The following is a 121,896-nucleotide window of genomic DNA, read 5'->3' as shown; positions in this document are numbered from 1 at the left end:
GCCTTTTAAAGACAGGATGCTGGATGAAAAAGAGACTAATGACGGGTGATAACAGCACCATCTGCTGTGGACCATTTGTTACTCCCACACAAGATCTGGAAACTGTGAGGATGAATTCAGCCGCTGTTTCAAAATCTAATCAAAGCTGACAAGCCGCAGGCATGAAAGAAAATATATTATTAAAAATCTAGTGTTGCTTAAGCCTTTGCATAATTTTCCTTTCATGTAATTTAAGGGATTAAGAAAAGACACAAAGAATTTAAGCACTTTTATTTAAATGAGAAATGGAAAACAGACGGTACATTGTTGAGCATTAATTCTGTTTTAGCTTTGAAATCATCAGCTTCAGTATGAACAGCACCCATCTGATAAGAGGTATATGTTGTTTTGTGCCTCATCTGGAAATGTTACGATTGGTCCTTCACTATGGACTGCAGCATCTATGATGGCAGTGACATTTTAAATATAATCCTCCTAAAAATGAATAATGTTTCCGCAAAATTATCAGCCTATTTTCTCTTTGTTAATGGCTCATTTGCATAATTAAGCTTTTGTTATAAACAAGCTTGAAGCAGCTGTGCATTAAAAGGTTAAAATCAAGCAGAAGTTGGACCAATTCCGTTTCTTTTTTCTAATAAACTACAACTTAATAGATTGATAGATCAAAACATGCTAAGATGAAATCCTTTGAATCCAGACGTCTTCGTTCTTCCTGGATCCTGTCGGTGCCTCAGTCGTCTTTCTTCTTGATGCTAAGCAGCTGGGAGAAGCTCTGCAGGGCCCAGTACAGCAGCGAGAGGGAGACAAAGGCCTAAACAAAACCAACACAGGGTTAGAGCTGCAGGCGTAGCTCCGTTTCACACCAACACACGTCTGCGAGGCGCTGAAACCAGAACAATGTCAAACTGGAAGAGGAGGACTCATAACAAACAGGGGATCAATCTATGGAACAGCTAAGGTGGAGATTTAAATCGCTGAAATGTCACAAGTTCAGTTAAGAAAAGATAACAAAAAAAACCAAAACAAATATTCTGTTTTTGTGTCTCTTTTTTTTGCTCATCTTGTTTAGGTTCTTTAGCTTTTATTTCTCTACGATACGATTTTACAAAAGCTGAAAAAATATTTCTGAATGTATAAAAACTTTATCTAACTTTAAAATTCACTGCATTTATCCAACAATATTATAGAGGTCTTACATTCAATTGAAAGTAATTTGGATTTTAATTTTTAATAAATATCCCAAATCCCATTTGCATATTCCATAATACAAAGTAACTAAATATGTTTTTAAAATGCAAGAACAGCATACTTTTAATAGTACCAATATTTATCATCTTACAGGCAAAACCTGCTCAAGCCAAGATCATTTTTGTCATTTTTGCTTTACTATTTAGTGACAAAAATCACAAATTACATTCAAAGACCTTTCAATCATCAATGTTTGCTACGGATTAACAAAGAAGTAAAATGGCAGCCATAGAAAGTTTAATTTCTGTCTCGTTTTAGTCATGAACCACAGATTTAGGGGCTTAGTGGTGCATATAAACTTTGGTTCTGTACAAACCTCAGTTATGGAGCGGCTACGTAATGTGAGTTTGGTGCAACAAGAAAACGAAACAAATGTAGAAAATTTGGTTTCCATTTCCTTATTTTGATAAACTCAAAAAATACGGAAAAACCAACCATTTTTGTAAGTGAGGAAACTCCATGGTACAAAAATACACAATTTGTCTACTGGGAACATTATATTATTCTTTAAGAACATAACAGTTTATTAAGCAATATCATCAAACGTCTTTAGTGTTTAGGTACCTTTATACTTTTTAAATAGTTTATTTTATTTTAAACTTGGTTTAGGATTTAGTTACATCTGCTACGTGTTACGGTTATCATTAAATAATTTTGTAACCTGATAAAGACCAGATGTTTTTTAAAATAATTTTTGCAGAGACTGATGGTGGAGTGTTACACAGTTGAGTATGTTGACATTCAGTTTGTTTTATGTGAATCTGGTTCGGTATTTTACAAAAATAATGAGATTTACTTTAAGGTATGAGCTGATACTGAGTAAAATTACCACAGTTTCATGTCACTTAAAATTATAAGCGATCTGATGGCTTTTAAATGGAAATGTAACAATTATTCATATTTTAGCTGTTTGTAAAAGCTTGAACTTTTTCTAAAAAGTCAGATATGTGTTTCTTACAATCAATAATGTTGATAATCTCCTAATGAAGATTTGATGCTAAAATACTAATTAAATCTCCTATATTTTAAAACAAATTGTCAGCTTGAAGACCAGAAATCAGCTGCTGAAAGTCGTGGAGGACGGAAACAAAAACATGCTAATGCTAATCTCTAATTAAATGGTTTTAGCATGGTTTTCTATGTAAAAGAGTGATTGGTACCTCTCTTCTTACATCCAAGCTATAAGGGTCTGTTATTCAAAATAAATATTTCAAAACAAGGAGAGAAAATATTTCTGAGCTTTCCTGACAGCTTAGGGCTAGTCTGCAAACACTTGTGGAAGAACGAGTTGCTCTGTGAAAGGATGCCACCTGTGCCGTAAGCTCAGTCGTAAAATTTTCTTGCTACTAAATATTTAACAGTCAACAGAGTGGAAACACCTGGTCATATCAGCGAGTTTCTGCACAGAGGTTTACATTTCATGTTGTTTTCAGATTAGCTGAAGAACAATGATTTAGTCAGAGATTATCGGTTTAACAGTAGCTGTGTTTTTATTAACCATACAATTAAGCAATTTGAAATTGCCAAAATAAATTTGCTTAATGGAAACAACAATTTCCAAAAAACTCTTGTTTTTTGATTAATTGTTTTATACTAGGTGAGGTGTTTTTTGACCATTGAAGAAATCTAAATTCAGTCTTAGTTTATTCAGACCCTGAGGATGAATTAAGTTCATATTTGTTATGATAATTGAAGTTTATTAGGATAAAAATGATTATTCGACAGTTAAAACAATTATATTAGACACTATGCTAAGGCCCTCTCGTAAATGTGCATAAATAATTACAGTTCAGCAGTTTTAAGGATTGGCTATGGACCCTTTGCAGCTACGTCATGTAACCATCCAGGCGCCATGATGGACATCGGAAGTGAGGGACGGGAGTATTGAACTGAGCGACTGAAATTGTTTCCCAAAGTTGTTTTTGCCAGTTTATTCATGGCTTCTACTTGTTCGAGTCGAGCTCATTTGCTAATTTGACTGTGAACGTAACACACCTGGTTGTTACAGCGGGATTTCACATGAGTCACATGATTGGCAGCCAGATGTTACTACTGGCAGAAACGACAAAAAAGACAACAGGAAGTGGTTTGTTTTTATTTGGTCTTTTTTTTTTTAAACAATGTGCAGCTGGCTGCATCAGAGCTTTCACAGCATCACATAGTTCATAAAACGTTGTGTGTAATTCTAACATGTTGAATCCATAGCATTTCTGTAAAATAGACTACAATTTCCCCAAAATGTAGCCGTTCACAAGGTTAAAGGGTTTGTTGTTCCAACGCCTGAATACGACGTCGGCGTCTCCTCTGATGGCTGAATTATGAATATCATCTCATGTAACTTTATATTCATCGCTGCCATGATTTTTAATGACTTATTGACAGAACAAGCTTATCCACATTTGATTTTAATTAATTTTCTTAATGAATGAAAATACTGCAATTGTGAAATTGTTTTTCTTTGACATTAGCAGAATATAAATAAGGATTTGCGCACATCTGTAATGGAAACGCAGCTAATGTCCAAGATGAATCCACAAAAGAAGCAAACGATTATCCACTGTCGCCTCATGCTTGTTCTAGATTGCACCATGGAATGCTAAAGATAGACGTTTTATCTGTTGTGGGAATTAGTATTTAAAACATAAAAAGATACATATTGTAGTGATATTAAAAAACGTAACCCTGGTCTACCTTGATGCTGATATCTGGCTCGTCTGTGGTTGCAGCTACAGATTATTGGAAGGTCAGAAAGATTAATTAAAATCTCCTTAATCTCCCATGTCATCCCTTTCTTAAAATAATGGCTGAAGTCATTTTAGCCAAAAGTGATTTTGGCAAAAGAAAAAAAAAAAAAAAATCACCATCTCTTTTTTTCCGATACATGTTTCAGGCAAAAAAAGAAAAAGCTTTTGGCAAAATACTTAGAGGTCATTACTTTACCAAGGTGACGATATGCTAATGAAAGTTATAGTGCTTGAAATTAAGACTCAATTTCTATGTTTTTACAAATTGCTGCGGTTGAACTTGCTAAGTTTGTGTAAATTGTAGCCTTAGTTTCCTGTTTGAGCGCCCGGTGTGGTCTCCTGCTGCTGTAGCTCATCTGATTCAAGCTTCAATGTGTTGAACATGTTGGCTTTAATAAAGAAATATAAACTCTACAACACTGAAACAAAGATCACTGGTGAACTATTATATCTATAAACGATTTGGACCTGCCTTAGCTGTCTTGTGATGTAAACAAACTAACTATAACTTCATTATACATCATAAAGTCAACATCTTATTTTGGCAGCATTACAAATTTTTGCTGCTGTTTTTGTTTGGATAAAAGCAACTAGATCATGTAGATCAGGGGTGTCCAAAGTGCGGCCCACGGGCCGTTTGTGGCCATTGGACTGACTTTGTGCGGCCCCCAACTGCGATTAAAAAAATGATAAAAATTTGGCCCGTAGATTCAGATGGAGACTTAAAAATTGTTACCAACATAATTTTGGTAGCAAAATTTTATCACCAATAAAATCTTATTTATCACCAATAATGCCAAGAGACATTTACTGAACAGCCAAATAAGCTTCTGTTCTTTTTTTAAACGAGGTTAAATACAGCAAACGTTTGGAAGGGAAGTGACCCAAATCCCGATTTATTCAACTGAGCCAAAAAGAAACTGAAAACTACGTTTTTCTTTTAATACAGCAAACATGCAAAATTAAAGTAGAACATTTCTGCCAAAAGCCTCAAATTTTGAGAATAATTTCAGAAATTTTCTAGAGAAAACAATGAAATTTTCTAGAAAAAAAAAATCAAACTTTTACATTAATATAAGAAATTTTCTAGAAAAGTTAGATATTTCAGAATAATAAATGTCAAAAACATTTGTTTGAAGATTTTTCTAGAAAATGTCAAAAGAAATCACAAAATGTCTCAGTCTTTGGTGGAAATTCAGTCCTTCCAATGCAACACACTGTCGTAAAAATCTACAATAAATGTCCAGCTACTTTATTTGCTTGATTTTAGGTTGTTTTTTTGTTCTGTGACTATTTTGAGTCTACAATTTTGGCAACAAGTTTGAACACCACTGATGTAGATATATTCAGTTAAAAAATTGGAAGAAAATGCTAAGTGTGACAGTAACTGAGACAAAACAGTGAGACCTGTGAAATGCTGCCGGTCTCAGGATGATGTTAAAAATGTGACTTCAGAGGTTAAGTAGTGGGTCCCGTCTCCTGACACTCTCCCGACCGGGTCACAGGGGTCGCAGCCGTGGGGGACTCCGCTATTCGGAGAAAACAAGGTGAGGGAGGGGGGTGTCTCCACCCCTCGCTGAGTTCTGGCCCATAAACTGCATCCTACATCTCAGCCCAAGCCAAAAGCAGAACGCTGTCTGTCAGAGGAGAAAGAAGGAAGAAAAAAAAAGAGCTATTTTCCTCCTTCTTCTCGGCACGGCAGCTGTTTTTCTGTGAGGGATTGACGTCTCAGTACCTGCTCTGAGATCAGCCGTCCTGCTGTAAGAAAACAGGAGCGAAATGATCGATGAGCCGCAGAAGCCGAGGGGATTCAGTCAGATTAAAACATGGTGGATTTCTCCTTTAGTGACACTGAGCCACATTCACAGGACAACCTGTAGTTTTAGCATTTATATAAAAATGTTTTGTTCAGGCAGATGAACTCAAATGGACTTGAAGAAAAAAAATCTTAGAGAAATCATCACGGGGATTTTTATTTAAAAGAAAAATGGATTATTAAATCAAAATGATTTTAAAATGCTTCTGGTACACAAGCAGAATCTCTTAAATACATTCATTTCTGGTTTTAATTTTTCTTATCAAAAACATTTTTATAAATATTTATAGTATTTTCTTAAATATTTGTATTTTTTATGCACATCAGTTAAACTTAACTAATATTTTATAAAATAGGTAAATTAAATAATTTAGGAAAACTTCAATATATGAAATTTCCTGTTTGACACAAAATGCATTATTACTCTTATGACCTTTTCTACTGCTATTCAGTGCTTAATGTAAATTTTTTATAACTAATTATTATGGTTCTAATCAATTTCAGTATTTTGCAACATCTTTAGACTTAATACAACAAAGATGACAATTTCAAAAACATCTAAACAAGAAAAAATACAAACTTTTTTTACTTTTCTTTCTTCCATTTTCTTTTTTAATGAAAAGTAATTATTTTTGCATCACATAAAGAAAAGCACTTTTAACAGATCTCCAATGAAAAAAGGTTAAATAAAAGCAAAGAGGTTTCTCCAGTAAAAGTATCTCTCATCTGTAATTACTAATCGATAGTTCTCAAATGGGCCTGAAAAACGTCAGACTTAAAGATCACTACGCTTTCGTCAAAAATGAGATGAAATCCCCTAAATTCAAATCAAACATGAGTGGCTAAAACTCCAAACTCCCTGAAGTCAAAACAGATGGAAGATTTCCAGAACGACAAGCTGTGGCGTGTCTTTTTTTTTTCCTTTTTCTTTTTTGGTGATGGACAACGATGGAGAGCAGAGCGAAAACCTGGCAAAAAAATGCGCAAATCATGTTTCACTCAAACTGGAGACCAGAACATGACAAGGAGCTCCCATCGAAGCCGCATGTGGAGGGCACCTATTTTTCTTCTGTTCGTCGCTCCTCATTTATCCTCCGTCTGAGCTACATTTTAATACGCTCTGAGGAAGTCCATGTGGGACAGATTACATGTGGAAGGAAGCAGGTCTGATCGTCCACAAATAAGCACCGCGATCTTTTCCAAAGAGGAGAGGTCAGCACATCGACTCACACTCACTTGGTTTTGAGCAAAGGGAAGTTAGCGAAGCGTCGTAATGCAAAACGCCTAAAGTATGTGGTTTCTGAAAGAGGTTTCTACAACTCTGTTGACCTTAACTCATCCAGGGAGAGCATGTGGTCAGAGGCTGTAATGCACCGCAGAGAAAAAGCTCCAGAGGTAAAGGGAGGATTGGTCATGTTTCTTGATATTCAAATCATATATTATGCTGCAATGTGGGGCAGTTGTTAGTAGCCCTGACACAATAAGCAACAAATCTATTAATTACATGATATATTATAATGAGCTCAGTAATTTTTCTCTTTTCTCTCGCTCTCTTTCTATCAAAAACTGGATGACAAAGACTTCAGTCAAATGCTTTAGCCCTTTTTTTTGAAGGATAACTTTGTTTACAGAGACTCCATAATTTATTTAACTTGTTGTTTCTGTCGTTTTGTTTGTTTATTTTGGATATTTAAAATGTCTTACAGTGTTAAATATTCATTAGAATTTAAAGTTTATTGATCTTTGAGAATGTGTTCTTGGATTATTATGTCATTATTGCCATTATATTACTTGAAAATGCTCTCAAAACAGTAATACTGTTCTGTTCTAAACAATAATCGTTTATCGCAATAACTTCTGGTACAATTTATTGTCCAGTAAAGCTGTTGCCTTGCCAGCAGGAGAGCCAGGATTATAATCCTGAATATTATTTGATCAAATGAAATTCAAATTTAGAAAAAAAACACAAAAAACCCCCATAAACCAGACAAAACAAAATTGTATTATAAAGAAAAACAGATATTTATGAAATATTTACTACAGTGGAGAGAAAACAATTTTTTTTTCTTCCACTGTTTTGGCTACAATTAATGTTTGAAAAAGACAAAGCTAGAATGGAGCTTTGAGATTTGTGAAATCTTTACTGTATTGTTAATAAAAAACAATACATTCTTGCACTCTACATGTTAAACTACATCTGTCATGAAAATAATGTTTAAGTCTCATTTTGTAAGTAAAATGCATTTTGATAAGCTGCAGGTTTGACTGAAATTGACATGTATGCTACCACTGCTTCAAAATAAATATTGTAGCAATCACATAACACTATTTCACACCAGACGCTTCACTAACCTCAGCATGCTGGATGCTTGAAACAAAGTGAAACCTTAAATTTTGACTAATTTTAATCACTTGGGGTTTTATACGGAGTGCAGTTCAGCTAATTGTTAGCACAGTAGAACAAATTTGACACCTTTGATCCCAATGCACATGCAGTATTCAAACTAGGAGAACTTCAAAAGTTATTTCACAATATCTGCTAGGACTTCATCTTCCACAGAATTTGTTTGTGTTTCTAGAGTGTTTTTTAATAGATCTAAATGTGACAAAATAAGAAACTGTGTGACAGCAATTTGCTTCAAAATGTTAACATTTATTTTTTGTGAACCCAGAACAACAATCGCTACAACGCTAATGTGGAAAATATTCTGTTCAAATTTATCAAAATGTGGAAAATGATGGTTTTGTTTTTGATGTACTTTTTGTAGCTGCATCTAAAGTAAAATAACCTACAAAATACCAACTGGAGCCATTTGCTCTGACAGTATCAAACATTTAGAAACTCAATCTGGCAGCATCCAGTTAATTTGAGCAACGCTGGACGCCGCTGATGAACACAAAGCACCAACGAGATCCTGCAAACACCCACTTCAGTACCAGCAGTAATAAACTTCCAGCCTTCAGTGGGTTAACATCGCAGAACCTCGCTGCTCTCCAGCACAGCTGCACTCGTGATTGAAATGAAAACAAGGCAGAATGGCTGCTGTCAGACATGTGATATATGACCTGCAATGGGATGTTTCCAGAGCTCCCTCTCCATATGGCTGCCTACAGTCCACCAGACCCGGCCTGAACTGAACTGCAAGATAATTCACAATGCACTGCGGGGGTGGGTGGGTGTAGTGTGCTGAATTTGTGGAAATATGAAGTATGTTTCTTAATAGTTCCTGAAAAATGCATTCTGAGTTTTTATGCACAAAGTTTAAGTGACAGAAAGTGTAAAACCACAGATTTGAACACAGCAAAAACACCTACCAAATACTTTAGTTTTTAGTGCAAATATCTTAGAACACTTGAAACAAAACAAAAATAATTTACAAGTAACTTTTCAGCAGGAAATAGGAGCTTGTTTTAAGTCAATAATTCCTTAGTATTGATTTTAAAAAAACAGTTCTAGTTCCACCAGCATTTATTTATAACTAGCACTAGTAGTGTCGTACTTTGGTCGTTTTCAGCTTGATCAGTTTCATTTTTCTGATCACATGCGACGCTCCACTGACTCTTTAATGTGGATGGTGTTACTGAGTGAAAATGACTTGGGTTTTCAGCAACAAGTTGTTTTGAAAAGTTAGAGGACGACCAACAATTTTGTTTTTGAAGAAATTGTGTTTTCTTGACATATTGAGACACATTTATTCAGGCAGGAAGAGAGTGCAAACCTTTCAGGAGGTAATAGGAAGGCAGAACATTACAATAAAAAAGGAAACTGAACTGGACACTCTGTATTTAAAGGTCAGTGCTTTACAAAAACTGGAGACCACAAATCGGACCAGCAGGCTCTGATCAACGCTTCTCTACTCAAAATGAAAGAATGGCAGCAGAAGACCTGAAATACATCAAAAGAACCTCAGAAAACTTGAAAAACTGTAAATCAAAACCAATTTCAAAGATTACAGGAAATCCTGAATCCTCAGAAGCAAACTGTGGAGAAATGGGGATGATTCAAGTCAAAAACCAAGAAACTTTACTGAAAATGGATAGAAATTAATGTAATCATTAAATGAAATGGCCTAACGCAAAAAAAAAAAAAAGCTACAGAAAGGAGCAGAAAGTTTATGACCATGATATCCATCCACACCACAAGCAAATAATCAAATAATCTGCAAAGCTACATGGTTCATTCCTAACAAAGAAAGCTGACATGACATCTGTTAATTCCACCAAACTTACTTAAAAGAAGCTCATAAACTTTCCATTGTTAGCAATGCATAGATGAAAGAAATAATCGCCATAAATTAAACCCTTTTAAAAAGGCTGAGGGGTAATGTGGAAAAGTTTCTGTCAGCCCTGTTCACACACGGAGCGCTTCCTGTGCGTTCATTACGAGCAGATCTACAGCCTGCGCGCCCGGCAGACTCAGGAAGGATACACTGAGCAGGTTAATGTCCCACCAGAGGCTCCGTGCAGCTCCATCTGAAACGCTGCCATGAGAAATATCGCAGTTACACTCCCACGCGCTCAACGCAGAAAGACGGACATGGGGCGGCCAGACAAAACACATGTTAAACAGCAGAGGCTTCATGTGAAAGCGTAGCAAAACACAACGCAGTCTGATGGTGTGCCAGTTTAAAATGCTACAGTTGTTTAGATGTTTTTCCTGCTAACATCTGGTATTTGCAGGGGTGGCCTTTGTGTCTCTTAGAGGACAGCATGTGGGGGTCAACAACAGCTCATGCAGATTACCACGCCACATTGAAAACATGAGATAAAAACCCAGAGGACGTCCATTTTCATGCGTCTTGAATTCACTTTGCATCTCATCATCCACCGGAGATGCCTGGGTGGCGAAACAGAGGTAAAGAAAAGAACGCAGTGTGCTGCAAAAACGCAGAAAAACAACAATGAAACCAAAGAAGATCTATGAAAAAGTATTTAACTCCTTATAAGTTTCTTCTCTTTTGGCTTTTAACCAAACTAAATGTTTCGGATAATCAAGCACATTTCAATAACGGACAAAGTAATCAGAGTAAGCCAGTCACTAAATTATGTGATTGAGTGTTATTGCATATGGGTGTTGCATTTACAGTACGTTTTTGTTTTTCTTTGTTTTTTTCTGAAATAAATACATAAATACAAACTGAATTCAATAAAAAAAACTCAGTTTTATGTAATAAGCAAGAAAAGATATTCAAGTCAACTGGTCCCTCTATGAAAACTATTTATGCCTCTTTTAAAATAATGAATGAACTAGTTAAGTAGATTCAGCTCTGGAAAAAAAAACAAGAGCCCACTGCACTAAACACCATTGAAAATCTCCTGGTTATTCCACCAAATATTGATTTCTGAACTCTTCCTGAGTTAAAACATCAGTATTGTTGCTTCTAAATGAATATGAACTTGTTTTTTTTTTGTTTTTTTTTGCATTATTTGACATTTGAAAGCACTGCATCTTTTTTGTTATTTTGACCATTTCTCATTTCTACAAATAAATGCAAAATCTTTGCTTTGAATTTGAGAGACATGTTGTCAGTAGTTCATAGAATAAAATAACAATGTACTTTTTACTCAAACATATTACTATAAAAAGTAATATCAGAGAAACTGATCATTTTAGGTGGTATCTTATTTTTTCCAAAGCTGTATTTTTCATTCATTTGGACACAAATTAATTACTGTCAGACCTGCTGAATCAAGAAATTACAGTCTGACAACATGAAGTAGTCTAATTCAGAAACAATAACTCCTAACCTGATGGAAAGAAACAAAGTTATCGACAGCTATCAGTCTGAAAAGGGATGCAAAGCTAATTTTAAGGCTTTGGGACTCCGGGGAAGCACGGAGAGAGTCATTATCCACACAGGGAAAGAAAGAACAAGAGTGGTTGGCTAACCAAAAGTACTCCAAGAGCAAATCAATTTCTTATCCAGGAGGTCAAAAAGAACCTGGAAAAATATCTAAAGTTCTGATGCTGCGGTTAAAGACTACGTTCTGGATTCAACAATAAAGAGAAAAAAAGAATGAATGGGAGAGCTCCAAGGCTAAAACCACTGTTGACTAAAAGAACACAAGTGTCTCATATTTACCACAAAAAAATAATATAATATAAATAATATTGCACATTTTTGCTTCTAAAAGCAGTCCAAGCCTTTCAGAATGTAAGTTCACAAATCAGAAGGCACTGCCCCTCACCTAGCAACCCCAGTGAAGCCCAGGCCGTTACCTAGCAACCCTCCGCCATCACCTAGGAACCCCAGCGGAGCTCTGCCCGTCTCCTAGCAACCTGAATTCCAGCATGTTTGCGCTGGACGGGTTGAAAAAGAAAAGTGCTTTGTTGTTGACTAAACATTCAGAAAGCACTTGCTGCTTTCTTGTTGGTTGTGCATGTGGCTCTGCTTCTGCTTTTCAAAGATGTACTGTTGTATAATTTAACATCGTTTTGCAGCCATTTTCATGTGCAAGAATAAATATTGAGTTGGGGTCTTGGCCAGCAGCTTATCTGGATTTAAAGTGAAAAGATGCTGAACGGAGCTCAAAACAGGCAGACTAAATTCTTATAGTCTAAGAGTGATTCTTCTGTAGGACAGATTAGAGAGACTAATTTACCTAATAATCATGTTTTAGAATTGGCTCCAGTTTGGATTTGAACCCAGGACTTTCTGGCTGCAAGGCAACACTCATACCACTTAGCTACTGATCAAATCACACCAGCTAGTCCAACTCTTAGAGTCTCTAAAGTCCTACAAATGATGTAAAAATACTTATCGGCATTTACTGTAAACACTAATTAGTAGTTATTGCCGCTGGGGGTGGGATAGCCAGTTTTAAAATGAAAAATTAATATTTTGAGCATTTTAAATAGAGCAAAGAGGAGACATTGCTGAGGTGTGATGCGACTCCAACGACCTGTTAGTGACACATCTTGACAATCTGTTTGCTGATACAAAAGAATGCTAGCTGACTCAGTTGTTGAAAAGTTTGGTGGCCAAATGTTCTTGAAGTCATTTTGTTTTCCTGCCACATGGGTGGCTTTCTGGGTAGTCCAATGAGGCTCCAATCAGCGACAATCGGCTCATCCGTCTCTGTCAGCGCGAGTCAAGGCACTGGCACCGCAACAAAACCGGTAAACAAAGATGGATTGCAAAGTTGCGGTTTATTTGGATAAGACAATGAGTAGGACGTCTGAGACAGGATCAGAGCTTCTATTTTAAGGTTGGAAGATTAGAAAATAAAGAGATCTGACATTCAGGAGGGCAGAGGGAGCGATCATGAAGCAGAAAATTAACTAAGCACAAAGCAGATGAACATCCCGCCTTGATTTTTCAGCAATATCTGCAGAGAGAGGGGTGAAGGCCTCTGAGTTGAAGAAATCCTCAACAAGCATTACTACTGGTTCCAAACATACAACTATAATTGTAATAAGAAAATATAACAAAAGCCAAATGAAAAGTAAAAACGTCTGAAAAAAAGTTAAATAAACATCCAGTAATGGGGTCCTACAATGCAATTCAGTATTAACTTCTCAGTCTTTCACAAAGTTTTGTCCCTTTCTACCCTGTAAGAGACTCACACATGTAACCATTCTCATCCATTCCTTCATATAAAACAGTCTAGGGCAGTGGTTCCCAAACTTTAGAGCTCCCAACATACAAAATAAAAATCTATGCGGGTCATGACCCCCCAGTCTTGGGTGAGCATATGCGTAAGCATTTTTATAAAATTAAAAAATTATAAAATGACAATAAAATCAGATTCAACACCTGGTGTATTCCCCAACATACTGCTTTCATTTAATTTGAAGTCCTGTTTCAAATGTCAGACAACTACATGCTTTCTCATCATAATTTTAAATTTTTAGGTTAACGTCTGAAGAGGACCTCATGACCGCATGGTGGGGTCCTGACCTACTGAGGACTTCTAATGTCTCATTACTCTCCATCTTTTGATATTTGATGAGCAAACCTTTAGAAATGGCTGCTAACAAATTATAGAACGGTACAAGAAGTAGAGCCTCCTGCACAGCCAAGCGCTTGAAAGCTTTGACTGCAGCAAGTGGTAAGTCAACAACAAAACACTTGCCTTTTCCAGCAGCCATTGCACAGAGAATACAGCGGTAAAACCAGCTGACCAAACATGCTGGAGCTCTGCTGGTCCTGCTAGGTGATAGGCTGGGACGCAGTTATGACTTAATTTTGGAAAAGACTCATTTTCTAGGCACCAAAAAAACATTTGGTATTGCCAAAAAATGGTTGGGTGTTTTTGTAAGCGCTTTGACTGCAGAGAAACAGAAAGTATGAAAACATGTTACATTTATTTTTTAGCAATTTCTGATGAATGTTGCATCAACAACGTAGTAAGGATAATTGTTTCATATCGTTGGCTTTTCTCCCCGTTACCCACATCCTATTAAAGGATTCATTTGTCTAAAATGTTCAGTTTTAGACATTGAGACTGAAATAAAGGATGGATTTATTTTAGAGGTTTTTTCCAGGACATGTTTCATGGAAAACAAAGTTTTAAAGCTGATTCGTTATCTTTCTTTTCACTTTGTGTCACTCAGTAGGCTCGCATTTTATTCAATTGTTATGATTTGGGTCTGATCTATTTCAATTGATTAATGCTTCCTATTAAACTCTTGCTTATTTTATGGTTTTAATTGCAAATTATTTTAGCTTTTACAGGCCGACAGGGAGAATGTAGTTGTTTTTCTCCAGTTTTTGTCTAACATTAATCACTTAAAATGTTGCAACACAGGATCTGAAGTCTTTCGGAGTCTGAAGCCCCCCACAGCCTTGCAGATCCTGGCAGCAAGAAACTTTTTCCAGCTCGCTTCAGGCAAGATGCTGCAGCTGGAAACATTGTGGAAAGAAAAGTGGCCAAGCCTGCTCTCAGCAGCATTTTGATATATTTTCTGCAAATAAAAATTTGCAAAATTCTCAACTGGATATTAATACGTCTTTAATCATTTGCGCTGATTTATAAGCAGCTTCTGCTTTATGTGCATTTCAAAGGAGTTTCTGTCGGGATCAATCCGCCTGAAGCGGTAGCGCCAAAGCTGCGTGAAAAACTGGACGAATTTTGTGCGAATTAAAGCACAAAAAAGAGGAAGACAAATTAAGAGCAAGTCAAAGTTGGCCATATTAAGACTATAACTCCACAGAAGCCAAACTAAATTAGGCTAGAAAACTCCCAAAAGGCCACTTGCTGCTGGATTTCCGTGGCTCTACCTGGCAAACGGTGTGACAGCGTAAACCGAGCGGTTACTCTTTGACGGGCATGAACCCCTGCACGTTGACTGATAATATTTCACACTGTATGTGTACGCAGAACCACCCCGCTGTTTACTCCAGAGCAGTCCAACCCAGCGTTCCTATTTCAGCCCCCCTCTTCCATTCCTATTTTCTCCCTGGGAGGAGATTTCCTTTCCTTTCCATTCCTGTGAGCTCTCAAATGATGTCATGCTCACCGAGTTTCCACAGCTCCAAAGAAGCCTGTTAACCTCAGCGCTGCCTTTTGCTACTATTCACTGCTTTCTAAAAAAAGGGAGCTCCGGCTAACCTCTCACACCTGAGTTTCAGTGATTGGGAAAGATACGATCAGACAACAGAAACCCTTTAACCTTTGCAGTCCTGATCAGCAGGCATGATGGAAAACAGGGTGGGATTTGGGATTTGGCATTTTTAGAGACGGATAAAGTTGAAGATAAAGTCCTTTGGTGCTGAGGTGCAGCCTTTGTGTTAGGTATGACTTTAATAATATTATTGTGACCTCTACGTTTGGCTGGGAAGCATTTATCTTTCCATTTTAAACTGTCAAAGATGGTTCTAGTTTGGAAAAAGGCACAGGGATGAAAAGATGGAAAATCCTGGTTGGAAAATGTTTTTCTTAATAAATATTCTGAAATAGAAAAGACTTCATTGTTTTAATTTTGCCTGCGAAGTGTTTAATTTGCATGAGCCACCATTCCACACCATAAACTCTTTAATTGCAAGGAAACAATTCAGTAATTACAAAAGAAAAACAAACCAAAGCCTTCTTAATTATAAAAAAATCTGTTTGGGAAAAACTAAAAAAGAAAATACAAGGATGTCAATAAAAGCAGCTATAACTCTTGAAGTTAATCTGAAAGAAACACCGTCTCTCTCTCAACCAAAGACAGGTGTATTTTTTATGAACTCCCCTCGTAAATTGCTACGACTTCACTAACAGCTAGTGGTCATTTAAGAGAAAAGGCTCTGAAGTTGCTGCTGATTGCACGGTGTCTGAGCTCGGCTGCGGAGCTTGTTTTCACGTGCCTTCAGGCAAAACCAGGAGCCCACACAGCACACCATCCTGGGTTACATTATTACAACCTGCATGCCACCACATTTACAGACTATCGCAGTAAATGCGCCCTCACACACACCCACTGGCACGAATTAAAGCAAGAGATTACCATCCAATAAACTATAACGGCTCTACAAACAAATTACCATCCTGCTACACCCAGTTTCACTCCAATGAATTTACTCGTCAAGTTAAATATGAAAATGATCAAGTTTTGTTTTGTTAATCAGGTTTTGAAATTGTTTGTTGTCGTTCACTTGAGGTTGGAGCCAAACGGAGTCAAAATCCTTTAGCTTGTAGAGCCAGCTTCACATTTATTGGCCAGCGGATTTATCGGTGCCGATTCCTTTAATTTTCAGAGATCAGTGATCGGCCGATACTTCATAGTTGCCTCAAATGAAAACTGCGGTCTTTAATAATTTAGTAGTTTGAAAAATTGTTTATTACGAGGATTTAATGACTTGAAGCATCACTTAATGATGACATGAAAGGAAGTTGATGGAAAAAGTCCAAAATATAAAATATATGGTCAAGAGGTAGAAAAAAAATATTTTGCTGCAAGACTTTTGAGAATATGTCTATACACTGGACCTGCAGTATTATGAATAGCTAAATACTTGAGACGCCCCATAAAATGCTTATAACCTCCATCCATCCATCCATCTTCTTCCGCTTATCCGAGGTCGGGTCGCGGGGGTAGCAGCTTCAGAAGGGAGGCCCAGACTTCCCTCTCCCCAGCCACTTCTTCTAGCTCCTCCGGGGGAATCCCGAGGCGTTCCCAGGCCAGCCGAGAGACATAGTCCCTCCAGCGTGTCCTGGGTCTTCCCCGGGGCCTCCTCCCGGTGGGACGTGCCCGGAACGCCTCACCAGGGAGGCGTCCAGGAGGCATCCTGACCAGATGCCCGAGCCACCTCAACTGGCTCCTCTCGATGTGAAGGAGCAGCGGCTCTACTCTGAGTCCCTCCCGGATGACTGAGCTTCTCACCCTATCTCTAAGGGAGAGCCCAGCCACCCTACGGAGAAAACCCATTTCGGCCGCTTGTATCCGCGATCTCGTTCTTTCGGTCATGACCCAAAGCTCATGACCATAGATGAGGGTGGGAACGTAGATCGACCGGTAAATCGAGAGCTTCGCTTTTTGGCTCAGCTCTCTCTTCACCACGACGGACCGGTACAGCGCCCGCTTGACAGCAGACGCTGCGCCAATCCGCCTGTCGATCTCCCGCTCCCTTCTTCCCCCATTCGTGAACAAGATCCCGAGATACTTAAACTCCTCCACTTGGGGCAGGACACCCCCCCTGACCCGGAGAAGGCACTCTACCCTTTTCCGGCTCAAGACCATGGCCTCGGATTTGGAGGCACTGATCCCCATCCCGGCCGCTTCACACTCGGCTGCGAACCGCTCCAGCGAGAGCTGCAGATCACGATCTGATGAAGCCAAAAGGACCACATCGTCTGCGAAAAGCAGAGATGAGATCCTAAGGCCACCAAATCGGATCCCCTCAACACCTTGGCTGCGCCTAGAAATTCTGTCCATGAAAGTGATGAACAGAATCGGTGACAAAGGGCAGCCCTGGCGGAGTCCAACTCTCACCGGAAACGAGCCCGACTTACTGCCGGCAATGCGGACCAGACTCTGACACCGGTCATACAGGGACCTGACAGCCCGTATCAAAGGGCCCGGTACCCCATACTCCCGGAGAACCCCCCACAGGGCTCCCCGAGGGACACGGTCGAACGCCTTCTCCAAGTCCACAAAACACATGTAGACTGGTTGGGCGAACTCCCATGCACCCTCCAGGACCCTGCCGAGGGTGTAGAGCTGGTCCAGTGTTCCACGACCAGGACGAAAACCACACTGCTCTTCCTGAATCCGAGGTTCGACTATCCGACGGACCCTCCTCTCCAGGACCCCTGAATAGACCTTGCCAGGGAGGCTTAAGAGTGTGACCCCTCTATAATTGGAGCACACCCTCCGGTCCCCCTTTTTGAACAGGGGGACCACCACCCCAGTCTGCCAATCCAGGGGAACTGCCCCCGATGTCCATGCGACATTGCAGAGTCGCGTCAACCAACACAACCCTACAACATCCAGAGCCTTAAGGAACTCCGGGCGGATCTCATCCACCCCCGGGGCCTTGCCACCGAGGAGCTTTTTAACCACCTCGGCGACCTCGCCCCCAGAGATTGGAGAGCCCAACCCAGAGTCCCCAGGCTCCGCTTCCTCAGTGGAAGGCATGTTGGTGGGATTGAGGAGGTCTTCGAAGTACTCTGCCCACCGGCCCACAACGTCCCGAGTAGAGGTCAGCAGCACACCATCCCCACTATAAACAGTGTTGGTGCTGCACCGCTTCCCCCCCCTGAGACGCCGGATGGTGGACCAGAATCGCCTCGAAGCCGTACGGAAGTCTTTCTCCATGGCCTCTCCAAACTCCTCCCACGCCCGAGTTTTTGCCTCAGCAACCGCCCGAGCCGCATGCCGCTTCGCCCGCCGGTACCCATCAGCTGCTTCCGGAGTCCCACAGGCCAAAAAGGCCCAATAGGACTCCTTCTTCAGCCTGACGGCATCCCTCACCGAAGGTGTCCACCAGCGGGTTCGAGGGTTGCCGCCGCGACAGGCACCGACAACCTTGCGGCCACAGCTCCAATCGGCCGCCTCGACAATGGAGGCACGGAACACGGTCCACTCAGACTCCATGTCCCCCACCTCCCCCGGGACGTGTTCGAAGTTTTGCCGGAGATGGGAGTTAAAGCTCCGTCTCACAGGGGATTCCGCCAGACGTTCCCAGCAGACCCTCACAACACGTTTGGGCCTGCCAGGTCTGACCGGCTTTCGCCCCCACCACCGGAGCCAACTCACCACCAGGTAGTGGTCAGTGGACAGCTCCGCACCTCTCTTCACCCGAGTGTCCAAGACATACGGCCGCAGATCCGATGAAACGATGACAAAGTCGATCATCGAACTGCGGCCTAGGGTGTCCTGGTGCCAAGTGCACATATGGACACCCTTATGCTTGAACATGGTGTTCGTTGTGGACAATCCATGGCGAGCACAGAAGTCCAGCAACAGAACACCGCTCGAGTTCAGGTCGGGCGGGCCGTTCCTCCCAACCACGCCCCTCCAGGTCTCACTGTCATTGCCCACGTGAGCGTTGAAGTCCCCCAGCAGAACAAGGGAGTCCCCAGGAGGAGCACTCTCCAGTACCCCCTCTAAGGACTCCAAAAAGGGTGGGTAATCTGAACTGTCGTTCGGCCCGTAAGCACAAACGACAGTCAGAACCCGTCCCCCCACCCGTAGGCGGAGGGATGCTACCCTCTCGTTCACCGGGGTAAACCCCAACGTACAGGCGCCGAGATGGGGAGCAACAAGTATGCCCACTCCTGCCCGACGCCTCTCACCTTGGGCAACTCCAGAGTGGAAGTATGTCCAGCCCCTCTCAAGGAGACTGGTTCCAGAACCAGAGCCGTGCGTCGAGGTGAGACCGACTATTTCTAGCCGGAACCTCTCGACCTCACGCACAAGCTCCGGCTCCTTCCCCACCAGAGAGGTGACATTCCACGTCCCAAGAGCCAGTTTCTGCAACCGAGGATCGGACCGCCAGGGTCCCCTCCCTCCGCTGCCACCCATCCCACACTGCACCCGACCCCTTTGGCCCCTCCCACGGGTGGTGGGCCCATGGGAGGGGGGGCCCATGTTTCCTCTTCGGGCTGAGCCCGGCCGGGCTCCATGGGTAAAAGCCCGGCCACCAGACGCTCGCCATCGTGCCCCCCCTCCAGGCCTGGCTCCAGAGTGGGGCCCCGGTGACCCGCGTCCGGGCGAGGGAACACCAAGTCCAAAGTTTTCCTTCATCATTGGGGTCTTCGGGCTGCTCTTTGTCTGGTCCCTCACCTAGGACCTGTCTGCCTTGGGTGACCCTACCAGGGGCATGAAGCCCCAGACAGCATAGCTCCTAGGATCATTGGGACACTCAAACCCCTCCACCACGATAAGGTGGCAGCCCATGCTTATAACCTCCTATTTTAATTGTTCAAACAGAAAATATACCTCATGTATTAATATACACAGTGGAAACGGTCTTGGCAATAAAACAGAAGAAACATTTACAGTCTTCCTCATCCCTGTCCTACAGTAGCAGCCAATTAGTATCTATGTTTCCATTACAAATATGAAGAAATCTTTGTCTTTAATCTGCTAGTGTAAAAAAAAGAAAAGCAATTTTGAAATTTCAGTGTTTGCTTTAAATAAGAAATGAAAGTAAAATCACATGTGAATAAGCTTGTTCACGCGAAAAGTTATTAATAATAATGGCAGCGACAGACGTAAACAGTTCTGTATATATATTTCAGCCATGGCACTTGTCTATCAGCCAATCAGAGGAGACATCAGCGCCTTATCCTTGGGAGAGGGTATGTTTGTGGCGTTTTGGGGAAACTATAGTCTGTGATTTTACAGAAGAGATTCAACTCATTTGAATGACGCATTCTGTGGTGGAGCCAGCTGCACATTGTCTGAAAAAAACAAAACAAAAACAATCCCTCCTCCTATCACTTCCTGTCGTCTTCTTTGTCATTTCTGCCAGTAGTATAATCTGGCTGTTGATCATGTGACTTGTGATGCGAAAAAAAAGAGTTTCCATTGCAGTTTTGTTTAATTTGTCTATTTCAATATGGCTGAAAAACATTCATCTAAGTGCAGAAACTTTTTATCAAAAAAATTGTGTTTTTTTTTTTTCTTTTAATTGACGCATTAAGCAAATTTATTTTTATAATTTCAATTTGCACAGTTTTATGGTTAATGGAATAACAGATTACGTCCAGGACAATAAATGGCACTTCTGGATTGGCTGCTTTGTAAATGTGTAAATCCCAGCCAATCGGATTGAGCCCATGTAGTTCAGCTCCCCAAGCTGCATTTTTAAAAAGAATAATTTAGGTATTTACTTCAAAACAACCACCAACCCAATGGTAAATAATAACATTTTCCTCATAAGTTGGAGTAAGGTTTAAACTGTGAATACTGAATGCCAACTAGAAATGCCTTTACATGCACAGAGACTAAAATGTGTAAAAATAGAGTCATATAGACAGAGTCTCTCAACATCAGCTGCCACAAATTCTACATTGAATTTCTTTCTGAACTTTGACTGAGCCATTGCAACAGATGGGTAGATTTTCATATAAATCATGATTAGTTTCCACTCAGTTAGTTTATCTTCTAGGATTTTTCTATATGCATCTCCAGCCATTTTCCCATCACTCCGACCAGCTGCTCCGTGCCTGCTGACGAAAAGCTTCACCACAACATGATGCTGCCACCAAAATGTTTCACTATGGCAGCACTTCTCAACTGCGGTCCTCAGGGAGAACTGCCCTGCATGTTTTAGATGCGTCTCTGTTCCAGAACACCTGATTCAAATAACCGCATGACCTCCTCTGCTTGCATCAAGTGCTGCAGAAGCCTGTTAATCACCCACTTATTGAAGTGATGTGTTTGGCAGGAGACATGAATCCCTCAGACATGCAGGGCAATGATCTCTGAGGAACAGTGCACTATGGGAATGGTGCAGTGTTAGTTTTCCCCACATTAGAGTTTTGTATTTGGGCCAAAAAGTTTAATGTTCGCCTCAACTGATCATTTGACGAGTCTAATACTAAGATTAAGATAAACTGCAAATGGGACCCTCTTCTTCTTTCATCAACAGCTTTATTCTTGATATTCTTCCATAAATGACAAGTTAGTCTGGTGGATTCTCCTATAAGGTATCTGCAGGCATCACGAGTCAAATTTAAGACTTTTAAAAATACCATCTTGACTAAAAGTTAAGTCCGAAATGATATAAATTCAAAGAAAGGTTGGGGGATTCTGCTGTATTACAATCAAGCATAACAAAAACTGTGAAATTTCTGGGGTTTGTTTGTGGCTCTTGGCATTATTTCTGTGCTTCTGTAAACCTTTAACCCCCATAGTGCCAAACTTAAAAGTTTTTTTTCGTTTGCTTTTTTCATAGAATACACCAGGCTTCATATGGGTTGGCAAACACAAGTGATCAAGGGACGAAGATGACTGTTGTTAAGCTAATTGTCAGAAAAAATTTCCACTTACCAATGATGGATGCAAAAAAAGCTACCTAGCTAGCATGTTAGCAGATAATTAACGGTAGCTTCAAGATGTCTGTGAGCGACAAAAACATATGCCTGACAGAAAAGTCCAGCGAGAAAAAACCCAACTACATAACACAAGACTAAATACTCCTACAATGACATTCCAGGCCAACTCACATTTTTTGAAGAAAGGCCTGTATATCCATTAATTTCAGAGTTTTTAAGGATGCACAGACTGCCTGTCCTACCCGAGTCAGGAATCTCTGCAGCTCCCTCAGAGCCACTACAGGTCATGTGTTGACAGGTTTGTACTTACTGTTCCTGCTGGTTTTCTAATGTTTTTCAAAATGCATCTTCACTGAACAAGCTACATTTATAGAGAGAATAAATTACACACAGACTGACTATTTACTGTAATAATTGTATTTTGGGGTGTTAAAAGTAAGGGGTATGAACACAAATGCAATTACTTAAATTAAAAGTTGGTTGTTAGATCATGCTGCTGCAACAAGATGTGAATTTATCCTCTTATAAATTTAAATACAGAGCAAGAGAAACTCCTGTTAGTTTGCTTAGCAACATAGAACAAGAACCAAACATGGAGAAAAACATTTAGCTTTATACAAATCTAGAAGTCAACCCAGAACAACTGGAACAAACATTTAGTTTTATACTTCACTAATCCAGAACAAAATTAAGATCCATAGAAACCCCTATTAGTTTATAAACTATGTTCTACTTATTCTTATTAAACATGGGGAACCAATATTTAGTTTTCTACTTTACCCTTCTGTCTTTCTTTTGTTTGTATTTCCTTCTAATTCATGCAAAACACTTTGAACTGCCTTGTTGCTGAAAATGTGCTATAGAAATAAATTTACAGTACCTACTTACCTTACCTAAAGTTTTTTCTATATTTTAATAAGTTTGCAGGGCTTTCTAAAAGGAACGTATGTCAAACTCAAGGCTTGGGGGCCAAATCCAGCCCATCTTATATTTTTATGTGGTCCTATAGACTCTAGAGAGCCACGAAAAATCTTCCAGATTACAATTGTGTGCTTAAATTTATTAATCAAATTACAGCACTACTGGCAATACTGCCAATTACAACTATTTGAAACTATGTTCAATTTAACTTTAAAAAGTACTCAAAAGCAGAGACAACCATTTATTCATATTTTAAACATTTGTTAATGTTGTTAATGCAGTTTTGTCATTACATTCTGCCACAACCGGCTCTTTGAGGACATTCATGATTTGGCCCAAAATGAAAATGAGCTCGACACCCCTGGTATAAGGTATCAAGGACACTCTGCCTACGACTAAACACACACTAACTCCTTCGCACACTATCATATGAGTGGCGCAGACGTGGGTTTTTCTGAGTGGCGAGTGGGCGGCTGGGAGCGAGAGGCAGCCCTGGTTTACAGGTCAAGCCTGCAGCTTTACAAGGGAAATCTCCAGAGCCACTATAAATACCACTGTGAGCTTTAAGGGTGCAGTATATCACACCACTGGTTTTGAAGGACCACAAACCGAACTAGTTTTTGTAGATTTTTTCTTCCCCCTTCCTTTCAAACGTACAGTGAGTCTGAACACAATTAAATGTGAATTGCCCCCCTCTCTGTTTCTACAGACTGTTAATTGATTGGCGCAACTTCAAAACCTTCAGCGCAACAAAGAGCTTCAAAATCGTATATCTTTATAGGAGGCTAAAATTTGGGGGTGGGTTCAATTTCTTTTTCTTTGCTGTACTTTTGAACAAAGGGGAGGAAATATGTCAGAAACCATTGTGAATAAATTGCGAGGATTTTCTCAGAGCCCCCACCTGCAGGCAAGACAGTTATCCAGCTAAACCTGATGTACTGCGACTTGAAATGAGCCCTAATGAATCGCTTAAAGAAACATCTGCACAGTGACACAGCAGAGCAGCATGTACAGCATAAATCAAAAGGCCTTTTCGCTCTCCAGCTGGCTGCTTATGCGCTTCATTTCAGGCGTCGCTTTCTGAAAAAGAATTAATTCAGTTTTATTAGATTTCACGGTGAGAAAAAAAAAGAAAAGGTGGGAAAACCTTGGGTTGTCATTTGAACACCTTCGCGGCCCAGATGTGGAGTCAAAGGACGTAAGAGAGGCGATGGCAAATCTCAATGGTCTGAGCTAGTTAGTGGCAGACGACACTAATTGTTTCCAGAAGTGTTGCGCTGATTCACGCCGGCCGGGACATCAAGCAGTCAGGGCTGTGCAGGGAGAAAAAGAGGCAGCTGGAGCGGAGGGAGGGTAAATAATGAGAGGTCAGCCTCCATCTACAGTCGAGCTGCCAGAGCCAGAAAGGCACGCCAATTTTATGGTCAATTGGGCGACGCATCTGGCCTCGTAGATCACAGGGCTGCGGGGCAGGACTTAGCACCCGGCTCAAACGCGTTTTACTCACACAAAACAGACCACACAACTCACACAATTGTTAGAAAACGGGCCGTGACGCACCGGGGGAACACAATGTCGCGCAGGAGTTGTTTGAAGATGCTCAAGTACGAGTTTTAAATGCTGAAACATCCAGCCACGATCAAAGGAGGAAAAAAAAAATACCCTAATCCACATATATTAAACAATTTTGTTGTTTTTTATTTGTTCTGAATGTATCCATTTTAAAATATGATTACTTGTTTTGTTTCATTGTTCATTTTTGTTCCTGCTATTCGTTCTCTTATCCGGTTATTTTGTAGATCCATACTTCTTTTTGTTGGTCTGTAATTTTTGTTTTGCATGCATTAATTGATGAATAAAAAGAAGGTAGTGTTTTTTTATGTTATATGTTTTTCTAGTATATTTGGACAGATGAATATCAATTTTAAGAACATTTTAAAGAATTAAAATAATATTGACAATAAAAAGATGAAGAACAGACACTTAAAAAATGCAATTCCTAGTAAAGACCAGAAAATAAATCAATAAAAATAAATATATCAATAGACACATATTGATCAATATCAGTAGATAATATGTCTTGATAAAATATTCAATAGATTTCTGTACTCCGATCCAGAACCGCTCGGCATTCTGGGGGATGTAGGCACAGAAAAGGCTTTAACCGTTCAACCTCTCTCAGCCAGCTAAGCTAAGTTGGTGGCATCAACTCACTCACTCACTCTCTCTCTGGTTACCTAGCAACTCACTCACTCTCTGGTTACCTAGCAACTCACTCACTCTCTGGTTACCTAGCAATAACCTGTTGAGTAACATCAGGTGCATGTGATTACATTATTACTCAGCATTTTGAAGGAGGTTTGTCCTTTTTAAACATTTAGTTTGATTTTTATTCTCATTACTCAAATGATAATGAGCATCAAGATGAGATTGAAAGAGAGATCAGATGGCTAAGAAAGAATAGTCCAGCACCTTTCAGTCTGGTAATGGCATTAAAAAGGCCTTAGAAGAGTCTCTAAATTGCCCGTTCCACGTATGGAAAACAGTAAAGCAAAACAACTAACATTCAAGCAATTTCATCCTAAAAGCAGACTGCAAGATGATAAACGCAAAAACACTGCTTCTATCCACAGTCTTATCCTTTCATGCACTATCCAGCGCTCATGACCATATAAGGGATTGAACGTAGAGCGATAAATAAATCGATTGCGTTGCCTTTTAGTTCAGCTCTCTCATCACCACATCAATCCGTCTTTTCACCTTCCACTCTCTTTTCCCTCATTTGTAAATAAGATGTCAAGATACCGAAACTCCTCCTCTTATCCATTGTAGGCTGAAGACCATTGTCTTAAACATAAACAAAGACCACTAATTTGTAGCACTTCTGAGTCCCAAAATGAGTTGTTGTAATACCAGGACAGAGGGTATGTTTGACATAAACTAAATCTATAAATTCAGGGGAATAACATTACACAACCGTTAAAACACAGAGCCAGAAGTAACACTGTTTCAGAAAAAAAAATAGCTCAATAAAATTTACATACATGACTGGATGATAACATTACTTCTTTACATGCTATGCTATGCATACAGTTTGTCTGCGCTGATGAAGGTTAATGCTGAGAAAGGATGACACAACAAGGGGATCTGACCAGTTTTCTCACTTATTTGGCCAATAATTATTTGACTGCTTGGGGAAGCTTGTAGACTGCAAACAAGACTGAAATTTATGTCTAAAAAAGGACTGAACATGAGATGCTAACACCACAAGAACAAACATTGTTACTCTGACATTAGGCTGTGGCAACTTTTAAAATGTACACATATTACACATGAATTTTATGTAAAACATGTTTACAGATCCACCGTCATATGTGGCAGCAGTTTATGCAATAGATTTACTTTCCAAATATTCTCACATGTGCACTGGAGAGAAAGTGAAATAAGCGCTACTAAGAAACTTGAAACAAATCGAAACACCACTCATTTTCAAAATGCTGTGATAAATTAACTATTTTAGGTTGTCAGACACATATTCAATTCCAAGGAGGAGTTTGACATCTGCTGTCCGTAAGTGGACAAAGGCTTTGCGGTCCAACATATTTTCTGCACTATCTGAGTCTTTATACACACAGGACTCTGAAACCAGACAAGTTGTCAAACATAATTATTTTCTCTCAGGACATTTACAAGAGGTGTTATATTCTGAAGGGTCAGAGGACTCACCTGTTTGACAAAATAATCTCAGGGGGCATTTAACCAACGTCATGAACCGTAGATATGCTTTGCTAGCATGGGTGGATCTGTCATCGGAGTCGACTGCAGCTGTACAGCTGAGGTAAGGTGGGAGTGCAGAGATATTTGAATCAAAGTTTGTTGATGCATTTCATGACAGATGGAGCCTAAAGTATTACCTCAACCCAATCATCTGTAAAACTATAGCTACACATGGCTAAAATTATGTAAACTATTTGCAGCTGTAGCTAAAGGGACCAATATTTATTGTTCACATCGCGGGGAAACATTGAAAATCGTCTGATTTAAAGATGCACTGAGGCAATATCATGCATTTCATTCCCCCAATCAACTCCTTATTCTCTCCTGATCTAAAGGCTCCCACAGTTCTGTTACCCATCAACAGCGCCGGCCCAAGGCAATGCCCACACCACCAGGGGGCACCCAAGAGAACCATTTGATTTCATTTTCTCGTGATAGAATCACACATTTTACTCTGTTTCAAATTTTAAAAACAAAAGTATTAAACCTGCCAACTTATAGCTGTTATTTTCAAATAATTAAGTTAATATGCCAAATTTAACACTCTGCATTTCAAAATGCTAATTAATTGGAGCATCTTTGCTTATTTACTACTCCTTTAAGGTAAAAATCAATACATGTCATCTGGTGTCCACTAGTTAAAAGTCTAACACGCTGTATAAAGAAAATAATAGAAAAAGGCTTCAAAACTAGTACTGACCAATGCTAATTCCATCTAAAATAATCCAAATAAAATAATAAAACATGGTAGATAACATTATGAGTGTAACAATTAAAATGTTATGTAGGCAGCTGTAGAAATAATTATTTCTTTTCCGTTTCAAATTCAATCAATTTGTATTTTTAGATGGCTGTGCAGCAGTGTTCCCTTTTCCCATTAGCTTGAAATGTTACCATCACATCATGGTAATAAACAATTAACCAGTTGCACGAGTTGTTTTGGTCATTTTTGTTTTCTTCGTGTTTCTGGGTTTGTTTTCCATTGTAGGGCATTTGAGATCATTCTAGCTCAGAAGCCTGTAAATTTCTGAACTTCTTTATATGTTTTCCACAATGCAATTAACTTCCAAATCAAAGTAGGATGTTATCCTAAATGATGTGCAAATAAAGGTCAACGAATGAATGACATCACTAAATAAACTCAACAGTATTATTATTTTGAGCACCACCCAGTCAATTAACAATTTGTGTACACAGTCATCAGAATACTGTGAATGTCGCATCTGCTGTTTTTCTCTTATTCTCCTGCACCTTTTATAACTTTTTTTTTTTTGTAAAAACATCCTTTTCACAAAAAACAGAGATTGAAGTGATATTTTGAGCACAAACATATATCCACAGTGTTCCAGGTAGAGAAGCAAAGAGGTTGCTGACCTTCGTCCCTGGTGCAGAAACCATGAAGTAATTGCATGCATAAGAAAAAAAGAAGTAAGAAGAAGACATCTGACGTTTGATAAATGAAGTATATAAGTTAGGAGAAAAAGAAAAACACAATAAGTTTGCCAAACCTTCGCAGCTTGAAACTTTCCATTGTCTGAAGCCAGCAAATCCAGAAAACATCTGCTGCCAGCAGCCTAACACACCAAAACGTTTGGCCAAAACATTTAAGGCTGAGTTGAACGGGGAGGATTTCGAGGTGCCAAGGTTTGTCGAAGAAAAACAAAATGAACTAAAAAAAGCCAACATGTTTAGTTATGCCTGCTTTATCTTAATCTGTAGCACCGGTAGCTTAGCTCACCTCAGTGGGGACAGAGAGTAAAGGCAAGGGGGACCTCAGGTAGCTGTACCGCATCAGCGTTACCATGACAACGCAGCGAATCGTCTCCAAGAAGGCTGATGATGGCCTGAAGATACAGACGCATAAAATCAGAGAACAGTTACAGATTGTTTTCACTTTTTCGTCACACTTGTGACAAAATAAACAAACAAGTGTCAATTTCATTGAGATTGATTTAATTTATTGAGGGAAAAATCTATCGAAACCAACCGGTTTCTACGTGGAAAAGTAATTTCCATGGAAACTGAATATTTGATGTCAACAGCTGCCATCAAACATTTGCATCTACACTTACCATCTCCATTAAATTTCAGACTTTGACTAGGCCACTCTAAAACCTTTTCATTTCGTCTTAATTTTGCGAGTTGTTGATGTGCTTTGGATTTTTGACCAACTTAAGTTTTATTTCACAAATGCATGGCTGGACCAGAGAGACGGATTCACTCAATTCTGCAAACCTTCCAAGAAGTCTAGCCTTTGTTTCACCAGTCAAGAGAATATTTTCTGAACAGGGAACGCAAAAAGTTTTATTGGCAAGTTCTTGCGCCTTTTTTTTTGGTAAGCAGTGGTTTTCGCCTTGGACCCCTCCCATAGAAGCTTACCCAGTCTCATTCCTATTGTTACGCCATGAGAACTGACCTTACCTGGAGCAAATAAACCCTGCAGTGCTTTCAATGTCATGGCTACCCCGATACGGTTCACCAGTCTTTTGGTTTTCTCAATTTTTGGATAATGGCTATTGCCGTTATCCTAAAGTCCTAGAAATGTCCTCCTCCAAACTGAGCTTGGTTTTCTATCTGTTACTAAATTTTATACTTTTCAACCCCTTAAGATGATGCTGACAGAAATTAAAATGAAAATTTTGTAAGAAATAGATGAATCTGAAGGAGATTTCAAAAGTTTTCAGCAGATTATGTTGGATTGTGGAAACAATTCTTGCTGGAGTTATTGATTTAATTTGGAGTCTGGAGGGCCACTTTTAAAGCTTCGGCGGACCAGATCTGGCCCTGGGGCCATGAGTTTGACACATGTGGGTTAAGATATTTTAGCCTACTTCACGTTGTCAGACGGGTTCTGTTTTAAGTGATGAAGGCCCGGATGTGGAAAGGGAAATCGGACCAAATAAATGTTAACTCATGAATTAACACGGCCAATTACTTTTCACATAAATTTATTTTGGTTTGAGATCATAATTTGAAACAGCTAAAGTTACATAAAATACAATTACAGCATTTTACATAAACATTTTCAGCTGTTTTATGCTGATATTAGAAGCTGCACAAACTGTACCTTCGCTCGATGATAAAGCCCAGGGAGGTGAGGGTAAGCAAAACGTAGCTGGTCATCCCAAAAATAGTTAACTGAGACAGCACCTAGGATAGAAACACAATTTCCATGAGAAATATGAGGAAAAAATACATTAAAAAAACTAAAATCAATATCATGGTTGGTAAAGAAACATCTGCAGGAGACCTTCATGGGAGAGCGGCTGTCAACCACACGGCTGCTCAACTTTGACTTGCCAATGCCAACCTAAACATGTCTGACCTTCAGCGCGAGTGCACTGGCACCCATTCAACACTGCAGCCATTGGACTCAAACATCCAAAGTTTGCAGAGATGGTCCGGTCATCTTGACAGGGGATTTGACCACAGATGAACAGACTGCTGAACAAATTACCTAAAAAGGAGCCAAAACAACCAACAGTGGAGCAAAGATCCCGTCCAGACTCCCACTGACCTTTTCCCAGCTATTTGGGACATTCACACAAACACAAAGTCCTGGAGCTAAAATGTGTTCTCTAACCTAAGGCCTTGGCTGCGGGCAGCAGCTGGAAGCCGAGCGTCCCTTGAGGATGCTGCATGCTGTAAACTAAGGTTTATGTTTCTCTGACACTCAATACAAAGACTAACAGCCAAATCTCACTGCTCCCATACCCAGGAGAAGACACCGTATACAGTCAGGATGAAATAAACCCATCCAATGGAAGCAGCCATGCAGTGTATCTTTACGCTTACCCTAGCATCACAGTCCATAAAATGGGTTTTACTTCATAAGTCTTCATATGAGAGGATACAGTTATAGTGTCAACAAATCAGTGGATGGGTGTTCTCAACTTTTATCCGATTAAATTTATAACAGCCACACAGAAAACCTTGGTCCAAGTATTTTTAATCAAATGTAAAAAAGTCATTCGTATTCGCTTTCAACGTACAGTGGTGTGAAAAAGTGCTTGTCCCCTTCCTGATTTCCTTCACTTGCTCCCCCAGCAGGCTGAAAGTAGTTTTGAATAGTTTTTTTTAAAACACCATTAATAGTAACAGATAAAAGACGGATTAAGCTTTGCACACTTTATTATTTCCAAATTATGATCCCCACTCTTGTTACTTTTAACAATTTTCAACACATAAATACGGCGGGCTGCTGGTGCACTGTCCTCCCAACCCTACCTCCTTGCTTAGCAAATTTTCTTAAGGAAACCCTGATCAATCATGCTCATGTACGCGCTGATCAATGTGCTATCAGCGGGGAAACAACTTAACGCTACAGAAAAACTGTAATCGGTGGTCATGCTAACTAGCCTTAGCATTGTGACAGGCTGTTTTGTGGTGAAGCAGAGATAAAAGGGGGAGGTCTTGAGCACATACACGAGGATGATTGACAGATCTAAGACCCTCCTCCTAGCTGTGATTGGATGATTCTGACAAAGCTGTGTTTTTAGATGACAGCTGTCCCATAGAGAGAAGGAAGAAAAGCTCAATTTTTTCACAGATTATCTTTCATATCAAACTGACAAAGTGATAACTTTAAGAAATATCAAAAAACTAATTTTAATATAAAATGTTACACACTGCTGCTTTAACATATAAAAAATCCAAACCTACATGGCTTAATGTCAAAAAGTGATCATCATCATTTAAATAGGACCTGCCTGAAAGTGAAGTACAGCAGATGATCCTCAAAAGCTACACTGTAAAACATTTGAAGGTGGTTTAACTTGAAAATGCAATTTAAGTCGACAAGAAAATTGTTTTGGTTTTAACTCAGAAATTAAAGTTCATGAAGTTGATTTAACAACAAGAGACACGTTGTTTAAACATTGTTTTTTAACTTCATTAATCTTGAATGCGAGTTTTAACTTAATGCTGCAATTTAAACCAAATTATTTCACAACATGCAAGAAAAAAACTGCCGTCTCCTATTTAAAGAGCCACATTTCTCTATTATTTTACTCACAATATCAAGTTAAAATAAATACTTATTTTACTTTAGAATAATTAAAATTCTTGCTTCAAATTGCATGAACAAAATTTCTGATCTGATAGTGAATTTTGTTAAACATCACAATGAATTCTGTTCAAAATATTTAGTGTGAACAGGACATAAAAATAAACATTTGCCTTAATAAAACACAAGAGTCGGATCAATGTAACGCACGTTCATCTCAGGATACAAAAACATGCCGCTAAGCATTCTGGGAAATAGTTCCCACTCCTGTCTTTTTCTTCTTTCAGTTCTTTAAGTGCTAACCTAAAAACTCTAGTTTATTCAACTCTTGGAGGTTTGACAAAATTAATAAAAAGTTAACACAACCTACTGCTGTAAATTTATCTTTCACCAACACACCAACTGGCTAAATTTATTTGATTTAAAGAGCAGAAGACAGTAGACACAACTAAATGTGGCTCAAATGTTTTACAGTGTAGACATCAAAGAAATTCAGAAACAAATGAGGAAGAAAGTAATTCGGATCTATTACTCTGGAAAAGGTTACAAAGTCATTTCTGAAGCTTTGGGACTCCAGCGAACCACAGTGAGAGCCATTATGCCTAAATATCAAATTAAAAAAATCTGTTTCCCAAAGTGAACAAAAGCCCTTATATCAGAGCAGAATAATGTCAGACTCTAGTAATATTTAAACTGTACAGGAATAAGTGGTTCATTTTCAAACTCTTTGTGGTCCAGCGTTGTGCTGCTGTTCCAGCTGTGGCGACCCAAAATGTTAGCTCCACATCTGGTGGCAGAACTGAGCTGCAAGCACAGAAACGACTGTTATTACTGCGTCTCCTGACAACAAGCAGATTAACTCGTTACTCAGGCTATTATTTCTGTCATTATTATGAATGTTGGAAAGCTTGGTCTGTTGGTCTGTTAGTTGAAACAAAAAAAAACAAAAAATACTCCAGTACTTTGTTCTGAAATGTTATTTTAGTAAGTTATGCTAAAAACGTGCTTTCAGTTGACAGTTTAAGTATCAACAGTGTCAGCTCAGATTTTGTTGTCTTTAAGTTGTAAATTATTGCAGAGAATTAAACCTGTCATTCATTCTGTCCTGACTGTTTAAAATGGGACAGACAGAAAGAAACAAGAACACAGTTCATTAACTGTTCAGTCCCTGAACACAACCAAAGCTAATTATTACGCTTAAACTCTTTTATTTACAAAACACATAATCCTAATTCATAAAGTGAAATAAACTTGATCCTGAAAATGAAATTTTTCAAAAGCTGCACAACAGAAAGAAAGGACAAAGGATGTAAAAGTTTGTTTGATAAGAACTGAAAGTTTAAAATGATTTAAATGCATCAGGATTGGACCTTCTTGTCGCTAGGCAACAGTGCTCAGCTGGATAGCAGTATCGTCTTTTATTTGTTTAGTAAATAGAAATGCACCTGTTGTTTTGGCTAATAAATCTGAAGGGGCGGGAAATCATAAGATCTTATGTCTTCTACCTGCTACTTTTCAAACAAATAATGTAAAATTGTATGTCAATGGGCATGATAGTTTGTTTTAGTTTAATCTTTTCTTGTTTTTACTTTTTGTCTGTTTGAAATAAATAAATAAAATTAAAATTAAAATAGGCCAGAGAGACAGGTCCAAAATTATTCATACCCCTGGTGAATTTAATCTTAAAGTGTATTTTAATCTCACCAACATGCTTCATGTTGTTTATATAATAATGGTTTGGACTTGATCCGCTAGAGTCACGACTTTGAATGTGGAATTAATCAACTTTTAACAATTCTGCATCACCAAAGATAAACAAACAAATTACCAGTGAAAACATGTAAAAAGATTCTTCAGATGATTACATAATGTTAACACTTTTTCCATATTGTATATCTTTTAACAGATCGCCGTCTCAGCTGGATTTTAGCTCAAGCGTATCATTAGACTCTTAAAGTGGTTTGTGCTGAAATAGATTTTTTGTTGTTGTTTTTCATAAGGAAGCTGCACACTGAAAATGCAAAAAACACAACACAGATAAAAGATTTCTGATCAAGACGCACCAAGTGCATCAACCCTGCATTAATTTAATTATAACAAGTTTATTATACTTTCTATTTTTACCAGAAGAGACCAATTTCCTGATAAAAACTAATGCTGCTGCCTTCAATTATCTCTTAGCCTGGTTAATGTTGATCTAATGATGACGAAAGCTCCATTGCTTTTATTTTTTTATGACTTTGAATTAACGCAGAGCCCGTTTACTGTACAGCAGCGTATCATCAATTGTCAGACTAAATAACCGGCTTGAGAACATGTGGGTATAAATACATAACCGTGACATGATTTATTGTTTGGCCAAGGAGCTCACTTTGTTATTTTCCCCTCCAAGTCCTGATTGCTGCATCCTGAAGGCTATTTGGGTTGGGAAATGGTTGACTCGACAATTAAGGCGTTTGTGTTCACTGCCGGACCACCAGCTGGCATCTCATTCGCCAACAGGGAGGGGAAACCTCAACTCAGAAGGGAAGACGTGTGGGGGTGTGTGTGTTTTGAAAGCGGGCCGCGAGTGTAAGAAGAAGTGTAGCGATCAGAAAAGAGGAAGACAGGACATTTTATTTTGCCGTTTCAAAGAGGATGGGTGTGACAGCACTTTTGGGCTGACCAAAACTATGCCCGTAGGGAAAAAAGCAAAAAAATGCTTCCAAAGATAACTCCTGGGGAGACCTGCTTCCTCTTTTTCCTCCGGCTGGAAGAAGGGGGTCTCTTGGCGTGTCGGAAAATAATAGACAAAGGTTGTTTTAAAAGGCAATGTCGATCCGTCATCCTGTCATGATGTTAGGCTGAGTTGATTTTTTACTGCCAGATAAGTACAGGACTCGACTCCGCCACGAAGAAGCCACAACAAACCGCTTAATTGGCCCAAATAATGTTGGCAAACAAACACAGCTGAGCGGCTGGAGCCACCTTCACTGACCATCTCATGCTTGATTTGAGCAATATCAACATCCAGCACCGATATAGCATCGCTAACATTTCTAGACTGCAAAAACACAAAATCTTACCAAGTATTTTGTGTTTTTTGGTCTAATTTATCATGTGAATATCTTAATATACTTGGGGAAAAAAAACAACTTACAAGTAAGTTTTTAGCAAGATGAGCTTGTTTTAAGTAAATACTTTTAAGTAAATATAGTTTAAAAATTATTGTATTTGAAGTGAGTTAAAATATTTGTTCTAGAAACCAGACCTAAAATACTTGGTATAGTTTTCAGTGTAACAGAAGTTTTTAAGTGATATGTGAAAGAGAGATACGTACCATTTTGCTTTCAAACAACTTGTGGTAAGTCCAAAGCACCAGCAGGAAATGTAAGCCCACATAGACTTGAAATGTCAGCGACCATTTGGGACCATGAGGTATTTCATTTCCAGTTACCTGATCCACAAAAAAAATTATTTAATTAAGGCATTCTAAACATTTGTCTTGTCAAGATTTAATTTAAATCAAATTCTACACCTTTCAATGCTTTTACAGACTGTGTGGGAATATTATAAATAAATTGCTTCACATGGAACAACTTTTTTGGCACAAAATTATTCTTAGACAGTAAAATTTTAGTCTGGTCAGTTCTGCTTACTTTAATCTCCTTTCAGAATTATCCATTTTATTGCCTCTTGTCACTTTAAATCCTAATAAGCTGCTGCTGGCCACGCCCCCAACTCAACCTTTACACTCGCACCTGAACATGGCTGCAAACAGATACGCAACTATACAAGTGTACATGTTTGAAAAACATTAGTAGAGTCTCCTGTACAACCAGCAAGAATGCAGGAAGTGGTTTCTGGACGATAAGTCAACAACAAAACACTTTTGTCTTTCAGCAGCCATACAACCAGCTGACTAAGCATTTTGGAGCTTAGCTTGCGTTGCTAGGTGACGTAGTAGGATTCACTGGGGTTGTAGGGTCACCAAAAAACATTAACTTATTGTCAGAAAATGTCTGGGTGGGTTTTTTAAGCACTTGGGATGTTTTTAGAAGTAGTAGAGACCCAAATGAAAAAACAAAAATGCTCAAAATGTGAATTTTGCATAACATATCCCCTTTAAGGAAGATGTAAACAATTAAATCAACACTGTGGAACAAAATATTCCAGAGATTTTTTGTGCAGCGTGCCTGATGACAAAATACTGAGGAGCTACATGGAGCGACACAAAACGAGGAAAAACTCAAAAGGCTGTCTGAGCTGAGCACTGTTATAAGCGAACAGCAAAGCAATGCTGTAAAAATCTGATAAGCAATTAGCAGACCGCAACAAGTGGAGTGGTGTGACCAAAGGGAAGCCGTTTACAGGCACTGACCACCAAGCAGAAAAGACCTCATTCTTCAATCAGTGGTTCAGGAAAACATCTGGATCTTTCAAAGTCTGAAACATTCATGAGTTTTATGCAGAATAAGCTGCATAGCCAGTCATGAAAAGGCCTCAAACATGAAGCAATAATGACAGACCGATTCCATACCTGACCCAAACCCTTTGAGAACTTGCAGACTCCTTTCTATCCTCAAATAAGAAACGTAGCTGAGGTTGAGGTAACGGTAAAAATGTTTTATGTAACCTGTAGTGTTTAAATGGTGCTCTAAAGCACCAGCAGTAGCTTAAGATGTCAATAGTACTCAATCTCCTAATACTGGACTTTCATGTGAGAGAACAGCTGCACATAATAACCAAGGAGCCCTGGCTCTTATGCCAGTTGTGCATTACAACACAAACGGAAAAAAAAAAAAAAAATGTAGAGAAAATACAGAATCTGCACACATCTGGTTATCACAGCTAAATGATTTTATTTTTAAGGAAAAATGTAAAAGGGCAACACATTTAGGACATCCCTGAAAGATTTTTTAAGTAAAAGTGGGTCAAAAAGAGCTGAACATTTTACATATGGCCTTAAAGTTTCAGCTCAGTTATGTTCTTATGTTCCATTAAAAAGAAATGTGGGATTTATTGGCTGCAGTTTCTTCTGCCAAACAGCAAGGACTTCTCTAACCAATTTGGACATTTTTCTTTTTGTTTTCCCGTTGTGTCTAAAACAGTGAGGTTTATGATAAAACTGCAACCTTTTTGGACTAAAATGGTAAGGAAAAAACAGATAAAAGAATTGTCTTGTCCTGTAATCCTGTGTTTTTCCCATAATCTTGAAGAACCCGTCACATGTGGGTTCCCCCCACACCCCACCCCGACTGTGTAGGTATTCCAGCCTTCTGCTCTGCTTATTCTCAGCACCAAAACATCCAGTCAACCCTTCATTTTACCTCCGTCAGTGAAAGCTGCCTTCATAAATCCAAGATATTTCACTGAAATTTCAAGCAGAATCTTTTTAATGCCTTTAAAGTGATCTGTTGGATGCAAAGTCTGAGAGTTTTTTTTTTTCCCTTGTTCGCTTGTGGGACTAAATGTGTGACACCAAAGGCGTTATTTCAAAGCAAACCACTGAAGCGTTCAACTGGAACCTTTATTTTTTTCTGCTCCAACACACACATGCATCCACAGTTTACTGCATGCGGTTTTAGTCCTGCAAACTCTGTTTAAAGACGCTGAAACTGAAGTTATTGTGACGCCTGTACAGAGGCTGTGCAGCTTTTATTTCATGTGGCAGTTTCTTGTAAAACTTGTAAAATATATGAATCCTTCAAGAAAGAATGCTCTGAGTCATTCGGGCCTGTGTTTTGTGTGTGTCAAAATGATTGGTAATGAAGCCTGAGGGCATTTCACTTTTTTTTCCCCTTCTTTCTTCTCGTTGTTTGTCAAGAATGTTGCAAACCTTGGGATTGTCGACGTGGTCACCGAGACGACGTTTACCGGGTTTCCAGCTCGGCCCTTTGATGAAAGTTGACATCTTGTCACTGACGGTTTTGTAAGTTCTGGATCTTTTCCATAAATATACATAGTAGTGCAACTGAAAGAAAAAGAAACACACGTCAGACATCAGCTTACAACAAAACATTTACCTGAAATGCGACCAAACAAAGAGCCGCTATAATTAATCTGGAGCTGCAGCGCTTCTGCCGTCATTAGGCAGGACATAGCTCACGCTGTGCTCTGCTAACGGCGCGGGCAGCGACACTAATTATAACATCCACCTGGTATTTTATTTTATTGGCCTTTTTCACCTCAACTGAGCAGTTTGTTTGGAATAGAGTAATAATATTATGGTTAGGAAAAGGCCCCAGAGCCAGCAAAGGGAACATGAGCTCAGGCTTCACCTATAGAAGGTGCTCATTATCAGATGGGAGGACCAACCTGAACGTAGAGGATCTCAAACGTCTTGATGGGAAACACCAGGCCGTATATGACTTTATCTGACTCTGCAGCAAACGTACCTGAGGAATAAATGCAGATCAAAATAAGATTCTCTCAGAAAAGTCTCTGGCTAGGTCAGGAGTCTGCAACCTGTGGCATTCGTCTTCCATGCACTACAAATCTGGAGAAAACGTCTGAAACACTGAGTTTGTTTAAATCTAGACTAAAAGCTGTTTAGCTTTTGAACCATAATAAATGTGACACTGACCAACATTTTGATGTGTAATGATGCCACTTAGCAAAATGTAATGTTTTGGTTGTTGACTGTGTTTTCTATGACTTTGTGTTTTCATGATGTAAAGCACCTTGTTGCTGAAATGCAGATAAACTTGACTGATTAATTGAAGTGTTTTTTTGTCAGGTCCACAATGATTCTTAGTAACTTTAGCTAAAAAAATTAAAAGAACCTGCTAATATTTTACATATACATATAATAACAAATGCAGGTTTTTATAAGCTTTTAAAATTTTTCTGCAATATTTTTATTAGATTTCTATACTAAAAGTACTAGTATTATGCTTTTAATAAAATTTTTTGTCAATGGGTTGGAATCTGTGCTTTTTTATTTTACAAAAAAAAATTATTCATCCTCTTTTTGCTAAATTTTATGTTCATCTTGACTTTAAATCCTAGAACTAGAGATGAACTTGCTGTTCTTTCAAAACTGGAACACATTTTCTAAAGTAGATTTTTATCTAAATTTGATCAATCAAGTTTATTTATGCCGCACATTTCAGCAACAAGGCAGTTGAGAGGGCTTCACATCATAAAAACATCAATAAAGTACACATTAAATATGTTTTTTTAGCTGTTTCTGCAAAACATTGTGCAATATTTATGGCTCTAAAGTTTTTTTTAATCTGGTCTGAGAGCAAAATGGCTCTTTGACTTAGAGTATAAAACACCAGAAATCTTTTCCCAATTCTTCGTTCTATGTTTAGTTTCCATTAATAATTAAACTAATGGATGATCAATAAACTTATATTTCCCATTGGGGATCATGTGACAAGCCAGTACACACGTCAAGGCTGAATACAACCAGGAAGTTGTAGCAATACTTTAAAATTACATCTATAGTTTTACTTTAAGGTAATAAAAAGTAAAAATAACAAAACAAAACAAAAGAAAAATCAAACAAGTAAGTTATATAAATTCAGGATATCAAATTAGGAGTGAAATGAAGACAACTATGATTTTTCTTACCAAACAATCTGTCCCAGATAATAAGAATTCCTCCATAGTTCTTGTCAATGCAGTAAATGTTTCTTCCTGTTGAAGTCACATTTTGTGATGTGAACATAATTACAAAACTTTCAGACATGATTGGTGTATTTTATGAACATCTGACTGACTCACCATGATGAACTCTGTGATGTTTGGGCGTGTTGAAGATCCACTCTAGAGGTCCGAGGTCTCTGATTACCTGGAAAATGTCACGTATTTTTCACATTGATGATCTTTTAAATAAAACTTTTAACAGGTATTGTACCATGAAAGTGTAAATCTTTTTGTTTCCACTTGAAAATTTCCAGATGGTAATTTCCTATAAAACATTTTGAATTCTTTCTCAGGTTTTCAGCCGATGTTCTTCCAGTACAACACAATGAATGGATGTTATTAATATGGCCACCGTTAACTTTGCACAGTTTTTGTTTTCCAACATAGAAACTAGATACGCACTAAGAAACCAGAAGGTTTCTGTAAAACCTGTAAAGACTATCAACCACCTGCATATTTCCTCCAAGCTAACTTGGCTATAGAATGAACTGGATTGATTTGAGTCAATTTGAACCGAATCTGATTGTCTTCAATATGATTTTAAAGCCGTTTGTCATGTTTGTTTTGAAGTTGTGCTGCAGAAACACTGTAAAGAACTTAAATTAACTGAATTTAGCTCTGGCCTTACACCCAGTAATTCCCAGTCTCTGGGCATGCTTGTCATGGTTTCCAGTTCGTAGATTAATTTCTGCAAATAGAATTGCTGCTGCTTTTATTATGCGGTGGGGTGTAATTAATGCACTTGGACGACTTCTGTCTTCTCACACGAAGAGCTGGTTTAGCTTAGTAAAAAATATACAAAACAAAGCATTACGTATGAAAGTTTCTTCTTTAAACAATGTTTCTTTTTCCAAGTTACAATTCTGAACACTTATTTGCATAAAATGACATAAATTAAGTATTTTCACACTTCAAACATTTACAACATGATCTCACCAGATATGTTTTTATTGTTTTGGCTCGTCAAAATGACAACAGAGAATCAAATAATCTTTTTATTTAGAAGAGTTGATTCAACAAGGAAACAAAAATGCTGCTAAAACTGTGGGAACTTACCTTTTAACCCGGTAATGAGAAGCAAATGAACAACAAATCAAATTTTACTGTCATTTCTGAATGAACATAACGATCTTGGGTAAATATTGCCAAACAAACAATTGGTAAGATGTTATTTTAAGGAGTGTGCACAAAACTGACATGACATCTCTCATAAACATGAAGGAATCATTAAGTGTCATTCGGTAAATAATGACATTTTTAATGCAAAGTTGTCACTTTTAATGGACTTTTAATGCAACTTATAGACACTTTTAGCATTAAAATTGTGATTATTTACAGAATGATACTAGATGACAACAGTAAACATTTAGGAAAACTCCTTCATGTTGGTGTTATGTCTGTCTTATCACAGCCCTTCAATTAAAGGTTTACCCAAACAAAGTAATCTTCGTTAATGTCCAAGACCAGACGCATGTGAGTGAAGAATAGTCGGGTTTGTTTTCTGGTTTAATTTTTAATTAAACTTTTTTTTATCTTGTTGAAAAAACAACAAAAACTGGTGCATTTTATTTCTTTTTTCTTTCAGTATTATAGTGAAAGAAAAATATAATTAAGTATTAAGTGTATTAATAGGCATATGTGTATAATAAGAATTGTATACTGTAATACGTTTGAGTGGCTCTAATAATATGCATGTTTGTTACGTTCTTCAGTCACGTACGTAATGATTCTAGCAACACCATCGCTACGAATAAAACAAACTAAACAATGTAAGCAAATGTGTTTCACTGCGGAAGAAGATCTGAAACTTCACAGCTTTAATTGTTTTTTGTTCCACAATATCAACTTCAATCAGTCAAATTTAGCCCAGTTTATATTTCTGCATTGGTCTGAACCTGATCTGATCTATCGGTGCAGATGCGTGTGCGGTCTGGACCGAATGTTTCATTATTTCCACGTAATGGCTGCTGAGCGTGAGAGTTTTATCTCGAATGAAAGAGCGCCGCTTCACTTCAGCTCTAAAGCTGCGGCCAATAGCGTGCCAGTAAATTCACATGACATCAAAAAAAAAAAGAAAGAAAGTCTATAAAGGAGGTATAAATTACATCCTCTGAGAAAATTGTGATTATTACAACTTTTTTCTCTAATAGTGCACTAAAAGATGGAGGGAGGGCGTTCCAAATCCTCCCACTGCCTGTAATGGTCCTGGGGATTGTAAACGTGATATTCCCAGTCACTCTAAAGGCAGACAGAGTGGTTGTGCTTCTGTTTGGAATCTTTCATAAAATCTCATTATTTTTTATTGAACACAGGTTCCACACTGCACCGCCGAGACGAGAAAGCCTGACTTAACCGACAAATTGCAACTGGCATAAGAAGAGAGATAACTTTAAAGAGTTTTCAGTTAAACATTAACTCTGCCTAGCGACAGGAAATGGACGGGTACGCTCACACGACGCAAGCGCTGAACAGAAAGTAAATGTAATGCTTTTTTTCCCCCCGCAGAATATTCCTGACTGCCATGTTTAAAATCGTCTAATAAAAATGTGTTTTTCAATTTAAGGCCTAACTAAATACATAAATATTAATATTCTGCAGATTTGAGCTCATATTGGGATAATCCAAGGTGTTTAGCTGCAGCTCAATTTTTTAGAAAATCCACAGGTTTGTTTATTTATTATATTTAAAGCATTTCATAATTACCTCAGTGTGGATCCAGAACTGGTAGAGAAGGTTTAACTGTATATGAACAGCAAAGACAGAGGGAGGAACAGCGAGAGCCATAGGAAGGTAGAAGATCTGAAGTGGACAAAAGAGGCAAGCAAGACACTGTGTCAAACAATTTAATACACAATCATGAGCAAAAAACTCTATTTTATATCATCTGCAGCTGAGAAAGTGTAATTTTAGAAAATACTTACTGTAGAACAGGGTCACTCAACAAGCTCCCTTACTTACTGAGATTCATTTGGTTCAGAGTCTTTTCTTTTTAAAATTTGTTATAGTTTTTAAATAGCCACCCTTTTATGTCTATTTTTAGGATTTAAAATGAATATAAACAGAATTCTGTAAAAATAGGATGGATAGTGTTTTTCTGACTTTTTTTTTTTACCTCATTTTCATGTAAAATGATGTAAAATTTAACAAAGAATCTCAGCTTCCATCTTAATGACAAAAAAAACAACAGATCTAAAAGCGTCTTATTACGTTTAGTGTCATATTTGTAGAAATTCAATGGAAATAGTGCAGGAAAAAAACATTTGTTAAAAACCTGAATTTGTTATTATATCTATATTTAAAACATTAGTTGGTTCCATTTATTCTTTAGCCAAATGGTGTGATGTGATTTGAGCATCCAGAGTCTATGTGGACACTCGTCGCGGCGCGTTTCGAGCGTTTGACTCGTGCCAAGCGCGTCCAACACGGGAGTTAGAAAATCAGAACTTTTGCTGCTGGACACAGAGTGTCAACCAATTCTGCAGGCGCTGATGCGGGTTAGCAGGTCATCAAACTGGACTCAGGTGAGACAAAAACGGCGCTGATAAAAACCCTCGCCAGCGCCCAGCTAGCTTGAGAAACTCACGAAACCTCTGAATTGTCTGGTGAATTCAAAGCGATATCCTATTGATTTCAGTGAATAAAACCGAGCTACTCTCAACATTTAATCTGCTATTGTTCAAAGTAACCGGGAGAGGAAAAGAAGGCAAGAGGTTCAATCCGTCATCAGCTGTCACCGGTGTTTGTTCGATAGAAACCGAACACAAAATGTTCAGTAAAGACATTATGCTTTCACTGCATAATATTTTGGTACCACTTTCTCAATTTCATCCGCCATATTACAAAGAGATCGACAATGGAAAACAGCGGCTCGTCCCAACACGCGTCTAGAGTAACTTCAAAATGCACACGCCTCAAACTCAAAGCGTCAGACGCGTTTTTGTCACGCGAAACGCGTTCGGTGTGAAAGCACTAAAAGGTAGAGCCATTGAGGAAGGTCCAAAGAGGTGGATTTGTTGAGGTTGCAGACTCCTGATCTATAGAAAGGTCATACAACAATAAAAACAAATAAAAATGGTCGCTGTTGTTCAAGAATTTTTAAATAAGACTCTCAAAACATGATATTGAAACTTGTTTAAGTCACTTTAGTTTTTTTAATATAAGTCAGTGTATGTAGTGGACAGATTTAAACTCCGGTGTGTGGTCTTATATCTGCTGGTCTAAAGACTACATGACATCATCTCAGGTCAGTAATGTGTAAAGTAGAGAGCGAACTTAATTACGCTCGTCACTGTTGATAAACACTGACAAGGCTTTGGTTTGGTCCACCTTTTTTCCTCCATCGTCACCGCAGCCAAATAGGAAACCGTAATGTTCACAAATATCAGACTTCAGTAGTAGCTGGGCGTTCTCCTGCTCTGATTTGTTTTGGTGTCGCGTTTTAAAGCCACCGGGCGGAACGCTACGTCCCAGACATTAAATGTTCTGGTAGTGATCGGGTTTCAAACACCACCATATTCATTCAGTGCCAAAACATTTCAGTGTGAACAGATTTGTCGCTACAGCTTTCTAAGCATCACTCAAGTTGGAGCATTTGAAGGTTTTATTGTTTGCAGATTTAGAGCTTTAGTGATTATTTACAGCAGCAGATAAATAAACTAGATGTGTGATTTCAGTAATGAACAACAATGAACATTTGGAAGAAGAAAATTCTGACTACAGGGACGATGCTTATTAGACTGTTAATAATTTCCAGTTAATTATTGGATTTGTTGAGTTGTACTAGAAAAGAACAAGTAGAAACTTACCCAAGAGGTGAACTGCTGGGTGAGCGACTGTCTGAGCGCCGTGGTCAGGTTGTAGTACTCTGAACTGTGGTGAACCTGGTGAGCAGCCCAGAGGATGGCCACCTCTAAAACATTACAAACAGAACATCAAGAGGCAACATTAATGAGTTTATTCACTAAAGATCTGCTGCTGTATCAACCTTCCAGACCCCTCAGGTCTTCATGTTCTGGTTCTGCTCTGCATCCCCAGAACCAAACGAGGAGAAGCAGCTTTCAGCTTCTATGCACCCCAAATCTGAAACAAACTTCCAGAAAACTGTAAAACAGCTGAAACACTGAGTTCCTTTAAATCTCGACTAAAAACCCACCTGATTAGAGTTGTATTTGAAAAGTAATCAATTACGAATTTAATGATGGCACTTGACTTAATGTAATGTTTTGTCGATTCTGTGTTGCCTGACTTTGTGTTTTTGTGTTTGTAATGATGTAAAGCACTTTGAAATGCCTTGATGCTGAAATGTGCTATACAAATAAAATTTGATTGATTGATTAATTCACAATGGGCCATCGGCTACCCTTGGTATCTGATTGGTCAGTCTACTGACTCCCACCAAAGCCATTAATCAGTTTGCTCATATATTTAGTGTTTTGTTCACACTGCTTGTCAGTAGAGGAATGAAATACCTCTTTTGTTGTTTAACAACCACCATTAATCCATTTTGTTGTTGTTAAACACATTAGATTGGAGCCAAGCAGCTAATTACCATCTCATCTATGATGTTTGATCATGGAAAGATGAAAAAGCAGCATCAGACTACTGCACAAAAAACTCGTCATAAAGGAGAAAAGGGGAGCAATTAAACAACTGTTTGCATTTTGTAATCTTAAGTTGAATAGAGTTAGCATAGCAGTGCTACAAGTAGAGTCTTTGCAACAACGTCATTTAATCATTCCAGGCACCATGATGGACGTCAGGAGTATTGAACGGAGCGACTGAAATTGTTTTCCCAAGTTGTTTTTGCCAGTTTATTCATGGCTTCTACTTGTTCAAGTCGAGCTCATTTGTCTGTAAACACACCTGGTTGGGGCTCATAGATGACGGTGTGTAGAAAAGTTTGAAACAGCTAGCTTAGAAACCGACGCATATCTCCTCCTTCCTGACATGTTGATCAAATTACCGACTTTACCTGAATTCACACCACATGATTTATGTCATAAACAGTGTTTCCCTTTACACCAGAGCAACCTTAAAAACATACAAAAGACGAGATGCTAACCAGCTAAGCTACACAGGCTAATTATGTCATGTGCGTAGTATGCAAAAACTACGCAGTAGATTAGTTTGCTACAGTGGCTGATGGCACAGGCTAAATTTTCTAGTCACATATTTAGCCTGTTTAGCTTAGCGTAGTTTGGGTAAGTAAATTGTTTTGTTATTCAAGCTTTGGCCCACTTTTTATTGTAATCCAAGAATGCAGAAGCTGCTATTTTAGTGGGGCACCTTTTGACACCTTTTGTGCCCTTGACTGGCCTCCTTAATACAAAAAAGTGCATTCACACTCATAAGTGCTAAAGAGCGGTAAACAGCAGAGTAACGATATGAGATTCAAGCATGGACTCCAAACCCCTACCAGGGATTTATCCCAACACAAAGCCCTACTCCCTCCCTAGACGAGTAACTATACACCTCCACCCACAGAAGGAGCCATTTTAAAAACACTCCTGGCCAGCTGTGCTGAAAACGTAACGCTTGAAACTGGACTGGTGGAGTTTGAGCTATTATGACTACACGGGTATTTGGCTGCAGTTGGTTCGCCTCCAGCTTGATGTCCCAGTGCTCCAGTTTGCATTCCTCTGCTATGTTGTGATACTTGCTACATTAATATCTGTGTTACACTTCATTTTAACATCCAACGGGAACATGCTTGTTAAGTTTCACTGGATCCCCAAGCCGTTTCCGGACCACCCCGTCTGGCCTGTGCTTTTTGGCACCTTCCATCCCACTTCTGCTTCTGCTGCCGTCTGAGAGAGAACTGTAGCCTTCAAATACCGTACAAGTTTGAGCCTTAGGTACATAAATGTGGCTCTTTGTGCTGAATTTCATTGAATATGGTCTTAATTTTATAGCGAGATACCTTGATTAACAAGCTAATTAGCCAGTTTACTCTGTCAACTCAGATTTAACTAGCTAAAGTAGCTAATTAGCTACTGATAAATTAGCTTGTCTTTGACTTTCAAAGACCAGAACAACAGAGTAGAAATATTTAGCACAAGCAGTATTTCTATTGTGGAACTGTTTCTGTATAAATATTTACATTTTTTATGTTTTTACTTTCATTTCAGATCTGAGGTTATTACTAGAAGATTACACTACAGGCAATAACAATACTATAAGCAATAAGAATAATCCATAAGGTTGGATGTTTAGAAAAACACAATCACACACTATTTGTAAAATCTGAATTATTAAAATTCACTGACATAGAACTACAGACAACTGTCTACAAATAAAAAATAATTATCGGAAAACATTCAAAAAAAGTTTAAGACTGTAGCAAAAATATAAGAGAGGAAATCACAGTTTAAAATATGCAAATTCAGAACTACTATAAAAACTTTTGTGTATCAATAAGTGAAGTTAAACTGTGGAACAATTTGAATATCAAACTTAGACAATGTCCAAACAAACAACTGTTAATTATTTTACATTATTTTAATGTAAACATATGATTATTGATAGTATTATTCTGTTATTGATGCTAGTTTTGTTTTAGTGTGATAATTGTTGATCCACTGTAATAAAAGTTAAACAGATACTATATTGATAAGCGATTAAATACAGGCTTAGTTGTTATATGTAAATATTGTAATAAATCTAAGATTAGGTGGATAATGCAACAGTATATTAGAGCCATGCTAAGAAAAATAAAAAATAAAATAATGACAATAAGGTTGTAAAATTACAAGAATAAAGTTGCAATATTATGACTTCCCATAGTATGATTTTATTCTCATAATTTTTAAAAAACAATTTTCTCAGTGTGGCCCTAAAACTCAGTTGTAGAACAAGGAATGGGGATATTGATAAGTTTATACTTTCACTCACTCTTTTAAATATGTAAAAACCAAAGTTTTGACATTATGTTTCATGCTGTAAATATCTTTTTCACATATGTTCAAAAAATCAACTTCATGTTCTATTTTTACTTCATTTGTTTTTATTTTATTTTTTTTTTATTTAGTGGCTTTCTTGACCTTTAAAAAACAGTAGATCTTCTGGAAACAGGGTGGAGAGAGAAGGTGAAGACATGCAGCAAATGGTCCGAGACCAGGAACCAAACCCAGGACAACCGCGGCCTCCGCACATGGCTCCGCCCAGCGCCTCCTCAGCTTCTGCTTTATTATCCAATACTATGAAATCTTAGTGTTCTTGCTCAACAGCATCACTTCAAAAACACCAAATCTTACCAAATATTTATGGTCTTCTTTCTAGTGCAAATATATTAGTACAGTTGAAATAAGACAAAAACTAACTCATAAGTATCTGTTTAGCAAAATATTTGCAGTAACGTCGTGATGGACGTCGGAAGCGAGGGACGGGAGTTTTGAACAGAGCGACTGACGTTGTTTTCCCAGTTTATTCGTGGCTTCTACTTGTTCGGGTTGAGCTAATTTGACGTAAACCCAGAACATCGCAAAATGGTGCTCGGGATGACACCACAATCCGTGGGAACTATTTTGTCACTGTTTGCAAAGTAAGAACTGGCCCGGTTGGGAAAATTTGCACAGAGGAAGAGAAAGTTTCCTTGTGTCTGCCTCGGTCAGGATCTGTTGCCGACAACGCAGCCTTTCCTGTCACGTCATTGATCGCTGCTTCTGCTGTGGCAGAGAAGACGTCACTGGCCAGTCCGTTGTTCTCAAACATGAGGTTCCCTGGTCTCCAAAACAACAACGTTGGTTTTGTAGAGGAGGGAGAAGCATTGAAAGATGAGCTTGTAGATGAGGGGATAGCAGAAAACAAAACAAGCAGCTCCTTTGATGCAGGTTTAACTGACACGAAGAGCTCAGAGAAAGTGTGCCCCGAATTGTTGAATTGCGTAAACATTCACAACCAAAATGCAAAACAACATTTATGGTATAGATGTCTACTACTAACCATGTGAATACTAACCTTATTCTGTTTTGCATTTGCTCTCTTTTGCTCATTCGCTTTGTTAATTCTTCCACACTTGTCGCTTGTGTAAGCAGTTATTTCTGTACACTGTGTTATATGTTTGAATATCAAATATAATCATCAACAAATTTTTTTATTTTTAACTTGTAGGTTCTCTCCGGGTGCTCCGGCTTCACAAGAATCATGACTGTTAGGTTAATTGGTCTCTCTAAATTCTCCTTAGGTGTAAATAAAAAATACATTTCATGAATAAATTATCAAGCTTCTATATCTTGCTGCTACGTTTTATGTTAGTTTTGTCTTAATTCAAGTGTACTTAGATATTTGTAGTAGAAACACTAAAATACTTGGTAAGTTTTAGTGTTTTTGCAGTGACCATCTTACTTAAATTGTAGTGTTATGCAGAGTCAATGATGCCACCCGTATTGTGTTTAAACGTCTTTTAATGTTGAACACAACACTAATACATTTCACCTTATAGAACAATGTGTTGTCGGCTCTAGTGTGTACGTCACTTCCCGGTTCTACTCCAACGTAACCTTGCGCATAAAATAGTTCCATTACATCACAGAAATCACATTTATAATGTCAACACTATGAAAAGTAGTGTACAAAAGTTGCAACATCTCACAGAAAGCAGAAGCTTTGCCTACCATGGATCACTCTGACACAAACATTTAAAATTAAAATCTTCAACTCCTGCGATCCATAAACTTAATGCAGCCAGCAGTCATGAACCCCTGTGTGGTGGGTCTGCAACACCTGAACAAACACACAGCTGAGAACTGAAGGTAAGTGTTTTGAAAGCAGAGACATGCCACCATCTGTCTGTTGAGGCTTTAATAAGTGAAGCTGAGTTTTAATTCCTCAAGTGTTTGGGATACCCCAAGTGAAAGCTACTGCTCCTGAATGTTACTTCACACCTTTCTTATTTAAGTGTTAAGACTAGATTTTAGCAGGTGTGACTGGATAAAAGTCACAAAGATTGTTATTTTAGGTAGAACATATGGTGGCTAAATGGTGTGCTTTTTTCTTAGGATGATTAAAAACTGAAAGGTCTAATTTTTCAAAAAACTTCATTGGACATTTCAGAACAAATTACATTTCTTCGGAGAAAGCACGAGTGAGGTAAAGCAAGAGGGAAGAAACCTGACTGGATCAGCGGCAGCCAAGAACAAAAATTATTATATTTCTTCCGCTCTGAACTATGGGGGATTCGACGATGAATAGTCCCACTACGGGACATACTGAGAGGATAATCCAGCCTTTGTTTAATTCCAGCAGCCTACGGCATTCACAATTTTTCACTTCACTAGAGCCACGCTTGGCAGGGTCTAGGACGAAGGGCGGCTAAGATTGATGCTTGTTGTCACTGATAGGAAGTTGGAACTGCTAAGCTTCACTGCAGGCCCATGTCCTCATCTGAGGACGCGGTGGGACGCTGCATAGTTTGGCTGGGCTTATTCAGGAGGGAAGCCCTGCTGACGATGAGAACCAGTACCACAGAGCCCAAATTCAAAGCTACAGAAGACAGATCTCCGGTGATCTCTAAATCTGGATTTCTTGAGAATAACAAGGATGTGTGGACGCTAATCAGGTGAAGGATATTTATGGCACCGTGCATGAGACTTAGAGAAAATATGAAGGAAATTATTTGTAATATTTCAGCAAAACTCAGCTTTAAAAGAAAATATCAGCAGCAAACTGGGTGCCTTTAATTTTAGCTGACTCATGCTGACAAAACAAGGCTAATCATGGTTTAAAAATCATAAAATCAGTTACAAGAGTGGTTTCCACATGTCATAACACTGCAAAAACATAAAGTCTTACCAAGTATGTTTGGTCTAAATTCTATTCCAATTAAGACAAAACTAACTTACAAGTAGCTATTAAGATTGCTTTAAGGAAATAATTCCTTAACATTGATGAAAAAAAGGTAGTTCGACTGTCAGATTATTTACCTTGTAACAAGACATTTTTCCCATATTATAAGTGAAATAATCTGCCAATGGAATAAGTACTTTTTCATCTATATTAAGGAAGTTTTAACTTAAAACAAGCTCCTATAACTTGCTGTAAAGTAACTTCAAAGTTAGTTTTGTCTTAATTCAAGTGTACAAAAATATTTGCACGAGAAACTAGACCAAAGACACTTGGTAAGATTTTGAATTTTTGCAGTTGTGTGACAAAATTCACACAACTTTAAACATTATTGAGGATAGTCTCCTAATTAGCTATGCTAACAGCATTAGCCATACCAGGCTGCGTTATTATGCCACTTTAAAAAGCAATTCATTACACCCTGACAAGCAAAATTTCATGATGTACTGATTGTTTTTTTTTATTGAACTTTGTCAGACAGCCAAGAGGTTTAGCTTTGTAGTAAAAATGAACAATACCGCTGATAATATTTGCTCATCCATCCAAATGATTGAATTCAGGTGTTTCACACTTTAATGGCCACATGTTCGCACTGAAGCACAGCCATGCAGGCTGCTTAAAACATTTATGAAAAACATGAAAAGAGAGTAGTGAACATGTCACTATTACGAATGTGCTCAAAACTTTGTAAATGCTCCACTAATTTCGCAATTGCATTAAATAATAAACACGATTAAAATCACACGTGACTGAATTTGGTCAGTTGAAAGTCATTAAACACCAAGATCCTACAAGTCTTCTTCGTGGTTTAATCTGATGGTTAATCTTGTGACTGTTTCCATTTTGCAAAATAAACCAATTTTGGTACAGAAAAAAATAAAATAAAATAACCTCATCTTGTCACAAAAACTTTTTGGCAAAAAATTTTCCCATTAAGCAAATTTATTTTCAAAATGTCAAATTGCACAATGATAAGATAAATATAAACACATCTACTGTTAAGACATTAAGATTTTCACTGTACCAGACCAAATCTGACAAGATTTTAAAAAACGGTCGAGCAGGAAGGCTGAGATGGTTCGGATACGCAAAAGAGGGAAACCAGATATAATGGACGGAGGTTGAAAGTGGAGCTGACACAGAAGAGAAAAATAGGAAGGCTACAGAAAGCCTTCATCTGCAGACGGGTGGTGTGACAGAGGAAGCTGCTAGAAATGGAGTTAGAGGCAGATGTTTTTCTATGAAGTAAAGAGAAACACGAAGAAAATACTATAAAGAAGCTGTTAATATAAAGAAGCTGTTAATTTGGCTGTTAAACACACAATAAACAGCAAGAAGTTTGGTTTGTGTCAGTAAAATAGATTTATGTAAAGGTGTATTTACAGGTCAGTTGAAGCTCAAGCAGTTCTGACGAAAATGGAAAACTGGATCATGTCACACCAGTTCTTTTACTGAGACTCCCTGTTAATAAAAAGACATTTTAAAATCCTGTTTCTGGTCTCTGATGAGCCTCCTGCTATTTATTGTTTCTTTATTGCCTATTTCATACTTACTGTATCTTTAGCTCTTATTTTCATTTCCCTTTGGGATAAATAAAGTTGATTTGTTGATAAAGTTGATGGTTACCTAACAAGCAGCCTTCAAAGCTGCTTGTTAGGTAACCATCTAGATCCATTTGCTCATCAGAGACCTGATTACTCAAGAAACGTTAGTTTTTTTTAATTTGTCCTGAAAACATTGTTGTTTAATGCAGTAAAATATGACTTGTATCAATTCTTTTCTGTCATGTTTTGGTGATTTACTCACAACAAAATATGGTAAAACCGGCTGACCAAACATGCTGGAGCTACGCTTGGGTTGCTAGGTAACGGCACAATCTGTCCTATATGACTTAATCTGAAGGTTTTTGAAACGGCTCGTTTTCCAAACACAACAAAACATTAACTTATTGCCAAACATGGTTGGGTGTTTTTAGAAGCAACTGAGACCCAACTGGAAGAACAAAAAAGTGCAAAATGTGAATTTTCTTGTATTCGGAAATGTTTGTGTGCTTCTTTTACAAAATGTGCACAAAACCTTGTCAATATTCCCCTAATGCTGAAAAAACACAATTTTTCAATTGCGGTGTTTCCATTAAATAAGAAACACAACTTTAAAAATGACCTGAATAAGTTTGTTTATGCGATAAGTCATAAAAAACATGTTGCGCCATCATCCTCCAGCTACTTACTGTTGTCTTCTTCTTCATGGTTTGTGCCAGTGGCAAAATCAGATTGCTGACTACGTGACTTGTGTGATGCAGAAAAAGTTTTTCCATTACAGTTTTGGGTAAGAAACCAATTTCGGTGCAGCCAAAAAAAATAAATCACCTCATCTTGGCACCAAAATACCAGCTGACCAAACATGCTGGTGCTCTGTTTAGGTTGCTAGGTAACGGCACAATCTGTCCCATATGACTTAATCTGAAGGTTTTTGAAACGGCTCGTTTTCCAAACACAACAAAACATTAACGTATTGCCAAAAATGGTTGGGTGTTTGTTTTTAGAAGCAACTGAGACCCAATTAGAAGAAGAAAAAAGTGCAAAATGTGGATTTTACAAAATAGGTCCTTTAATCAACTATCAATTGCCTTATTAATAAATTTAAAAAAGCAAAGTTTATAATTTAACAACATTGAAATTTCAGCATTAAAAGAAGCTATGGACTGATAGCACAGAAAGTTTTGTTTCAGGATGATGTTTTACGTTTTTACTCTGCACTATTGAATGGGAGTATGACACATAATCAAGGAGCTACAAATTATCCACAGTTATGTAGCGTTGCAGAGTTAGACTTTGACAGACACTGTTTACGTCCAACTCAACTGTGGTTGCAGCAATGCTTACATAACCAGAGTCATATAAATGCAGGAACCAAAGTCCTGCTGAGCTCCATAAATCCAGCTCCAGTAAAGTGCAGCTCTAAGTGGACACGACTGCAGATCTGTACCTTAAATAACGACGCTATAAAAGAAAAATTGGACAAGACAAAAAAAAAATAATCATTTTGGAGGTAGATTCAAAATGACATCCTTATAAAACGCTTTTATAGTGACATCAATCAGCTCTCTAAATCATCACCCCAAGCGACAAACTCCTGGCACTTATATGCAACACCCTTCGTGTGCATTCTTTTGAATGGTGGGCTGCGCTGTCAATCAGAGGAGTAATGGGCTGTGAACAGGCCTCCAGTGTTTGGACTGGAGGGCTCGTTGGACAGGGTGCCAACCCAAACAGGCAGCGCAGGACTCCTCTGGATGGTGGACCGAAGCCTCCTCAGCCGCTGCCATACTTCATGCTGTCCACACAGCTCAGTCACACACGCTAATCCAAACACACTAACCCCGGTCAGGCCCACTTACGGCTCTGACAAACATGGCATGAAAACTGCGGAGCGACAGAGACAGGTGAGGTAGAAACGTATTTTATTAACATTAATATTCCCTTTTTGAGTTATGAAATCCAGAAAAAAAACGTTACTTTGCTCTCTAACAAATCTTCATCCAGCAGGTTTCACATTGCAGTTACATAGCTCACCATCCAATCTTTCGCTTTTCTTTACGCTCTGCAAAAACACCAAATCTTACCAAGTATTAGTGCAAATATCTTATTACACTTAAAATAAGACAAAACTAACTTACAAGTATCCTTTCTGCAAGGTATAGGACCCTGTTTTAAGTAAATAATTTCTTCATATTGATGAAAAACTACTTGTTCTATTAGTTGATAAATTTGCTTATAACAACATTTTCCCCATGTTATAAGTGAAATAATCTATTACTTTTTCATCAAAATTAAATAACTATTTACTTAAAACAGGCTCCTGCATCTTATTGATAAGTTGCTTTTTTGTTAGTTTTGTTTTAATTTAAATGTACTGAGATATTTGCACTGAAACTAGAGCAAACTACTTGGTAAAACTGCGTGTTTTTGCAGTGCACTCTAAAATCCAGGATTTATGATTGAATTGTGTGATTTTAGGGTCTTTTCTCATAACACCTTGGTTCTTTATACATCAGTTGTTGGTGTCAAGATACATCCAGGAGCAACAGCAAAGCCAGCAAGATAGCATAATGTCTCATTATTTTGAAAAACCAACCTCTACCTGGCATGGCGTTCAAGACGTTTGGAAATGCAGCCAACATGTTGGACAACTGACACAAGAAAGAGGAATATTTAACAAAAATGGGTAAAAACAAATTTAAAACCTTCACCATCATATATTTTTATCTCGGTTTCACTCCCAAACAGTTGAAAGATTTTCAAATCGATATTTTACAGCAGATTAAGGAGTTTCATAAGTGAGAAAGCTCTAAGGTCTGAGAGTTGTTGTATAACTACCAAACCTAAATATAGAGGCAACAGAAGATACAGGAAAAATATTTCAACCAAAGAGCAGAAATAAAATATTATGGCCACAAAAAAGGAAAAGCATAGAAACAATTGAAATACTGTAATCTCACACCAGGTCAATGTTAGGAGTAACTGTCATCTTGTGGCGCTTTGCTGGTCTCTACGGTTTAATTTTCATCTCATCCATTGAGAAAACGAAAAGATTTGAGAAAATTATAAATCTCTCTAAAAGGACCAAGATGCTTCTGTCAGAGAAAACTTGGAAAATCAGATTACAGTCAGATTATTGTGGATATTATGTTTGTATAAAAGCCCAAAAAATGTGCTTTGAGACTTCCCTGTGATCTCTGAATAATTAATAGAGTCCAAGAGACATTTTGTACTAAATATGATCAAATACCCTTGAGGCATTCCTGTAAAATATGGACACAAAGACTGCGGGTCAGTCCAGAGACAAAACAGTCTCTAAATCCACATATTTCTTACTTTTTTTTCCTGCTAAGGCTAACATTACAGCTTACAAAGATAAAGAAATGGTTTGTGTTTATATTTCACACTCCCTCCCCCCATCCGTTGGACAAGCGGAGGTTTTCCCTCAGCCATGTCTGCAGTCTAGATCAGCTCGTCCATCAGCACTGCTGACACAGGAAAGTCTGTCCGTGCAGCGCGGGAAGCACATGAGGGCAGCAGACAGTCGAGCCGGGGCCTTTGCTTAGCTCAGCAGCCTCCTCGCTGATCATAACAAGCCTCCTTTTCAACACTTTGTTAAAGCCGTTCGCTTTCGAGGCCCGGCGGATGCCATCTCTCTGTGATGTCTGGGGCTTCATTCTCAATGAAGGGAAATTCTTTCACCTTCTTTCAACAGGCGAACCAGCCTGGACAGAAACCTGTATATCACTGTTAATGTTGTCTTTGCCTCCCGGGAGGCTTTTCACTTCATCTCCTGTGCTGCCGCGAGCGAAAGTCCCACATCCTGACCAAATCAGACCAACAGGAGCAGCAAACCAAGCCAGGGGCCTGAATCTCGCCGTCAGACCGTACAACCTGTGCAGAGCCAGGAACTGGCCGTCACAGGGAAGATTTATGGAGCCCCGGCTGTTGGGGGGCCATGCTGACCCAGCCCTCCGTCCCCCAGACAGGAGGAGCTCCGTTTTTAAACAAAACACTGCAAAAAAACAAATGATACCAAGTATTTGTGGTACCGTACCTTAACACAATTGAAATAAAACAAACCCAACTTACAAGTAACTTTTCAGCAAGATATACGAGCTTGTTTTAAGTCAATAATTTCAAAATATTGATGAAAAAGTTCTAGTTCCACTTGCAGATTATTTTACTTATAGCAAGACATTTTATCCATGTAATAAGTGAAATAATCTATTACTTTTTCATTAAAATTAAGGAACTATTTACTTAAAACAAGCTCCTATATCTTGCTGATGAGTTTCTTTAATGTTAGTTTTAACTTAATTCAAGTGTATTAAGAAATTTGCACTAGAAACTAAACCACATGTGTCAAACTCATGGCCTGGGGGCCAAATTTGGTCCGCCATACCTTTTAATGTGGCCCTCTGGACTCTAAATTACATTAATAAGTTCCTCCAGTTTTTCACAAATCCTCTAAATTCACACAAAATCAACAGACCCCCACATTTTTTCTGATTTTACTGCAAAGTTTTCTCAAAATTGGTCAAAAACATTGGAATTAATAGACTCAGCCTTACATGATGTCAGGTTATAATCCATCATTGATACGGCAAGTAATAAAAAAAGAAGTCACATTTGACATCATACATTAGCACAAATATAAAAAGTCCTTACATATATTTCTAAATTAGCATCACAAAGTATGTGGTTTTGATTACAAAATGCCACAAAAGCAATCACAGAATCCTGGAGGGACAGTATTTATTAATATTTTAACAGTTTAGTGGGTTTCATCTATGTGTACCGGCCCTTTAAGAGCATTCAGATTTCTGATATGGCCCAAAATGAAACCAGGTTTGAACTAGACAAAAAAAAATACTTGTGTGTTTTTGCAGTGATCATCTTACTTTGGTCGATACCTAGAAATCACATTTATAATCTCAATACTGTACAAAAAATCATGCACAAAAGTTGCAACATGTCAGCAAACAGAAGCTTTCTCTATGTATTTTCACTAGAGAAATAATTTGTAAGCTTGTGTGTTTTTGCAGCGTAACATCCATCGGCTGTGTCTCAGTCGGAGGACAGCAGAGGAGACCTGAGCACATCTGGTTAATAGCAGCTGCTGTCTGCAGGTCTGATGAGATGAACTGGTGTTGGCACATCAGCGAATGGACAATAATTGATTAAATAAGGTTAAAGTGAAGCCAGAATATTTATGAGGGCTGTAGGTTCGACAGGAGAGAAGGCAGGATGAATGTAATGGACTAATTTAGCTTTTTGCAAAGGAATGATCTGCAAACATCCCAAAAAATGTACACAATAAAAGAGTTTGTACTCTTTTCCCCACAGGAAAATTCCAGAACTTTGTGAAGCATTTTCAAACTTTTCCAGCACATTTTAGAAACAAAAACAACACAAATAAACTATATTAAAAAAAAAACATAGGCTCAATTCACTGTTATATAATTTATTACTATTAATATTTTTGAGGTAGTTTTCTACATTCAAACTAAAATATAGAAACATTTTATGTTTTGAAATGTCTCCAACAGACTCAATGCACCTGACTGGTCTTAAAACGAAACAATAATTAAATAAAAAAAATATAATCCATCGATTTTCAAGGTTTGGAAAGTTCTTGAAAGTGCTTCACATTCTTGCTGCCCAGGTTAGTAATAAAATAAAAACTAACTAAAATTCAGGCATTTTTTCAAGGATTTCAAGCACCTGCAAATTATAATAAACAAATTTAGAAGAAAAACAAGAAACACGCTTCACATCAAACACTAATGAATCTGAGACGTAACTCAACACTTCAATAGAAAAATAAAGAAAAAGAAAACATTTCTTGTAACAGCTATATTGTAATGCTTAGTAAAACATTTTCCTTTAGACTTTAGTTCAATTTTACATGTCATGTAAATGTTTCAGATCATCAAACATGTTTTAATATTAAACAAAGATAAAAACCTGAGTGGTGTTGAAATTTTTGCTGTTTTTTTATTGAAAAAGTAATTATGATGAATTGGCTAAATTATCAACAGGCTTTTAGTCAAATTTCACAAGCCAAACCCTTTTGAATAAAAAAATAATCACTTTAACAAAACCTTTTTGATAACATGAAGTAGCCAAAAGTTGTAAAAAAAGAAGAAGCTAATACATCTACTCTCAATCTAAAAAACTAATAAATCAAGAACAGATGAGAAACAATTTCACTGACAACTATCAGTTTGGAAAGTGTTTCTGCAGTTATTAAGGATTTCAGACCCCAGGGAGCCGCAATTAGAGGACATTATCCACAAATGGAGAAAACATTAAAGTCGATTGGGTGGTAAAAAGGTGTTAAGGTGTAATGGGCCACCAAAGGAAAATGCTGATGTGCTGCTTTAAGCACTAATATTACACATGGTGGGAATGCAAATATCTTTAAATGATGAAAACATTTATTGAAACGAGAAGCTTTCCAAATCAACCTGGCCCCATCTGATTTCCCGTTAAATCAAGACTTAAACACATTTTTAGAAAGCTGGGTTTAATTTCACATCCAGAACTGATTACAATCACAAAATAATTTAAATAACCTGCAAAAACACAAAATCTTACCAAGTAATTTTTGTCTAGTTTCTAGACACTTAAAATGAGACAAGTTAACTTGTATTTTAACTCAATAATTCCTTATTATCTATTGGCAGCTAAATTAACTTATAACACTGGAAAAATGTATTGTTATAAGTTAAATAATCTACTAGTAGAATTAGCACATTTTCATCAATATTACTTACTTAAAACAAGCTTCTATATCTTACTAAAAAGTTACTTGTAAGCTAGCAAACTTGAAATAAGACAAAACTAAGATATTTGCACTAGAAACTAGACCTAAATTAGTTGGTAAGATTTTGTGTTTTTGCAGTGTAGGACCTGTATGACAACATAGAGTTGACTAAAAGATCTCAAACAACAAATTATAAATTAATCAGGAAATTTAAGAATAGATGACACAATTTGAGATCTACCCTTCTGGAAAGTTATCAAAGGCTCATAAATAACAGAGAGACATGAGGCATAAATGAAGAAAACAACAAACTTATAAAAATTACTCCAAGAGGAAAACCTACCAAAGCCTCTGCTGGTCATCTTCTATACCGCCATTATTCAGTCTGTCCTGTTTTCATCCATCTTTATTTGACTCATTATGAAAACAGGACAGGACCAGAAAAACAATCGGGATCATCAGGACGGATCTTCCCTCCATCCAGGACTTGTACAGTCTGGATATATCTGCAAACCCCACACATCCTGGACACAAACTGTTCAGACTTTACCATCAGGGTGGCGCTACACACAAAAACTCTTATCACAAAAACAAGTTGCTACGGAGACGAACACCTCTAATGAACACCTTACAGCCAGAGTAGTCGGGTATGTCGTGAAACAAAATGTTTGCACCCTCACATCAAACCTTTGTTTTCTGAAAAAGAATCAGAAACTGAACCGCTAGTCTTTTTTTATGTCCTCTAAAATTTATGCCAAAGTCAAATTCCTTGTTTGTCCACAAAACTGTTCTGATTCCTGATTCATCCAGAAGGTAAAACCTTAAATAGCATTTAAGAGCCTCACACGGCTGACAGTTCACAGGAAGAGACGAAGCAGAAATGGCACCAATAGGAGAATCCATAACCACTGATTCAAATGTGTCAAAAAAAAACAAAAAAAAACGACTACTTTCCAAAAATGTCTGAAAAAATATTGCTTGGACTGGTGAGACACGTATTTTTGTTTTTGTAATGAGTGCATGATCTGGTGAAAATGAACATCTCACTAACGGTCACAGTGGTATTAGCATAATGATTAGCAAACTGCCAACCAGGTTTGGGGAGGAATTACGTTTTCTCGTTGGTTTAAGATGGTTTTACTCCCATTAAAGGAGCAGTATTATGTATTTTCCAGCCACATAGTGGCATTTTATAGCACAATCAAGTAGTTATGTGACCTTCAGTTGTCATAAAATGCTATACAACTAAAAATAAATTTGACTTTGTAATTTAGCACCTTGAAATTGGGCCTCGGTGTCTAAAAACTCCGCCTTCAGCAAGTCATCATAACATGGTTCCTCTATTAACCCTTTAAGAACTTTTTTAAACCAACATTGCACAATGAAGTAGCTCCCATAATGAGCTCACAGATGCCCAGTTCTACCAGGTGTTTGCTAATTGCTGCTGGCTAGTCTGAAGGAGCTGAGCGGGGAAGTCCCAGGGGACGGCTGCTCTTTGAGGTGGAAGCTTGGAAACTGAAGCTGCGTCGTCGAAGGCGGAGCTAGGTCCACCCAGGCGTTTTGTGCAGATGAATGGTTGCCATGGAGATGAAAGGATTTCTCAAACATTCATGAAAGAATCAAAGCAAAGCTCCAGGTATGTTTTTGATGAGGAAATAACACAACATGACATAAAGCTCAAAAAAGTAGATTTTATGTAATACTGCCCCTTTAATAAATGTAATTATTTAAAACTCAGATTATGTCCATCTGCGACTGAAATGGATCATCTGAAACATGAATGAATAAAAAATACATTCATTACGCTTTAGATTGTTTTGATCCTTATGCCTAAACGTCTTTTAATTGACCTAAATTCGGAAAGTTTTCATGTTTTCTCTCACATTTAGCTGAAATCCAACTTCATGCTTCCGCAGAATGATTCTGCTATAGTTTATCATGCAGCGCCGCTGAAAAACAACCAAATATTTTACCCAGCTTGTCCTGTAATAACTGGCTTTCATCAAGAGACCCTTCAGAAGCAGGAAAAGAAAAACAAACCCCTTTTTTCTTTTACCGATTCAAGCCCTTTTCTTTTCTCTAAAATTACGTCATTTTGAGTAGCTAATGATACCATTTCATGTCTATAAGTGATACTCTGATGTTTCTGTGCTATAAGTGTAACAGCGGCGGCCGTTAGTGCGGCGAGACGGCTGCAGCGTAACTCCATTACCTCACATATAATCAGAACGCAGACAGCTGACTGGCTGATTAATGGCTTCAACCTGGCCGGCACGCCTGCACGAAGATGCAGGCCGAGCGCAGAGCAGCTATTAGTGGCGCTAGCGATACGGGTTTAGAATAAACAGAATCAACAGGCCTGTCAACAACACAGCCGCATCCGAAACAAGCGCCCAAACCCGTCCAAGGCACTTCAGAAAAGAAAAGACAACAAAACAAAGTTTTGCCTGTGGTGGAAAAAAAACACATCAGGTAAACTGGGTCATTTATCAAAATCTTAAATTGGATTTTATTTTTTTTAAATAAAAACAAGTGAGAAAAGGCGCATATTACTTAATATATAAGTAATGTAGCTAAGTATTTGTTTCTGGGACGCGCACTGATGATATGGGTTCGTGCAAATATTGATATTAGGAGCAAAACTGGAAAGGCACTGTGTGCACAAAGGTCATTCAAATGTTTGAAGTTCCAAATTTGCCTCAGCTTTAACCACAACTGCTGTTTGTCTACGCCGACTGCAGCCAAATGCAAAGAAAGGCCCATAAAAAAGGTCTAGTCACAGGCTTTTAGTATTATTATTATTATTTTTGTGAGTGTGTGCGTGTGTGTATGAATGTAGAAACCTGAATTTCATTAAGTTCTAAATCTGAAAAGGGCTCGCTGATTAGGTGGTTTCAGTTTTCTGTTTCAATCTGCTGCTATCTCCAGAATCAGTGTCTGGCAGCAGAAATCCCCACCAGTAATGTCTCCTGCACATAGATGGCATCAGCGCACATGACTGCCAAATTCCTTCCACTTAATTATCTCTGAGCGATCCTTTTTATGTTGAGGTCATGGGAGGGAAACTATGAAATCAACCATAAAACTGCTCAAACTCACAATTATATTTTACACTGAGAAAATGTATTTTTTACTCCTCCCCCCTCTGAGCACAGGGTGTAACTTTGCCTCATTTTGAGCATATGTATTGTAATTTTTCCTTCGTTATTCAAATGGAAAATTTATTGCTCTTATGCCTCGACATAATAGGATTAAAGATGCAACTTTTCTTCTGTTTTGAACTATAGCAAAGTTCTTCCAAGAAGTAAAAGTAGTAAAGCAAGACACAGCTCATAAAGTACGATTATCCAGCAGTCAGAAGCCAGCTCTGAGCATTAATGGGCAAAACCCATCTCCGACTTTGGGATATTCTGATCAAAACTTCATTTGGAAGGAGAAGGAGCTCAGATATGTTGACTGAGACAACCTCAGCTGACCAGAGTGAGGCACGAGGACGGCGGCGGCGGCAGCAGCCCGCTCCTCTGCGGTCGCAGAAAGCAGCTTCTTTCTGGTAACAAGAGGAAAAAGCATTTATATCCCGAGAAACTGCAGCTGCTCAGGAACTTATGACTTTGTGACCTCAAAGGGTTCCAGAAAAACATCCCCAGTTGGCGGGAAAAACGAAGAAAGAACAGTGTGATTCTTTCACGCTTCTGAGACATCCAAGAAAACTGATTTTACAATTCAAAAATAAAATTACTACAATGAATACATAAAAACCAGCATGTGACGATGCAAGCAGAATTCGGGTTTTCATGAATGATATCCACTAAAATACCTCTGTAATACACTGCCTGGCCAAAAAAAAAGTCGCCACCAAAAAATGGTCACACTCTCTAATATTTTGTTGGACCGCCTTTAGCTTTGATTACAGTCCGCATTCGCTGTGGCATTGTTTCAATAAGCTTCTGCAGTGTCACAAGATTTATTTCCATCCAGTGTTGCATTAATCTTTCACCAAGATCTTGTATTGATGATGGGAGAGTCTGACCACTGCGCAAAGCCTTCTCCAGCACATCCCAAAGATTCTCAATGGGGTTAAGGTCTGGACTCTGTGGTGGCCAATCCACGTGTGAAAAAGATGTCTCATGCTCCCTGAACCACTCTTTCACAATGTGAGCCCGATGAATCCTGGCATTGTCATCTTGGAATATGCCCGTTCCATTTGGGAAGACAAAATCCATTGATGGAATAACCTGGTCATTCAGTATATTCAGGTAGTCAGCTGACCTCATTCTTTGGGCACACAATGTTGCTGAACCTAGACCTGACCAACTGCAGCAACCCCAGATCATAGCACTGCCCCCACAGGCTTGTACAGTAGGCACTAGGCATGATGGGTGCATCACTTCACCTGCCTCTCTTCTTACCCTGATGCGCCCATCACTCTGGAACAGGGTAAATCTGGACTCATCAGACCACATGACCCTCTTCCATTCCTCCAGAGTCCAATCTTTATGCTCCCTAGCAAACTGAAGCCTTTTTTTCTGGTTAGCCTTACTGATTAGAGGTTTTCTTACGGCTACACAGCTGTTCAATCCCAACCCCTTGAGTTCCCTTCGCATTGTGCGTGTGGAAATGCTTTTGCGTTCACAATTAAACATACTCCTGAGTTCTGCTGTTGTTTTTCTTCGATTTGATTTGACCAAACGTTTAAGTAATCGCCGATCACGATCATTCAGGATTTTTTTCCGACCACATTTCTTCCTGGAAGACGATGGTTCCCCACCATCCTTCCAGTTTTTAATGATGCGTTGGACAGTTCTTAACCCAATTCTAGTAGTTTCTGCAAATCTCCTTAGATGTTTTCTCTGCTTGATGCATGCCAATGATGTGACCCTTCTTAAACAGACTAACGTCTTTTCCACGACCACAGGATGTGTCTTTTGCCATGGTTGTTTAAGAAATGAGGAGTTACTCATTGCATCAGCTGTTAAATAACTTGTTGCCAGCTGAAAGATAATCGCCTATGCAGTACTTATCCAATAGGAGGCTTGTACCTATTTGCTTAGTTAAATCCAGGTGGCGACTTTTTTTTTGGCCAGGCAGTGTATCACAGCATGTTGTCCAAAAATTTATTTACAATTTACATTAATTTACCCCAAGAATGACTAAAATCCAAGAATACTTGTGACCACCTCAAACAATGCGTGGAAAACTGTCAGCCTTATTCAAACACTAAATATTGCATGTGCATTGTTACACAATAAGTAATGCTTCTCTAATAGTTAGCTTGTCTTACCCCCATTGGTTGAAATAACTTCAGTGGTTCTTTCAGTCATCTGCTATTTCTGACATCAGTCTGAACAAATCTCACCCACTCCACACTTTCATCTGTGAGACGTTTGAGGGATTCTTTACCAATCTTTAGTCACATTGGTTAATGCAACAGTGGCTAAACAAAAATACACAAATCAGTCCTCCAGCTGCAGCTGATCCAGGACGCTGCTGCTGGTGTTCTGACTAAAACCAGGAAGATAGAGCACTTCACGCCAGTTCTATAGTCCCTACACTGGGTCCCTGTAGCTCAGAGAATAGACTTTAAAACACTGCTGTTAGTTTATAATTCACCGAACGGTTTGGCACCACAATACATTAAAGATCTGCTGTTGTCATAGCAACCCTTCCAGATCTCTCAGGTCTTCCGGTTCTGGTCTGCTCTGCATCCACAGAACCAAACATGGAGAAGCAGCATTCAGCATCTATGCACCACAAATCTGGAACAAAACCTCCAGAAAACTGCAAAACAGCCGAAACACTGAGTTCCTTTAAATCTCGACTAAAACCCCACCTGTTGAGAGTTGCTTTTGAAAAACAATCAACGAAACATTTAACTACGGCACTTAACTAAATGCAATGTTTTAATTGTTGATTGTGTGTTCTATGACCTTGTGATGTAAAGCACTTTGAAATGCCGTGCTGCTGAGGCGTGTTACACAAATAACATTTGATTGATTGATTTGATTTTAAGTCACTCCACAACATTTCAGTCTCACCTGGGAATCAACACTCACATCAACAGTCAGTGGCTTCAGTCAGGAGAACAAACTAAATATCAGAAGTTTGAAGAGAGCAGGACATCTTCAAAAATAAATATAAATAATAAGTATAAATATGTTATAAAAACATGCTGGTTTTCATGGAGTGTCTAAGGAATAAACACATACAACATGCTAAATTTGTCACCTGCATAAACATTTTGCTTTTATTCTAAAAAGTTGGGTAAAACTCTTTTGTATCACTGATTTTTTTTTAACACACACAGTGTGACGTCACCTCCAAATTAATAATGGCTGCTCAAGGCAGGAGGGCTAAAAGCATTACACTGAACGCATTCCCTCAGCAGGTCAAAGCATTGGAAAAAAACTGGAAATAATGATGCATAAATAAATAATAATGATATAATGCTTCAGTCATTTTTCATCATCACTGAAAAAAAATCACTGATTTAATCTGTTAATCTGTTTTATGGAGACAGTAGCTTATTTAGAGTCTGACAACAACGGTGGATAAACCATGTGTGTATAATAGAGAAAATCAGCATATTAATCATCAAACGAGCAGTCAGCACTAGAATATAACTTCATGATTTAACATCCATTCCCTCGCTCGTATTATTATTGACTGTGTAGAACAATTTGTTTGTGGAAACTTGCAACGTCATAAATAACCGATGAAGAGCTCGCCAAAATCATATGAGATCACATTTCCTGCAAGGACGATCTTTAGGTTTTGGGATTATAAATACATGCAGATGTATCGTCACCATGACGATATTAAGGTCTAACCTGCTTCATGCACATATGACATCAAAGTGCAATTAAAAATGACAGCCGTAATTCCAACGGTATGTTCTCCCTTACCTCAAAAAGACACTCTCTGGCCAACAGAGGGAAACATTTTGAAGGCTTCTGTTTAGCCAGAGTCTAATATCAACACAGCGGCGGCGGACTTTACTCCAAAACTATGAGAGCTGATGTGTCACTGACACAAATAAACATCGCCAGAGGCCACAAATACCTACCTCTCATCCAGCCGACTGAGTGGCAGCTGAACATCTGCCATGTGCATCACTAAGCAAACACCGAGGAAATCCTTGTAAAGGAGAAAAAAAGCTACAGCCGTGACCATATTTTCTGCTTGTGTTCTTTCTAAAAAAGATGCTGCAGGACGGTGGAGATTCAGAGACATTACTATATGCAGCCTGTTGCTGTGGCAGCCTGGGGTTGAGACCGCAGCTCTCAGGAGGCTGAGGCCTCTTACATCTGGACAGCACTAAAGCAGCTGGATGTAACTCAAAAATAATTGCTTCCTCTACAGTGTCCAGGAAAACACCAAGTGACTGCCATGTTCACCGCTCCTCCCTGCAGGGAAGGCAACTAAATCAACATTTTTAAGCAATTTATCATCCGCTGACTTTGTAGCCTTTGTTTGGACTTTGTGAAAGCAACGAGAAACTCAAAGATAGTCGTTTTGCTACACAATGAAGCGCTGCGGAAATCAATGCAGCTTCGGCATTAAAGGCTATATTTTTATATAATTTTTGATTAAAGGTGAAAAAGAAGGTTATAACTCATTTATGCCTAAAAGGAACCTAATATGCTTCCTTTTAAACATGTTAGGATAGCATACATTAAACATGCTCATTACATTTTTTGTGCAAAATCATCTCAGATAAAAACATTTCAGTCTACTTAGTTCCGTCTGTTTTGAGCTCCTTTCAGAATTAAATGTTTTAGGGCTCTGTCACTTTTATGCAAATAAGCCATTTCTGGCCACGCCCCCTAACTCTGTGTTAATACGCTCACCTTTAAACATGTGAAAATGAATTTAAACAGATGCAAATTTGTACAATTGTACATCTTTGACCCTTGAGACCTTCAGCAAATGGTTTCCAAATGGTAAGTCAACATCAAAACACGTATTTTCCAGCAGCCATTAAGGAAAGGAATGAGATGCATGTAAATATGAAGTGAATATTTGAGTATTTCGCTTCTTTTGCCCAAAATTTTATGTCTATTTAATCATTTGTGCTAGTTTTATGTATTTATTGACTTTGTTTAAAGTATCGTTTGTTCTTGTATTGAGAAAACTATCAATTCAAGAATGTTTCTTTAATATCTCCTTAGAAGTATTTTAAACAGTAGAGACAGTGGGACGGAAAATTTGTATGTTTTTTAAAGTTTACTTCTAAAAACCTGTTATATTTTTATACAAGCCAATGCTTAGCCATGCAATGCCATAAAAAGACTTTTGTCATTTCCTTTTCCCCTTCTTTTTAGACAAATTTCTCCCCACGGGAGACAAATACACAAGGGGCTGGGCTCCACTTTGGCTGCTGGGTGACGGGCAGGGCTCGGCCGGGGTTGCTAGGTAACGAGGGAATGTCTGGTGATCATGACGTCAATATTGGGAGGTTTTTGAAACGGCTCTTTTTGTGAACGCCAAAAAGCTTTAACTTACTGCCAGAGAATGGATGAGTGTTTTTTTTTTGTTAGAGCTTTGATTGTTTCTGGAAGCAGTAGAGACTGAAATGGAAGTACATAAATGCGCTAAAGGGAATTTTTCATAATAGTCCCTTTAATAAGCCTGGATTTCTATTGTTTGTGGACATCAGTGTCAGGTACCGTGAGCGAAGCGATGGACCCAGTAGTAGCAGAAGTCCACTCCGAGGAAGGTGAGCCACCAGGTCCATGCAGAGTCCCAGGGCAGCTCCAGCAGGCGGAAGTGGTCCCACACATACAGGTAAGCCGACAGCTCACAGCCTCTCATCACCAGCCTGCAGGATGGAAACAGTCAAAGCTCTGCATCAGCAAAAAGGCAGTTTTTGTTCTCCCACAACGAGGAACTGGAGGGGTAACGGTAAAACAGTGGGGTACGTGGTACTTTTTGGTGTGTACAGGCAGATGGAGATACATAAAATATGACAAAACGACCTGATGCCACAAAGGACTGTAGAGACAGATGTTCATCTTCCAGCACATTTCATGCTACAATGGTTCAGTCAAAGTCCAGCCCTAAATTCAGTAGAGAATCTGTGGAAAGGTTTTGAAAATGTATCTGACTAACCACCACATATGGAAATTAAATGAATACGATTTTTTTGTTGTTGATCAAAAGCGGGTCATTCTGACAGAAAAATGAAGAAGTCGGACAGAAAAAAATAAATAATCGGATTAGAGTCACATTTGCCTGCCAAGTAAACAAAACCAAAAAGTACTTATGTAGACTTCTCTATGTTTCATTTTAATTACAAATTTGCATAAACAAAGTAAATTGTTGCTTCCTGATTTTTTTTATTTTGCCAGATTTTTTATGTATTTTGTCTTTGGTTTACTTTAAAAACACAATATATTCTGATGCACAAGAATTGTTGATGTTTTTCTTTCAAAACACAGAAATTATGATAAATTAGGATCAGCTGTTTTTCCTTCCCATTTCTTCTGTCTACTAGGCCTGTAACAATAAACAATAAATCAATTAATTGCATGACAAATTGAAAGAAACTAAATTTTCATTTCCTTGATTTATTGTTTTCCTCTTTCTTCTCAAAAACTGAACGACAAAAGTTTTCAGTCTGGTGTTTTGGTCTCAACTATCCTTTTTTTTGACAAATAACTTGGTTTACAGAGACTTCATGATTCATTTTATTTGTTGTTTCTGGTGTTTATTTATTTATTTTGGATATTTAAAATGTCTTTCAGTTCCAGTGTTAAATGTTCATTAGAGTTGAGAATATGTTCTTGCATTTTTATGTCATTATTACCAAAATAAATGTTCTCAAAACAACAATATTATCGTTTATCGCAATAAGTTCTGGGACTATTGACTGTCCAGCAAAATGTGCCATCATGGCAGACTTAGTAGCAACTAGTTACATTTACTTGAGTAACTTTTTTTTTTAAATTTACTTTTAGGAGTATTTTTACTACGCTGTACTTTTTACTTTTACTTGAGTAAATTATTATAAAGTATTTCTACTTTTAGTTGAGTAAAATTTCTAGATTTTCTACCCACTGAACAAAAACAAACATGCTTTTACCAAAAACTCACCAGACACAGACACACACCTGCAGGTTTTGTTAAAGTTTCATGAGTTTTTTTATTGAAAGAAACTGATTTGGAAAAAAAATATTTTAACTGATTTTGTTATTTTTGTTACTTATATGAATTATTATCATTTTTGTCCTTAAAATACCAAAATTTCCTCTTAACTTTACATTTTGGTCCACCTGACGATGTAATTTTTAAATATTAAATTATTGATAATTTGATAAGTTACTCCGTTCTTCAGTGGACTTTTTACCAAATACTTTTTTACTCTAACTTGAGTAATTTCTTGGATGGCTACTTTTTACTTTTACTCGAGTAAAAACACGTTGAAGTAGTGTTGTTCTTAGTCGAGTATAACTTGGATCCTCTGCCTTACTTTGTGACACTTTGTGACACATATTTACGTCTCGATGGGTCCAGCAGACTTACAGCGGGAGTCTGGAGATCATCCCAGCAGAAAGGGAGGTGAGACCGTCACTCAGCGTAACTACAGGGCTTCCTGTCATCAGCGCACCCACCGCCAGCTCCAGCAGCATCAGTCCCACAAAGTACGGCGTGGCCTGCACACACACAGCCACCGACACACACACACACACCCACACACACACACACCCACACACGCCGTCAGGACGCAGCTCGACAAGAATAACACCATTTCAAGTCCACCGTTGCTTTTACTAGCTGTACTGAAAGGAAGTATTTGTTTTGGCGGATGAGCTGAAACCTTTCAGGACTTTCATGTCTTGTGGTCCGCGATGTTTGTTTCGCTGAACGAGACCAGAGCGGCAGGTCCGAAGCCACCGTGATTTGGCAGATTTAAAAACGCAAACATTTATGCGAACAAAGCAGCGATGGAGGGAGGAATGAGCTCAGTGGATGAATTACACATCAGTGCTAACAAACTGTAGAAAGTAGTAACGTCAGATAGAAGCCAAGTGAAATAAATGCAGGATGGTCAGTGATGAAATGCAGCCAAACAAAGTAATCTGTCTAACATTCAGTTATTTCCAGAATGTGTTGCTTTTAGACATATTAGAAATATAAAGTTACCAGAAAGGTTGGATTTATATTGTTTGAGCCCACATATTGTAAAAAAAAAGGCTGTCAGAAATCCTCACCAACATTCAGTAAATGTGACAATTTTCAACTTAAAAAAGAAAATATGGGAACAAAGTGACAATATAATTGAATAGATAGATAGAACTGCAACTTTAAGTAAAAACTATTGATTTAATTATGTTTGTGTGGCGTGGAGTTTCCACTGGGTAAAATTTATTTATTATTCAACATTGTTGACCTTATGGATGCAATAAAATTAAATTCTACTTAGTAATTTTAAGCTGAGAGTATTTTTACAAAAATAAGTAAATGTAATTTGATCAAATAAACATAATAATATCCCAAACTACACAGTCATTCGTTTTTACTGAATATGCTTTTAGTATTTATTTTGTAAATATTAATTTAGCTTTTTTTTCCCAGGCTGAATCAGATGGAGTCATGCTATCGGTTAGCAAGTAAAAAATTAAATTAAATTAAATCAACAACCACTCCACCAGGAAGAGTTACTGCCAGTATAAACTAGTTAATTAAGTGATTTAATCAAATGCGACTGTGAAAGCAGATTTTTCTTGACTGTTACATTTCAGATTCTTCAGATTCTTCATGTCAAAGTTAACCTGGGCAAGGTGCTTAACTTGTTTTTCAAGTTTATTCTTAAAATGAATCTGATTAGAAGCTGGATTTTTAGTCATCTGAGCTCAGGCACATATAGCGACTTGATACAAGAGTATTGTTGGTTTAAAATGAACGGTGAACTCCACAAGACTCCAAATTCAGTCCAGCAGCAGAAATATCAGCCAGATGTTCAAGTGTAAAAGAGTAAAATTAACAGAATTAAAAAGTGGAAAATGTGGGAAACATTACAACTAAAAAAAAATCTAACAAAACATAAAAATATGAAAAAGAAGGCCACCAAGTACACAGCCTGGAGGTACACCTCACCTTAAGTGAGAAGCTGACATACAACTGTCTCAAATTACAACATCCATGGATATGGACAAAATCCATCCATCCATTTTCTAACACTTTTGTCCCTAGTGGAGTCGGGACGCCGGGCGAGAGGCGGGTCACCCTGGACAGGTCGCCAGTCTGTCGCAGGGCAACACAGAGACAGACAGGACAAACAACCATGCACACACACACCTACGGAGAATTTAGAGAGACCAATTAAAATGACAGTCACGTTTTTGAACTGTGGGAGGAAGCCGGAGTACCCGGAGAGAACCCACGCATGCACGGGAATCGAACCCAGGACCTTCTTACTGCAAGGCAACAGTGCTACCAACTGCACCACTATGCAGCCCAACAGAAATAAATATGAATGGAAATTATGTTCAAATTCAATATTTATGGTGAATTGATGAAAGGTGCTCATCCATTTTAATTAGAGTCAAATTTTCAAACAGTTTTTTTCACACAAATAGTTTTTATATTTGCAAAAATAAAGATGTTATTGACTTGATTCTTGGTTTGAAATTGAAAATGGTTTTTAAAAGATAATTTAATCTTTTTTTTTCTTTTAATAATGAGGATCCACCTGAAACCATGGTATGAGTTTATGGGATAGGAGTTCATTAGTTAAGATTACTGTGGTGCAAAAAATGTGTCTTTTGCATTCCTTGTTCATTTTATGCTGCCATCATGTGTGTCTAAAAAATAAATCACAATGTGTCTAATTTTATTTAAAAAAAGAAACCAATATTTATTTGCCTGTTGGATGTTTGTGTAACAATTTATCACATGCAATCTACATTATTTCTGAGAACACACCAATGGTCAAATTGTGATCACTGGACACATCTATGGATTTTTCCAGTCTCATTATGTCAATCAAATTTGTTTTCTTAATCTCTCTGCATTTAGACTGTAATGACATCTTGAACGGTTGCAAGTTTCAAGCAATGCAATTTGTTTTGTCCCTTCTGAGCTGATGTAGTTTGTCCAGAAAACCACAGCAGAGTTATTAGAAATGTCAAAATTACGATAAAACGTATCAAACAGAAGCAAGGAAAATTTAAACACGACAAATATTAGATTTCTCATTCGAGCTTCTGAACGCTAAACAAACAACTGGTGACATGTCTTTTTCCAAGGGTTCTGGAAACATGCTCTAACCTCTTAATGGATCTGTAAAACATGGAACAAATTAGTGAGGGAGGGGGTCAGAAAACGGGTCAGAGCTGCGACTTCAGCAGCCTGCAGCCCCACTGGTTAGCTCCACGCTGAAGGCTCTCATTGACCGAGGGACGCTCAGTTTGAAGGTTGGACACCCGGCTGGAGCGAGGAGGGGAGGCACGATGGGACCGCAGAGGAGAACATGTGCAGGTGGAGCTGCAGGAAGTGAGACCGTGCATGCAGGTGCGTGTGTGTGCAGGCAGAGGCGTGAGCACCACCAGAGACCCGTGATCACATGCAATGTTCCAACATCTGGCAGCTAACAAATGGGCTCGCAACACAGGCAGACCTCCTCCAAACTCAGTGAAAAAAAAGAGATTATCGTCCTGGCCGAGAGCCTTCCTTCTTTTCCTCTACTTCTGTCCTGCAGAAAGTTTTACCACGACAGTCAAGCGTTCCTGACCGCTTTGAGCGATCGTTTCCGGGCTGATTCTCATGCAGAGCGATGAGTTTGTTTTTTTCTTTAAAACATGCATATGTCAAACGTTCTTTCTGTCTCCTGATATTTTTCTCTCTTTTATGTAAAGTGTTATTTTTACCCCTTTATTGGGATCATTTGAGGTCGATTCTTTCTGATCTCGAGTACAATCAAAACGTCCTTTCCTGCGTTACTTTGTCTTCCCAACACATAAACTAAAAATCACAGTAAAGACTATTTAATACGGCAGCAGATTTAGTGCAACTGTTTGTTGTGGTATCTAATAATTGTGTTTTATTTCCTCCTGCATTCAACCTTACATGCAATAGGACATTTGTGGACCAGATGTCTGCTTTTTCTCCCAACGAGCCCCTTTTTTTTGAGAGCGTAAGGTCATGGATGACTGATGTTGGCAAAAAACACGTAGGCTGACGGTGCACTTTTATCTGACAAATACTGTTTGCTTTCAAATCACCGAGCAGCCGGGAGACCTGGCAGGGTCCAACGAACCCATAATTCCAAACAACTCCCAAATTAGAAGATTGTGTTTTGTTTTGTTTCTAATTAATTTGGCGTGCTGGGATCATAGAACAACAGCGAAGAAAAATTGATGGCAGGTCTTAAACTGTAAACAGTTGGGAGCTAGTCAGGCACCATCAAACCCTACAGCAACAACAAGTTTACCTAATCATGCCGGGTAGTGGATTATAAGAGCCCCTGCTGTTGGGGTAATTGTTCTGCTCCCCCAATGTGCCCATAAAAACCTAGCAAAGTTGGGTTTTTAAAACCTGCTGCAGACATTTCCCACAATAAAACGCAAGACAACCATATAAAATAATAGCTCAGTATTTTTACATAAACTGCACATTAAGAACACTACAACTCAACCCAAAGCTGTCATTCTGCAGGTTTGGGTCATCAAAACTGTGTCTCATCAGCGGAGTTCCTCAGGGACGTGTGCTTAGCCACCTGCTGTAAACTCCATTTAAACATGATTGCACGAACTCACATGAAACTGTCACTGAATTGAAAGACGGTAGCACCATCAACTGCTGCATGTTAGACGGCGATCAGAACTCCTGAAGAATATCTTGATATCGTTGTGTTGCTGGGAAAATACGGTCAAAGGTAAAGGTAATTTTATATATATAGCACATTTTCAGCAACAAGGCAATTCAAAACAAGCAACACCCTCATTTAGTTTTAAGGTTTAAACAAGGTTTTATTAAAGAGCAGCTAAACCAAATCAACTTTTTTCATATGCACTACATAAATTGGGCCTAAGTGTTGCTGTCTTGATATTAGTGTTCAATTTCAAGTCAAACTTTGTCACTTAGCTGTAGATACCCAATGATCATCCAGATAAAATAATAATGTGTATCTCCAGAGTCCAAATGGCTAAAGAAAATTCCCACATTTATACACACACAGCCGCATCCCACAAACAGAAAGGCACATATTTTATTTAAAGAGATCAATAGCCTGTAACATACCAGATAACTTTAAAATAGGAATGCACCAATTTCATGTTTTGTCATTAAAGTCTCTAATAGCACAAAAAAGTTGTTAGATTTGTCACCAGTTTGTATTTTTGTGGAAAGGTTTATTATTTTCATGGTTAGCATCCTTCGCTCATTCTCTCACTTGCCTATGCTTCTCACACCACCTTCTCGAGGCGGGGTTACGATGTTACATCAAGTTTAGTTACACTTTATTTAAAAGCTGGAATGTGCAAAAACCTTTTAAAAGGTTCCAGAATGCCCTTCGTTAGAGAGAGGACAAACAACACCAGCAGAAATATCTAAGCAATAAAATATCTTATTACGGAAACATTCTGGCCCACTTTTCTTTGCTTCAGTTAAGGTTTGAAGACATTTATTTATGACCTGTTAAGTAGTAACTAGTTACATTTACTCACTTAAATTTACTTGAGTAACTTTCTGAAAAAAAATTTCCTTTAGGAGAATTTTTAGTACACTGTACTTTTTACTTTTACTTGAGTAATTTTATTATGAAGCTTCAGTTCATTTTATTCAAGCTTCACTTGAATAAAACTGATACTCACTGTGAGCTTGACTTAAAAATTTATTTTTATTAAATAAATGGATGACTAAAAACTAGTTACATTTACTCAATTACATTTATACTTCAGTAACTTTTTTGAAAAATGTTATTTTATTACGCTTTGATTTCTACTTTTACTTGAGTAATTTCATTATGAAGTATTTCTACTCTTGCTTGAGTAAAATTTCTGGATTTTCTACCCACTGAATGAAAATCAAACATGTTTAAACCAAAAGTTCACCAGACACAGACCTGCAGTTTTTGTTAAAGTTTCATAAGTTTCTTATTAGAAGAAACTGATGTGGAAACATTTTCTTTGGCCTGATTTTGTTATTTTTTGTTACTTATATGAATTATTGTCATTTTCATCCTTAAAATACCAAAATATCCTTTTAACTATAAACTTTGGTACTTCTGATAGTATAATTTTTAAATATTAAATGATAATTTGATCAGTTACTCAGTAGACTTTTTACCAAATACCTTGTTACTCTTACTTGAGTAACTTCTTGGACAGCTACCTTTTACTTTTACTTGAATAAAAATATGGAAGTAGTGCTACTCTTGCTTGAGTACTTTGGGCACTTTATCTCGTCCGGTTCTGACTTAACTCTTAAAACGTTTCACCAAACCGTGGCAGACATCTTGAATTATGGACTTTTTTTCTAATCCAGATTAGCTGTCACTGTCTTGAAGGTGACCCAGTTTGGACCAAGCCTGAGTGGTTAAGACAGATTGCCTCACCAAGTGACACAGCAGCAGCAGCTCTGTAAAAGGCTGACTAATGTAAAGGTTAACCAGCTTTCAGTCCCAAAGGTTTGACGCCGCGATGACGGACGGTCTGAGCAAACCGAGCGCTGAATCATTTCCTTGCATTTGCACACAGTGGGTCAAGACACAACCCTTAACTGTACTCTGAGGAATTTGTTGAGTACCTGTTTTGATCAAAAACAGAACAAAACCAATAAAGCATCACATGTTGCTGATGCGTTTTACTCTTTAAAACAGAAGACGTTACACATTTCAGGTAATGCAATAAGTCAATCGAACCGCCTTTGGTTCCATGGCGTTGCCTTGATTTTTGAAACTTCTCATGTCTGCAGGATATTGCTACTCTGATTGGTGATTTATGGACCAAAGGAAATTCAGAGAGGCTTTTGTTTTGGCAGCTGTTTGACAAAGCTGTTTTGTGAACGAGTCTTTTGAGAATATCCTGGCGAGCTGCATCACAACCTGGTCTGGCCAAAGGAATGCTGTGCATGAGAAATCTTTACAGACGGCGATCAAAAGGACTGGCAGCTCTGAGCCGCAACTATCCAGGACAGAACAAACTGTTAATGTATAAAACTTTCTCAAATATTTAATATTATTGTTTTATTTACTCTCATTACGTCTTTTTGTAGCTTGTTCTTTATTGATTTTGCATTGCTTTAATGCAGAAGACATACGACACATTAAACTACTTGCCTGCTAACAACATTTATGTCCATCTTTCTATGTAAATCGTCTATTTTGCCCATTTTCTGTCCATTTGTGCTTCTTGTAGTTTCAACTTATGTGTCAGTTTCTCCATTATAAACATCTTTTCCGCTATTGCAGCCCATTGGCTCCTCAATGGTGTTTCCACTTCCTTTTAGTTGTTTATCACAGTCCTGAATAGATTCCTCCAAAGTACTTCTGGTTTTAGTGGAAATTTGTATCTTAAAACTTTATTCAAGACATCACAGATCATATCCTATTTTTTTATTTACGATCATTTCCTAAAATATTTCAATAGTGCGCATATTGACCCTTTGCATGTGACATCACGCCCTCCAGAACCCCGCTCACTCCGCCATGACGGACATCAAAACAACCAATGCTTCCTTTAAAGCCAGTCTAAAAACATGTGTAGCCTGATATCGTTCCTATTTAGTTGATTTCACTTTAAAAATGGTCATAGGGTGCTGTGTGGTCAACTTCACAAACAGACAAGGATGCAAACCAAACTTATTTCATAACTTTTAGGAGGTTTGGGTCAGTTTCTAAACTAGTTGTTTCCATTCCAACTTCTTTAAATCCTGCTGTCTACGAGCCCCAACCAGGTGTGTTACGTTCACAGACAAATTAGCTCGACTCCAACAAGAAGAAGAAGCCATGAATAAACTGGCAAAAACAACTTTGGAAAACAATTTCAGTCGCTCTGTTCAAAACTCCCAATCCTCACTTCTGACGTCCATCATGGCGCCTTGAATGATTAAGTGACGTAGCTGAAAAGGGTCAACACTTTCCCTCATCCTCTCCAACAATTCTGTTGTCTTTTTAGCTGATTGCTTTTTAATTTTAGTGTGATAAAAAAAACAACTCATGAGGCTCTTCAGGCAAACTCTCTCCCTGTCCAAAAACTAGTTGATTAACAATTTCTTGTGTAAAAAAAGACTGATTCAAATAATTTCTTTCTGGTAATCATGATCCGTTGTTACATATATCTGATACTCACATTTTAATTTATTTAATAAGAGAGACAGCAGTAAAAAGGTTTTTTCAGGATATTTTACAGTCATTGCTGAAATAAACTGCAGCTTGAGGTCATTCCACTGAGAAAAGTTAAAGTTTTACCACTTTCCATTACATTTATGTTTGCACTTTCTGTTTATAAGTTGGAGTTTGTACTTGAGTTAGAAAGATGTCAACCAAGTCTTAAAATCTCAAAACTAAAGTAAACTGTAAACAGCTTTACATTTTTCACAAAATAATGCAACTTATCTCAAACAAACAAAACATTTCTTGACTTTAAAGTTTAGAGAGCAGGTTTTTTGTATAGTTTTCTCGGTGCGTGGTTCCTGCAGCAAATACCCTTATGATAAATGAAAAGTTTTCTGCATGTTTCCACCAGGATTTTAACTAATTTAATTTGGTAGTAACTGCCAAGACTTTGTTGTTAGAAGGCCTCCTTACCATCACCCTAATCTGGGCAGTGAGGTTTTCTGTGTGGCTGCTTCTATAGATCCTCAATCAGACTAACTGAGTTGCTCCAAGGTGTTATTACTTTCCAAGATAAGAGACATGTTGACGAAATTTAGAAAAAGACAATTTAAACATACATTTGTGAGCTGCATGTTAATACTGCAGGTAAAATCAGTAATAGGTAATAAAGGTACATTTCTGTTGCTATTGACTTTGAATTTACACCAAGTGTCAGGAACAAACCAAGTAGTCCACACATTGTAAGAAATGGAAAAAAAAAAATTTACAAATTAAGTAGAAAAGCCAAGAAACTCACTTAAATCTGTCAATGTTTAGAAAGCATTCCTCAGTAGGGTATAATATTAACTGATGGCCTACAAAAGGTTTTTCATTACCAGAATATTGAGTTATTGGATAAAAGCAAAAAAAAAGTCTGCAATACATGCCGATACAAATAATTGCAGGTTTGTTTTTAAGCTTCTGAATGTCACAGCCATGGTCCAGTAGGAATGCGCAAGATAAACAATATACAGTTGAAATGATAGAAATTTGTCCTACAATAGAGATCTGAGGTCTAACAGCTAACCGCGGTGATGCTTGTTGATGATGTAATATCTGGCATCAAAACAAAGGAAGCAAGAAGGAGAGTGAATGAGAGCGCAAGGGAAAAACTCGTTAGAAAGGCAGGTGCAAAAAACGTAAATCATCAGGACCTGGTTCGGGTTTAGCATCCCGTGGTCTCAGCGTGTTGCGCAGGAGGAGCGCAGCAGATGTCACGGTCAGACAGCAGGGAAGCCAGGAGCATAGGGTCAGGATCTTTGCTGGGTCGCGCACAGAATAAAGCTCGCTGGGTCCAAGAGACCCTTTCTCTTAACCCTCCAGTGGTCTTAGCGCGATGCTCAGGAGGTACAGCAGATGTCACGGTCTGACAGTCTTCCCGAAACCACAAAAAGGAAACCTTGTAAAAGCACACAGTGCAACCCTGCCGGACCAAACACAAGAGTAAAAATCATGTCGGGTCTAAATGAACTGACTCTTAAGACAGTAGGAGGGCTAAACAGTCAGACCAGGAGCCAGAACATTTTATCTGCAAAGTGCATGGAAGAGACGAAATACAAGTAATTTTTTTGACCACCTGAAATCGAAGAATGTGTTTGAATACCAGAAATGCAGCAAACTGCACGGTCCAGTTGCAACTCTGTGAAGAAAAAGCAGGATTTGACGCAGACATCCCTTATATTAAAGTGTTGTGCGTCTATATAGAGACATATTTTCATTTAAATTTGATTTAATCAGGTGGTCACCATTGAGATTAAGCTGCTGCCCATCATTATCAATAATAGGCAGCAACATAAAATATTACGTACAAATAAAATGCACAAAAACAAATTTTAACACATACAAATAGATACATTCCACTCAATTAGTATGCGATTTCATTTCTATGGTAAGTTTTATGCAAATCATTTTGTGATATACATCGTTACCACCACTTATGACAATATATTGTGATATAAATTTTATGCCATATTGTGCATCTCCATAATCCATTAACAAACTTCATTTCACCATAAACTAGCCATGGCTGTTAAATATAAACAGTGGATATAGTCTGCTCACTTATGGCTTAAGCTAAACGCTTCAGATGTTTGGTTTAGCCTTTATCCATGTTTGGAAGAAGAAAAGTCCTGTGCTTCACCCTGAAAACCCAACGCCAAAAAAGAAGTTTACAGGTAAGGAATATGGTGGTTTGAGGGAAGATGAATGGCGAAACGAACCAGAACCTACTTGATAAGAATCTGAAGATGAATCAAGTGTGCAGCTCCAAGCAAGACGATAATCCCAACCACACAGCCAAAAAAACTCTTAACTGGTTTCAGAGACAGAAAGTAATACCCAGTGAATCACCTGACTTGTATCAAATTTAAAATCTATGAAAAGAGCTGAAAATGAGAAAGGAACTCCAGAACATTTACGATTTGGAGACGGTTAGGGTAGAATAATGAGTGAAAAAGAAAAAAATCACATTTGATTTGTCTCCATTCATGAGACTACTTGAAATCAACACTTCTCCACATAGGAAAGGGTTCAATAATGACTCCCAACTCAAATTTTCTACCCATAATTCCCATTACTGTGATTTCTCGGTATTACTAAGATTGTGAGAAATTGTTGACCTACGTCACAAAATTTCTCCAGTCCACTTCAAACGATCCAGGCTTCGATTTGGTGTAGCCACTTTTCCGAGCTGGGAGCGCTATTCCACACAGGTCCAGCACATATGGATCTTTATAAGCAAAAGTTTTGGTTTCCACCAGTGGTGGAATGAGACGTGCACAGCAGCCATGTCCAGAAGCTGGATTTCTGCAGACATGATGAGGTAGGAGCACGAAGCCACTTTGGTCGATCCAGTTTTTATGTTTTTGCCAGAACCCAGATATGCTCTCAGCGTGATTATCGGCCACCAAAGTATCTCCACGGCTTTGCAGAAGTTTTCTGCTCCTTTAAGGCGGACTGTGAGCTCTCATGCTCCACCATTCATGATGGGGATCCTTCAGCATTTTTGATTAACCTCAGAGGAACTCTGCACAGATCATCCCCCCTCTGGCTGATTTTTTATTTTATGGCACGGTCTTAATGTCATGTGAAGGGCATAAGCTCTAAGTCAAGATATTCAACACTTAAGACTTTTTAAATCAGCACTGAATTATGCAAGATTGAATGCCGATTCTGTGAAGCAGTTTGATATTTTTGATAACTTTATTCCGGTAGAGAAAAATTCAAAACATTTTCAGTTTTTTTGGAAATCTTAAAAGTTGTTCTATGCACAACATTTTGATTTCAAGGATTAAAACAAAAAATAAAGTATGTAATTTAAATAGAAAATGGAATGTAAAGATTGTTTTTTCATATTTAGTTTGTGCCAAGCCTAATCCAACCTGGAAAAAGAGAGAAGAAAATAAAATTTTCTGAATTTTGGAGTTTTGCTGGAAAGTTTGCCTGGTCTTTAATACCAACTGCTTGTCTTTGCACCACACCTTAACATTTCAAATCATCAAACTTTTGGTGATTTGGTATCAAATTTTGGATGCTTTTCTCCAGCAAAGACAAAGAAACTGATGGGTGCAGCTAAATGCATGTTAATCCTGGAAGAAGACACGTTTAAAGCTGCATTCAACCAATGGGTTAAACCAACTTATCAGTTCACAAAATAACTCAAGTTGTTTTTACACCAGCAGTATTGAGAGCATGGAGGGGTTGAAAGAGAAAGAAAATTGTATCAAGCAAACACAAATGTTTATATTTTTCACAATTTAAATGATGTATTAGAAAAATATTTAACATGCAAGCACAATATACCAACTATAAATTTTATATTCTGAAATATATAATCAGCTGCCTTAACTTTTGACCTACAAACTTTATTTTGATGCTCCTCCAGATGAAATTATTTGTTTTGACACAAAATTATTTGATAACAAACTTCCTAAAGTCTCTAAAGCTGAAAAAATGCCTTAATTTACTGCTACAGGTTTTGTTTTTTTAAGGAGAGAAGCGTCCACCCACCTGCTGAACATACTGAGGCACTTCCTCCACTTTCTCAAAGGAGGATTCGTTTGGAGTGAGCATGAAGAACATGGCCCGGAGACCCCTGGAAACGGAATCGGACCCCGCCGCTGCAGCCATGGCCGGACTCTATTTACCTGTGCAGGTGTTCCAGCCCCTCTCACCGCTGCGCACAAAGCGCTCAATCTCAAGCGAGTCACCTTTTAAACTCCTTCTGTTTGTTTTTGGGAACTTCCGCAGGAGGGAAAGTAGGTCAGCTGTGACACGGATCCGGAACCAGCTGCTGAATAAAGTTCGGAAATAATACAAAATAAAGCACTGTGACGGGTTTAAAGCGCCCACTGGATCCTGCCTCTGCCTTTATCCACGTATTAATCCAGATTTCTCAGGACGCCACTTTACCTTTGGACGCCAGGGTTCTTCACTAAATCACGCTATCAGTTTTATCGCGAGAATCCGCGGTGCAAACTGGCTCCTGTTTGAAGTTTATCTGTGGAAGTTGCAGGATATGATTGAGCTCCAGCAGGGAAGGATGTCCCGCCGCCTTGTCACATTGCAGCTGTTTGTCACGGTGCTGTGGGGGGTTTCCACGCTTTATGCTGTAAATATGAAACTCGTGAATCACTGACGAAATTCTGAAAGAAAAAATGAAGTGTCATATTTCAATGTCTCTATGTACCGCTATCCAAGCAGGACTTATATGTTTAATAACAGCTTGTATAACTGTGGATTTATTTGTAATACTCAGCGCAGAGACAGTTGTGATTTAACTGATAAAGTGATGGAACCATGATTCAGATCTGTTCTGTTAGTTGCAGGAGATAAAGTTATGCAAATTGAGCTTTAATACCATTAAATGTCACAAAGTCAAGCATCAAACCACAAGTGCAACCAATCAACTAAAGCAGCACAAATCTATAATTTTCTTTTCTCTTTGTGAAGGTTTACAAAACCCTTCTGTGGGTTGGAATAGTTGCAGGATTATATATAAAGTATTCATGCCCTTTTTCACATTTTGTCACATTACAATCAAAACATTCAACGTGTTTTATTGGGTTCTTTTGAGGTAGATCCAATAAGAAAAACACATAATTGGGAATTTTGCTAAAAATGTTACATAGTTTTAAATGTTCTTGCAATTAAAAGTCTGAAAATCGTGGCTAATTGCTTGCAAAATTGAGAGTGTGGATCTCGGTGTAGTGACAGCTTTGTGTAACAACAAAAACGCCCAGTCAGAGTCAGCGGGACGGTTACTGAAGGTTTATACCAGGGCTTTGTTACGGAAGAATCAAACGCCACTTTTTAATTTATTCAGGTTAGAATTGAAGGCTCTACATGCACTCTTAAGTGTGTTTGTAAAATAAACATGTTTCCACCATAGTTCACAATTGTTGATGCAGGGAGCAGCCATATTGAAATGAGGGGAGTAGCTGGAATGTCTCCCAGTTCTTACTGGAAAAACCAACTTCCTGGGTTGTTCCAGCTGATTTCTCCGACTGGCAAGTTGGAATTTCTAACTTCTGACACTGAATGGATTTTACCAACATCCCTGAGTTGCTTATGAAGTCTGTAGCTCCCTCCTGGTTTCAGAGACTTATTTACCCAGTAATCCCAGAACTAAAATTAAACCTTAAGTTCGAAACAGCATTTAGCTTCCAGGCTCCCAGAAAACTTCATATGTGTAGAAACTGACGGTTTATTTACAGCAGGAATTAAAATGTTTTTTGTTTGAAGCATTTTTTTGTCACAAGTACTTCCCGCTCAATTTCACAATAATTTCCACAGACTGAATCTCTTTTAGTCACAAGCCAAAGTGGAATGACATTGTAGCAGGAAACAATGAGAAATGCTGTTATTAAGTCTGCCAGTGAAGGAGATAAGAGAAATTATTATTCATGTATTGTTTATTAGCCTTTATTATTGTTCCTTATTATTTATCTGTTCAACATTTTATCATTTAGTTGTGTGCAAAAAAAGATAAGCTAAAAGATAGTTTGTGGCTAAAAATTGGGGCTACAAGGATCATCATGTGAAACATGGCGGGGGCGGCCTTATGCTGTGGGCATGCATTTTTCTACAACGACGGAGAAAAGCCGGCAAAAGTGGATGAATCTTTACTTGGTTCACTTTCCACCAGCACAGTAACCCTAAACACACAGCTGGACTGGAATGGTTCAGATTAAATCCATATTTAAAAATGGCCTAGTCAAAATCTAGATCTGCTTTCAATAGAGAATCTGTCAAGACTTAAAAAGTAATGTTCACTGATATTAAAAGTTGTTACAAACGTGTCCCAGAGTTAGGTTGCAAGTGCAAGGACAATGGTGAGCACTGAGCTGTGAATATGTGCACTTCTAATATACAATTACTTTCTGTTGGTTTAACAAAATTAATGATTGTAAAATTCTTCATATATTTTCGTGGCACTGTGAATCCACTCATGATGAGGTTTATTTGAACACATTTGTGCACAATAGAGGAAAATTAGTGTTTGCTTGTAAACAGAGCGGATGCGCGCGCAACTTGACAGCACAAAGAGCCGGGCTGGCCTGCGTTCACTGGTTGCCATAGTTACCCGTATTAATCTTGCTGTTTTAACATTAGTTAGCATTTTGTCAGTCAGTGGACTACATCTGTTTATCTCAGCGTGATAAAAAATAAGTTATGCTACTAAACTGGCGTTAGTGAATGAGACGCGTGTTAAGGACCCGAAAGCATTAAATGCAGGCGAGTCGATAAATGACGAGAGAAAATGACCCCAAACATCAGATATTAACTTGCTAGCAGTTTTGTTCACGGTAAAAACAAATTCATTTTTAAAGGACAAATAAAATTATTTATTAGTTTGTTCACAATTAGAGGTAAAATGAAGATGCAGCTGCATCCATCAAGATAGGTGATCAATTAAACCTTAAAAAATAAAAAATGCAGCGAAGTTACATAATCGATGTGCTAAAAATAAAACCTCTGATGCCGCAAAGAGATCTGCGCTGGCTGCGAGTTGTAAGTAATTTTATTAGCCTAACTGTAAATAGTTTAAGTAGTTATAATAATGTATTCTCGCCTGTGTTTTGAAGGAGACATGCGCAGTAGAGTGGCTGCTGACGCAACGTGACGTCAACTACAAGGCGCTTGGGAAAAGTTCAAGTCTTGTAACTTGTAAAAGGAGCAAATTAATATTATTTCTATATGCTACTGTCCTTTTTAATTAAGATTCTCATTATACTTACCTATATTGTGCTGTTTTATTCTATTTTAAACCAAAAGATATATTAAAAAATGAAATCTTAAAACAAATTCTCAAGTCCCAACAAGCCAATAAAATTTGTAATAATTTATCCAGTTTGAATGTTTTTGTTCTTCATAAGGTTTAAACAGGACGGCTTGCCCTTTAAATGCATTTAAAGGTGCACACTAATTCCTCTAAGGACAGATATTGTGGCCGTCACAGATATACTTACATTTTTGTTGTGAAGACGGCAGCTGACAGTCAGCAGTTGGGGGCTGCAGTAGAACTAACAAGAGCACATTTGTGTGCGGTTACAAATACTGTTTGTTCAAATTTAAAGCCGAATGGAAAAACAGGGGAGCCCTCGACACTTGTGAATAATCTGCAGTGCTAAAGCAAAAAAGAAAAGAAAAGAAAGAAAGAAAGCTGGATCCGATTCAGGATCAGCGGGTTATGCCTGCAGGGGTTGGAAGGAAAAAAATTATAAACCTCAAATACCATGTGAGGTGCCTCTAAGACAAATTAGCATGCACAATCACAACGTGGTGAAAGATGAGATCAAGACACTAAATTATTTTCAACTGGATTTGGTAACCGGATCCCATCCTTTGTGGGTTCTGTTGAGTCTTGGCAGGAGTCCCCGGCACCGGCCCTCGGGCGAAGGTGAATTTAACATGCGCCCACATCGCCAGCTTTCTGCACTCTCTGCAGTGTTTAATTTATTTTAGCCTCACTTGGTGGAATATGCATCCATCAGATGGGATGAAGGACGAAAAGCTGCAGAAATGGTGGAGGGGGAGGGAAAAAAAAAAAGCTTTTTTCAAGAAACTTCATTAACCACTCTTAAAAGTTTTATTCAATTTGCAACTGTCCCCTGCTTCAGGTTTCAAATCATTTGCAAACAAACAAAACAAAACAAAAACAAGAGTCATCTCCAGGCAGAAAAACGCCAGCTAACGAGCTGTCAGTGTGTATTACTGCATGAGCTGAACAGTCTGGGTAAAGGCTTATTGTAACGGTAAGACAAGACTAACAGTTATTTACAGATCGCTCATATTTGCAAGGCAGATCAGATTTCCTGGCACCTGGTGTAGTCAAACACTTAATTACAGCGTAATTTACATTTTAAACAGTAGAAACCGATCGAGGCGCAGACTTAAGGTTCAACAGTGCAAATCAAAGCTTCAGGCTGCTCCTGCAAAGAGACAAAACGTGGAATGTTAACAGTTTATTATTTACTTTTTTAATGAATTTCCATCATCAAGATGCAGTGAAGTGAAACAGTATTTGTCTCTGTAGAGATTTCTTCTTTTTTGTCACACCTAAAGTTTTAAAATCATACAGCTAGTGTTTATATCAAAGGTAATAGAAAATGTATGAATTTATGTATTAACCTGAAAAAAATAAGTCCAAGTCATCCTCAGTAATACGTCAACAATGAAATGATTGATCAAAATTTAGGAAATTTCTTAAATTGAACATGAAGTTGGCCAAAAGTCTAAAGAAATTCAAGAATAAAAGGGAAAATCACTGACATTTATCTATTGGTAAAGAGTTAGAACGCCCTTTCAAACCTGGTGGATATGTGATTATCTGGGGCTTCGGTGATCTGAAATATATAATCAAATCCACATCTGAATGCATAAAAAACAAGGCAAAGATTGAGGAGTGGCCTAGTCAAATTCTGGACTTGTCTGGATGCTGTCATGGCTGGTTAGACTTGAAGACAATAAATGTTTCTCTAATAAAGAGTGAGAAAAAATTCCTCCGCAATGATGGATGTTAGCGCAAATGCTCGATGCTGGCTTGTAAAGCATTTTTCCCTAAATAAAATCAATCATAAATGTAAAATATATATGTATATATTTTATTATTTACTCTCTTTGCAGGTTGTTTATTGAAAAAAAAAAATCTGATTTATGTGTGACAAAAAACTAAAAACAAGAAATCTGCAAAGGTTCAAACACTTATTCAAAGCACTGTATTTTGTTCTTTTTTTGTCATTTATTAATAAAACTTTCATCGAATGTCCTCAGTTCTTCAAATTTACATGATGCCTGCAGCTAATTTTGTTTCCACTCCTCCGCGTTTGTACACTCGTTTAGCGTCGTTGTGTGACGTGGCGGATCATCCAACAGCAGTTCCCTCTAAGGAAGCTCCCGAGGCGGATAAGGGTTGGTGTCCATCATAAGTGCGCATGCTCGGAGCTCTGGTCGCTGTCATGACTGTCCTCGTTGGCTAAGGAGTCCGTCGAATGATGCAGCGCCGCGATGCCGGAGAACTCCGACGGCAGAAGCGTTCCTTTTTTCACATTCACCAGTTCCTTCTCGCGAGCTGCTGCCCCCTGCTGGCCGCCTTTCACTCTTTTCCACTTCATCCTCCGGTTCTGGAACCACACCTTCACCTGCAAAGGGAGCAAAGCCTTAAATCAACGAGAATCCTCCATAAGAGCTACTGCGACGCTGTACGTATTAGGGTCATTGTAGGTGAAAAAGGACGAGTACATTTTCGCACCCCGCCCTCTCCCTGCAAAAAAAAAGAAAAAAATCAGAAATTTTCTAGTAAAAAAAAATTATTTCTAAGTTTCAAAAGTTGAAAATTTGCTTTAAAAAAAATCTAAAATTTTTACATTGATCTTAGAAAATTTCTAAAAAAAAATAAAAATTCTGAAAAGTCAAAAAAAATTGCTAGAAAAAGCTCTGAAGTTTTGAGATTATTCTTAAAAATGTTCTGGAAAAAAACAAGGACATTTCTGAGCTCCAAGTGTCAAAACTCTTCCAGAAAAACCCCTCAAATGTTGAGATCAGTCTCAGAAATTTTCTATAAAGAAAACAAAGACATTTCTGAGTTTGAAAAATCAAAAATTTGCTAGAAATTTTTTTAAACAATTAGAGATTACTCTCAGAACTTGTCTAGTCAAGTCCTAAAGTCAAAAAAGTCTTTTCTAGCAGATTTTCAGCTCTAGAAAATCAGAAATTTTCTTGTTTTCCCAGAAAACTCCTGAGATTAATCTCAAACTTTATGACATTTTTCTAACAAATTTTTGGCTTTTCAATCTGAGAAATTTTATTGTTTTTCAAGAAGATTTCTAAGATGAATCTTAAAATATTTGAGATTTTTGGTGGAAATCTATACCTCATTTTTTCTTCCTCATCTAGAATAGCCCTAATACACCAGTGTAATTTCTCCATCTCCAACTGGTGAATAAATAAATAAAAATAAAGCTCCCTTTCTGTTATAGTACCAGAATGAACCAAAATAATAAAAAATAAGGGTTACAATTTACTTTCAAGTGTGCAAGATAAGATATAATACATTGTCATTTAGTTTAAAAAATAAAGCAAAAAAAATGTAAACGTTTTCCATGAAAAACAAAGTGATAAATTACCTAGCAACAGCTACTACCTTTAGTAGTAATACCTGTTGTTTTCTGTATGACTTTATCATCCTTACACTATTCGTTAATGTGTTTGCACATTAATAAACATTTCTGTAAATATTCCATCTTTGCCAAATAGATTAATTTTCAGCTGACATGAGCAGACAATAATTATGAGCGTAAAATAAAAAATGATCACACACTTGACCATCACACAGGTTTGCAGATTTTTGCTCGTTTCAGGTCAAATCACTGAACTTTGGTTGTGTGATTAGAAAACCTTGATTTCTTTCTGTGTAGAGAAGATTTGAAATAATTCTCCTGCAGTTCGAAGGCCTCACTCCCGACCCTGGCGAGGAGTTCACGGTCAGCTCGGAAACTGCAGCATCCTCTGGTCCTACAGCTACAAAACAAATCCAGATCGTCATTCCTCCGCCTCCATAAATGTCAGCTGGTGTGAAGTCTGTTCTGTCTGACGATGGTGTCGGTCCAACCAAATGGGTCTGGTCTGTCCAAAGCACATTCCTTCTAAGGTCTTTTGGTCCTTTTTTAATTGCCCTGTCAGGAACTTTAACATTGATCATGTGAATTTTTGAGGCCTGTAGAGAATGAAATGACACTCTTGGGTTTTTGCCACTTCTCTGAGAATCGTGAGGTTACCTCTTGACCTTTTAACCCTTCCCAGATTTATGGGGACGCAGCATGTTTCATTTTTACATCTGCCTTGGATTTTTTATTTAAAAGGTTTTGTTTTTATAGCCTCAAGATGCAATCATCAAATTTCTCCAAAATTTAACAGCATGAATCAATTGTTGTGACCAAATGATTTTATTACTAAGCTGTTACCTTGGATTTTTTTGAAATTTCTTTGAGCATTTCACTGTCTGAATTGGCAGACCACATGAATTGATCTGAAATATTTTCCTTTCAAATAAAAAATTTCCCTGCAGAACAATTTAATCTGAGATGACCTCATGACCTTATAACCCTTCCGAGATTGATGGGCAACAGGAGTTGCTTCTCTAAAGCATCTGATCTGTACGTTCCTTAGCAGAAAACTGATTTTATCATCATTTATGATAATCAACTAATGAACTGTATTTGCAAACACGCATAATTTGCACAACCTTTTTGTTTTTGTTGTTTAAATAACGCTAATTCTGATTTGCTTGCGTCTTTTCTTTGATTTAAAGTTGTAAGGCGTTGGAATTGAACGGGTGTGTACTTTCTTTATCCGATGCCTTTATATGTGGACATGTGGCTCCACCTGCCACTCGGCGTCTACCTGTTTTTTCCTGACTCAACAATCTCTCCCGTATTTGATGATTAAGCTGTTGCTTAAAACAGTTTACACATCGAGCTGCAGCAGAGGCTTCCAGAGAGCCGCCTCGTGGGCCCTGGAGGGGCGGGAGGGGAGTCCCCTTTGACACAGCGGGAGGTGGGTTTATTTTTGGGGAGCAAAGCCATCACATGGTCAGGAAGTTAGTTGACAACGCAAATGTTTGTCTTGAGCGGGCCGGGGGGGGGGTGCTGAGTATCTGAGCGGATTCTTTACAAGCCTGAGGCGGCGACGAGTTTCTGGCTCTGATGTCACACAAACCCGTCGCTTTCAAAGCAAACTGGGGAAATTCAGATTCTGTGACAAAGAGTCTGAACGACCCGACTCCACGTATATGGTAATGTCAAATTTTGCATCAAAAACTCAGAGATCTGTGAGCCACTAAACACATTTCAGCAACATAAAATCTACCAGTAAAAACAGCACAGCATGAGCATAGTGGCAGAAATTAAATAAGCTGCTCTAATTTTATTTTAATAGGAGTAATAGGTTTTAGATTTTAATACTAAAGTGGTAACATTACCAGGGTTAGGCTGAATTTTCTACTAACCTCTTCCAGGATCTAAAATGGTCAGACTTCCACCATGTGGGATGTTTCTGCTTTCTGACGCCTCTTTAAAAATAATCCAGCTTTCTCAGCCTCCAAACACATTAAAAATCCATCGAATTTCTCCAGACAGCTGACGCAGCATAAATCAAGCCAACCAATGTTAATGCCAGTATTTACCTCAGAGTCCCCTGCTGCGTTCGCTCACACACAGTCAACGTATGGCGCAATATGCATGCACATTTTGATGCCACTGGAAGATTAATTGCAACAATGTGGGAGAGCGCTGCAGGATGGCAAACTCCGTGCCCTGAGCTAGCACACTGGCTGAATCTGAGTTTTCTTTCTTCTCAGCTTCTGAGACTTTGTAATTTGAACCGACAGGAGAGCGTTACTTCAAAACTTTATGAAGCATGTGACATTTTCTAAGCTGGACTTTGCAGGTGTCTTCGCAGGGCTTTGCTTTACTTTGAAAATTCCTTAAAACCTGCCAGAAAAGATGGAAATCTTGAATCTGCAGAGCGACCTTCTATTTTTAGCATTTCAGGATCTAAATGAAGAAAGGAAAAGATAAGTAGAGCTTCTTTAATTAAATTTTTTTTTTTGCCCCATTGGACATTTTATGTAATAAAATTTGAAAACTTACAACTATGTTTATTTTTATTTGTCTTGTTTTGCCTTTGAAGACTATTTCCACGTGAAAAGCAGATTTTATCCTGTCATTAGTTGAGAAATCTTGCTAATTCTAGCTAAAAAGTTCAAATTTAGTGAAAATACAAAGAATTTTAATTTGAAAGGTGTTTTGTTTTAAAAAAAAAAATCTAATTCCTGCACATTGAATATTAGTTTTGATTCTGGTGCATTAATTTCACTTTTAGAGAAGTAAAATCCCAATGTGGTAACACAATAAAAAATATAACTTTTAGCATAAAAAATACATATTTTAGCCTCACATTTTGAAGACAGATATCTTTTATTCCCTTCCTTTTTGGTGCCCAAACATAAGTTTTTGTTTTTTTTAGCTGTCGGTTCTTTATTTTTACTTCCTCTTTAATATGAAACACTTTCCGTCACTGGCTAACTTTCAGTCATCCAGGATCAGATGCATCTGTAGTTTCTTTGGCTATTGATCAGACATCCTTCATCCTGTTAAAGCTAAAATTTGACACCTTAAGTCTGAGATAAGGGATATATTTTAGTTTTAACGTTCAATGTAGGTGGAGTTTACAGCAAAAAGAAGCAAATGACTTCTTTCTGACAAATGTCACTCAAACAGAGAGAAAACTAGAGAGAATCTGTCAGTTTTGGTAAGTTTAAGTGTTTTTTAAGACTTCTATTGTTTAATTTTAACACTAAAGTTGGATTAAACTTTTTAAATATTACGCATTATTCCAGCTCAGTGTGTTTTGAGGACTCTGCTTGTGGTAGCTAACTAACTACCCATAAGCTTGTTAAACTTCCTGGATGAGAAGGAACGCAACAAGAATGTTTCTGATTTTGAATTCCCAAAACATATATTAATCCTTTTTCAAGAGTATGAACGGACACGTTTAAAAAAAAGATGCAAAAGAAGGACTGAATAAATGAATCAGTAATTCAAGACCTGACCAAATTTAGTTTATATATGGAGCTGACATTTTATATATATTTAAAATGTAGATTGTGGAGTTTTAAACTTTCTAACACTCTGCAGGAAACATTAAATAGGCCGCCTTACTAATGAGGAAGAACCATACAAACCAAGTCTCCAAGAAATGGATTTATCAACTCAAAACAAACAAAATTGTATGTTTCAACTCATTTCCTGTTAACTTTGTACAAAATGTCCAACGGAGAAACAAAACCTCTCCTAGCTTCAATACACAAAATAACTAAGCTTTGATCATTTCCCCCTGGCTCACCTGTCTGACCACTTCTTTTTTACACAGTGACATTTATTTAGTGCCTATTGGGAGCAAAACATTTGATGGTGTTCATTATTAAACGCCTCTATCAGGCAAAGTTCAACAAGCCATGAACTAGAAGGAAAAACTGAAGAGGATTAAAGATGTGGGTTTCTGCACCGTTGGTCACGGACAAGTTTAAGAACTTTTCAGAAATTTTCTACTTCTGATCGCCTATCAAAAATATAAATAGTCTACATAGAAGCTAATTAAGTAGACAGTTTGGACAAAACAGTCTTAAAAATTTATTGGTATATATATAAAAAATTATTTTCTAGAAACTGCTACACCTGTTAAAATTACACAATTTCTCCGTAGAAACAATGAATAAAATCTGGTTTAAGATACGACTCCAATAACCAGACCTGGTCGTCTAATTTATGAGGTCCGTTGCCATGGCTACTCTATAAAATGACAAGTGGGTGTGCCATATTCCTAATTCCGTTCAATCATTGGAAATCCAAAAGTACTCTACATACTGCTGGCAATAAAAAAGTAAAGGTACTGCGTGCCATTATTACCATTAACTGTTGCATTGGTTTGGTGTGGAGTGCTTCACATAGTAGCTTAATCTACACAGTTTATACTGAAAGGAGGAAATGTGCCTGTGTGGAGTTTGCTCTCTTCTAACCTCCATAGAGAAACAGACAAAGATACTGTAGCTAAACCAAAGGCTCTGTGCTCCAGTTTTTGAGATTATTCTGAATATTTTAGATGTTTTCCTTCTGAATAAATGTGTTTTGATGCCGTGCTAAATCTAAAGTTTGATAAACACCAGCAGAGATGTTGGCCACTGCTTGAAGCATTCACTTTTGGACTAATTAGGAATAATCCAAAAATAAAAGAAGGATGACCTAAAGGAAATGGTGTCAAACTCATTTTTATTTTGGGCTGTATCGAGATTGTAAATACCAGGATGTATTAATAAAACCCATAAAAAACTGTTAAAATATTAATAAATAGCTGTATTTGCAGTTGATGAGTAATTTTTAAAATTAAATTCAACATCCTTTCACATTCAGCAGTTCAGTAAGCACACAACTGGCCACATAACAATCTACGGCAGGCCGGAGTTGGCCCCTGGACCTCGAGTTACCGAACTCGAGGTAATCCAAAGGAACAAATCCAAGGAACAAAAGGAACCAATATTCAGATCATTTCCACCAGTTTAGACTGGATTACATGACATAAAGTCAAAGCAAACCTGTTTACCTTTTAGATATGCCTCCAAGGCATCAGCTAAAAACTCCTGATGATTTTTACGTTGGATCTGCGGTCCGTCTAACCACCAAAATCACTGGCGGCGCGTCAACTAGGTGTGAGTTACGGCTTCCAAAAGGTTGTCACAGAATGACAAGCCCCGCGCCGCTTCCTTCCTCCAACCATTTGTCTCCTGTTATTTATTTCACCTGCCTGCGTTTTACAGCGAGCGGCCCACGCTCGGAGAGGGGAAGCGACTTGCTAGACAGCACTTCCTTCAACCTCGTCTGCAGCCCGCCTGAAAGAATAGACGGGAACATCTGGAATATGATCGCCCAATGACGCAGTCACATCTGGAGCACAATGAGCCCCCGCAACGGAGTTACCAAAACACAGTAGCGAGTGAAAAGCCTTCCTCTAGTCCTGAGGGCGCCTCTGTTTTCACAACATGGCATTAATGTGCTAATGGAGGGTTCGGTAATGCCTGACCCCGGGAATAAGCAGGGACGTACTTGTCTTTCGGTGAGGTCGAGGTTCACGGCGATCTCGTAGCGCCTTAGCCGGGTCAGGTAGTTGTGGTGGGCGAACTCGGCCTCCAGCTCGCGGATTTGCTCCTTGGTGAACGCTGTCCTCTCCTTCCTGGGCTTGCTGCTCACGTCTGGCTTGTAGTTCCCGTCCTGGGACTCTGAAATCAAACACCACACAGGGGTTTCTCTTAAGCTCAGGGCAGAAAGGGAAAACGAAGACAGGTGCAAGAAAAAAGGTGAGGGCTGTCTGTCAAGCTTAACTGTCCAGTTGTTGTTTACAAAGCTTCAAAGTGGATGGAAGGACTTGCTTTTTTCTGTAGTTTATCAGAAAACCTAAACAGGAAACGTTACTTCCAGACTCTCTGTTTGCTTTCATTTTAGATTTGTTTTGAAAGTTGTTCACAATCAGCGAAAAAATGAGTCCCTTAAGAACACAAGAACTCTGAAGTAAGGCCTGAATTTAATACAAGAAAAACAAATTGTTCACTTGCATGAGACATGAAGGAAAAACTTTAATATCCAACATCGTTTGAGTTCTGCACAGCTGCTTTTCTTTGCTTATGCACTTCAAAATGAGCTCCAAATTGTTAATTTGCCTTTCAAATCTTCCCCGTTTTATAGCGTTTTCTGCGGCTTTGCTGGACTCACTTCACATGCACATACCAGTCTTAAAGGAAGCAACAATCGCTATGGAAACTCAGCAGTGTTTCTGCAGCGTGCGTTAATCCAACAGGTCTGCGTCAAGCTAAACTGTAAATAGTCCTGCAGACACATCTAAGGTTTCTTCTCCTCCAGACGAAGGAAGCCCTGTTGGTGCTGTCTTTCTGTCTAATTAGAAGAACGGCTTCTACATACCACCTAAACAGCCAGAAGGAAAGATGCAGAGGCCGATTGAGAAGCCAAGACAAACAGACACAGACGTAAACTGCAAGAATTCCCACATAAATTTTGTAAAATTAAACATGGTATTGCTTCTCCCCGCAGCTCGTGCCTGGCTCCCCTTTGACCCGGCTTTCCCCTCCCTGTAATTTTAAACCGAGCAGCAAGTTGCCGATCCTGAAGCGGGGCCTTCAGACAAACTGACCTGCTGCCTTTCCTTTACACACACATTGCGTAAAAGAAGAGGAAAAAAAAAGAATAAAATGAAAGCAGAAGACAGACAGACGCTTTAGAGCAGGCGGGCCTGCAGTTAAAACGAGCGGGGGAGCTTTTATGGCACCGCCGCTGCACCACACCAATTAGGTCCCCGCTGTAACTTTCATCTGTCCACAAAAAAGGAGGAATAATGCGGGCAAAGCACACACACCCAGACGGGGCATGCCGTTTGAGGCTGCCAAATGAACTTGGCAAAGTTCAGCAGGGATCCTCAGGGGAAACGCTAGAAGAATAGATTCTCGAAAGTAGAACCCTCTGCTGTAAAATTAGTTTTTTAAATTTATTTTGTTCTCAAATTCAAGCAAACCGAACTCAAAGTGGCTTTAAGAAGATTCCTACTCATCATTCCTACTTTTGTAGACAACAATGCCTCAACAAATTAAAGCCATTTTATTGTTCCACTCTGAAAATCTGGTATTTTTTTAAAGGACAACCACTCCCTTGACAGCCCTATAAACTGGATAGAGACACCCGAAGCCTTGCATGCCCGAGAAAAAAATGAGCAGGTTACCCTGAAACCAGACACCCTGACTCATCTCATTAGCTCAGGCCGCAGCCGAGCTCGAGGAAACAGCTTCAACTGGGTACCAGCAGCAGAAAACCCATTCAGATTGGAGGGGGGGGAAATTAATTCTCGGGTTTTGTTTTCATTTCTGCATCTAAATTCAAGTTTCCCCTGCAGCTCCTGGTCCAGATGCTGAAACCCAATCAGAGCTGCATCTCATGCGAAAGGCAGCAGCTTGATATTTAGACAGCTGACTGAGGCGGCGGCACAGCCAGCCTCCATAATCAGAGTGATTGGTCGCACAGCGGCGAGGACGCGCCGCTCTTCTGAGGCTGCGGGGGAAAGCGGGATCTGGAAGCAGAAGCTCGGTTTTCGAAGCAGCGGAGGAAAATTCGAGGTAGTTTGTAGAATTAGTGGATTAAATATGTGATTGCACCACTTTCCATGAGGATAACAGATCATTCAGCAGAAGACAAACAAAATGATGAGCTTGGGTTGCATGATTGTGCCATTTTTTCTTTTGCTGCAGTAAATTGTTGGATAAATTCGAAATCTAATTGTTCCCAGTTGTTTTGTTTTCAGGCCTGTTCAAATAAAACCAGTCAGGAAATGCAAAGAAATGTAGAAAAAACAAACTTTATAAACTAGATTGTGTTGTGGCATATTGATAATAAAGGAACTGGTTCTGTTGGTTTCATGAGTGAGATTATTTTGTGTAGCCTATTTGATGATGAACATGTAAGTGAAGTGACACATTTATTGCCAAAAATCAACAACATTTTGTTGTTGTCACAATAAATGCCACAAAATGTCCTGATAACATTTTAGTCTCCTGCCAGGTTCGCCTGCAATCTGAGCAAAAACATCAGACAAAGTTTTGACAATAAACACGCCTTCAAAAAGGATTGCAGATCAGTTCTGATTTCAGTGTTTAAAAGGACAGAAGGAGCAGGGAGGAGTTGTTTCCTTGAAACTCTGACTAATATCATGTTCCCAGCAAGCGGCTCGGTGACCCAAACCTCACCGTTTGTCATGATAATAATTGATTATTGTGGTTGGAAATGTTCTGCAGGTCCTCCAGGTGAAATTTAGATAAAACTGTTTAAAGTTTATTCAAAATAAAAAAGAGTTGAACATGTTGGTTTGTTTTAATAAGCTTTTATAAACAGCTGATTACAAATTAAGCAAATTAGTTTATTAAAATTTCCCTGCTTTTAAAAAGTATTAATTTAAAACATGTACTAAATATGGCATTAAAAGGGGATTATTTAAGATTTATTTTCAAATGCTAATAATCTTTTTTTTTTAAATACTCAGTCCACCTACCGTCTAGAATTTCCTTGACTATTGTATATTTTTAAGAAACGCCCCAAACTGTGATTTATATTAACCACAAGATTTAAACAGGAAAAGCAGGAAAAGTCTGCATCTGCCGGCCGTTTAGTGCGGCACGAGGCGCCGCTGCTGCCCTTTTACAATCCATGACATCAATTCTTTACCGTGCACCTCATTTTCTGCCCTCTGAAGAGTGTCGCAACAAACCAGATGTGATTTTTTTTAAAAGCAAAACACGGCGGCGGTAGTGAGAAGTGCCTCTGCAGTTATGATATGGCCTTTTGCCCCACGCTTCAGTGCGCCTGCAGCCTGAATCAGCCAACACCTACAAACTGCTTCTCAGACACGCTTTTTGTTTTTCTATCCGAGCTGCGGAGCTCCCAACAGCTGAGCTGTTGAATGATCCCGACTGACGCGTACAGATGTTTGTGGTATCCTGGAGCTCTGGCTGGAAAAAGCTGATATTTATGTAAAAGCGTTTCCCTTTCAAAAAGATCTCCAAAGAATTTCAACTTCAGTCTTTTTGTTTTTCAATGTGTCAAAACGGATTATTTTCCCCAGCAGATGTGTGGGAATAAGAAGAAATTACTCCAGTTTGCTTCCTTTTTCTCCCAGAATTCATCTTACCTGAGCTGTCGCTTTTCCTCTTGCCGTTCCTCTTCTCCGCTTCAGCGGGTGACAGAGTCTGCCTGCCGAAGTCTGCAGGCACACAGGAAGCCCCCGTTGGGGTGCTGCCGCTGCCCAGAGTTGGGGTGCTGGCGCACATGCTGGGCGGCCCGGGGTGGCCCAGGTCCGGCGGCGTGGGCCCGTTCTCATGGGATGACAGGGAATGCGGGTGGCAAAGGCCGTGGCGTGAGCCACCGCCAGGTGACGGCATCTGTGGGATGTGCCAGGATCCGTGGTGCTGAGGCTGGTGGTGATGCTGCTGGGAGGGCAGGTGGCTCCGGTGGTGGTGGTGCTGGCCGGGAAACAGGCCGTCATCGCCCGGGTAGCTGGAGATGACGCATGGGGATGGCGAGGACGTGGAAGAGGAGGACGAGGAAGAGGCCAGGTCGGGGTAGGAGATGTGATCCGAGCGTCCGTGGAGAGTCAGGGGGGACTGGGTGAAGGCGGGATGCAGGGCCTGCGCCGGAGCGTGGGGGCTGCGCAGGCAGCCGAACAGCGTGTGATCCATGGAGCCCAAACACACACACACACGGCCCTCCAGTGAGGCTGGGATGAGTGAAGTCAAGAAAACCAACCAAAAAAAAAAAAAGGAACAATCACAAGCACATATCCAGGTTATTTCCCCCTAACTTTTCCTTTAAGCTGAAACAAAAAGAGAAAAAAAATGAGAAATGGAATAGTCAGAAAGCAAAAGGGGTTGAGAAATGGGCGTCCTGTGGTAATCCAGAGCATGCGGCTGGTTGGCAGGCTGTGCAGGATAAACAGAGAGCCCAGGACAAGCTGCAGCAGAGCTTCTCAGATGTCAGGAGGAACAGAGGACTGGAGCTCTAGGCTGGAAGCACAGGAGGTTCCTAGGAGCTGCAGAACGAGGGGAGTCAAGGAAGGGGATGTTATAAATAGGGTGTAACGTGAGAGGGAGGCTGGGTCACAGGCTGCATAGGCTCCACTGACCACATATATATGTTCATCCTCCAAAAAGCACAGCACAATAAATCTTCACTATTAAAAAGGCTGAGCTTTAGGAAAGAAAGGCAGCTTAATCTGGACTCGGATTTGACCTCTGGTGCCCACCTTTTTTTTATATATATCCTCTTTAGGAAATCGGCGTGGGTACTTTGTAGGTGGGGCGGAGGGGAAGAGAGGTCGCATGAGGGGAAGTGGGAGATGGAAGGGAGAGGTGTCAAAGGTTAACCCAGCATGTTACCCTGTGTTTGTCAGCATGGACTCAAACCAGAACATAACTATCCTCGCGTCACGCTCAGATCGCCGTAATGCTTCCTGGTTTCTTTAACTTTTTGAAATGGTGTTTTGCTAATTGTTGCGTTTGGTTTCTGTGCTGCCCTCATTTTTGCTTCACATCACATCTGCATGCAATCTTGTAGATCATGTGTTTATTACTCACCACGAATAGGGAACAAAGTGATAGAAAACTGGGAAACTGCTGAAACACTGAGGATAAAAACCCACCTGTTCAGAGTTGATTTGATTCCTATCAACTGGAACATTAATCAATACGTCAGCTTATATTTGGTTATTGATTTTGTTGACAGTATGTGACAAAATGTAATGTTTTTGCTTGTTTCATAATTGGTTGCTGTGTAAAGTTTTTATGATGTAAAGTACTTTGAACTGTCTTGTTGCTGAAATGTGTTTTGCAAATAAACTTGACTTTGACTTTATTTGAGGCTTTCATCATTTCTCTACTCTTCAGTTATTAATGTTTCAAATAACCTAAAACGATCTGAGGCGTACCTCAAGGTTTCATACCAGGCACAGTTTTTTTTTTCCAATTCTTAATCACTTATTTCCTGAAGTTATTTACAATTTTATATACATATATAACATGTACACATATTAGTGCTGGGATTTTATTGCTTCCATTTTAATTTAATTACATAGAAATTACTGCGTTAAAAATACTAATGCAGGGCGTGCCGTGGTGGCGTAGGGGTTAGCACGACCCATATTTGGAGGCCTTCAGTCCTCGACGCGGCCGTTGCTGGTTCGACTCCCGGACCCGACGATATTTGTCACATGTCTTCCCCCCTCTCCTTCCCTGTTTCCTGTCAGCCTACTATCATATAAGGGGCACTAGAGCCCACAAAAGACCCCCTGGAGGGGTAAAAAAAAAAAAACTAATGCAATTAGTTTCTTTTTACAAACAAAAGTCCCGAGCTGGAACCTTTGTATTCTGTTTCTGATACACCTGTAAATCTGACGCACAAGTGACATCCCCAAATAACAGTGATTTGGGCGACAAAGCTGCTTTTCTTGGCACATTGGGGGTTAATTTTTGCTTCAACAAATGAACTAATAGGACTGGAAAAAACAATTGTTGTGTGTAAGTTGTATAAAAAAGGACTTGGCCCGTTAGTGAAGCTTTTCACGCCTAACGTAGCATCTCGATGCTAAACATGTAGCACAGACGTCCCCAATGACGATGCCCACATTTCTAAAGAAGAGTTTTTATCAAAGACATTTTATGAAAAGATCAAGTTTTCCTGAACTCATGAAACTGATTAGGTGAAACAGCAATTTGCACCAAACTGATGGTTGAATAACCAAAATAACAGACTAAAAACAATAAATACATTTGTTGTCTCCAATAATTCAGATGCTTTAATGTAGTTATGATGCAAATTAGCAACATTAGGGATTAAAGTTAATTTCCACATCCCTGGTATTTAGATTATTGTTTTGATACTGAAATTGAAATTTAATCAAAACACAAGTTTGGGGCAGTGGGTGGCTCAGCTGATGGAGCGTGCGCCACATATATGTTTTATAGTCTATATTATTTAAGGAATATGCTTTATGCCGATGACACTGAAATTTATTTAGAAGACGTAGCTTTCAAATGCAAAAATATTTGGCTTGTATGAAATCCTGGTTTTGGTAAGGATTGCTCTGCCTTCAAAATAAAAGTTAATTTTTGGGAAACAGCTTCTTAAATGTCCTCCGATTATTTTTTTATTTATTGTTGTTCTCCTGTTTAATTGATCCGAGTTGTTTTTGTAGTTTTTTTTCTTTTTTTTTTTTTGCTTCATTCAAGCTAATTTTGTTGTATTTTAAACATCCATTCATGCATTTCATCCATTTTATCCTGTTGAATTGGTTTTCCAGCAGTCAGTAAGCAGAAGGCAGAGTACACTCTGGACAGATCAGTTCTATTTACTTTAGATTAGGTTTTACTTAAGATTTATGTTTTTGGAACCTGGAAAAAAAACCCATTAATTTTTATTTAGAAATTTGCTTCTTAAATAAGATTTGATGGAGTTTTATTGCTGCTGTTCATGTTGAACCAGTTTTCACGAATCTTCATTTACTTTTAAAAAGCTGAATTTCTTAAAAGTTCATAACCAATATTTATTTGCATTAAAGGGAAAGTGGCGTGATTTTATGCTTCTTAGATATTTAGACATATTTTCATCCTGTATGTGCAAAAAATATTTAACATGACAGAAATATTCTTTCAAATTAAAATCAAACTACATCATCGTTGTCTTTGGCATTTTGCACCGAATTAAATAAATTTGTGTTCCAGAATAGATAAAAGAAATTGTAATTTTATTGCTGCCTTAGAAACCTTGCAGCTCAGTCAGATTTTACAGGGGGAACAGTCACAATACGGCCACACTCTGGGGATCCAGCTGGACGTCGCAGGCTGTGCCACAGAGTCTGTGGGCCGCCTGAGAAAGGAAATTAATTCCTCTTTGAGAGAAAATTACTTTAACAGATAGCATGGCGGAGGCAGGCAGTAACTTTGCCGCTGTCGGAGTCCCCCCGCCGCCTCCTCCAGTCCCTCCAAGGCTTCAGCAGGCAGCAGAAGCAGAGCAGCAGAGGAAAAGCACCTTATGGTGAGTGAGTGTCAAACTCTTCTACTGTTTATCTTGCAAATTAAGGCTATTAGCAGGTTAGTCCAGGCTATATATTTGAGCAGGTATTAATGCACACATGTTTTCAATCTTGTAGCTGGTGTCGAAGCACTGACGGCCAGTGGCGTGGGTGTTTTCCCTCAGTCTGCCTCGTCGTGGGTCCAAAATATTCCACTGTCTATTTTCTTAATTAAGTTAAAAATACACCCATCATTTTGACACCCAGACCTGAAATTCTTTGTTTGTTTGTTTTTTTTAGCATATGTTGAGATATTTATAGCACTGTTAATCATCTTCTGTCTCTGAAGTCAAGTGGTGGATTTTATGAGCTGTTAACACCTAAATCAATTCATTTTCTCCAGCTGATATAAATGTACATTTTAGACATTTTTTTTTTGTGAAAAGTGATATTTGTGCTTTACAAACACAAATGCAGGCGAAAAGCGAGGGATAAAAAGAGTTTCCCATGGGTTTGTGGTTGTGATGAGCTCAACGCTGTGATGGGCCGCGGCGGTTAGGGTGGCAAGTTTTCTTCCACAGTCAACAGAATCCCATAGGAAGGTGTGTTGCTAAAACCTGTGGCTGTCAGTCACAACAGCAGGGAGGATTACAGCGAACGCAGCTCAGTGTCGCTGTCACGGAAAGAAAACATCCATCCACCGCCTCCTCACTGCTTTTCTGGCTCTCAAAATAAGCAAACTTCACTTTGCAATAAAAGTAAAAAAAGAAAAGCATCATTTAAGTTTTCAAAAACATACAGTATTCTATTATTTGTGCCTTTTTTATGCTACAACAGCTCTGGAAAAGAAAATAAGAGACCACTTAAAGTGATCCGTTTCTCTGATTTTACTTTTTATAGGTTTATGTTTGAGTAAAATGAACATTGTTCTTTTATTCTATGAACTATTGACAACATTTCTCTGAAATTCAAAGCAAAGGTTTTGTGTTTATTTGCAGAAAATGGGAAATGGTCAAAATAACAAAAAGATGCAGTGCTTTCAGTACTCAAATAATGCAAAGAAAACAAGTTTATATTCATTTATAAACAACAAAACTAATGTTTTAATCAGGAAGAGTTCAGAAATCAATATTTGGTGGAATATATTGATTTCTGAAGGAGGTTTCCAATGGAGTTCACCGCAGTGGGCTCTTAATTTTTTTTTTCCAGAGCTGTATATATAAGCATGCATTAAATTCCTATTAAAAACAGAGTTAGCAACATTTTTTGAGGATTTTGTGATTTTGGTGACTGTTTATAGTAGAGATACACCAAACAATTAGACTGGGAATGAAATCAAATTTTCCCCTATAACATCTGTGATCATGAACCTGCAGGTAAAATATGCAGAATAATTTTTTTATTAATCTAATGTATGAAAATCATCTTCTACTAATTTTAGTCAATACATTAATCAACCAAAAGTAGATTCTTTCATGCACTTTACTAAAAAAACCAGAAAATATTTCAGAAAAAAGGTGAATATGCTTTGATGAATAACTGGGAAGATATTCTTCAGTTCTCAGATCAATTTGAAACTCCTGCAGCACCTTTATTACTTCTTTTGTGGTTTATTTAGCAGGGAGTCTAACCAGTCCATCTCTGGTTTATTTTATCCCGTGTTTTTCTAAAATATTGTACAAGTGGATAAAAATAAAGTGTCAGACTGAGAAGAGGTGGGAAGAATGTTTGGTAAGTTTTTCGCCCCAAATTAAATCCTGTGTCTGCTTCCTTTTATGTTACCACATTTAACAGCTCTTTTATTTGTGTTTGACGTGTAATTTGCTTCGTGGCAGAAAAGCTTTGATGCTGCTCCTGACTTCACACTGTATTAAATTAACATTTATAAAGACAGAGAGAGTGTATGTGTACAGAGACATTATTAAATGTTTTTGTTCTTATTTTAGCTCGCAGCTAATATGGAAACATTCAGAGATTTTAGTGCTCAGGAAACCTCATTTAATACATTAAGTGCATAGTTTCTTTTAAAGCAAAACCTGATGTGCTTATTTTAGCTAGTCTGAAAATCCTCACTAATTTTTACAATAATGTTTTTTAGTTGTATAAGGAGTCCTCACGTATATATATATATATATATATATACAGTACAGACCAAAAGTTTGGACACACCTTTTAATTCAATGAGTTTCCTTTATATTGACATTGTAGATTCACACTGAAGGCATCAAAACTATGAATAACACATGTGGAAATATGCACTAAACAAAAAAGTGTAAAACAAATGAAAATACCCCTTATATTCTAGTTTCTTCAAAGTAGCAACCTTTTGCTGTGATTACTATGTATATATATATATATATACAGTACAGACCAAAAGTTTGGACACACCTTCTAATTCAATGGGTTTTCTTTATTTTCATGACTATTTATAAGGCATTAAATCCCACTTATTAACCTGACAGGGCACACCTATGAAGTGAAAACCATTTCAGGTGACTACCTCTTGAAGCTCATCAAGAAAATGCAGAGTGTGTGCAAAGCAGTAATCACAGCAAAAGGTTGCTACTTTGAAGAAACTAGAATATAAGGCCTATTTTCAGTTGTTTTACACTTTTTTGTTTAGTGCATATTTCCACATGTGTTATTCATAGTTTTGATGCCTTCAGTATGAATCTACAATGTCAATAGTCATGAAAATAAAGGAAACTCATTGAATTAAAAAGTGTGACCAAACTTTTGGTCTGTACTGTATATATATATATATATATATATATATATATATATATATATATATATATATATATATATATATATATATATATATATACACACATATATATATTTGTCACTTAAACTTCTCTTCATCTGCAGGGATAAATCACATAATTCCCTGACAGAGCAGTATGTAGGGTGTCTGGATGAACATGTGTTGGTGGTGTGGAAGCTGCTGTTGTTGCTTATTTCCTTTCAAATTTTAGCCGCAGATTTACAGCCACTGTACCGAACAGATTGGAGCGTCGTGTCAGAGATATACGGCGACGGCAGTCAGTTAATGTTTACGGCTCGGTTACAGGAAGAGGCCTTCTGTCTTTTTCAGGGAATGACACGGAGAATACTTCAGGGAAAAAGCTCCACTAATGTCACCTCCATTCGGTTGAACTTCACTTTTTCTTTTTTTTATCAGTTTGCAGGAAAATTAAAAAGTTAATCTAAGGAATTAAATTAAAAATGTATCATAAGATGAAGTTGTCAGAAATCTATGATACAACAATGTGTCCTCAGATTATTTTTTGCTGTTTTAATGATGTAATCCAACACATTTGCTGCTCTTAGGTGGTCATCTTTTAAGCCTGTAATGGTCACAGACAGAGAGTGTGAGATCACCATCTATTATGGGGGGAGATGGAGTTGCCTGGTCCCCTCCGTCTCCAGCTTTAAAGGCTGCGTAGACGTGTGTGATGCTGTGCAGGGACCGCCGCGCCAAGGCAGACCACACCTCAAACAGCTTTGGGTCGCTGCTCTAAAACCTTCATTTAGATCTGGCCCTGGCTCAGCCACCAAAAAAACCCCCCAAAAGTGGCATCTACTTTGGTGTGTCGCAGCGCTATAGGCCCCGTTTCCTCAAAGTCTAAATCTGTGGACGCCGTCTTAGCGCTCCGGAGGTGCCAGGCAGGGACCAGCTCCAGACTTTTTAACAAACTGGGTTATTAGCGATTCCCATTTGTTCTGTGAGATCCAACCCACCAACAAAAACCAGCCTTGCTCACCAGCGTTTCTACTCCACACTACAACACATACAGCAACTCTGTCAAAGAGCTCTCTGCCATATTGCATCAATCCAGCGTCCCAGTGAAAGTCCAGCTTCAGCATGTTGTTCCAATAAGGCAAATCACTCAGAAGAGTGAAGTCAACCTTTTATGATTTAACGGCTTCCTTCTCTCTTTTGGTTTCTGGGGATTTTTTGGATGATTCCCAAGGAATTTGTTCCACTGAGTTAGCATGAGGGTGACCGGCCTGTTTTTTGACTAATGATAAGTCAATGTGGCGAGACTGGGGAATCTCATTAACACTTAATTCCAACTCTGTGCCAATAGTTTCATTGCTAGTCGACATTATTATGCGGCTGATCTGCGACAGTTGTGTTTGTCTCCTAGAAATTACATTTAAACTTAACGCATGAAACTACTTTGATCCAGTTTTTCAGCTTTATTAAGATACAACGGTGTCAACACAAGCAGTGACCAATAAAAGATTGATAATATTTAATAGAGGTAAATAAATCAGAGGCGACTCGACACCAAAAATGTTTAATCAAATTGTTTTAGTTTTTCATCTAACAATATTTATTTGTTTTGCATGTTAAACTGAACGGTAAAACATGAAAAATTATTTGTTGATGAATTTTAAATACCTAAAAGATGGTTAAATGTGCATTTGTTAATTTAGACAGTGCAGTGTTAAAGACTAACTTTATTTGATTTATTTGATGAGAAAATATATAAATCATTGATTAGAGCCTTGACTTGGAGTTTCCCTCTAAACATTGAAATTGGAAACATTACGGACATTTCTCACATAAAGACAGATATGCAGAGTGATAGAACAAACTTAGATGCACTGACTCTTTCAGGAGACATTATGGTCAATTTAAGCCTGTAAACATTTGTATGTCCTCTCAATTGTCAGTGCTATTATGCATCTTATTAGGAGGCTTTTATATTTGTTAAAAAATTATAATTTGAGGCATATCAAGAGCAACTTACTCTTTAGATTCACAGATGACGGAGCCGCATCAATATCAGTGGCCTGCAGAGAGATTTGGCAGACTGGTGCAAGCAGAACGATCTGATCTTAAATACAAAGAAGAAGAAGGACATGATGTTAAATTTCAGGAAAAGAGCAGAAATGGTAAGCAAGTGGAAAAAATGAGCAGCTTTAAACATCTCGTTAGATGACCTCACCTTGAGCCTCAACACTGTACACCAGAAAATCAGGTCCAGTAGTTTCCAGATTCCCTCCATCTCTGGGTACATTCACACCAGCCCGGTTTAGACCGCTTCAACCGAACGCTGGCTCATTTTCCTGGAAAGTCCAGTAATTGAACTCTTGTCCGCCTAAAAACGTAGGTCTCCGCTTGGTTGAAACGAAGTCTGGAGTGGTTTGAACGCGCATGTGAACGCCAAGTGGACCAGGAAGCGAACTACAGCGCAGTGTATTCTGGTTAAATACAACCAAAACAAATATGCGAGTTTTGCACCAGCGGGAGAAATTGGTCATGGTCTTCTAAAAAAAAAGAGAGAAATCCAACAACCGTTAAATCTGACGCTACCCCATTTTTGTTTACTTTTTGCGAAGGAGGAAGTTGTGCTCATGTCTTCTTCAGGGGTTTTAATTTAATTTCCTTCAGGTGGTTCTTGGTGCAGCGCCACCACAGGCGGGAAGGGGAACAGGTGTTTGACGGTGCAGTGTGAAGGCGAAACTTACCAGCTGAAAATGTAACAAATAGTTAAATTTTGGTCTCCATAGTCTCTTACAGAGAGTAACTAAAGCGGTAGAAGAGAATCAGATCCCATGATAGTCGATCTATTAGGAAGAATACAGACTCACAGGAACAACTTGTTTCCTCTTGCTGTGGATGGGCTGTTAAAACTTTCACTCTGAATGTTGATAGGTACAAAATAGAAAGAAATGTTATCTTAAAATATGTGTAATACTGTATACTATTTATTTATAGAGTGTCTATGGATGTATTCTATATAGACATTGTCTTTTCTTTATACTCTATATTAGGAGGCTGCAAGCTTTACAAGCCAAAGAGCAATTTTGTGCTCAAACAAGTTAATAAGACAAACGTAGAGTCATAAGATATTGTATCTTTTCTGATAAATAGTACATCCTTATCATTTTCAAAGTGCAACTACTTTATTTCTATTCTTAGTTTTATAAAGAAAACATAGAACCTTTTCAAAAAGATGCTGATTTTGATATTTACACATTGTTTCCAGCCTACTAACAAAAATAGATGTAAATAAAAACAACTGGTGCTTTTACTGTCATTCTGTTGTGAACATCAAGTATAATTATTCTTAAAAAATAAGAAAAAAATAAGAGCCTATTAGCTAAAATTAGAATTTGTTATATCAGTTGTTTTGTGCTGCTGGTCCAACAACAGATAAAACAACTACATAGCAACAATAATAAAAGAGAAAAATGTAAATGTTTTGACCACTGACTTAAAGTGTAAAAACAAACCCTCAAATTTTTGAGTATTACCTTCTTGATATATTAATAAATGAGATGAGGTGAAATATGTTGTGGTCAAATTATATTAGAACTGCTTGAAATTAAATGTTTATTGTAAAATTTCTTAGAAATAAACAAACTAATCATTGCAAATTGACTTAAATTAGACTTTTCTTTAATAATACTTGTACATAGTTACTATCAACGTGTAACTTTATAGATTTAACTATAGCTTGGTGTCTTCCATTGTGTTTATTGCATTCTCAAAACAATATTTTACCAACTGGTAACCGTTTTGATTATTTATTTGTTGCTATGCTTTTTGGGGATGAACGTTTTGAGATTAAATGTTTCAACAAACCACTACAAAATAAATTAGCTCATGCATCTTGAGTAATTCTTCCTGTTTTGGTCTAATTACTGCGTTATATTACACCGTCTATTAATTATTGATTTAACTTAATTAGCCAACTGGAGAAAAAGATAATTAAACACATGCACAGTGCCTGAATTAAGCATAATATTTTTCGGTTTATCTCATGCATGTGTTCACTTCCTTCAGGTACTCACATGTTTAAGCAGCTGTGAATGTTGTTGTTTTGTTTTTGTTTTATTGTTTGTTTTATTTTTTGGTGTTGCAGTAGTTGCAGGTGCAAACCCCAGAGATCCCTCAAACCTGAACGTGCCAATGCTGTGACCTGAAGACCTAAATGTGTTGCAGCCACCTCGGTTCAAAGGTCAGTGAGCAGCAGAAGAACAGCGACCTCCAGTGGCCGCCCATGACATTGATCTGCACATCTGTGCCTTTTGTTATTGTCCTGTTGAAATATGCACTTAGTAATATAATAGATTGCTATTTTCTTGAAAAACATTCAGAATGTAATCAATTGAAAAAGATAAAACCCAAACTATTTGATGTAAAGTAGTATACTTCATTTAATGACTATAAAAATCATTAAATGAACACTTCATACAAACATTTTAGTTTCCCCACATTAATTTTTTTACTTTGTGTAATTTAATTTGGAAAAAAGTACAGCACTTTGTGTCTATGGAAAATACACTTTTCTAACTTAATTACTGAAGGAGTTTTATTTATCCAATATTTGGAAAGTATAAAACTTTTTTTTTGAAGAACATTTAAATATGAAACATCAATACTTGCTGTAGTACAAACTAAGTTGGTCAGGGCCACTAATTTAAAAAGGCTTTATGTTTGCTTTATTTAATATGATTTTTAACGTTTTAATCCTTTTGCCATTTTTTTCTAGCAATTGTAAATTGCATAGTTTATTGTCCTATATCAGTCATTGTACTTTAATAACCTTTAAGCTAAGAATTCAAGCAATTAAAAGTCATTTTATGTTTAATTTTATACATTTAGGGAAAGGTTCGGTTTAAAAGTTTAAGATTGGATACAACATACTAACGATTTTCATGGTTACATGTCTTTAATGATTCAATAAACCAATTCCTATACTAATGAATCATTATCCTGATGAAGTTAAGAATGTGTGATAAAGTTTGTCACTTAGAAGTGTAAACCGGAGCGTCACCAGCCTAATAGTTAATAATTATTCCAAAGGTGGTAAAAGAAAAGAAACTTAAATCTGTAAACAAACATCAAACCTGCTTCTGTTTTTCCTGTTTCTTTTATATATGAATCCAGTTGTAAAGATTGAAGCCTCTCAACATTGGATTGTATGATAAAATGTTGTATGATCAAACAGATCTAAATAAAGAATGGTTTGTTAGTGGTTAAACTTGGTGTCTAGCTAAATCTGTGGCAGTGTGGCACAGTCTGTAACCTTTTCTCCAACCTGACCAACCAAATCTAAATGTTCTGTCATCATTTGCATGTCAAACATAAGACTAACAGGGATAAACACTGCAGAAGGCTTGGTGAGCAGTGAAGAGTGAGAGGCTGTTTAGCCATAATTTGTACCGCTGACTTTATATAAGATTTGTAAGCAAAAGAAATACAAAGCAAAAACAGATAAAAGTACAGAAACATGTTTCTAAGAAGAAACAACTCAAAGTTTCTGATCCTTATAATCAGTAAAATCTGTAATTTAATTAAGATTAATTTTATTTTCCTGGTATGAAACTGATTCAGGTTCTGAATTAGTGAATTTCAGAGATGCAACGCAGAATGAAATTATGAAGCATATTAGATCACAAGCAGAAACACAATAAAGGATAACAGAATAAAAAAGAATGAGATCAAAAAAGGGAGGGAGTAAAATATAATTGCAAATATTTGCAAGTGGTGAAAGAAATGTAAAAGCAATAATGTCCCCAAAACAATCAAAAACAGATCGATAAATATAAACCTTTTTTAATTTAGTAGTATCTTCATGTTTTTTTTTTCCAATTTCTACTCTTCAAAAATGGGAAAGACAAATAAACATACCACTAAATCCACATATGTGTGGAAACAGTCAGAAAACAGCTATAAGATTGAAATTGAACAATTTCAACCAATCAAAGTATTTCTTAGAAATTGCCTGGATGAAAACAACTATAGTGGTGAGATAAAAAGATAAGAGGAAATAGTTTTCAGATGAAGAATGTGTTTTTATCTGAGTCTTCCAACAAAAATCTAGAGTAAAATTATTTTTGTAGAAATGTAGAAATATTACATATATACACAACCGAAGCAAGTACATTTGCATGCTTAAGTTAGGAATTAGGAAACAAAATTCTATATTTATTTTATTATCTTTTTTTCTTTTGCCCTACAGTTCAGTTTTGTAATTTCTGGTGCAGTATTTTAATATTCTGGTTGTGATTGGTTGTCTTCCATCCAAGCAGCGCCATATTAGCCAGGAATACTTTGATTAGACAAAAACAATGGGTCTGTGATTGGCTGGTGTTGTAGTTCATTTACATACACTTTGTTAATTTGAGGCAGACAGAAGCTCCAGTGGAAACACAGAAAGAACAGCAAGCATTTTTTTTTGAGTTAAGCTTGTGCCAAACAAATACTGAGTGAGTGAGTATGAGTTTTAAACACAGCACTAATTATTGTTCACTCACATCGATCTCACTGCGCATTCAGGTTGGAGGCTCTTTTTTTCAGAGACAAATAGTCAAGGTGGGTCTGACTTAAAGGAAATGATGAACATAAGGAAAAACATTTTCATGCCCACAGGGCATGATGGATTCTTTGGAAGATCAGGATGTTTTATGTACTTTTAGCAAGATAAAGATTCAAAATACTTGATGAAAGAGGACTAGAAAAATGTCTCAAAAAATGATAAAGTCACCTTGGAGTTTGGTATCTTATTGGCATCAATAAATGTGACACTGGTGCTTTTGAGATGTAAATATAGATATAAATATAGAGAGATATGCAAGTTGTATTTTTTCTCAATAGCTTAAATGAAAAGTTTTTATAATTCCACTTCAGCAATAAAAATGTAATTTATTTTAGGGCTATAAACCACTGGTGTCAAATTCAAGACCCGCTGGCCAAATTTTGCCCACCGTAGCTATTTATATGGCCCTCATGACTCTAGAGAGCCACATAACTTCAGGATAAAAGATTTGTTTTAAAATATTATTTTATCAATAAAATAAAATCAGCTTTTATTTGTACCATGCAAAATTCCAATAATGTGAAAAGATGTTAAATTTTACTCAACAACTGGAGAAAAGGCTGTACTATTTTTAAGAATTTAATAGAATGTTTTATTAATTTGCCACAACTGGCACATTAAGGACACTGATGATGTTGATATGGTCTGAAATGAAAATCAGTTTAAAAACATCCCCACCTGGAACGGCGGGACGTGTAGAGGGCTGCAAATATTTGAGAAACATTTTAGTATTTATAGCTGGCTTTGTGTGTTGAATCCACTTTTCTGAACATTGGAGGAAAAGTATGCAATTGATATTTTAAGTTAAATGGGGAAAATTACATTCATTTTATGTCCCATTTCTTTTGATTCAAGTAATGTGTTTTAATGCAATGTTAGAATTAGCTGAATTCTGCTACATGTTCAGCCCGTCTGACTTCTCATTATGTTCACATATAAAAGGTAATATTAAGGATGTGCCAGTGGGGGAATAAAAGGTTTTAGTCACTTTGAACATTTGTTTTATGACCATAAAGAGAAACAAACTGCTTTTCCAGTGCCGGCTCTGTTCCCCTCTCTGATGGAGCTAAAATTCCTCACTCCCACTCTTTTACATCACAGATTGTTTTCCACTGAAGGCATGTTTGAAAACTCTGAATCGTGTGCTTGACATTTATCTGTCTGTAAATAAATAGCGTGTCTCAGCAGCAGTTATGAAGTCATTGGTTATTGCTGCTCAGTGTCAGTCAAATTTAGATCTTGCCTAACAGAAACCCGGTGACCTCTGCATATTTTGCACTCGAAGGGGTCACGGTTCGGGCCTCCGGGGAGCTGTTCTGCTCTCCATCTCCTCTCACGCTGGGGAGTGGAGTTCCCAAGCATTTCCCCTGACTGTGGCTCAGAACAATCCCACGTCGGCGCCCAATCAGGAGAGCGGAGCAGCTCGTTTCATCAATGTGGACATGACGCATGGCCAGGACAATAGGAGGATACGAAGGCATGCCGTAACGCGCAAACGCAGCCAGTTGTTTTACTGTGTAGTGGCAATTTCCTGAATTTTATGGTGTAACACTTTAAAACCTCTGAAGTCATCAAGTGTTTTGTCATATTGAGTATGATATAAAAAAGGAAGTCTGATAATAAAGCTGTAAAAACTAGCTGCCTGTGGGTTATTTCCATGTAGAGTCACGCTACAAACGGACCGGAGTCGAGTCTTTCCGCCTGTGTCGTGACATCTGCTGAAACCATAGCCCTGTTTTCAGCAGGACCCCGTCCCGTCCTGTTTGCAGTTGCCGTGGCTACGGGGCAGCCCACAGGAGGCAGAGCAGGGTTTGGTCCAAAGCTCGCTGGGACCGGAGAGGAGGCGGCGGTTTGGATGGGATGGACTGCGCTGAGTTCCAGGGCTTTCCAGAACCTCCCTGGGGTTTCATTAAAACAAAAGGAGGAGGCGGCGGAGGAGGAAGGTCTTCCTGCTGGAGTTAGAGGTCCACATGCTGCAGAAACAACATGTGTTTCACAACACAAGATCAAATTAAGCCGTTCTTTCCAAGCAGACAATCAAAATCCATCAAACTGACATTAGATAGTATGTTAGGCTACTGATGAACTTGGGGAAACGACTGCAACACTTTTTAAAGTATCTGCAGACAAATCAGACCTCAGAGTTGCATAAAGCATCACTTCTTTATTTTTTTTATACATCTCCATGGTTCTTGATGAGATTTTTAAAGTTTAGTAAAACTTGAGACTGATCATTGATTTACAAAAAAGGATTTACTTTTATTCCAAAGGAAATAAACTGTAGATTATGCAACAACCTGACATTAACTAACTAAAAGAAAAAGCTGTAAATAAATTGAAGTACTCCCTGAGTCCTGATCTCAGAGACGTGACTCCGTAGAGAAGAGATGAAGACAAAAAACCTGCAAGTTGAATTTGTAGAAATTGCTTACTATATTTAACTTTAGAGTTAAAGTATTTGGATTTACTAGAAATACTGTGTATGAGCTGAAAATATTGACTTTTCCACATGAATTATTCCAAACTAAAACAGTTTTTATTGTGTTAAAATAAAGCACTTTCAGCTGATTGTTTCCCCTTTATTTCTCTACAAACTTCTACATCTTTTAACAGAATAGTGGGGTTTCCTGTCCAAAAACAAGCATTTAGGAAAACTAGCTTATTATTTTAAAAAAGTTAGACTAATGTGTTGAAATCAATCAGGCAGCTACCAGAATCCTAACCAACACCAGGAACATTAATATTACACCAGCTCTTTAATCACTGCTATTTGTCCAAGGATATAATTTCAAATCTCATTCATGGCCTATAAAGCTTTATTTAGCTTAACACCTTTCAGAGTTACTGGTCAGGTATGAACCATGTGGATCCCTCAGGTCATTAGAAACCTCATCGCTCTTTGTTCCCAAAATAAAACCTAAACAAGGACAATCAGCTTTTAGTTTCTGTTCTTCAGCTATTGAATCTGTAACCTTAGGAGAACAGAAACTCCTCAATCTTTTTAATCAGGACTGAAAACATTAATGCTTGCCTTATCTTATATATTTATTTGCTAAAAGGGGACATAATAATTTTTTTTACTTCTATTTGGGTCTCAACTGCTTCTGAAAATAACACAAGTGCTTAAAAAAAATCCACCCAGCCGTTTTTGGGCAGTACTTTAATGTTTTTGGTGTCTGAAAACGGTCCATTTCAAAAACCTCCTGATTGTTTACTTACATTAAACTGGCACTACGCTGTTACCTAGCAACCAAAGGAGCCAAGCCTCATTGCCTAGCAACGCAGCCTTTTTCACAGTAAACGTTGAGTGGGGGGCGTGGCCAGCAGCAGCTTATTTGGATTTAAAGTGACAAGACGCCCCAAAAAGGTTCATTCTGAAAATAACTCAACATAGTCATAACTGAAATGAGTAAAATCTAATTTTCTAAAAATTATTTTGTGCAAAAAATTTTATGTTTTTTATGACCTTCTGAAGACCACCTTCACATATTGTACAAAACTGCATGTTTTATTTTCCTTTTATATGAACATGTTTTTATGCTTTTATTTGATGCTCCCACCGTTCGTTTTCAACCAGCAGCTCCCGGAGAAGAAAGGCTGCCGTACTCCAGGCATCGCGCCAGTCATTTTAAGGATGCTTATTGGTCCCCCAAAAACAATGAAAACTCGGGCATTATCATCAATCAATAAAATCCCCACGGGGCGAACTTGAAAATTGGACGTTATGCCTCTAACACTTAGCATTTGTAAACAAATTTGAGGCGTAAGTCAGAGCGCCACATAACGCAAATAATGTTCTGGCCGGAACACGGTGCGCTAAAATTAAATTAACGAAGGTTCGAGGAAGGTAAATTTTCCTCTAGGAATTTTAATAATCGAGGTACTCGAGTCTTTCGAGAAATCGATTAAGCTCTAGGTTCTTTGTTTGTCCTGTAAAGCATTCTTGCTTGTGCTGTTATGAATAAACTTGGCTTGTGAATTACAATTATGCACTGCATTAAAATGGGCTATGTTTTTATGTCATTAAATATTAGAGGAAAAGGTTTTACATTGGTAACTAGCGCAGATTTGCAACTATTGCAACTCGCAAATAATATACTGCTGTATTTTCCAGACATGAAATGTTTCCTTTTGTGAGAAATGATTGGAAATGAAGATATGTAGGAGAGACCAACATGTTTAGGAAAGACAATATGAGGAAGAATAGAAAACAGAGGCAAACATTTGGAGTCGGACGGCTGCATCATAGCATTTTGTCTTCCAGTAGGAAACAAAAAGGATGTAGTCTCTCAGTACAACAGTCTCATTAATGGATTATTGCAGGATTTCCAGCACTTGGATCACAAATAATCACTGGTTCACATCTAGAGATCAGTTCCTGTGCTGCAGCTACAGAGAGATTACGTGATGTGTTGTATTAATACATGATTTGTGGGTGAATGAACTTGGGGTTGAAGATTTCTTTTTTTTTTTTGACGTTTTTGACGCATGGTTTGAAGCGATTTGCCAAGTGTACAAACAACATCTGAGTGTACTGAAATCCCTCTGCTGTGTGTTTATTTTTACTGACCATCTGCTGAAAGCTGAAATCTGTAGTATAAAGAAAGTGGGTGCATAGTTACAATTAAACACATAAAGTACAACAACTTTTGGGTGAGTAGAATGGGAATATAACACTACTTTTAACAAATTAGCATTTACTTTCAGGTTGACCGTAAGCAATAAAGTACATAAATCAATTTATAATTAAATGTAAGACATTTTAATGAGCAGCTTCATTAGGAATACAACCTTATTAGGAATTTAGTGCCCTTCCTGCTTATTTGTTAAATAGGGCTGTTACACCTTCAAATAAATTAATCTTTTATTGCAGTGAGGTAACCTCAGGATGACCAATTTGAAGGCTCATTTCTCTCAGTCGCTCTTAAAAGTGGGAAAAACCTGAGAAAACCCAATTCAAGTGAGACATATAGGTGGAGTCTAAAAATTCAGGAAATGGCTACAAAAAATAGCTACTTGCCTAAACTTGAGCATATTTATGGTCAGAGCAACGACTGCAACTTTTAAAACAACAGAAAACCAAAGTTTGTCTAGTCCTATAGAGAATAAGTGGAATGATGATGTTAATACTCACTTAGGATGTTGTTAATGTCAATGTTGTTGCTAAAAACTTTTTGTATAGACTTTTTTTCTTATGGAAAAAAATGTATCCCTTTAAAAATTATTTGGTATGGTGTAGCTGTGACCTCATATCAAGGATTCAAAGATTTCAGATGTTGGTTTAATTGGAGGTTGTGGTCACATAACTGGGGATTCACTGCATGTACATTAATTAGGGATGTAGAGAGACAAGAAAAAAACACAATATTGACTTCACAAGATTTCATTACTTTTAAAAAACTTTGAAGATGAATAGATCATGTATACTGAGATCAATGGTGTAAAATTCCAAGTGAGCACAAATAGTGCATTACGGCACTGTCTAGTTTTTTGTTTCTGTTTAATTTTTTTTTGGTTGATCATCTAAAAATTAAGTTTTAATTATTAGATGAATTGGATTCTTTTCACTTTCAGTTTCGTGTCTATGGCATCATGAGGTGAGTAAAGCATCTGCATATCATCATATAAGATTAAGTGTTGTGAACACCGGGCCACATTTAAATCACACTAATTTTTCAGAGAGTTGTAAATATGAGATTTACAAGAGCAAGGAAAGCTGGTGGGATTTTTTAAAAACATTTTTTAACATTTAACAGTGTTAAATGTCTTAAAAGGCAATATGGGAGCATATTTTTTCTTTGACTTCATGACTTCTAACCCTATAAAACAATGTGTTGACGAGCAAAAGTGGGAGGAAGGGATGCGTCTCATGACAGTTAACAGATTTTTTTTAATGTCAAACAAATTTACTTTGCAACGATGTTGCAGGTTGTTTAGCTTTTTGGTTCCTCTGAGATTTGACAAGCACTTGAACTAACAAACTAAAACAAAAGAAGTTAGGTTTGTGAATTAGACAAACCTCATTGTTGTCCACATATTTGACAAAAGAAACAATGGTTAAAATATGTCTGTTGTAAACATCCATCAGAGTTTACACTTCAACTTCCTGCTTCAACCCCAAGTATTGCTTATGCTTAGCAGTCGGTTTGCTCATGTTTTATGCATTTCAAATATAGTTATTGTGCCTCATGTCAGAAATTGTCCCGACTACAGGAATAAACCCAAAACAGGGAGGATTTAGAATACCGTGTAAGATTTGTATACCAGAGGGTAGATGAATTGTCTCACTTGATGAGGATTAGTCGTGTTAAAAAGTGCCGCAGTTTTGTAAATACCTTAACGATGTTCTGTGATCACACAGCACCATTTTCCCTCTTAATGAAGTGTGTCATACAAGCAGATGTTTATCTTCCACCTGATTGATCCTCTATAAGGCGCTGATTGTAACCGACTAATTACACAATTCTGAGTGGGAGGCAAAATATACACACACACACAAACTGTGTGGAATGCTAAAAAAGTTTAAAAATACACAAGTTAGTGGTGCTGATGCATAAATGTATGTACAGATCCTCTGCATAAATACACAAACACATTTGCAGGCATGGGTATATTTGCACAGATTGCATGCCCTGTTCTCACACCAACACAAGCACCAACACACATTCCTGCATTCTAGCTCTCATTGGTTGTGTTTACATGCCGCCATCACTTCGTGGTCTGGCGTGAGGCATCGAAAGTGATCAGAAAAGGGAGCAACAAAAAGCCGGGCCAAGCCTGAGAGTAAATAAGCAATAAATCTATCCCACATCAGCGGAACGGTTCACTGTAAACACCCTCTTTAAAGAGAACATGTTGCGGCGTCCCGTGCTGATGGGAAGATGGCTGGCATTCCTGCTGCTCTCCACAAGAAAGGGTAGCGCTAGAAAAAGAGCTGTGAGTTTACGGGGGTTTGGCCAGTTTCTCCCGGGCATCTGGTGGCTTTAATCTGCAGAAAGCACAATTAGTCAACGTCAGAGCGAAGGAGCAAAGGCGAGATGGAGAGCTTTGTTTTGGATTTACAGCATGTGAGAAAGCCAGAGAGGAAGAATGGATGTTGAATATGAAACTGCATCAAAAAACAATATGTTTTTCCAAGGTTTTTCCTTTGTAGAAATAATGGAAATTTTCTCTGTTAATGGAAAATGCATCATTGTCCAGAGGACTGCATACTCAGGGCTCAATTACTGCATTAATGGATGGATCTGTGTGGGTTATAACAGTGGAAACTGGAAAAAAAACATGTTTGTCACATTATGTCACGAGTCCATTCATCACTTCAGTCACAGTTTGTTGAAATTGTTTCAGATTTTTTGCTGTTTAAAAAGGAGTGTGCAGCTCTTTCCATGCATAATCTGGTTTCAGAGGAAACAATAACTGCACAGGAACAATGTACTAATGCAATAAGCTTTTGCAATCAAAGGTATAGCTAAAAAAATTAGAATGCCGTGAAAAAGCTTTCCACTAATATTTTCTTTCTTGCAGTTACAGATAATAAAAACCCCAAAATTCAGTGTTTCAAACAAAACCACAATCCTGAAAATGTTAGGTACTGTATTCAAGGAAAGTTGAGTAGAAGAGAAACGAGTAGTAGGAAAATGAGTACCAGCAACAGGATTAACCACAGAGGATTATCAACTAAAATCCATTTTAAAAATTGAAGAAGCGTCAGAATGAACTGAGGAGACTTTACTGTTTGTGCAGTGAATCTATATCAAATGTAAGTTCTACTTCATGAATTGCGTGACAAAAATCTTAAAGTGCTTCATGACATTCAGATTCTTTTAAGCTTTCATAATGCAACTTTTATTTTTGCATAAAAGCAGTTTCAGAATTACATAAAACATTTTGTATTTTGCTGAAAGGTTATAAATTTTGGCAGAGTGGTTGTGATGTAATGGGAGAGTTGTGAGTTCAATATCGATGTGTCGACCTTTTAAAGTGTGAATCGCTGTTTGAATGCGTGTGCGGGTTCTGCAAATTTAAAGACTTTTTTATGCTACCAACAATAGGATCAGAAAGTTTGTAAAATTTATTCATGTATTTCCAAGACATTTCCATCTACCACCTAAAAAAAAAAAAACCTTGATATTTTGAGTTTTTTTGTTGAGGCACTTGTCTCTTATCTATTTAAAAGATCTTTTTAATAGATAAAAGATTTTATGCTGTTTAAAAAGGTCATTTATGAGGTTATTCTCACAAAATGTGAGAATAAGTTAGTACCAACTTACAGTTAGCATTACAGCAAACAAATACTGGTTTAGTATTAGTTTTATACATACAGTAGCTAATAAATAGCATTTATTGGGGAAAAACTTTAATATAACTGATTAACTCCATGAACAACCAGCTATTTTAACATTGACCTTTTGTGCTTAATCTCTTTGTGGATGATGTCACTGACTAGTTGCTGGAAAACTGCTAGATGAGCAGTCTTCCATGATTGTGCAGACCGTAACAGAGCATTTCTGTATTAAAAATGATTTTCATCCGGTTTTATGTAGCACCGAGTGAACTCCGAGTATTATAGAACCACTAATTAAATCTGTAAATACTTGATTCACCCTCTAAACACACTCATCACTCCCTATTTTAGCAGTTCAGACACCCCATATATGTATTAGTTCACACAATGGAAACCATCTTAGCACTACCACATAAATTAACATCCACTGTCTTCTGCGCTCCTAAGTTTTACAGTCAAGTTTTACAGCAAGAAACATTTATGGAGCTCCTGAATTGTCTGCTTTGCAATAGCAAATCAAGTAGCATCCAATCTTTGTATTTCAGCTTTTTTTTCTGAAAGGTGCTAATTTACTTGGTAATCATTGACACATAATTGAACATGGTTGAATTAATGCTTGTTTATCATCAGCTTTCACTTAACACAGAGTTGGTATAGTGTGCTAACTGAACTAATGTTTATGGTTAGCATTAGGATGACCGTAACCGTTTTGTTACCAGTTCTGACCACTGGAAAAAAATGGCCGAATTATCTTAAAGTGAAAATCTTATTAATATTCCAAATGAAAAACAAGCCTGATTTTGTAACATCTCAATACTTACATCTACAGCTAAAACTAGCTTAAAATGTACATTACAACAAACATATACTGTAGCTGCTGACATTGAGATGAATAATAAATCTAATAAATTGTTTATATTCCTTGGTAGATTTTTATTTCTTTATTTAGGATTCTGACAGAAGTAAAAGCTTCCAAGTGCTGCAAATAATTAGCTGCTGAGGTAAAAGTAAATATAAATTAAGCATAAGTTTAAGTTGCAACTTTCTCTAACATAAGATGTTTTCATATTTCAAATTAGGCATGCAGCTAATCTGTGGCTGTGTTTCCTACACACTAAACAAAAATGTTAATTGTCTTGTAGCTGACAGATCAGATCTTTTTGTCCAGTCATGTGAACAGAAGTAGTCAGATGCGACATGTTTGATATCATTCTGAGAACTGATGATCCCTGTTGTTATTGTATGGCTTTTTCACAGTTTACATCCTCTGAGGTACGTCAGCTCTGTTTTAATAAACTAAAACCTTCATCAACTTCCTCTGTATGCTCCTCACTTTGTGGAAACAAAGTTGAAAATTTTTCTCGAAAGATTAATTGTACATATAAAACCAAACAGAATTCACAGGAAGACAGAAAAGGCTGTTTGTTTCACTTTATAGCTTCACATGGGATTTATGAGAGGTAAAGTACACAGTTAATGTTGTACACTATCAATATTTATGGCTCCCATTCAAATTTAGTGGAAGTTTTAAAAACTGTTTCCAGAGACATTTAAATTGTATCAAGAGTAGACATCCTTGTTTCACTGTGCACCATATTATTGGGGTGAAAGGTTGTAGTTGTGGGAGGTTTTATCCAGGTGGCTCTATTTTTATTTTTTTTTTTTGGAAATTGTCTTACGAGAAAAAAAAACAGCAGCTTGTCCTCAGATTAAATAACATTAAGGGAATGCAGTGTGAACCAACATGTGCACCTTAACATTTTATATTTAAAATATTGCTCCTCTTTTCTTTAATTTAACTATCCAGCTGATTTTGTTTTTGGTTTTTTGCTGAGACAAAATAAACTCCCAATAATAAATGAGAAGCAGCATGCATGTCATTTATTTTAACCATTTAACTTTGAAAAAATTATATTTTGTCAATACTTTGTAAACTTACTGATAAGGAGACTTATCTGAATAATTGTCTGAATAGATTATTAAATAAAAATACTTTGCTAGATTGCTCACTAGTTGCTTTATTGATAAACCATTGCTAGAAGGGTCTGAAAAGTTGCTAAATGTAGTGACAGAGTTGGCTAGAGTTGCTTTCCCTCATCCATCACTCCTCTATTCACCCCACACTTGGCCACGCCTCTTATTGTCTCTTGGCTCCGCCCACTTTGGTGAATATTTTATAAATTTGTTATGAGTGGTGTGATGCTTTTACAAAGGGGTTAGATACATTTTAAATCAACTTTTATTCAGTAAAATGTGTTCAAATACCTTCAATGTGCAATGAAAGCTAATTAAATACCCTGAGAAACAGGGAAATTTTCTGATGTCAGAGAGGAAGTACTTGATGATTGGTCAATTACATTCTTCCTTTAGCTCATTGGCTGTATGGCTTCCTCTCATCACTTTAAAACCTAATGAGCTGCTCCTGGCCAAGCATCCTAACTCAACGCTTACCCTTGCACCTGAAAATGGCTATGAACAGATGTGCAATTATACAACCATACATCTTTGAAAAGCAGAAGTAAAGCTGGCAGCACACCAACTTGGCGTTTGTCTTTCTAATAAAAATTACATCAAATTGAAAGAAAATTTACTCTTCTTCTTTGTGACTGAAAATACCGACTTCATTTAAGTTTGAGAATTGATCTTAATCAACAAATTTGATTGATAAGCATTAGAATTTGATAAGCAGTTACATCGACTGGTTTATTAGAATTAGGCTCAGCTAAAGTAGCTAATGGTTTACTTACAAAGAAAGGACAAAATGTCATTTTACATAATAGGAGTGATAAATATATTCATAAAAAATATAACTTAGAGAAGAAGCTTCAAATGATTTTCATGGTCTAAATAGATTTGAGATATTGCTGTTTCTAAAGCATCCAGATTTTAGGTTTTTCCTTTAGTTCAGCTGTTTTTTGTTTTTAATCTACTCTAGAGTTTATCTTTTTACAATCTGTCTCTGAATGTAGAGATTATAGATACTATTACTAACTACAGTATGGTTATGAATTTATTTGTTGCTTTGTATCTTAAAAAGAGCTTGCACGGTGCTGCTGCTCTCTGAGTGTTTTACCACAGCTCGTCCGCCTCAGCAGATTCTCGTGAGGTCACGGATGAGAGTAACGTTCATTTTACTGGTCACGATCAGGACCATTTAATGGTGACGGAAAGAAGCTGGGAAACTGATCCCGCTCTACCTTGTAAAAGTTGCACACTTAACTAGACGCATGCAAAGAAGTGAAATTGATCGTAGCAGAGTGGGTGTGAAATATACGCGCAGCTCTCGGCCACCTGGAGGTGCACACATGTGTGTTTGTGCGTGAGAAAACATGACACCATGCCGCCCCCCCTCCATCCACCACTGAGAGCTGGAGGCGAGGAAAAGAGCAACAACCTCAATAACTTCTATGGCTCAAATTAGAGGTGCATTTTTTTTAAAAAAGAGGCCTCCCACGCAGCTATCACCGTGTTCACGACTGAAGACTAATTATTAGCTCCATCAAACCAGAGTTAACCCTGGAGACTAAAACACCCGCTCTTAAGGATGGGAATACTT

General features: G+C 38.0%; 2 protein-coding genes and 1 long non-coding RNA gene across 3 annotated transcripts; 1 reads left to right on the top strand and 2 right to left on the bottom strand.

The window, feature by feature from the left end:
- Positions 1-253: 253 nt before the first annotated feature.
- On the bottom strand, positions 254-81,626 carry agmo (alkylglycerol monooxygenase). The gene is made up of 13 exons (XM_032559321.1): positions 81,054-81,626; positions 69,251-69,381; positions 67,396-67,547; positions 44,383-44,486; positions 42,281-42,376; positions 39,656-39,722; positions 39,503-39,568; positions 38,240-38,319; positions 37,761-37,895; positions 35,262-35,378; positions 30,005-30,087; positions 28,676-28,781; positions 254-811 (listed from the first exon to the last, which is right to left on the bottom strand). Exons 1-13 carry the CDS (start codon positions 81,171-81,173, stop codon positions 731-733), a joined length of 1,338 nt encoding a protein of 445 aa, XP_032415212.1. The 5' UTR covers positions 81,174-81,626; the 3' UTR covers positions 254-730.
- Positions 81,627-85,111: 3,485 nt separating this feature from the next.
- Positions 85,112-97,924, bottom strand: meox2a (mesenchyme homeobox 2a). Its single transcript, XM_032559363.1, has 3 exons — positions 96,840-97,924; positions 93,203-93,375; positions 85,112-86,686 (listed from the first exon to the last, which is right to left on the bottom strand). Exons 1-3 carry the CDS (start codon positions 97,384-97,386, stop codon positions 86,468-86,470), a joined length of 939 nt encoding a protein of 312 aa, XP_032415254.1. The 5' UTR covers positions 97,387-97,924; the 3' UTR covers positions 85,112-86,467.
- Positions 97,925-103,525: 5,601 nt separating this feature from the next.
- LOC116714846 (uncharacterized) lies at positions 103,526-111,693 on the top strand. The gene is made up of 2 exons (XR_004338138.1): positions 103,526-107,692; positions 111,342-111,693. It is a non-coding gene; the product is annotated as an uncharacterized LOC116714846 (long non-coding RNA).
- Positions 111,694-121,896: the final 10,203 nt, after the last annotated feature.

This window comes from Xiphophorus hellerii, chromosome 3 (genome assembly GCF_003331165.1).
Source record: "Xiphophorus hellerii strain 12219 chromosome 3, Xiphophorus_hellerii-4.1, whole genome shotgun sequence".
Classification (NCBI taxonomy): domain Eukaryota; kingdom Metazoa; phylum Chordata; class Actinopteri; order Cyprinodontiformes; family Poeciliidae; genus Xiphophorus; species Xiphophorus hellerii.
This window is presented reverse-complemented; position numbering and strand designations above follow the sequence as displayed.

Excerpts from the sequence above, each read along its gene's own strand:
- agmo (XM_032559321.1), bottom strand. The coding sequence starts at position 81,173 with ATGGCTGCAGCGGCGGGGTCCGATTCCGTTTCCAGGGGTCTCCGGGCC. Across the intron at positions 35,379-37,760 it reads ACCACGTCGACAATCCCAAG|GTAACTGGAAATGAAATACC; the intron begins GTTTGCAACATT and ends TTTGTGGATCAG. Across the intron at positions 28,782-30,004 it reads GGCTTTATCATCGAGCGAAG|GCCATCATCAGCCTTCTTGG; the intron begins GTACAGTTTGTG and ends CTGTATCTTCAG.
- meox2a (XM_032559363.1), bottom strand. The coding sequence starts at position 97,386 with ATGGATCACACGCTGTTCGGCTGCCTGCGCAGCCCCCACGCTCCGGCG. Across the intron at positions 93,376-96,839 it reads GAGGAAAAGCGACAGCTCAG|AGTCCCAGGACGGGAACTAC; the intron begins GTAAGATGAATT and ends GTTTGATTTCAG. Across the intron at positions 86,687-93,202 it reads TCGACCTCACCGAAAGACAA|GTGAAGGTGTGGTTCCAGAA; the intron begins GTACGTCCCTGC and ends CTCCCTTTGCAG.